Genomic DNA, 123,779 nt, shown 5'->3' on the forward strand with positions numbered 1-123,779 from the left:
TTCATCACAACAGTTAAAGCTGCAGGAGCCCTGCCTTCTTTTAAATCTGGTCACTCTAGTATAGCTCCTGCACTTAACTGTTGTGATAAAGAGGGGATTTCAGCAGGTTCTCCTTATATACAAATGACACCAGCTGAAATTCCCTTTTCAATACAAGTTAAAGATACAGGAGCCCTGACCTCCTTTTCATAGGGTCACCCTACATTGTAGCCTAAAAATATAGCCACCATAAGCTTTCTGTCTGTAAGCTTGGGTCCCTACCGTGAGAATCCAGTGAAGCCATTCTTATGTTCTTAGGTTTATCTTTCCTCCCATCTCTTTCTAAACCTACAAGAGCTACAACAAGGAATGGTGCCTCCAATCCAGACCCTATTATCATTGTTCATGTTGACATCCCTTGCAGCCACCTTTCCCTTCTTCAGCCACAAAGGGAACTGCTACCAAAAGATGTTAAGCAAGTTCAGAAATCTCTCTCTCTCTCTCTCTCTCTCTCTCTCTCTCTCTCTCTCTCTCTCTCTCTCTCTTTTGTTTCCTTGAGTAGCAACAAACATGAGCCTTGTAATTCTCTGTTTGAAGAAAGCTCCAGCAAAATCAGCAGGACTTATCTCCAAGTAGTGTAATATGTTATTACTGTGGTGGAGAAGAGCTCCAGGCTCAGCACAGGAAACCTAGTCTGAGCTAAGGTAGGAAATGATCATAATTACAGTTCCTCCAAACGACAAGGATCTCTGCCTCTATGGACAGGCAGCGGAGCCCCATAGCACTGAGGCTGTTTGTTATTGAGCTGAGCTAGTTATTACCAGCAGCTAAACAAACTAATCGTGAGGATATTTCCCCAGAGACAGAAGAGCCTCCTGTGCTTATTTAAACTTGGATCCTTTTCACTGTAACTAAATTTTCTTCTAGTATCAAAATTCAAATTATTCCGCATTGAATTTGGAACTACCAATAAGAAAACTTGAAATAGGAATAAAGGAACTTCCAGATGTCACTTGGTCCAAGCAATAACGTAAAAGAGATGCTCCCTATTTCATGGGTTTAGTGCAGGGGTGTACAACCTGTGGCCCAGGGCGCCGCATATGGCCCCTCAAGGCCTTAAATGCGGCCCTTCAGGGTTCCAGGAGCTCACAGCCACCATCCACCCCCCTTGATTGTGGTTGTGGCTACTACTTTTGCCACCAATCGCTAGTCTTCCCTTCACCACCACCCCTGCAATCCTGATACAGATCGCTCTTTCCTGAAAACAATAGCAAGGAAAGATTGATCTGTATCAGGACCCTGGGGGAGGGGGGGGAGGCTTTCCACCCCCTCCCCCAGGGATCCTGTTACAGATCTCTCTTTCCCAGGTGTTGCTAGCAGTGAGGAAACAGCTATCAGCATCACTTGTGCAAGTGTGCATGTACGTGTATGCGTGCACGTGCAGCCTTAGTAGCACATTTGACCCCTGGGGATGAAAAGGTTGTGCACTCTTGGGCCAGATCTACATCAAGCAGGATATAACACTTTGAAAGTACTTTGAAAACTGTATATGGAGTATGTCCAGGGCCCCAACAGTTGTCAATACCATTATAAACCGTTTCAAAGTCATAGAATTTTAGAGTTGGAAGGGGCCTATAAGGCCATCGAGTCCAATCCCCTGCTCATTGTAGGAATCTACCTTAAAGCATACCTGACAGATGGTTGTCCAGCTGCCTTTTGAATGCCTCTAGTGTGGGAGAGCCCATGACCTCCCTAGGCAATTGGTTCCATTATCGTAGTGCTCTAACAGGATGTTTTTCCTGATGTCCATCCAGAATCGGGCTTCCTGTAACTTGAGTCTGTGTCCTGCACTCTGGGAGGATCGAGAAGAGATCCTGGCCCAACTCTGTGTGACAACCTTTCAAGTATTCGAAGAGTGCTATCATGTCTCCCCTCTATCTTCTCTTCTCCAGGCTAACCATGCCCAGTTCTTTCAGTCTCTCCTCATAGGGCTTTGTTTCCAGACCCCTGATCATCCTCGTTGCCCGACTCTGAACACGCTCCAGCTTGTCTGCATCTTTCTTGAAGTGTGGTGCCCAGAACTGGACGTAATACTCAAGATTTTAAAGCAGTAGTGTAGATCCTGCCTTGGTTTAAAGCTACCGTCATCATTTTGTCATGATATTTGTGTTGTCTGTGCAAGGACCTTGCATGTCCCTTTAACCTATGCACATTCCAGTCTATAGTGACCATTGCTGTGCAGCCACCACAGGACACAGAGGCTCTTTGAAGCTTCTTCTGCATTGTTGATGCCATATGTAGATTGGCCCCGAGTTAGTGTAATTTGAACTCCCTATCAGAATCTTTGATACTCTGTTTGAACTTTTGTAAATTTATTTTTTATTTATATATTCAATTAATATCCCACCTATATGCAAAATACCTTAGGCAGCATACAAAGTTAAAAACAATTTAAATGAGATAAATCAATAAAACAGTACCTTAAGCAGCATAAAAATGTTAAAAACAATTTTAAAAAGTTATAACAATAAAACAATAAAGCATAAAAACAATATATAATGATTAGCAATAAGGTTCTAAACAGGGAAGGCCTGCTGGAATAATAAAGTCTTTAAAGACATTCAAAGAAGTCAGCAGGCACAATCCACCCAGCAGGTTATTCCACAGCTCAGGGACAGCAAAGGAAAAGATCCTCTGGTGTGTGGCTGCCATTCCCACATTAGGCTGTTGCACCAGATGACCCTCTGAGGACCTTAAATGGCAGGCTGGAACATAGGGGAGAAGGTGCTCCTTGAGGTACTTGGAACTTAGACCATGTAGGGTAAAAAACAGCATTTTATATTTTCCCCAGAAAGGAATTGGCAGTCATTGTAAAGATTTTAAAATCGGTGTTATACGATCTCCATGGGATGTCCTGGACACTAACTTGTCTGCCATATTTTGTACCAGTTTAAGTTTCTGAACTAAATATGCAGACAGTCTCAAGTACAACACATTATTGAAGGTGAGGGAGAAGGAAGAGGAGGAGATTATTTTGTTTCCACTGTGCCAGGGTTTGTGTGTGTGTGTGTGTGTGTGTGTGTGTGTGTGTGTGTGTGTGTGTGTTTTGAGCAAAACAGTAGCGGGAAAAGGCCATTGCTCTCCAAAGACCCATTCTTGCCAAAACCCACATATAATAATAACTCTTTTTAAAAAATGACAAAATATCTGCTTACTGTTTACTTAGTGTACCCTTGGAACCATTATAGTCTTTGGTATTAAAAAATTCTTACCTAAGAAAGAAATGTTTTCATTTCAGGTGGAAACATACAGATAACGGGGTCAAAAGTTGTGTAGGAAATCATTTCAGAAGACTAGTACTTCAGAGCCCTCTTTAACATGTGTTGAAGTACAAGGGGCAGCAAAACCTCAATGCTGGCTTGTCCCCGTCATTGTGAGTCTTCCCTGCCCACAGGTAGGACATGAGTGCAACAGTACATCCTGCTCTTGTTCCCCAGCAACTGCTGCTGAGAAGCATGCTACCTCTGATACAGGAGATAATATATAAAGCCATCTTGACCACTAGCCATCGATAGCCTTATCCTCCATAATGTTTCTTCCTTCTGCCCCTCTGCCCTTCATACATGACCTGGAGTTAGGAGTGAGCAGCGAGGTAGCCAAATCTTTTGACAACACAAACTCATGTCCTTCTGGGTGTCCCATTGGAGCATCTGGTTGGCCACTGTATGCACAGAGTGCTGTTTTTCTTTCTATAGCATTTCCCAAAATCATCCCTTTTAATCTACCAACTCTTCATCATTATATCTTATTTTGACCACTATAATATCTTGTTCAGCGGTCATCTTGTCTCTCAGTTTTACCATACTATTATCTCTGCTCTCAATTCTTCTGCCTATTTTGATTATTCTTTCTTCACACTTCAACCATGTTTAACTCAGAAGTTTTCAATTATTGTGGACCACTTCCTTCCTCATTGCAAGGCATTTTGGGTGGGGTGCCCATAGAAATGACAAAGGCAATCTCCAGTGTCACCTTGCCCACAGTACCTTGTTCTAAGGAAGCATTTGAGCTGGGCAGGCTATCTGGAGAGCCACACCAGCCTGCCCACCTGATGCCTATGTAACCCCTATAGAGCAGATGGTTTAGTCCCTTGGGCAGGGCTCTCACTCAGAGGGAGGGCTAGAGAAGAAACAGCAGAAAGAAAGAGATCCAGTTCTGCTGAAAGCTGAGTGTTTGAGAATTCTGTTTAATTATAAGCCCTTATCACCTTGTATAAAGTAAATTGAAATGTAAATTGTGTCAGTAGCATTTCAAGGGGGCGGGGAATCTTTTTTTGTATTGATAATTGTACTAATTGTTTTACTGCAGGGCTGATACTCTGTTTTGTTGCTCCTTGGGGATTGCCCTGGGACATAAAAGTTGAAAAAGTCTGCAAAAAGGGACTCCCAGAATACTCGGTGCACCACGCAGGACTGAGCTGCAAGCAAGAAATCCATGTTCTGTTGTTGTTGCACAAAAGACAGATTGTAGCATATTTCTGTGTTTAAATGCTTAGTAAAGGCACAATATACACACACACATATATATATATATATATATATATATATATATATATATATATATATATATTCTTTGCAAGTTTGTTCTAATTAAGCCCCATAGAACCCACACTAGGAGATGTTGTATCTACTCTGAGGACCCCTCAGAGCAAGGCATCAAGATGGCTCCTCCAGAGAACCACTCTAACCACTTTCCTTTTGAGGCATTTGCCGGAGCAGAGAAGTGGTCACAAAGGACCAGAGCCTGTTCACTATGGTTCTTTGCGAGGCAACAGTAGGCCAGGCAGAGATAGGGACCCTCCTGGTGGTGGGGTATGTATCCTATCTGCCACCCCTCCTGGTCTGCACCTGAGGAGGTGGATTCAACCACCTCATGGGAAAATCAGCCCTGGAGGAGATTTGGCTCTTCTGTTTGAACCACTGGGTCCTATTTCTAGAAGGGTACCCATGTAGCAAAACAAGAAAGAGTCTTGTGACACCTTAAAAATTAACAGATTCATTATGGCATTAGTTTTGGTGGACCACAAATGTATTATAGCATTAGCTTTGGGATGTTCACTACATCAGATGCATGCAATATTTATACAGTGCACATGGTGACCGGGGGGGGGGGGGGCAGATGGGAGAGGTGGAAACTGTAAACAATGAGATTAGAGGGCAATTAAATTCTAGGGATACTGACAGTGGAATCACATTATTCAGAGCAGTTGTAGCTGATAACAAACATCCTGGCAATAGGTTTGACACATTGATGCATGCCGTGAGATTGGAGGATTTTTTTTTTTTACCAATTCAGAGGATGTGTGTTGTGTGTATAATGCATGCCGTGTGATTGGAGGATTTTTATTTTTTTTTACCAATTCAGAGGATGTGTGTTGTGTGTATAACTACACACACACACACACAAACACACATATAAACTCTGAATAACAAAACTCTTCATGCATCTGATGAAGTGGACTGTAGTCCAAGAATGTTTATGCCATAATAAAAGTGTTAGTCTTTAAGGTGTCGCCTTTGCTGTTTTCCCTGGAGTTATATACTCTTAATGCGATTGGATCCTCTGTTTGGGGGGGAAGACACCCCGTAAGGAATTAAAAGGTTTTCAGGGCTCCAGGACTTTAAATTGTTTTATCCATCAGAGTGAGTAATAATCATCAGAATTAACCATCAGACAGACGCATTGCATTTATTTTCTACTGAAGTGTAGCGTCTTTTAAAAGCACACTAAGCCCTCAGCTATACGACCCCGGGATTGCTCCTCATTTTAAATTAAACTGGTAAAGATACAGGAGCCCAGTCCTCCTTTCCATATGGTCACCCTAAGAATGAGGAATTAGTGATATGTGAAAAAGGCACAATGAGAACATTGTGCTCTTTTTCTCTCTATTCATACACATATTCTCATTCATTGCTAAACAATCCCAAGTACTTCCTCATTCTGATCTATGCATTATATGGTTTGTTTAACATTTATACGCAACACACAGGGCAGAGAGGTGTTTGCTGTAGTCGGTGACTCAAAAAGAGGCTTGGCTATGGATTACACTCTCTGGGTTATTAGCTTTACTACTTAGTCATAAAACTGCTCTGCCCTTTTCTCCTGCTTTTTACACTCTCATTCTCCGACATTCGGCAATAACAGCCAGGAAATGAAGACACCTGTAAGGAGGTCGCCCTGACAGGATCCTTTGAACTGAGTCTAAATAACAGCAAATAGACAGGTAGATCACGGGATGGCTGGATAATGTAGTGTTGGTTTTGTTTCTAGATGCCAATTTAATCTCATTGGTTTCCCTGGAACACTCTCAACTTGAATCTAAAGGCAAATTTGCGCTTCACTTGATACATTGGCAGCGGAACATGTGCGCTTTCACTGAAAAAATATTTTCTTTGAAATCATGTGGAAGTTCTCCATATGGATGCTTGACATGTGATGGCTGTTTCTCACCTGCAAGGTATGATTTGACGTTGTAGATATTGAGCAATGCAAAAGGTTGGCAACTTTTTCAACCAACCAGTGTTACTTTCACAGATCTACAGTGGGTGAGAACATTTACGTGCGTGCTGTGAAAATGTTTCCCTGCTCACTACTGCAGATGAAGAGAGTCTGGTTGGATAAAATGGGCACACTGGTATGAACTCAGCCTGAGCTGCAGGGTTTGAAAAGGGTTGTCAACTGAACAGGAAAAAAATACCCTGAGATGCTTCTGTGCCTTTAAGTGACAAATATTGCCTGTTTATGTTTATAAATCAAGTTGTACGGAGAGCAGAACAGAGCTAAATGAACAAACTTGTTTTATCTGAAGAAGAGCCTCATAAATATGAAAAGCAGGAAGTGCCCCCCCCAACAGAACTAGTCCAATAGTTCTGTATGAGGGGTTAAAATATAACTTTAAAGAGTGGATGTCCCTCAGTTTTCCTGTCCCTAAACTGCTGTAAATAATTAACAAGTTCTGAGGCTAGCTCAGTCTCCCTGAACTTAGGGTTGCTAAGCAGCTGGTGTATATTATTAGTTTTCTTGCCCACAACCTTTTGACATTCTGTTTCGTTACAACTTACTAATTCCTCAGTCAGGTTTAGCTTCAGAGCAACCTTTACAACAGCAGCAAGCTTTAAAATATCTAATAGGCATCTCCATTCTAAAGATGCCTGTTGTTGTTGCATTTATACCCCACCTTTTTTCCTCCAAGGAACCCAAGGCAGCATAGATAATCCTCCTCTCCATTTTATCCTCACAACAACTACTCTTTGAGGTAGGTTGGGCTGAGAGTCTGTGACTGGCCCAAAGTCACCCAGTGGGTTTCCGTGGCTGAGTGGGGACTAGAACCCAGATCTCCTGACTCTCAGTCCAACACTTTAGCCACCACACCAGCTTTTGGTGTGTGGGGACTAGTCTGCTGCCGGTGTGCCAAATTCTGGAGGCATCAAATGACCCCACGAAGGCAGGGGCACTCTGGCTTCTCCTCCTCATCTCCAGGGCCACAGGGCCACCTCACACACAGAGAACTGCTGAGGAGGCCGGGGGAGAGAAGGAGAGTGGTTGTGGCTGGGAGTGGGAGGAAAGAGCAGGGTGGCAACTGAAGTACAGGGGCAGGGATCGCCAGTGGGGAGGGAAGAGGAGGAAGGAGGCAGCGGTTGCCACAGCTGCCTCAGACAACAAAGTGGAGATGGGCCCACTCCATTCTGATTGCTTGGGGGTGGGGGGAGGCATACGCCAGTCCATTGTTTAACTTGTTTTCTTAGTAACATGTTCAACCTATTATAGAGCAGGAATAATTTTGTCATACGCAGCCCAGCTTTTGCGCTAAACACGGGGTTAGAAGTTACAGTATTTGGCAAGTTGAATGCAAGAGGAGTGACCAAATTTTGCAAGAAGATTAGACACATTCATGGAAAAGTCATGGCCTCGTCAAAGGCCCTGGTATATATCCTAGAGAGGCTAGGTTGGCAGGTACTCAGGACAGGGCCTTTTTGGTAGCAGCACCACCATTGTGGAATTTCCTCTTGAGGGTGATATGATTAGCTGCCTTCACTTTCTGCTTTTGACAGGCAGTAAAGACCTGTCCTGCTCCATCAGGCATTTGATGGTTTTGCGGCTCTTTCATTTTACCTGTTGCATGTAAATTTTATTGTACAGTTTCGTTTCTTGTGTTTTATGTAATAGTTTAATGCTTCTGTTGTATATAGCCCTGAGTGCCGTTCCATATGCCATCCTTAAAAGGGTGGACAATGTTGGAAAGCTAAGAATTTCCCTCTTTTTTTCACCACCACATTGCCTTTCTGCCTTAGCACCAACAAGCATGCCTGTCCTGCTGTACCTCTGTGTTCGCTCATTACATTTGAATAAGATAAATGCATATAAACATCAGTGTGTGTGTGTAGGCCTGAACGGCACAATCAGTGCCCCAGTTAACATCCAAGAATTGGCCACACAATCTGAGCCAACAAACATTGGCTTATATGGGCATACATGCTGCTGGATGAGACTGAAGGCCTGTCTAGTCCAGCATGCTACAGAGGCCAACCAGAAGCATCTGGGAAACCCATATGCACCCTCCTGCTCATGCTCTGATATCTTTGATACTGATGCTCTGAATACCAACCATTTGCTGGGGAACAGTTCAAATGGCTAGTAGCTATTTGAAATGTTATACTCACAAGTGGGCATTCAATGGTTCTTTGAGAAAGGAAAGGTCCACCAAATGGCTGGAGAGCATAGGTTGACTCTCTCACACACACCATGCATAGAAGAGAAATTGGGAGAGAGCACAATCAAATCCTTTGTAATGACCTTATCTTGTTTGCCTATGGGCCCGTTCAGAAGACACCTTAAACCGCAGCTTTAGCTATGGTGGTTAAGCCAGAAAGCTGGGCCGTGTTCAGTAGACATCTTAAACCATGGGTTTAACCACAGTGAATAAGCCTTTTTGCTTTATTCACCATGGTTAAAGCTGTGGTTTAAGGTGTCTTCTGAACACAGCCCAGCTTTCTGGCTTAACCACTGTGGTTAAAGCTATGGTTTAAGGTGTCTTCTGAACAGGCTCTATAGTAGGGTGACCATATGAAAAGTAGGACAGGGCTCCTGTATCTTTAACAGTAATGCAGAAAAGTGAATTGCAACAGGTGTCAATTGAAGTGGATGAAATGCCCTCTTCATCACAACAGTTAAAGCTACACTAGCTATAGTAGAGGGGCCAGATACAAAAGAGGACAGGGCTTCTGCAGCTTTAACTGTGTTGATGAAGGGAGAATTTCACCCTCTTCAGTTGACACCTGCTGAAATTCCCTTTTCTACATTACAGTTAAAGATACAGGAGCCCTGTCCTCCTTTTCATATGGTCACCCTATCTATAGGGTCTATCTTTCATGTATGTTGCATTTTAGCCCCAATCTCTAGAATTTGCAGGAATCATAACCCCAAACACAACAATTTGCAGGAAACACAACCCCCTGGACAGTCAAAAAGATGTCACAATATGGCAATATTGATTGATTGATTGATTGATTGATTGCATTTCTATACCATTCCATAGCCAAAGCTCTCTGGATTTTTGATATATGGAGAGATCTTTAAAGAATATAAAACTGCAGAAAATACAATTGGTCCCATCCGCTTAGAGCCCAAAAGAGCCATTTTCTAATTTGCCAAGTTCAGTGATGGCCTTGGTAGACGTGGATTGAAACCTCGAACTTGAATGTCTCCCTTTCCTTTGTGAGTCACTTGAGGTTTATCTTTGCTAAGTGTGAATGGCTACGCTCAAAGATCCCCAAGCACCTATCTTAATTAATGGTTGTATAATCTGCTTCAAAGAGATTCCTTGATAGCTGTCCTTAGTTGGAAGAGCCCCGTTTGATTAATTAACTGGCCTCAAGATTGGGAGGGGGGAGGGAAAACCTCAGTTGATGTGCTAGCCAAAGGCATCCTGTTAAAATCCTGATGGAAGTAGGATATCTATAGGAAATTAGCTTTCATCTGACATCCTAAAAATGTAAATGTCTAATTTAAACTGGACACTTCAAATGAATAGCTGTGATTGGATGAAATTTGTGTTATCCAATTCCTCATACTCGTTTTTTGCTGTCCTTAAAATTAAGGAAACATTCCTTCTTCTGAATTCTTGTTTTGGGGACTTGCTCTTTGTATTTATTTTATTTATTTCTATATCAGTATACTACCTGTCACAATTTCCTGGTGGCTTACAAGAATAAGAGGGAAAGTATAAACAAATTTAATAAAATCCAAGACTCTTCAACATACATAGTGGTTAAGAACAACTTAAAACCATTAACAGTTTGGCATTACAAGCCAAGAAATATCGAGGCAAATAAATACACCTTTAGCATGCACCAAAATCATAATAGTGTTAGTGTATGAATGTCTTATAATCTGTGGGAAAGCTATTCCAGAGCACAGGTATCATTCGGAGAAAGCTCTCCTCCTGGTCGTTGCCAGATGAGCATCTCTGATGTGGCTCAACCAAGAGGGTCTCCGAAGATGATTGCAGTGTTTGAGCAGGTGTATAAGAGAATTTCTCAGGTATCCCGGTCCTGAGCTGTTTAGGGCTTTATATATTAAACCTGGCAGCCAGTGGAGCTCTCTCAACAACGGCATCACATCTCCCTGGTTAGGCATGCAAGTCAACAGCCTGAACATTGCGCTCTGTATTAGCAGGAGCCTCCAGGTAGCTCTGCATAGAGCACATTACGATAACCATCTGTGACATGAAGGTGACTGATTACCCTGTATCACAGGGATGAGCAACTTGTGGCCCTCCAGATGTGTTGGCTTAAAACTCCCATGACCCCTCACCACTGGCTATGCTGGCTAAAGCTGATGGGAGTTGTAAGTCCAAAACATCTGGCAGGCCACAGGTTGTCCACCTGATTCCCTCTGAAGCTACTGACTGCTGGTCAGCTCTGATTGCAGGTCAAAGCACGAAACACTAAGATACACCACCCCATTTATTGGGGAGGGTCCATAGCTCAGTGAGCCTATTGCTCTTACACAGCCTTCCTCAACCTGGGGTGCTCCAGATGTGTTGGACTACAACTCCCAGAATGCCCCAGGCTGGTGCATTCCAACACATCTGGAGCGCCCCAGGTTGAGGAAGGCTGCGTCTTACACAAAGTCCCAGCTGAGTGTCTCCAAGTTTTTCTCTGCCTTAGAACAGGTTGCTGGACAGTTGACTTTAATAGAGTTATGTGCATCCCATTCTCTGAGTGATGAGATTTCAATACTTACTTAGAGTTTGGTTTTCTTGGCACTGCAGACTGGCTGGAATTTTTAATATATGCTTTATTTATACATATATACAGACTGAGCTCAGCTGCAAGTACAGCTTAACCCCAAGATGCTGGATGACAGATATAATATATATAAAGTTATTTAAAGCTAACTATTATTATTAACTGTTCCCCTCCATTCCAACATTCTTGTTTAGACAAGCTGAGGGCCTTGGGACACAATGGGACAGGGAGCCTGAGTTTAACTTTGTCCCTAGTTCCTTGATTACCTGTTTACCTATGGTAACCTTTATCTACAGTTACCGTGAATACGTCGTAATGCAGCCGGACATCCTATGGAACAACTCACAGTGTTGTGCTCTTTAAAAGATTGTTATCAGCTGCAGGAAGGATAGGGACACGGAAGGTGGGGTGAGTGAGGAAGGAGCCAGAAATAGGATTAGGAAAGGGCCAGAACTCAGTCATAGTGTGTGCTTGGAAAATCCTAGAGTCCAGCTATAAACAACTTCTGGTGTTTTATGCACTACGAATCTATTTCTCTCCTCCTCGTCAGGGCCAAACCTACTGTTGGGAAGACTGAGGTGGCCACCCAACTCAACTGATTTTGCACTTCACCAAAAGGTAGCAAATTATTAGTTTTTAAAATGCATTATTGTCATATATTTAGATGGCTGTAAAAGGGGTTAGAAAAATTCCTGGAGGAGAAGGCTATCAATGGCTACCAGTCCTTATGGCTCTATGCTTCCTTGAGTATCAGAGGCACTATGTCTATGTACACCAGTTGCTGGGGAACCGGAGGGCGCTGTTGCACTCATCTGCTGCTTGTGGGTTTCCCATGGGCAACTGGCACTGCGTGAACAGAGAATGCTGGGCTAGATGGACTCTTGGTCTGATCCAGCACTGCTCTTCTTACGTTCTTATGATGGTAGCAATGATGAAGAAAAGGAGGAGGAGCAGGAAACAACGCTGGTGATAAGGTAGACTTACTGATGGAGAGGGACTCATTGAGGGTGCCTTGTCCAAGGGCCCTCCAAAACCCAGAGCCAGCACTGGCTAAATGGCCCAACAGCACTGTTTGACATATTAACCGATTCAATCATGGGAGAGGGACACCTTGGCATTCCAGGTAAGGCTGGGAAAGACTCTTGTCTGAAACCCTGGAGATCTGCTGCCCATCTCTAGCCAATGCTGAACTAGATGGACCATTGGTCAGACTTGATATAAGAAAGTTTCCTATGTTTCAATGGCTGATATATAGGTTTCCCTTGTTATCTAAAAGATATTAAAACCTCTTGATACAGATATTATAGATACTAATAACTAGGGATGTGCTCCGCTCCGATTAGGAGCGTAGAAGCAGTAGCGGATTGGCCTGCTCCGCCTTACCCAGAGGCGGAGTAGGAGCGGACCGTGGACCCCCTAGAAGCAAGGCGAAGAGAAGCGACCATTTTTCGGAGCTCCGAGTTCAGGCGGAGCGCTCCGGTCGCCATCTTGAAAACATTTCGCCATAGGATTGCATTGCGGCAAATAATCGCGCATAACTACGTTGTTTTTGAAGCTATCGCTCTGGAAATTCTTGTGCTCAGAGAGTCGTGGATGGGGGTCATTTTGAGACCACTCTCACCTCTCTGCGTTGTCCGTGTCGCGTGCTATATTTTTTTGAAAATCGGGTCAACCGCGCGGCTCAAACTGCGTTTCGGCTTTTCGCCCATAGGATTGCATTGAGGGAAAGAATCGGGGATAACGGGGGGGGGTTTAAGCTATCGTTCTGAAAATTCTTGTGCACAGAGAGTCGTGGATGGGGGTCATTTTGAGACTACTCTCAACTTTCTGCGTGCTGTGGTTCACATGCAATGTTTTTGTGAAAATCGGGTCAACCGCACGGCTCAAACTGCGTTTTCGGCTTTTCGCCCATAGGATTGCATTGAGGGAAAGAATCGGGGATAACTGGGGGGGGGTTAAGCTATCATTCTGAAAATTCTTGTGCACAGAGAGTCGTGGATGGGGGTCATTTTGAGACCACTCTCAACTTTCTGCATCGTACGGGTCGCGGGCTAGAAGTTTTTAAAAAATCGGCGGGAAAAATACCTTTTTCAAAGGGCTGAGGGGCAGAGTCAGCTCCCGGTCATGATGATCCCAAAGTTGGAGGAGGGCATAGGCAAAACAGGTAACTTGGGATTCTGGGAAACTTCTCTTTCTTCATCTGAACAGGCTTTTCCCCGTGTTTTTTAACACAGTAGCCCCACCAAATGCACAAACACAACCTGAAATCATATACTAAGCCAAGAATAAGAGATAGAAACACAGCACTGCTCCCCACCCTAACCTTGGTGAACAACTGAATCGATGTGGTGCAAGGGGATGAGCTCCCCTAGGGCATCTCATCGTGGACGTGCCCCCACTCCCTCCTGCACTGGAAGGCCATAGAGCCTTCCAAAGAGAGTAAAACGGTGGAGCAATGCCTATCATGAGTTGAAGTGAATGGTCACTTTTCAGTGGTGGAGCAATGCCTGTTCTGAGTCGAAGTGAGCGTTTTACTTCTTCTCGGAGCTGTTGGTGGCTGTCAGTGTCTTGAACTGGCAGCTACTTCCCCCTCCCCCGGGCACGTCCCCCTATTGCTGGTAAAAGACAGATATAGCCTTTTTAAAAAAATTCTTCTTGCTGTTTATTGAGCAACACTGCTGCTTTTAATTCCACCCCTCCTTTGTTTATTGATTGATTTATTCCATTTTATATGCATTACTGGCTTATCCTTGGCTCACTTCCTTATGCCCCCAGAAATGCCAGCTGCATGCCTGCCTGCCTTCCCTCCCTCCTCCCCTGCCCACCTCGCAGGGATGTTGTGTGTGGGGTGCCCGATTTTCAAAAATTCGCCAAAAATCAGGGGATGATGGGATTGCTTTGAAACTTGGCATGCGTGTGTATATCCCCATGAGGTGTCATGGTGCCAAACATGAGGTTTCTAACTTGAACAGAAAAAAAGTTGTATAATTTTTTAGCTTTCAATGCAAGCCTATGGGGGGGGGAAACGGAGCTCCGGATCCGGATCCGGAGCTCCGGGCGGAGCGGAGCGGAAGTGGGTGGAGCGGGGGCGGGGCGGGGCGGCCCGATCCGGAAAATGGCGGATCTGCAAGTGAAGCGGAGCGGGGGGTCCGTGCACACCCCTACTAATAACCTACACCCGTTAGGCAAGAGGCAGCAAAGGACAAAAGAAAGGGTAAATGATGCCTCTGTCATGTCACCTCCCACAAGCCTTAAAGAAAAAACTATTGCCTCCAGGTTCTTCGATGCCGGGTTTTTGAGCTCCCTTGAGCAAGGCCTTCTCACTCAGTGAGTCTGTCTTCTCACTGCCATTGGGCAGTATCCAGTGGGATGCTGCATCCCTGCTGATTACGCTCCACAAACAAAACCCACCACTTGCACAATGAAAATTTAGAACTTAAGGGAGCATCCACAGAAATGCTCGTTTCTGGAACTGGGCAAGCAAGATCATTTGGGGGCTTCCTGTTAGAAGAGTTCAATCACCGTTGCAGAAGTTCTGAGTCCCACTTGTGCAATGGAATCGGCAGGGGGAGTGTACTTGTGCAATGGCCCTGTTGGATACTGCCCAGCTGCAGTATCTTTCTCGTCAGTGCTGCCATTTGCTTGCTTGACAAGCAGAGAGCCACTAAGCAAGTAGGTCATGGCATTTACTGCTCCTCCTTCTCACTGCCACTGTTGTCTGGGCCAGAGTAAGAAGCAGGGAAACAAGCAGGTTGCAATGGGGACAGGGAGGAGCAAGTCTTGGAGGCTCTTGTCCATGAGAGAGCATCCTGTTATAGGCAACCATTCTGGCAATGAAGAAGCCTGGTTAATTTTCCTATTCATTTCTATAAATAGATAGCTATTTTTGACATCTGTAGCTAACCTTACTTTTTTATCTCCATTCTGAGTACAACAGCTTTAATAGTTGTCAAGCAAACCTAACAGCTTGGATTTAATGGTGTCTTCTGCTCCCAGAACAGACATTGCAAATGGATCAAATTCCCATTCCTATTCCCATGCAGCCCCACCCCCGCCCCTCCCCCAAAAGTATATCCAGATTTGTTTGTGCATGTTGGGGGATTCTCCAGAACAAATATTGGGTGCACGGTACTACAGAGAGGAGAAGGGGAAGAGGAAGGGGAATTTTCATTGTAGGACTGAACATCCACTAACAAAACTTTAGTTTTAGCCCATGTTTTCCTATTCAACCAAAAAGTCACGGCCAGACTTTCATCACCATTTATTTATTTATTTATTTATTACATTTTTATACCGCCCAACAGCCGAAGCTCTCTGGGCGGTTCACAAAAATTAAAACCACAATAAAACAACCAACAGGTTAAAAGCACAATTACAAAATACAGTATAAAAAGCACAACCAGGATAAAACCATGCAGCAAAATACCATTTCTACATGAGGCTGTTAACCAGATATTAATCTGTTGTACCTACTTTCATTTTCGTCGCAGAATTGAGATCTGAGCACTACATGAGGAGCATTTCTGATCCTGCTTTTGTGCTACATAACCTCTAGGTGGCACTGTAGTACAGCAGCATCACATAAATACAGAAGAGGAAATCACTCTTTCTTACGCTTTCACAATTAAACGGAGCATTTTCTGTGCTCTAAAAAAAACCTCACCAAAAATACTCGTTTGAAACAGAAGTGAAACTGGAGGGTCATGACATCATCTAAAGAACCCGTTAACAACTGTGATTAGGGAATGATGAGCGCACGATAAATGCCTCATGTAGAAAAAACGTGAATCTATGTAGCTGTATTATATTCAAAATACAAGTTAGCAATTATCTACTTATCTACTAGTATTTCTGGATGTGACTAATTGTAATGAGACAGGTATTTAAGATAACGTATGTGCTTATCTGTATTTTTAACAATATATGTTTGGGACTACAACTCCCATAGGCCCCAGCCAGCATAGCCATTGGTCAGGGATTGTGGCAGTTGTAGTACCAAATTACAGGTTGCCTCCATCTGTATTAAGGGGTATTTCTGTTCCGTTCTTGCAAGTCAGGCACGCTCCAAACTCTGGTGTGACTGGCAGCGTCAGCTCCAGCTTTTTGAGGGCCCTTGAGCAAGACATCTTCTCCCTCAGTGAAGCAACCACCATTTTCACCTACTGTCATGGCTCCTCATCCTCCATCTCATCACCACTCCCTCGCTTGCCAGACAGAGAACTAAGGCACGATTAGGAAGCAGCACCTTCGGCTCTTCCTTTTCACCACCACCATTGCCTGGGCCAGAGGGAGAAGGAGGTGAACACACAGGTAGGCTCTTGCCAGTGGGCCACGGCTAGGGTGTGGGCCCTCAGGAGGTGCATTCCTGCCCTTGACACCAGCCCTGACGGCTGACATCAGAAAACCACTCACCATGGGATAAATTAACAATTCAAACATCGAAGTTTAGCTCTGGGTGTGTCACCTCACAATCAGCCTCCTTCCTGAGGGGAGGAACTTCTGCTTTGTTTCTGTACTGAAAGTCACACCCAATGCAAAGATGCAGCAGAACAGCATAGGGGAAGAGATTGTACACCACACCACCCTCTCTCTGCTGCTTTTGAGACTTTTAAGCGGAGCAGACGGGGAAGACTGTGGGGAAATGGTTGCTACTTCCTGCACTGGGCACCTTGGAGGAACAGGCTGCTGGTTGCATTATTTGTTGACAGCTCTCTGCATTGGAAAGTTTTAACACATCTGACTCTGGTTCATGAATGCTAACAACTGATAAGTAATAACAAGGGATATTGTATTTAATCATTGGTGTTGCCTATTTTGTTGTGATGTTTAATGAGTTGGTTCTTTGGGTTATTATATTTTGTTGTGAAATGAACTGGTACTAAACAGCTGTGTTTTTTGTTATGAATACTAATATGTATTGATATGTAGTCATATGTATTGCGATAGCTAGATATAGATATATTGATCCTGAGAGAGAGAGATCTCCTCCTCCTCCTCCTTTCTATTGCTATTCTTGAGTTGTGAGCCACTTTGAGCACACTTATGTGGGAAAATGGTATACCCAATTCAAGTGGTTATTTATTTTGCAGACTCTAAAAACTAGTTGAATCTTCCAGAAGCAAACCTGGGAAGGGTGAAATTCTCACTCCATCTCTGCTCTGATCCTGTTATTTATCCCAGGAGTGTTCCTGCATTGTTAATTGAAAGCAGGAGGGAGGAATTTGCTCCAACACACCCTTGCCATTTCTTGGGTTAAACAAGCGAGGAATTGGCCATGATATACCAGAGCATCATGTATAGTTTGTCCCCCACCTAGCTACTGCCCCATCCACCCCCCTGCTTTTTCCAACTAGTGCTTAAAGGAGAGTGGTCAGGGACCCAAGCCTACATGGAAATTATAGCCCAGGGGTGGGGACCCTGTGTCCTTAAAGATGTTGTTGGACTAATTGGCCATGCTAGCTGGGGCTGCTGGGAGTTGGACAATATCTAGAGGGCTACAGGTTCCCCACCCTTGTGATAACCCCTGACTTCTGATCCAAAGTGCCCCATACACACACACACACACAGAGAGAGAGAGAGAGAGAGAGAGAGAGAGAGAGAGCTCCATCACACCAGCGTTATAGCCCGCTGTCAACATGGTTTGTGTGCAAAGGAATCAGACAATGTCAGCCCTGCCCTGCCCTCACTCCCCCCCCCCTTCTTAGTGCTGTTTTTTGGTGCAGGGAAAGTCTGGTTCTTCTAGTAAATTGAAAGGAAACCCGCTACCCTCAACGTGTATTTTCATTCATTGTTTTCAATCCAATGTTCTGTGGGCGTGTTTTCAAGGGGTGGAAAGGGGCGTGCCTTTTCTCCAGCGGGCATTTTCCCCTTAAAAGAAATGTGGAAAATGCACCCTCCTTGCCAGCAGCGCCCTCATTTTTAAAGATAAAGAGATCAAAATTGGCACAGTGATAGCTCTTAAGGAGGGCTTTAGCCACACCATGTTTGAATCAGATTGGGTCATCCCTTGATTTTAAGGGATTTTTAAAATGGAAATTAAACTAATGCTTACATCTGCGTAAGTTTTAAAGATAAAGAGATCAAAACTGGCAAAGTGATAGCTCTTAAGGAGGGCTTTTAGCATGCCAAATTTGAGTCAGATTGGGTCATCCCTTGATTATTATTTTTTTTAAAAAAAAACTTAAACCCTTTTCCTGGTAGTCCACTAATGCAAAGGATTAGTGAACGAGAGGAGAGGTGTAAAGATGAAAAGCGCAAAGGTGTAAGTTGATCAGGCTTTCACACCCTATGGAAACGAGGCCGGATAATTCGAGGGTAAACCAGGGCAAATGTGCAGGTGTGATGGAGCTCACACACTGCTGCTTTCCCCTGTATTTATTTTTTTATTTTATTTTATTTTATTACATTTATATACCGCCCCACAGCCGAAGCTCTCTGGGCGGTTTACAACAATTAATGTATTGTATACAGACAATATATCTTCTTCCTGTTCCCATAAATGGGGAAGCATCTAGAGAAGGCATTTTATGGTGTTTTTATTTGTGTTGTACCCCGCCTCGATCCAGAGGGAGAGGCGGATAACAAATAAATGTTGTATTAATATTATTATTATTATTACTATTATTATTATTATTAAAAACAGCTAATGGGGAGAGGTTATGAACCCTTCCTTCTACACTATTGCTCCAATACAATTTGTGCCCCCTTGTAGGTACCTTTTAGTTAAGGGCACAATCCTATGTGCATAGCGTTGCACCCTAAAAGCGGTGGGAGGCCTCCTGTACCATGTTTAGTTTGGCTCTAAACCCTAGACATTTTGGCTCTTGCAAGTTGTTTAAGCAGGAAGCAATGAATAGAGAGATGCTGCCATCCACTGTGCAAATGCCAACCTCATTTGTGGCAGAGGTCATATTTTTGACTCCCATGTTGTTGGAAAGTCCCAGGTTCTCATCTTTGCCTGTTAGCTACTGCAGCACACCCATTCATAATGTCCTGGGGAGAACACTGAGGAAGAGAGAGTTACGTTTACACGTTGTCCTCAGAGGGAGGATGGGGTATCAATGTAATAAATGAAAACACCTCTCCTTCCATTATTTGCCATCCAACAGGAAGTGCCTTTATCTCTCATGCAGGTAAACAATAGTTTAATTTTTTACGAAGTCAAAAATAAAAAATAAAATGTTTTACAGCACTTAAGTCTACAGCTGTAATTATTTCCCTTTAAATTATATTATTTGTCCTTTTTTCCCCCTCTTTCTTTTTTGCTTTCAGCAGGTTGGCCAGGAACCTTTGACAAGCTTCTGTACCTGTTTCATTACAGTAGAACAAAAAGATGAGACTGACAGGTGAGGAAAAAGCCCTCTTCCCCTGCTGCAAAGAAACCTCAGAACTTCTTCTATTTACATAGCATCAGTTTCTCCCTTTCCCAGCTTAAGTCTTCTAGGGCTTAATACAACAGGAAGGGTAGCAAGCAACCTGGGAGAAACTGGGAGTGGAGCTGGCAGGACAACCCTTCAAGCCTAGCGGGACCTAGCCAGAAAATAGCTCTGGCCTTTATGCCTTCAGATAGCGTGACTCTATGAAAAGGGAGGCAGGGCTCTTGTATCTTTAACAGCTGTATAGAAAAGGGTATTTCAGCAGGTGTCATTGGTATGCATGCAGCACCTGGTGAAATTCCCTCTTCATCACAACCATTAAAGCTGCAGGAGCCCTGCCCAATCTTGTATCTGGTCCCTCTAGTGTAGCTTATGCAGCTTTAACTGTTGTGATGAAGAGGGAATTTCACCAGGTGCTGCATGCATACCAATGACACCTGCTGAAATACCCTTTTCTATACAGCTGTTAAATATACAAGGGCCCTGCCTCCCTTTTCATAGGGTCACCCTATCTGAAGGCATAAAGGCCAGAGCTATTTAGGACAGCAGCTGCCTTGAGGAGCACCCCTAGAAAAGGAGCTTCAGTTGAGAGCTGGCTTTGTCCATTCCCATCCCCCCCCCCCGCCACCTCTCTATGCTACATAAACCTCCGAAAGCCTTATGTGCAACCACTGGAATTTTCCTAGGCCCCATCTTTGTGGCAATTGAAATTTCAGCAGGTATTGCCAATGTGCTTCCAAGTATACCTGCAGACATAAGGACTAGAAACTTGTTGCTTTACAAAAGGGGAAAAAAACCACAAGATTTTAATGAAGCTGAATTCTGTACCCACTTGAACTCTGGGGCAGGATCTACACTACTGCTTTAAAGCACTTTATAACAGTTATAAAGCACTTTAACTGCTTTAAAGCGCTATAAAACTGTTATAAAGCACTTTAAAGCAGTAGTGTAGATCCGGCCCTGGATTGCTGTGGAATCACAGAACGCCATCCATAACTACAATGATTTACACACCAGCAAACCATTGTTTTGGGGTTGGGCTGAAAAGAAATTCCATTGTCATGCAAGCCCCACCTTGGATGCTGTGGATCATGCAAAAATGTTGCCTGGTAAGCAAACTTCCTTGCCTAGATTGGGAGAGCTGCCTTTTATGTTTCTACAATAAGCAGATGCTATAAATCCTTCCTTAAATCAGACCTCCCCTGTGACAGGAAACAATGTGAACATTGTGTCCCAACAAACCCTAATTTCTGAAAGAGCCACTTTCCTTGTTGCTCACTTATTTGACCCACTGACTACACATGAGTGGCTTCTGAGACTCCACCCAGAGCACTGAAACTAATTATGGCTTTGAATAGGCTGACCATATGAAAAGGAGGACAGGGCTCCTGTATCTTTAACAGTTGTATTGAAAAGGGAATTTTAGCAGGGCCGGATCTACACTATTGCTTTAAAGCGCTTTATAACAGTTTTATAGCGCTTTAAAGCAGTTAAAGCGCTTTATAACTGTTATAAAGCGCTTTAAAGCAGTAGTGTAGATCCGGCCCAGGTGTCATTTGTATATATGGAGAACCTGGTGAAATTTCCTCTTCATCACAACAGTTAAAGCTGCAGGTGCCCTGCCCTCTTTTAAATCTGGTCACTCTGGTATAGCTCCTGCAGCTTTAACTATTGTGATGAAGAGGGAATTTCAGCAGGTTCTCCTTATATACAAATGACACCTGCTGAAATTCCCTTTTCTATGCAACTGTTAAAGATACTGTCCTCCTTTTCATATGGTCACCCTAGCTTTGAAACAGCTAAGATCGATGGTGTCATTCAACTTTAAACCCATTGTGAATCTCTCATTATATGAGCCAAGTGAAAGGTTTAATTGAGGAGGAAACCGGCAATGGATTTAGGCTGCAGTGAAGATTCCTTCCTTTTTGTGTAATTTTTCTGCCCATTCAGGAGAGAATGAAGCCAGGTCTCATCTCCCCACCCCCATGCTGGCTCCAGGTTTTGGAAGGCCCTTGGGCAAGACACTCTTAATGGGCCTGTGACATTCCCACCCTTTTCCTGATGCAAATTCATTTTCTCTTAAGTTTTTTTCTCACCCCCAAGTCGGGACCACCATCTTCCACACATACACTGGGGCCTTATCTACACCAAGCAGGATATTGCGGTATGAAAGTGGGATATAAAAGGCAGGCACCACACTACTTTATAGCAGTACTGAAGTGCACTGACAACTGTTGGGGCCCATTGACATATCCCATATACTGCTCTCATACTGCTATATCCTGCTTGGTGTGGCTCCTGTCTTTTATATACCACTTTCATAGTTCAATATCCTGCTTGGTGTAGATTACACCTGGGTTTCACTGCCACCAGGACCTTTAAGGCTCAGGCCCAACCTTTTACTCAGTCCTGTATCTTTGAGAACTCATAGAATTCACTTTATAACCTTGTATTGTTCCTTTTATTACCTCCTTTTACATAACTTAGAGCAGAAGTCTCTTATAAACAAAGTAAATTTACTAATTACAATAATAAGTTGTTGAATAATAACCAAGTAATTCTTAATAGCTCTAAATATATATATATATACTCTCATACACAGTACAATCACCACAGACCTCACACTCTCCCTCTCTAGCCTAATTCTGCTCTAAACCCAAACTCAACAACTCTCTCATATTATTCCATCCCAGTCTGCTTCACACATCCCCACCACCTGGTTTATAACACACACACACACACTACCCCCTCCTTCTCACTATCTTATCCAATCAGCTCACACATGCAAATCCATCATTCTCACCCTAGAGATACTTACCAAACCATAGATCTATAACAAGAATACACCGTTATAAACATAAACTCATCCCAACTTTGTCCTGCTGCCTCCTAGCTACCTACAGTATTTCCATCTCATTCCTTGACACTGCTGTCTCCTCCCCTCTTCTGCTCCAGGTGTGCTCAGGATCCTGGCACTGGTGTTCACCTTAGTCGCTGCCTGGCTTTTTGCCAGCTCCTACATCAACCACACAAGCATGAAATCCATCAGCCTGAGGAGCTGGCTAGGTAAGTTGTGATTACGTATAGTTCCTGCCTCACTTCTTTTCATTTGTCCACTAGACTTTCCCAGTTTTACACACCAAAAAGCAGCCAGTGGGGTGAGATCTCTCTCTCTCTCCCTCTCTCCCTCTCTCTCTCTCTCTCTCTCTCTGTGAGTTTCCCACTCTCCCAGCTAAACTGGAATCCTGGGAGACCTGCCAAGGATTACCACTGGATAGAGTTGTCAGTTTGCAACCTCAGGGATGCCCTCACCTTGAGTGTAATCACACAGGGGGAAATCATGTTTGCTTACTGTTGCTTCTCCGCCCGCGTATTTGTCCCTCACTACTTCCTCTTTTGAAAGAGGAAGTAAATAACGTGCACGTGGCCCATTGAGCGGACTGCTTTGATCCCACTGCTTCTCCTGCACACAGCAAGAGATAGAGGCAAGTTCCGTCTTTAAAAATAAGTCAGATTTACTGGGGTGTTTTTTTGTCACGTAAAGAAGGCTAGAACGGGCGGGAGGCACACAGGAGGCAGACAACGTTGTGGGAGGGACTTGTGAAAATCCGTGAGTGCCCAGTAATGAGCGTGCAATAAAACACTCATCTGATGGAGCTCCTCGTCTCCATAACAGCCTTGGAACAGAATTCAGCGGAAGCTTCTCTCACTCCACTCTTATCTTGTATGATCCCACTCATTTCAGTGACTCTCTGACAGGCTAATTTCCTAGAGAAGCCTTCCCCTCCAGTTGTTTTGGATTTCAACTGCCATCAGCCCCAACCAGCATGGCCAATGGCCAGGGATGATAGGAGTTGCAGTCTAAAATATCTGGACCGTGCCAGGTTGGGAAAGACTGCCTTAGAGAATTGTCTGTAACAACCTAGGGTGATGACACTTAGAGCTTCATCCCACATACCTGCTTCCCTTGGATTATCCCCGTAGCACTAAGCTTTTGTGGTGGTTGTTTTTGATACCCAGCGACAGTGATCCTTTGCATACCAGGAAGTGAGTTTAAGGGGGGGAATGTAAAAAAATCATTAAAAAATCAACGGATGACCCAATTCAATTCAAATTTGGTATGCTTAAAGCTCTCCCTAATATCTATTACTTTGCCAATTTTGGTGTCTTTATCTTTAAAGCTTACGCAGATGTAAGCATTTCTTTAAAATCCTGCTCCTGCGCCCCCAGCGGCGACTCAGAATATACACTCAAAACGTAGGGGCTAAATACGGCGAATCTTCTGGCTTTATAGCACAATTAAGGCAGGATGCATGGGAGTACTTCACAATCAAAGCAGATTATAAAGTGGAAAACTTCTGAGTCCTTTGCATGCAATTCGCAGTATAACGCTGGTGTGATAAAGCTCACAGACAGAAATCCTGAACGGTAAACTTTATTGTACCAAGCTCACAAGGCATATGCTTGGGTGGTCAGCCTGGGAATGCTGAGGACTTCTCTGTTCTTGCCACAGATTTATTACCCTTTAAGAATATGTTCATGAAACAATAAAGACCTGACCCATTCATCATTCTGCTTCTGTTTTCTTGTTTGCCCGTACAGCATCCAGAGTTAAGCAAAACAGTGAGTATCGTGTTTCCTTATTTAATAATCTGGCAACACTTGGATTGGAATAGCCGTTCTGTGGAGCTCAGTGTTAAGAATGAATATACCTCAGCAGTCCTAAGCCCACCGAGAAGTAGTACTGGGTCCTGGAGATTATAAACGTTATAAATATCATGGTGACCACTTACATACTGCCAAAAAAGAGGAATCACGTCACACAAGAAGAGGACAGAGGAGGGGAGACACTAATTTGCATAACAACAGCACGTGCAAATTTAGAAATAGTAGCTACGATTTAAATAGCAACACAGTACATCTCGTCATAGTGGAGAAGACTGACCAGGTGACCTGTGAGCCTACTCAGTCCAGGTGCCAATTGTTGATGGACAACTTCAAGCTCCCCCCCACCCCAGCTGCCCCGCTCTCCGTCCCTTCTGATGTTTCTTTGACTTTAAGACAGATTTGGACTGTCTCTTCAAATACACAAATAGAGTTTTGGAGAGCTGACCACCCTCTGCCAGCTCTCCAAAATAGAGCAATGTCTTCTGTCACCTAGGGTACCTAAAGTTGGGGCCTTCCTGCCACCTCCCTCTGCCCTTACTGTGGAAAGGAGGAGGGAGACAGAGCTGCAACAGCCTCCTCCGACTAGCAACCATGGCAGAATGGGACTCTGACTTCCCCTTTACTTCCTGCTGAACATTTGGGTTGGGGAGGGGAGTTCTCTCCAAGCACACATACCTGCGTCCTTTGAACAGGCAGTCCTGGGAACCCCTCCTTGTGCCCATTATCCTTTCATAAGGGGTCGGCCCCTGTGTGAACAGAGTGCTGCACGAGATGGACCCTTGGTCTGATCCGACATGGCACTTCTTATGTTCTTATAAGCATTGCCAAATGTTGAACAGGCCTCAGTAGTGATACCTTTGAAGAGTGGTTTACGTGCAGCCATTTTAGAAGGTGATAGTGCTGTGTAAAGCTTCACCTGATTATTTCTGCAGATGAATAAATAAATAAAGACACAAAAGAGGCCCTTTTTGTTTTTGTCTTTCTGGTCTTTTGGCTGAGCTGACTCCAGGTTTGAGGGGTGTTCTGGGCCAAAAGGTCCTCTATAGGCCGCTTCCTCTGTCAGCCTTATCAACTGGCAGTGTTCCAAGCAGCACTGAGTGGGTGGGTCCAGCCACCCTTTTAATTTCCCAGAAGGCCCCAGAATAATACTAGGTCAGGGGCACTGTGGGAAAATTAAAAGTGTAGCTGAATACAGCCACCTGTTGCTGCTCAGAGTGCTGGGCCTGGTGCTAATATCAAGCCTATCCGCTTACTCGTGACTAAAGTTACACATTTTTTCCAGCAACGAAGTTATCTAGGATGCCTCGGCCCAGGCCACACAGAAATAGGTGTGACACAGTTGGGGAGTGGATCATAGAATCATAGAATAGTAGAGTTTCACTTTTCACTGTCTAGCTCCTTCCTATCTCTCCTCTCTCATCTCACACTATTGCCCCGCTCGTGCTCTTCGCTCCTCTGATGCCATGTTTCTCGCCTGCCCACAGGTCTCTACTTCCCTTGCTCGGCTTCGTCCATTTTCTTCTGCTGCCCCTTATGCCTGGAACGCTCTTCCAGAACATTTGAGAACTACAAGTTCAACCGCAGCTTTTAAAGCTCAGCTAAAAAAAATTCTTTTTCCTAAAGCTTTTAAAACTTGATTTTGTTCTGACTTTATACTGTTAGTTTTACCCTACCCAGTGCCTGTTTACCCTACCCTGTGCCTGTTTGCATTCTCTTCCCCTCCTTATTGTTTTATTATGATTTTATTAGAATGTAAGCCTATGCGGCAGGGTCTCGCTATTTACTGTTTTACTCTGTACAGCACCATGTACATTGATGGTGCTATATAAATAAATTAATAATAATAATAATAATAATAATAATAATAATAATAATAATAATAATAGTTGGAAGGGGCCTATAAGGCCATCGAGCAACCCCCCGCTCAGTGCAGGAATCCACCCTAAAGCATACCTGACAGGTGGTTGTCCAGCTGCTTCTTGGATGTCTCTTGGAGAGGCAGAGAACCTCTTAAACACTCTTTTCTTTTCCTCTTTGGCATATGTCCCCCAGCTGAGAAATGCCCACTGGAAAGCAAAAAGGGGGAACAATTGAAAGAGGAGGAGAACACAAGATCATAAGAAGAGCCCTGCTGGATCAGACCGAGGGTCCATCTAGTCCAGCATTCTGTTCACATAGTGGCCAACCAGCTATCAACAGTGAGCCCACAAGCAGCACATGAGAGAACAGCACCCTCCCACCCATGTTCCCCAAGAACAGATGTACATAGGCACACTGCCTCTTACAGCATAGAGCCATCAGGACCAGTAGCCATTGATAACCCTCTCCTCCAGAAATTTGTCTAACTCCTTTTAAAGCCATCCGAAAAAGAGGCCCACCTTTGATGTGATGTGTGGGTCATACCTAAAATACAAATGTATATTTGTGATGCAATACAAACTGCAGGTTCTGGTTTTGATTATCATGGTCTTTTCTTGCCAGAAGCACCTAAGCCCCAAAATAAGTGCAACAACAAAGAGGCCTGCCCCAGCCATAGCTTTGCCTTCAGGTTAATCAGTGGCGCAGCCAATGTCGTCGGACCTTCCATGTGCTTTGAGAACATTATGTAAGTTCTGTGCAAATTACTCATTGTGTGTGTGTGTGTGTGTGTGTGTACGTGTGCGTGCATATGTTCATTTGTTAGACGGTCTCATTCCATGTACCAGACTTTGCTGATTGGTCCTTTTTTCCCTTTTAACTTTTTCAGGTTCATGAGCAGCGTGAAAAATAACATTGGCCGGGGTTTAAACATTGCACTTGTCAATGGTGAGTTTTTCAAGGGGTTAATAGCTTTCCAGACTCACCGTGACCTGTCCTACTGCTTCCATTACTGCTTTTTCTTGCCCTGAATATATTGAGAGTTCTACCCACAGCAGGAACTCATCCATCCCTTTGAAGATGCCTACTAATTTTTTGAGCATTAAGAAAGTGGAAATTGTTTGTATTTAAGGAAATTTCTAGAATGCGTTCCATTTTAAAAATGAAAAATCCCAAAGTAGTTCACAAGATAAATTTATTTATTTATTTATTTATTACCAGTATTTATATACCGCTCCCCATTCAAAATTTCAGAGCAGTGTACAGGATAAAATACAATAAAAACACAATAAAACACCTTCAAATAGATTTTTAAAAGAAGCAAATTGAAAACTGAACCGTGAACTGTGGCTGGTTGTTAAGGAAAGTCTTCCTGGAATAATGACATTTTCAGGAGGCGCTGAAAGGAATGCAAAGTTGGCACCTGCCTGACCTCCAGAGGCAGGAAATTCCATAGGAGAAGGGCCACCACACTGAAGGCTTTATCCCTGGTGGACTCAAATCAGAGGATGAGTCTATATGGAACCACCAGGAGCATGCCCTCAGATGACCTCAGTGACTGGGCAGGTTGGTAGGGGAGAAGGCGCTCTCTCAGGTATCCTAGTCCCAAGTTGTTTAGGGTATAGAATCATAGAATAGCAGAGTTGGAAGGGGCCTACAAGGCCATCGAGTCCAACCCCCTGCTCAATCCACCCTAAAGCATCCCTGACAGATGGTTGTCCAGCTGCCTCTTGAAGGCCTCTAGTGTGGGAGAGCCCACAACCTAGGGTGACCATATGAAAAGGAGGACAGGGCTCTTGTATCTTTAACAGTTGCATAGAAAAGGGGATTTCAGCTGGTGTCATTTGTATATATGGAGAATCTGGTGAAATTTCCTCTCCATCAAAACAGTTAAAGCTGCAGGAACTATACTAGAGTGACCATTTTAAAAGAGGGCAGGGCACCTGCAGCTTTAACTGTGGTGATGAAGAGTGAATTTCACCAGGTTCTCCATATAAACAAATGACACCTGCAGAAATTCCCTTTTCTATGCAACTGTTAAAGATACAGGAGCCCTGTCCTCCTTTTCATATGGTCACCCTACCACAACCTCACCAGGCAACTGATTCCATTGTCGTACTGCTCTAACAGTCAGAAAGTTTTTCCTGATGTCCAGCTGGAATCTGGCTTCCTTTAACTTGAGCCCATTGTTCTGTGTCCTGCACTCTGGGAGGATGGAGAAGAGATCCTGGCCCTCCTCTGTGTGACAACCTTCCAAGTATTTGAAGGGTGCTATCATGTCTCCCCTCAATCTTCTCTTCTCCAGGCTAAACATGCCCAGTTCTTTCAGTCTCTCTTCATAGGGCTTTGTTTCCAGACCCCTGATCATCCTGGTTGCCCTCCTCTGAACACGCTCCAGCTTGTCTGCGTCCTTCTTGAATTGTGGAGCCCAGAACTGGACACAATACTCTAGATGAGGCCTAACCAGGGCTGAATAGAGGGGAACCAGTACCTCACGTGATTTGGAAGCTATACTTCTATTAATGCAGCCCAAAATAGCATTTGCCTTTCTTGCAGCCATATCGCACTGTTGGCTCATATTCAGCTTGCAATCTACAACAATAGATCGCAAGGGTATCATAAAACCAATCCATAAAACAGTAATAAAACAAGGCCCTCCTCCGTACCATGGCCAAATGAACATCAGTAGGCCACGGTGCAGTATGCAAGACCTCCCCTTGGGAATGTAGAGAGTGGAGCTGGCTATACAGGGGAAGGCGTTCTCTTAGATAACCTGCTCCTGGGTTGTTTATGGCCTTGTAAACCAACAGTAACACCTTGAATGTGGCTCAGTAGCTAATTGGCAGCCAGTTCAGAGCTTTCAACACAGGAGTCATATATATGTGGTTCCACTGAGCAATCTAGTCACTGCATCCTGCAAATTGTCATTTTGCAATGAGGGGGAGATGGAGACCCTTAAAAGGAAATGTTCAGCACCCTGCCAAACTTCATTTCCTAGAATTCTTTGAGGAAACCCTCAAGTGTTAGGGTGGTATTGAATACATTTTATTTGTCTATGGCATAAAAGCTGTTACAACCACAACAATAAAACAAGGTGTCTGTATGACAGCCAAAATTCTTACAAACTCAGAGGGAGAGAACTCATATAAAAGAACCAAACTGAGAGAAAAGGCTGAGATTTATGCTGGTGAAAAAATGATACAGACCCTGGTATCAAAGATAACAGAAAATGATAGCAGGTGGTCCCCTCTGCAATCTATGCCTGATTTCTTTAGACAATTTTGGCAGATTTTTTGAGCTGCTGCAGTGAATGTTACAACCTTGATTGTAATCGCTTTACTATAATCTGCTAACAGATCACAGATAATATCAGCAGTAGGCCAACCCACCCTTGCTCTCAGAAGGTATACGAGCAGATATCAGTGTGTTCTACAGCCTTGGACTTAAGAGCTGTCCTTATAAAGCTATATCATCTCAGAACACAGGGGGAAATTGCATGTCTGAATGCACTTCTATGCAGGCAAAAACGTCTTTGTTCCGGCAGGCCTTTGGAGAATAATCTGGTCCTCCATCTAAGTTAAGGTCTTGTAAAACTGTTGTGTATTTTAAACCTTTCATGTTTTAATACTGTATTTTTTTTAAAAAAAATTGCACATTTCTTTTCCAAGATTTTAAAATGTATATGTTTTAAATTTTGTATGGTCGCCTTGAGGCCCAGTATTGGGCAAAAGGCGGGATACAAATAAATATAATAATAATAATAATAATAATAATAATAATAATAATAATAGCAGCAATCCTCATGTAGGTGGAAACAATGTCATCCCACAGGCTTCCAAAAGATGATCAAGCCAGTTTCTTTCTGCTGAAAGCAGCAGGTTCCAATCCTTTAAAGCAAAGATGTTTTACTGTACAACTCACTGGTCATCTGCCATGTATGGCAGTCAAGACTTAATTAGGAAAGATTACCATTTCTAGGGCTTCCCCCTATATAAAAGGGATACATTCTGACCCGAAATCCCTGTCTTCTAGTTGCAGGTGTGCAGAGATATTTAATTTTTTTAAATGACATTCTGCATATCTTTGGAAGAATTCTTCTTTACCACTTGCTTTGGTAGAGCACATGTTTTATGTACATAGTCTTTCTAATATTCCATGACTTTGCCCCACAGACATGCATGCGCAGAAGTGGAAAGCACACAGCTGTGCATGAGGGTCTCTGCATGGTCACCCGCCCAACCAATGGCTGGTACTGGAGTTGGGAAGTGTTTTCATATCCAGGAGGGAGAGTATGTTGTGGAGGAAGAATTTGAAAAGTTTTTTTAAAAAAACACAGCTCTAGACAACTCTTTCTCATCTGCAGTTATCCATTCATGGAACAACATTTCAAAACAATTTGCCCTCTGAATCTGATTGCTTTCCATCTGGGTGGTCCACACTAAGGCGCCACTCAGGGGACACTTTCTGGACCGATGCAAAATCTGAGGGTTGAAACACTAAAGTGTGTTTGCCTTTTCTTCTTTCCTTCCTTGTGCAATAAAACAGAGTCAATTCCCTGTTGTCATAAAACTTCAAGATAAGCCAGTTAAGTAAGTTGACCTTGAGAAAACTACGTGGCATTTGGCTCGTACAGCAGAAATTGGCACCCTTCAGGGGCTAATAAACCACACTCGTAGTTTAACACTGTCCTCACTGCACAAAAGAGGAATGGGCAGGCCAAGAGAAACTATTGTGGATGCAGCTAGTGAAGGGGAATGTCACCGAACTACCATTCGGTTGCACCAAATGACACGTTTCTCTTTAATCTGTTTATACAGTGACAATAGACTGTCCTCCATAAACCAGGTTAGCAGTTAGCTATTGACAGGTTTGCTCATGGGTGGCAGGGAGGTAAATTGCATCCAGGTAAGTAGGCAAATCCCCAATGGCTGTGTGGAGAGAGGCTAAAGGAAAAGGCAGCTTATGCATGTCATTCTCCCTTTAACTTTAAGAAACGACTGGGTGGTTAAGATTGGAAGGAAGGAGGCAGAGGGTCCTTTGGAGCACTGCACTTGCAATTGGAGAAACAACCCATATCTCAAGATGTGGGAGAGGAGGAAAACCCCATAAACCTGTATACCGGATGGGTAGTACTAGCTAGGGATGGCCGAACAGTGATGTTCAAAAGGGCCAGGATTCGCCAAACATTGTCTCACTGTTCGTCTCATGCCTGATCCCCGTTCCCATTTGCAGTCACTGCTGACTCTGCACAAACAGGAAGCTTGTGCAAATCGAACAGTGATCGAATGGGAGATTTGCGCAAGTCTCCCCCAATTTGCACAAGTTTCTGCAAATTCGCACAGATTTCTTCCATAGGCTGGAGTGGGACTGATTCAGTCTACAGGAGAAATTTGTGCAAATCGAACTGAGGACTGGGAACAAAACAACTGCGAGCATGCGGTCAATAATTTGTAAATGCTTTCAACGGACACCTGCTCGCACTCAAGTTTGAAGCTTGCCTGCTAGCTTGTTTTGCAAGCAAAATAATAATAATAATCTAATACATCGCTAGTACTAGCCACCATCTGAAGAATGCAACACTGCCTTCATTAGCTGCTAGGATAATACTCAACATCTAAGGTCCTCCTCCAAGTGCCTACTCTGAGGGAAGCTCGGAGGATGGCAACTAGGGAGAGGGCCTTTTCAGTGGTGGCCCCCCAATTATGGAATGATCTCCCCAACGAGGCTCGCCTGGCGCCAACATTGTTATCTTTTCGGCGCCATATTAAGATTTTTCTCTTCTCCCAGGCATTTAACAACATATGCTGAGTTTTTAACTGACCCCAGAATAGCTGTTATACGTGGATATTGCTGTTTTTAAACTTTTAAATTTTTGTATATTTGTTTTTAACATTCATTGTTTTTAACTTTTGTAAACTGCCCAGAGAGCTTCAGCTATGGGGTGGTATTTAAATGTAATAAATAAAAAATTAAAAAATACAAGTACTGCCTAAAAGTTTACACCTACGCTGTAGACATAGTATGTGTCCAAATGTACATACTGTGGAAGCACACTCACTGTGTTTTCTTCAAGCGTGCAGTCTTCTCTAAAAACTGAGCTCAGGAAAAAAATATCCTTCCTGTGGTTTGTACACCACAGGGAGTAATTTGTCCTTTCATACCACCTCCAACTCTCTTAAGATCTGTTTTCTGCCTATAATTAATAACTAGCTTGATCTATATTTAGCCACCTTGAGCACTATTTTTTGGCGTAAAGGTGGGATATGAACCAAAAACATATTTTAAAGACGTTTCTGAACCACAGGATTTTGAGTGCAATTGTTGATTTAAATTTTTGACCATTTTATTATGTTTTTCCAACTCCTAAGCTTTGAAGAACAATGTGTATATATAAATGTGTTCCATTAATAGCTGTGCTTCAATTCAAACATCTAGGAACCACTGGACAGCTCCTCAAAACAAGTTCCTTTGACATGTACTCCGGAGGTAGGTGGATTTCTTTGTTCAGCATTTAATTCTGCACTTAGTGTAGAATAGGCGTGGTTGCAAGGCTCTAGAACAGGGGTGGGCAGAAGGTAGATCGGGATCTACTGGTAGATCTCTGGGTGATTTGCAATAGATCTGCAAGGTTAACTGGCTCCCAATTGCTTAAGAAAGGAACAAAATGCCCCCAGCCACCAGCTCCCAATTATATTGCTGAAATGAAGAAAGTTTGCAGGAATGAGAGAGAACCAGAAATTTATTTTTGTTTGGAAGCACTGTGAGCTCTAATCTGTTCTGGTATTCAGAACAAATTTATGGGGTCATAATTCTTTTGTGCTGGACTTCATCTGATGGATCTTCGGAGGTGGAAGAGGAAGGGGGTGGATTGGAAGTTGAGAGAGAGAGAGATAAGGAGAGAAAGTAACTTTTATTGACAGTAAAGAATGGCTTTTGAAGAGGAGAATTTTCAGAGCCTAAGCAGCACATAGGCAAACAAACATTTTTCTAATTTGGGGTCATTCACAAACCCAACCTAAAATCCACTGATGACACTAGTGCCTTGGTTGCCATCAGGGCTGGCCCTACCGTTAGGAAGAGTGAAGCAGACACTTCAGGCGGCAGATGCTGGGAGGTGGCAACAAAGTGTTGAAGGAGAGAGCTGTGGGTCAAGCAGCCTCCTCTGCACCCCTGAAGTTAGCCTACTGCCTTCACGTGCCGTGAAGGACGCTGTCCCATCATTCATGTTGAAGACAGATTCATCTCTCCTTCCAGTTGGCTTCAGAGCACGACTGAGAAAGGGGCACCAACTTATTCTTTGCCTCAAGCAACTAAATGTCTTGGCCCTGTCCTGTTTGCCATCATAACAATCTAAGAGCAACCCTGCAGTGGTCAATCTAGTCCAGCATTCATCTCCCACAATGGCCAACCAGCTGCCTATGGAGAGCCCATAAGCAGGGCATGTGTGCAATAGCCCCCTCACTCATGTCCCCCCCCACACACACACACAATTGGTATTGAGAGAAATACCAGGCAGGCAGGGAGGCTTCTAGACACTGGAGAGGCTTTATTTTATCTGTTGATGTGTTCCAGATGACTTGCATAGGCAGGCTTGCAAAACTTTTCGTGGAATATATAGTTCCTTTTGCAAATGGTAGACTTCTTTTTTGTAACTATTGCTGAAAAACAGCTAGCGCTCTCTCTCTCTCTCTCTCTCTCTCTCTTAGAGTGCAGTTGGATTTTGTGTGTAACAGTGTGTAACACACACACACCTGTTACTTAGGTAATCCCTTGTGGGTGGGTGAATATGTTAACTCTGAGGAATCAGCATATTCTCCTTGTTGATTATTCCGTCCGTATCGTGAAAGACCACTAGATGGCAGGATAAGAAAACAACAAGTCTCACATTTTCTTTTTTGGCTTGTTTATTAGATATTAAAGATTTATTGGAATTTCTAAAAGCGATCAGCAAAGGTTCCCTGGTGCTCATAGCCTCCTATGATGATCCAGCCACAAAGTAAGTAAACAGCTAGAGTGCACGGTGTGACTTTGTTGGGCCTGGGCTGACACTGCTTTATACACAAGCATCAGGAGGTCTTGTTTCAAATCTTCTCCTCAGCTAGGAATTCAATGGGCTGCCTCAGGAAGTTGGCCTCTTTTCTTTCTCTCAGTCTGCCACCAAACAAGATGAAATTGCATTCACGCAATCAACAGTTGTGTGAATGGCTCTTGAAAGAAAGAAAGAAAGAAAGAAAAGAAATAGGTACAAGGGCCCCAAACTGGATTGTGATCCCAGCACAGGTGCTGGGAGGGGCCTTAAAGCTTTGCACACATCCCCCCAACACCCTTCCCCAAACCAGTTATTTTCAGTGGGGGGTTTGCTATTTAGTGGAAGCCCAGAGGCCACAGGATTTAGTGCAGGGGGTAATTTATTTTTATTCATTTATTATTACATTTATATCTTGCCTTTTTTTCCTCCAAGGAACATAATCCTCCTCCTCTCCATTTCTCCCCACAACAGCCCTGTGAGGTAGGTTGGGCTGAGAGTCTGTGACTGGCCCATAGTCGCCCAGTGAGCTTCCACAGCCGAGGGGGGACTAGAACCCGGATCTCCCAGCTCCCAGTCCGACATGTAGCCAGTACGCCACTACACCCTCCAGATTCTTCGGCCTCCAACTAGGACTAATGGGCATTGTAGGCCAAAACATCTGGAGGGCCACAAATTGCTCACCCCTGATTTAGTGGATCTACCTCTCCACTGATAGATAGAGAGATCTGCAGGTAGGGGAGGGTTTCTGACATCACAGGTCTCCCCTCTGTGGGCACAGAAACTTCCAACGCCTCTGCCATAAGTGCTCCAATGGCGGTACCAGCAAAAAAGAGGCGTTACAAGGCGGATCGGGGAGGCTTTGGTTCTGCTAGCCTTTAATGGAGCGGTAATAGCAAACAAGCAAAAAGAGAGAAGAGCCGTGACTTTGCAACAGCAGCTGACTCAGAGAACCTGCCTTGCGAGTGTTTCTAGGTTTCATTTATTTATTTATTTAAAACATTTATATCCTGCCCTATATCATTAAGATCTCAGGGTGGCGTACAGATGAAAAGAGTTTTCATCCCAGGTTTTAATGAGAAGAGCTCCTGTATTCCTTCTTCCCTGCCATCTTCTCAAAGGCTGACCACTTCCTTTTTCTAAGAAGCCCTCGACTTGATGAGTTGATGGATTTTGCTGCTGCGGTTTGGTTTGGTTTTTCTTTTCCAGTAATTTTGAGAATTGTTTTCCTTTCATTGGTCTTTAAGCTTCATTGGTCTTTAAGCTTTTGTGCAGCTCCCTGGATGTTTTCGTGGAAAAGCAGTGCAGAATTATTATTATTTTAAAAAATTGAAATTATGGTTAAAGAAGGATTTTCTGTCTCCCAGGATGAATGATGAAGCACGGAAGTTAATTTCCGAACTAGGAAGTAACTACGCTGCCAAGCTGGGTTTTCGAGACAACTGGATATTCGTTGGCGGGAAGGGGCTCAAAAACAAAAGCCCATTTGAACAGGTGCCTTCTTGTTCACAGTAGTCAGTAGCCAAAGGAACATGTGTACATATTTTATTTATTTGTTTGTTTATTATAGAGATGGGGAGAGGAATCCTAACTCTCCAGATCCAAATCCTAACGGTCCAGTCAGGTGTTAGGATAGGGCAGGGAAGCCCCTCCATGTCCAGTGGTGGGTACATCTGCCTTGGAGACCCCAGACAGCTCCGCAGGCATAATTCTCCATCCAGCTGTGTTCCCACCAGTGATGAGCTCCCAAACTGGATGTTCCATGAATAGGGCAGAGGCGAGTTTGGGTGTGCTGGATTCAAAGGCCTTCCTTTCCCCTAAGGGCCCACAGAGATCAGGGAGGCTCGAAGGATGGCCACAAGGGAGGCGGCCTTCTTGGTGGTGGCCTGTGATTCTGGAACACTCTTCACAGTGAGGACCGCTTTTTGCCAACATTGACAACTTTTTTGTTCTAGGTTAGAACTTCTCCCTGCTTCCAGGCGTGTGATGGCATATGGCGGGGCTTTTAATGACAGTTGCTTAATTGAGTCTTTCCTTTTTACTGCTAATTGTTTTTAGCAGCGCTAAATTATTATTATTTTTAAGTTAAAGATGTTATATCATCATATATTGGGGGGGGGTTAATTTTTGCAAACTGTTATATTTCATCATGTATTTGGGATTTTTAATTTTTTGCGAACCACCCAGATAACTTTGGCTATTGGGCAGTACAGAAATAAAATCAATGGAACGAAATGAAACTCCAGCCTGGAACTGGCCTAGTTAATTCTCCCCTCCCCCCACCCCCCGTAGACCCATTTGGTGTCAATGGGAGAATTAAAAAAGAAAGATCAACTAGACTGAAAAGCCCAATAAAATAATCCCACGCCCCCTATTCCAGCCAGCATGAGGGCTTTGGAAGTCGCAGTCAATCCACCATTTCACTACCCCCCCACACACACCACACCCTGCCAGTCCCTTAGGATTGCCATGATAGCATGTGTAAGATGGCGGCAGCTGCAGGCAGCGCTAGTAGCAGCAACCTAGCCCAACCCTAATCTGACATACACTGTGAGGCCTTCAACACAGTGTGTACAAGCAGCAGTGGGTCCACAGCACCCTAGCAGAGTGCCCTCCATTTCAGGCTCCCTCCAATGAACATTCTGCCCACGGCCTCTCAGTGACCTAAAAAGACCCTGAGCCTACATTGTAACAAGCTCCCAGGGTGGTGTGGGGGGGGGGCATGTATGCACACACGGCCACATTTTTGTAGTCTTTCGTCACCAGCAGCTGCCCCTCCCATTTCCTCTTTAAATAACCCCACAAGTCTAAAAAGGTTACTTGCAGTTTATGGTCACAGGAACAGTTTGAAGCAGTGTATACAATATTATTTATTTTATTTATTGCATTTTTATATCGCCCAATAGCTGAAGCTGTCTGGGCGGTTTACAAAAATTGTATACCCACTGTATACAATATACCCAATATACTTTCTTCCTCGCTTGCCATAAAGCATGGGCAGGGAAAATGGGCCCTCCAGAAGCTGTTGGACTATAACTCCCATCAGTCCCAGTCATCATGGTGAGGGATAATGGGAATTGCAGTCCAACAACATATTCCCTGCCCCTGCTCGACTACTAGGTGCTCTGCAGGTTCTAAATTTACATTTAAGACTGGATATCTAGAGGTCAATCCTTACAAAGATTTTACACGTTGAAGTCACCACAAGTAGAATCATAGAATAGTAGAGTCAGAAGGGGCCTATAAGGCCATCAAGTCCAACCCCCTGCTCAATGCAGGAACCCACCTTAAAGCATCTCTGACAAATGGTTGCTGTTGTGTTTCCTCCCCGAAGGTTTTAAGAAAAATGGTGGGCAACGTGTGGCCTTCCAGATGTTTGGCCTGCAACTCCCATCAGCCCCAGCCAGCGTAGCCCACGATAGTGGGGTTATACCCACCCACCCTGCGTTCTAAATTGTACAGCCAGCAGTGGGACTGTAGTTTAAAGGTACAGCTCGCACAAGGTCGTAGTTCAGGCCCCAACGGCTCCAGTTGAAGGATCTCCTTTAATGGGGGTGGGGAGACTCTGCCAATCAAAATAGACAATAGTGAGCTGGATGGACCAGTGGCTTGATTCAGTATAAGGCAATGGTATGGAAAAAGTATAATGATACAAGGAGAATTCTACACCACTCCATTGATTTTGTTTCTTTTTGCTTCCACAGTACTTGAAAAATGATAAGGAAACAAACAAATATGACGGCTGGCCGGAAGTCCTGGAAATGGAGGGTTGCATCCCTAAAAAGATGGATTAGCAAAGAGCTACCTTCAGAGCAACGGCCACCTGCGGCCTGAACTACTGGATTTTGCCTGGATGCGGCTGGGAACGGGGATGGGGTTAGGGCGCAAAACAGTGAATTTGAATTGATTCAACTATAAGGCGTTGGGCATAAAGCGCAAGCTGCCACCCTGCTCTCAGAAGAGATTACAGAAATAAGGGTTGGTTGTAGCCATGGACGCTAGGATTTCAACGCACCGCCCTATCATATTAATAATGAGTTCTACAGAGGTGATGAAGCAGGATAAGTCAAAGGCCTGTTGCTGTCGTACTTTTGGAAGAGCTGTGATCAGGTGGGGTAGCCGGGACCTACAAGCAGCCATTGCTTTGGGAAGAGCTGAAGATACTCATAATAAACCGCTTTTCCTATTAACCCCTCTCTCTCGCTAGCATAGCAGCACATCTAGTGTGGATCGACCTGTCTTTCTCCCCCCTTCCTCGCTTGCTTGCCTGGTCACCACAGGTACAAGGAAGAATTTCCATTCAGTTCGCATTTTGATACGAACTTATGCAGTTCTTGCTTCTCAAATCAGTGTGTGAATTGTAATGCAGTTATCCTTCGGTATTCACACCTCTCCGGATTTTGCAATGCAGTTCTCCAAACAAAAAATGTGCACAAAAATGCATATATTAAGAGAAAGTTTACACACACAAAATGCTTAGGTTAGGGGAAAGCATGCACAGACATGTGTAACTGTTTGCACAAAATGTCTATATTGGGCCAAGGTTTAGACAAGAACGTGTGTATTAGGAGAAACGTGTATGAAAATGCATTAAAATGGGGCCTTTTTGTTAAAACAATAAGTTGCTGTAACCCAATGCAGAAACTGGACAGAATGAGCTGAAAGTTGGGAAAATGAGAAATTGACAGATTTGCCATCCATCCCTAGCACCAGCACACTGGGGGTTGGACTCAGTGGCCTTATAGGTCCCTTCCAACTCTACTATTCTATGATATAACCCCAGGGGTAGATGCTTGGACCACAGAGCCCAAGCAGGGCCCACCACTCGTACCAGCCCTGGAGGGGGGTGGCTCTTTAAAATTAGTGCACTAATCAGTGCTGGGCAACAGCCATTTAATTTTCCCACCATGCTCTGGAGAACTCAATGGAGCGTGGAGCTGGCCCTGCCACCCTCTGCTGCTGCCACTCCCACCTACACTTCCTGTGGCTCAGAAACAAAGCAGCATTCCACAGCCTGGGCCAGGAGGAGGCTGCACAGGTCCCATCTCAGTCACCCTGCTGCAAGGTGCTTCATTTGGTAGCCGGAGAAGAAGGGATGGGTGATGGTAGCAGTAGGGACCGTGAAGGAATGAATGGGAAGGGAAAGATGGACAGCAGCCTTCAATTCACCGCTGTGCACTACTGCAGTGTCAGACATGAAACATATAAGTGGAGCTTAGAGAAAGTTCATAGCACTGTGAACATGTATTGCTAAATACACTCCACTACTCTTCTAAGCACCAAGAAGTTCCAGAGGTGCAGCACTTATCCAGTCTGGTTTCCTTTGGAAGGAGGTCATTGGAGGCTTATTGGTGTTTTGTGATATTTTTATTTATTTACAAATATACAGGTTGAGCATAGTTGGAAGGACACAATGAAACACCCAATAGGCAGTCCAGGTCCACTTTTTCAGCATTAGATACGTGGGATAGGGATGGGTGAGGGTTTTTTGGTTGTTCTTTTCAGTCCAGTCTGGATAAGAATTTACCAAAATTCACAACAAGTTCTCCATATTGGAGACCAAAACCACCATGAAATTAAATACATTTGAATGGGAGAGAGACTGAAACTAACAAATTTGTCCATCTAGGTCCAGGGCTTCGAGTGCTTTCTCTTAAAGCTCTGGGTTCAAATTCTTGTGCTGAATTAGGGTTGCCACTTCTTTTTATGACAAGTGTCTCAACTTTAACAGCTACATGGCCAGCAGGTGCACCATGGCCCTCTATGCTTGGAATAGCTGTCGCTATTGAATTTGGCTGGTGGAGATGGGTGAGAATTACATTTCTGTTTTGTTTTGTTTTTTATAAGAACGTTTGAAAATCTGCAAAGTTCTTCAGATTCGGGAAAGAAAGAACATGAGATTTTAAAAATTCAAATGTAGGAGAAAGGAAAACTGAACAATTTGTCCATCCCCACCATAGGGAGACAGACAGCACCCCAAATGCTGCTACTGTTTACAGAGACAAAAAGTTTGGCTCTCAGTAAGCCTCTGCCTAACTCAAAATTGCACTTTCTTTCTTTCTTTCTTTCTTTCTTTCTTTCTTTCTTTCTTTCTTTCACATTCTACCTCCTCCGCCAGGTAGGGGGGAATAAAAATTTGTCATCTCACCCATCACCTATACCTTCTTAGTTCCCATGGAGACACATCACTTGAATTCATCTAACAAAGGAATGTGCCCGACCAGACCTGTCCAACCAATTTGACTTCAGCAATCCTCTTTTTCATATCACAGTCTTACAATCATAGAATCATAAAGTTGGAAGGGACCTTGGAGATAATCTAATCCAACCCCCTGTTCACAATGATATTATATGTGTCTTCAGCCTTAATGTGGGTCTTTACTTGTTCCATTAAATCGATCTGATGGTTGGTTGGTGTTGGTGTTTTTAAGGTCAATCTCTTTTTTTATTAATATTTTAATTTTACTCACGTTTAAATTTATTTCAATTACTCTGCTAAAATGGTGTATTATTTTCTGTGTCTAAGTTTGTATTTCTGGTTCTACCAAATGCATTTAGCACAAGCCTGCAGAATGCATGCTCAATGTTGTGTGACAAATATTCCTGTGCTCTATACCAGTGGTGTGCAGAAAATATATCTCCGGGTGTTTTGGACTTCAGCTCCCTTCCTTCCTGGTCATTGTTCCGGGTCTTCTGGGAGTTGTAGTCCAAAACATCTGGAGATCTACCATCTGCCCACCCCTGATCTGTACAATACAAAGATTTTCAGAGAACAGTGTGAATTCAACAATCCACAGTTTTACTTTGTAACCAGTAGGTGGAAATCTTCCCTTAAGAAGTAAAGAACAGAACAAATGTTTGACTTTGTGTCATAAGAAGATGGAACCAATTCTTTTCTGTACTTAAATCACTGGGCATCTTATTCAGACAGTACATTTACGTAGCCCATTAAGAATTAAGCAGTTTTATATTTCATTCATTTAAATGGAAAATAATTAAGCCCATCGTTAACTCTCCCACTGAAATGAATGAGATCTATTTACATTTCTATTTATGTAGATATTTATGTTCCACTTTTGAGCCTCAAGTGCTGTTTTGGGGCCCTGTGCTATTTTATTATTTATTATTGAAATTTCTGTACTGCCCCTTCAGTAGAAATTTCCAGGGCAGTTTACATAAAAGGAAAATAAACACACACACTTAAAATGCAGGTAAAGCAAATCAAACTAATGATGAAACACAAAGATTAAGAGGAAAGAAATCTTAACGATTGTTATGAACTGCCCAAAGAGCTTTGGCTATCAGGCAGTATAACAATATAATAAATAAATAAAATAAACAACCAGATAAAAATGATCAGCAAGGTTAAATGCAGAGTGGCCACCTATGGACTCGATGGCCTTGTAAGCCCCTTCCAACTCTGCTATTCTATGATTCTATGAATCACGCAAAAAGGAGGACAAAACAAGACAGTGATTTGCATAAAATCTTCATATGGTGATTTATACCATATTAGAAATCATTATTATAATTTAAATCAAAATACAGTACATTCTACCATAGGGTGGAAGACTGTGACCAGGTGCCTGCCTCTTCAGTCTGCTGTCCAGGTGCTAAGTGTGAATGGATGGCCAATGATTCTTTCTCTCTAAACTGGAATTGGACAAGACAACCCTTCAAATAGAGAATGGTGCTCTGGCAGTCTGTAAAAGAGGACAACTGGCCAGCCCAGCTAAAAGGCATGGGAAAATAAAAATGTCTGCCTGGAGCCAAAGGGACAATTAAGTATTTGGCAAGCAGACCGGTCTTGGGAGAGTTTTCCATGCTACTCTTAGCTGCCAAAGTAAGGCCTCTTCCACAAAATTATTATTATTATTATTATTATTATTATTATTATTATTATTATTATTATTTATTTATATAGCACCATCAATGTACATGGTGCTGTACAGAGTAAAACAGTAAATAGCAAGACCCTGCCGCATAGGCTTACAATCTAATAAAATCATAATAAAACAATAAGGAGGGGAAGAGAATGCAAACAGGCACAGGGTAGGGTAAACAGGCACTGGGTAGGGTAAAACTAACAGTATAAAGTCAGAACAAAATCAAGTTTTAAAAGCTTTAGGAAAAAGAAAAGTTTTTAGCTGAGCTTTAAAAGCTGCGGTTGAACTTGTAGTTCTCAAATGTTCTGGATGGGTGTTATTGGCCATAAACTGGGGGTTATTGGCCATAAAGAAATATCTGCCAACAACAAAAAAGAGACATTTTACTTTTTAAAAAATTGAAAGGCAATTATAAAGGCAACTGAAAGGCAAAATAACTGAAGCAATAAAGAACCATACTTTTTTAAAAAAAATTAATAAATGCATATAACCACTTACCATATTTTATAAACATTTCTAAGAACTAACAGAATAATCTTTTAGCTATCAGCTGGAAGAAATCTTGATGGGAACTTGGGGGGCAATCTCTAAGGCAGAACCATAAAGGGGCAAGCCATATGATAAATGGTGGGCGTGACCATGGCCACTCCCACCTGTCATCATTTGCTGCCTAGCTGAAGTGCCACTCGGTGCTTGGGCCAGGAACCAGGCTTCACGGCACATAGGTTTTCCCTATCAAGGATGCCCCATGCACACCAAAAGCAGCAGCACAGAGAATCCCTCCAGTACATTATTGGAGATAACAGTGGGGGTTCCTCTTCCTTTACCCTCCTCAACCCCTAGTATAGGCTGGGAGGAGCATGCTAGGAGTCCATGCTAGGAGGCTTCAGTTTCACTGGAGACTCAGTTCAGGGAGGAAGGCCTGGATTTATTGACGTAAAGCTGATGATGTCAGACATTTTTTTTTTAAGCCATGAAGAATATCTCACTCTGAATTTCTTGGCTGAAGAGTCTAATATAATCAATGGGCATATCCTAGCCACATTACAGACTTAAAACTGGTTAAGTCATTTCCTCGGACAGGCAATTCGGGAAACACCTAAAAAGAGGTGTTAGGGATCTCTGGTAGCAGAATTCTCAGCACCTTACCCATCCACAATTCCCAGGGTTTGGGGGAGGAAGTCATTACAATGGTAAAAAACTGCTGGTATAAGTTGGTTAAATTCACTAAGATGGCACATTGTTTTAACTGTTCTAATTGTTTTACTGCTTTTAAATTATATATTGTTTTAACTTGGTTTATGGTTTAATTTGTTTTTAGCTGTGTATATTACCTTTTATACTGTATGCTTTTATCTGTACGCCACCCTGAGATCTTAATGATATAGGGTGGGATATAAATGTTTTAAATAAATAAATAAATAATTGTAGGTAAAATGCCAAAGGAGGCTTTCATTGCATTCCCCAGCCTGCCTCATTCACGGAATTTCACAAGGAATCCGGACGACGTCTTCCACTCATGAGCCTCCCTTACGAGAAAATATCCACCCGGGAGGAAAAGACAGCATAGCTGCAGCATGCCTTTGGATTGGTCGCACCAGGAACCCCCTGGCCTGGAAGCACCCCATGATGCCAGAGAGCTCCCCGGGCACCTTACAAAATACCACAGCTATTATCTCATATGACAGACGGGCTCTAAAAGAGGGTGGCTTTCTTAAGGTCACAGGAGTTCTTGAAATTACACTGAGGAGCAGAAAATGTACAAGCCCTTATCTTTAGTGATGCCTCCACCACAACCTATGTTTTTGAAGGCTCTGGGAGGAGGGCTTGTGGATTTCATTCAAGGCCTCTCCTATATTTTCCTCCATAATTTGTACACTGGATCAAATGAGGATTATGGCCAAAATCCGGATCACAGGATATGCTCTTAACCCAATAGGGTGACCATATGAAAAGGAGGACAGGGCTCCGGTATCTTTAACAGTTGTATAGAAAAGGGAATTTCAGCAGGTGTCATTTGTATGCATGCAGCACCTGGTGAAATGCCCTCTTCATCACAACAGTTAAAGCTGCAGGAGCCCTGCCCTCTTTTAAGCTCTGTCCTCCTTTTCATATGGCCACCCTGTATTGCACCATGTTAACTACGACCATACTACAGGAGATTATTAATACAGTTAGGAGGCAACTGTTAAGGCCTGTTCAGACAACACGCTAAACCATGGTAAAGCCACTAACCATTTTGCAGAAAATGGTTAATGAGTGGTTATGCAGCCACCATGGCTAGGAACTACACAACATACTAAATCATGGTTCACATGACACGCTAAGCTGTAATATTTAGCTCAAAATACTTAACCACCATGGCTTAGCATGTCATCTGAACAGAGTCACTGAATTCAAGAGGACCCAGTGGTGCAGCTATGTAATTTTAGACCCTGCTCTGGGTCTAGACAGCCATGTGCATGACTTCACTTGTGAACCCCACAATTAACATTTCTCTCCTTCTTCCTGATACGTTAGAACAACAACAAAACTGTTTGCCAATCCTGACTAAAAAAAAATGCATTTCACACTCACTTAAATCATAGCACTACCATGACAAAACAAATAAAATGGGAGTTTTCTTCTGTTGCCCTTACGATAGGCTTCTCTCTGGTGGTCGTGGCTGGGCTGTAGAGCCCTGGCCTTTGGCTCCAAGATCCAGCTTGCCCTGCACCACTGAGAGGACCTACATCTGAGTATACGTGCATAGGATTGCCGTTTTTAAGCAGTATATATTAAACCCCATACAGCAGAGACCTGAGTCTATTGGCTCAGGCTAATGTGCTCTGTGGCTCTCTGCCTTCACATTATGCAACTCCATGGCTCCTTCTCTTTCTCTGTAGGCAGCAGCAAGTATTTGGGGAAGCGGGGGAGTGAGTCCAGAACTCGCCTGGCTGTCTGATCTCTTCAACCAAGCTGGACCACAACTCAGGCTTGTTCAGCAGTAACCTACCGCCTGGTTTCTCCAGAAGTGGGTCTCAGAGTGCTTCTTTTCCCCAGGTTCTTTTGCCAAAGCTGCACTGAGGTGAGGAGCAAATGGTGTGTGTGTGTGTGTGTGTGTGTGTGTGTGTGTGTGTGTGTGTGTGTGAGAGAGAGAGAGAGAGAGAGAGAGAGAGAGAGAGAGAGAGAGAGAGAGAGAGAGAGAGAGAGAGAGAAGATGGCACAAATCCCCAAGCAAGGAAGGAGTTGGCACCGCTGGGGTCCAACTGTGCCGCGCAGGTTGAATTCCCTCTCAGATCGGCTCTGTGTTCTGTGACATCGCGCTGTGTCAAGTCTGATTACTCTAATCTTCAACTGGCTTTCACAATAAGGAACTCTGCTTAGAAGCTGGGCACCAACAGCATGAAAGCTGCCTTTGTGTGTAGCCCCGGCAGTGTGCAAGCCGGTCGTTAGGTGTATATGAGAAAGAGAGAGAGAGAGAGAGATGAATTCTTTACATGCCAGGATAAGCGGTCAAAGGAAAACTTTTTTGCTCATCACCTTGAAGATCTTGCTACTGTTTTTCTGCCCCTCTTACTCTGTGAGTAAACGGGCATGCAAGGAGCAGCACATCAGCACCCTCTCCAGGGCTGGATGCAGGATGTGCCTGGCCACAAATAGTGGCAGGCACAGCATGGCGGAATAGTAAGGGTCCACCAAAGGGCCAGTATTGTGTGTGTGTGCGTCTCTCTCTCTCTCATACACACACACAGATGCACGTGTACTACGAAATCATCCAGGAGGGTAAATCCAAATCGCTGCTGAGGACAACATTGAACTCCTAAAATCATGGGAGCAGCTCATGGGAAAAAGGTAATGGTTTTATGGTTTGTGTTTGTACTTTGGATTGGATAGCACTGCCTAGCTAGCAGGAATTGGGATAAACCATTTGAGACAGATCTGTTGGGTACGGGATGGCTAAGAAACAGCCGCCCTATGGACTCTTGTCTCACCTGTCATCTGAATAGAATCGTTCTACCCAATCAGACAGACAAATTATTCATCTTTTGGGGGAGCAGGAGGGAGTTTTGTAAAACCCAGGAAGAGAGAAAGTGGGGCCTAAACTGACAACTGGAATGCTGCAGGTATTTGGGGTCAGTTTTGAAAAAAATGGTTCCTGGAGTGATTCCGATGCGTTGCCTATATTGGCCTTCCCCAACCTGGCGCCCCCAGATGTTTCAACTACAACTCCCATCATCCCTCAAAAGGATGATGGGAGTTGTGATCCGACACGTCTGGGGAGCACCCAGTTGGAGAAGACTGGCCTCCATGATTAATTCTTTCAGCCAAATAAGTCAGGCTACTAACAGAGACTTATAAGTCATTTCTTGAATTGCAGCTCTCCAGGATTTTAGCCTTAAGGGATTCCCTGTGCTTACATTTGGTAAAAAAAAAAAGGGGGGGGGGATGAAACTAAGGCCAGGGGGAAGTTCTCAACTCAAACACCTCAAGTTGACAAGTGTATTCACTTCCAAACATTTTCAATTATGTTTTATATTTATGACTTGTTTAATACCACCTTCTCTGCCAATGTGCCTGCAGTTTGAAGCACGGTCTATTGCATTATTCAAAAAGGGAAAGGGATGGGGAGGAAAGAGGAAAAGAAGCAAGCTGCAGGTCCCATAGCCACTGAAGAGGGCCATTCTGGGCGAGAAACAGCCAAATGGCATTTGGTCCCACGCAGGGACAGAACTTTGCAGTCTCACTACCTCCTCTGCTGCACCCTGTGGCTATGATGGAGAGAGTTATGGTTAGGGAGGAGCCACGAGGCACTTTGTCCTGGTCAAGCAGTGGTGTCGTGGAGCCAAGGATCACAGAATCAAAGCACCTGGATTTATTTTTATTAACAGAGAGAATTTATGTCATCCGCCTCCCCCACCCCACCTGTCAGACTCTCCTGTTGCCTTTGAGCTTAGCTGCAATCCTCACAATTGCTGGGGCGGGTGGGCTGATGGGTTTTCCCAGCAACATTATACTGTTGTGAGCCATGTAATGCAAAGTATTCTGGGATGGCTTGGACCTAATCTACACCGAGCAGAATATTGCACTATGAAAGTGCAATAGTCTGGCCGGTGCCAGACTATTTTGCACCCTAGGCAAGGTGAGCTACTTTCACACACACACACACACACACACACACACACACACACACACCAGAAAAAAAATGCCAACTTTGATTTTTAAGAACATATGTTTCCTGGAAAAATAAGAAGCACAAAACTTGAAACTGCTAAATTTATTTTAAAGTGCAAGAAATATGTCATGCCAATTATAGCAAACAAATTGGAAAGGAGCATCTACGGGTCTAAAATGCATTATTTAATAGGAATATCACCTCCAAATCATCCCCCCAACTCACACGCGCGCACACACACACACACACACAGCATCACTCACTCCAAACAAACACACGCATGAACACATGCATTCACTCAAAGACCCCATGCACCCATACATTCTCTCTCTCTCTCTCTCTCTCTCTTTCTCTCTCTCTTCCGGGCGCATTCCGGAAGTCCAAACGTGGAGCCGCCCCACCCCCACCCCAGCATCCCTGGCTTCGCTTCGGCTGGGCGGGCGCGGTGCGCCATCTCGCCCGCCCAGGCCCAGCTGAATCCTCGAGCCGGCCCAGCTCACAGCCAACGTACGTGAGTGCTGCACTGTACCCAGCGCCCCTCTTAGCTTGGTGCTCTAGGCGGCCGCCTGAGTGGCCTCTATGGTAGCACCGGCCCTGGTCAATGGGCCCCAACAATTGACAGTGCACTTCAATACCGCTATAAAGCAGTAGTGTGGCGCCTGCCTTTTATATACCGCTTTCATAGTGCAATATCCTGCTTGGTGTAGATTAGGCCTTGGTCTTGAAAGGGCAATGAAGACCCAATGTCTTTATGAAAGACCTGGTCCTGGTGACGATGAGAAGGGCTAGAACTAGTTTGTTGATACGGATCCACACAGCGGACTGCATTTTTGGACTCTCATGGGGATGGGGTTGAGGGCATGGCTATGGATCTGTCATGATGAGCACCTGCTCTTCACTATTTACTTCTGCACCAATTTACCAAGCTAATGGAGGAGGCCTTGCTATCCCTCCTCTCCCTCCGAGTAATGTTACACGCTCCCCACTTCTCCAAGCAATGCTCAGAGCACCGCCACTTGGATATTGGTTTCCTTTGCTGGAGAGAGCGCTGGAGTCGAAGCGATTGCTAGCCCTACCAAAGTAAACAGCTCTGATGTCGGAGCAGCAGGCCTGCCTTGACAAAAGAAACGTAATGCTTAGGCTGTGGGGGGCAGGGAGACACTTTTTTACCCCCAAAATCTGCATTCTGAGGTCTCTGGGTTTCTGGTGTACAAATGTTGCACCTGGTGCTGTGGCACACCTTTCGCATTATGCACTGCAGCACAGAAGAGCTTTGGATGGGCTCTAGAAAGTTGAGAGGGAGTTGCAAAGATAGGAATGTGAGATAATAATGGACGTCGCATTCCTGAGTGGCTACAGAAACTAAGGGTTTCGGTGTGCTCTGCTTTCCGAAACGCTGCCTGCTGCCCTGATACACCAGAACATCAGAAGCTGCCTTATGCCATGTCAGACTTTTGGTCAATCTGGCCCAGGATTGTCTACTCCAAATGGCAGTGGTTCTCCAAGTTCTTAAGGAGAGGTCATCTTTCTCATGCCCAGCTCCCTTATCCCTTTCAACAGGGGGATGTCTATACATAGAATCATAGAATAGTAGAGTTGGAAGAGAAGGCAATCGAGTCCAACCCCATGCTTAATGCAGGAATGCACTTTAAAGTATCCCTGACAGATGGCTGTCCAGCTGCATCTTGAATTCCTCTAGTGTGGAATTTCTCTAGCTCATTACCTCCCTAGGTAACTGGTTCCATTGTCGTACTGCTCTAACAGTCAGGAAGTTTTTCCTGATGTCCAGGAACACTTTGCCTACTCGTTCCCCCCAAACCCCACAGCGTCGCTGCTGCAAAGCAGCATCAATGGGTTATATGGCAGGAGTGAGTGTGGGCTATCCAGCCAGGAAAAATTACAGCGCACCATTGTCAGACGGCAGCAATGGGCAAAAACCATCAAGAAAATTGCAACCCCCCTTTTTTCCTGGCAACTTTGCGCAACTTTGAAAGCTTGTAGCGGCGCATCTGCACTGCTACTCTTCATTTAATTTATATGATATTATTCATCATAACTGCCCTTCTTTCATTCCCCAGACTTTACTATTGCTACGGTGGCCATTATTAGCCACGGTGGCTGCATAACCACTCATTAACCATTTGCTGCAAAATGGTTAGCGGCTTTACCATGGTTTAGCATGTTGTCTGAACAGGCCTTAACAGTTGCCTCCTAACTGTATTAATAATCTCCTGTAGTATGGTAGTAGTTAACATGGTGCAATACAGGGTGGCCATATGAAAAGGAGGACAGAGCTTAAAAGAGGGCAGGGCTCCTGCAGCTTTAACTGTTGTGATGAAGAGGGCATTTCACCAGTGCTGCATGCATACAAATGACACCTGCTGAAATTCCCTTTTCTATACAACTGTTAAAGATACAGGAGCCCTGTCCTCCTTTTCATATGGTCACCCTATCGGGTTAAGAGCATATCCTGTGATCTGGATTTTGGCCATAATCCTCATTTGATCCAGTGCACAAATTATGGAGGAAAATATAGGAGAGGCCTTGAATGAAATCCACAAGCCCTCCTCCCAGAGCCTTCGAAAACATAGGTTGCGGTGGAGGCATCACTAAAGATAAGGGGCTTGTACATTTTCTGCTCCTCAGTGTAATTTCAAGAATTACACTGAGATAATAGCTGTGGTATTTTGTAAGGTGCTCGGGGAGCTCTCTGGCATCATGGGGGGCTTCCAGGCCAGGGGGTTCCTGGTGCGACCAATCCAAAGGCATTCTGCAGCTATTCTGTCGTTTCTTCCCGGGTGGATATTTTCTCGTAAGGGAGGCTCATGAGTGGAAGACGTCGTCCGGATTCCTTGTGAAATTCCGTGAATGAGGCAGGCTGGGGAGTGCAATGAAAACCTCCTTTGGCACTTTACCTACAATTATTTATTTATTTATTTAAAACATTTATATCCCACCCTATATCACTGAGATCTCAGGGTGGCGTAAAGATAAAAGCATACAGTATAAAACAGTAAATATACACAGCTAAAAACAAATTAAACCATAAACCAAGTTAAAACAATATATAATATAAAAGCAGTAAAACAATTAAAACAGTTAAAACAATGTGCCATCTTAGTGAATTTAACCAACTTATACCAGCAGTTTTTTTACCATTGTAATGACTGCCTCCCCCAAACCCTGGGAATTGTGGATGGGTAAGGTGCTGAGAATTCTGCTACCAGAGATCCCTAACACCTCTTTTTAGGTGTTTCCCAAATTGCCTGTCCGAGGAAATGACTTAACCAGTTTTAAGTCTGTAATGTGGCTAGGATATGCCCATTGATTATATTAGACTCTTCAGCCAAGAAATTCAGAGTGAGATATTCTTCATGGCTGGGGAAAAAAATGTCTGACATCATCAGCTTTACGTCAATAAATCCAGTCCTTCCTCCCTGAACTGAGTCTCCAGTGAAACTGAAGCCTCCTAGCATGGACTCCTAGCATGCTCCTCCCAGCCTATACTAGGGGTTGAGGAGGGCAAAGGTCACCCTAGTTAAGCCCACCCCCTACACCCTGCCCCTTGCCCTGCATTCCCATGCCTACCCTGCACTGGGATCTGCCCCTAACTACACCCACTCTCTTAATCTGAACTGAAGCCACCACTGACAGATGACAAAAAAACATGGGCAGGATCTCGACTACTGGTTATAACGGTTTATAATGGTTTTGACAACTGTTCAGGCCCAGGACACATTACATATACTGTTTTCAAACTGTTTTTAAAGTGTTGTATCTTGCTTGGTGTAGATCTGCCCATGGTGACATTAGAGCAATACAAAAAGTCACGGTAAAATGACACATCGAAAAAGCACAGTTTTGCGGGGAATAGCACAATGTGGCTGCGAGGTGGCGGCTGCGTCATATAAACAACAGGGGCGCAACTGCACAGCCACAACAGGGTATATAGGCATGTCCCAGGAGACGCTGGGGATTGAACCTGAGACTTTCCGCAGGCAAAACGTGTGCTCTCTCATGGAGCTACAGCCCCCTCCCCTTCCGGTCGCGTGTCAAATTGTCCCCTCCAATCCAGCAAAGAGCCTTGCGGCACCTTAAAGACAGATTTATTGTAACATAATAAGCTTGAGGCGGATTTCCTTCCATGAAAGCTTGTGTCCCAATTAACCTGCTGGCCTTTAAGGAACCACTTGCCTCTGTTGCCTTACAGTAACAGGCCAACATGGCTACTTCTCTGGAGGTTTTTCCAGCTGTGGTCTCACCATGTAAAAAAGAAAAAAAGAAAAAAAAAGCACCTCATTCCTGCCCTTTATCTTCATTAAGCCTCTATCAACTCCTTTTTTATTTGTGGGGAGAGAGAGTTATTTTAGACAAAAGCCTATTAGCTTGACCTGTCAGTCTCCTGATCTGACCTAATCCCATTGTCTGGTGTCTTATTTCCTGGTTAATATTGTTGCCTGTCAGGGACTTGAAGGTTCTTTACACACTATATAAGTGCATCAACTGCATTAGTCCTTCTGTGATACTCCCTTGAATTCGTATTCATTTATAATTGTCATGTAACCTGACTACGGCTGAGCTGTGTGTAGAAAACTGCAGGGAATTCCCCTGTCACTGGTACTACTGTTTACACTTTTATGGCTGGATTATTTTATTGGTTGGTTGGTTGGCTGGCTGGTTGGTTACATTTATAGCCTGCCTTTCCTCAAGGAGCCCAAGGGGGTATACATGCTGTTCCTCTTCCTCCTCCTCGCTGTTTTCTCCTCACAACAACAAACCTGTGAGGTAGATTAAGATGAGAGTAGGGTGACCATATGAAAAGGAGGACAGGGCTCCTGTATCTTTAACAGTTGTATTGAAAAGGGAATTTCTACAGGTGTCATTTGTATATATGGGGAACCTGGTGAAATTTCCTCTTCATCACAACAGTTAAAGCTGCAGGTGCCCTGCCCTCTTTTAAATCTGGTCACTAGTATAACTCCTGCTGCTTTAATTGCGGTGATGAAGAGGGAATTTCACCAGGTTCTCCATATATACAAATGACACCTGCTGGAATTCCCTTTTCTATGCAACTGCTAAAGATACAGGAGCCCTGTCCTCCTTTTCATATGGTCACCCTAGATGAGAGACAATGAGAGAAACAACATCACCCAGGCAGCTCAAGGGTTTAATCAGACAGGTGTTCACTTCTGCACAGGAGAAAGAGAGGTGCACAGCTTCCAAATATTTTTTAAAAAACTCTGAACCAAAGGTCTGCAAAGTGGTGAAGCAATCCCACTGAAGTGGAGAGGAGGTATCCTTGCCAGTGTGTAAAACATCATGTGTGTGCAAAACCATATTCTATAAGACAGGAATGTTGAACCTCTCTCTATTGCCTACATATTGTCTGGCTCGCTGCCATCTTAGCAAGCAAGTGGTATCAATGAAGGATGAGGAGAAGCATCAAATCATTTCATGGCTACCAATCATTTCATAATTTCACGGCTTTTGTGCAGTTTTTCCCCCATTCAAAAAAGGCTGAAATGCCTCTCCCAGGGCTTCGTTTCTGGCAGTAAGGGCTTGAAAATGAAATATTTGGGTATTTTGGGCCCACCCCTTTTGCCTTTGGTTCCACCCACCACTGGAATGTGGCTCCCAAAATGGAATTCAGCCTCTTGGGCTGAAAGGGGCTCTGCACCTCTCCTTAAATAAAGTCACCTCAGAGTCATTTTCTCTGAATTGAACTAGGCCTCACGTCTTCTGTTACTTTTCATTTGTAGAACCTTCTGTCCCTTTTATCCTCTTTCGTCACCACTTGCTTTCTTTTTTAAATTGCCCACTTGCTAAACAGAGAACAGGAGAAATAAAGCCGACCATCCAAGAGATGAAATGTGTCGTCCCAACTACTAGACTGCATGTTCCTCCTTTGGGGAGAGGAAAGGGAGCAAAAGCAGACAAGGGAGCAGTGTTTTGTGAGCAGCAAAACAGAGGGCAGCATTATAGCTCTAAAGGGAAAGGCTGCTTTTCATCCAAAAGGAGCAGGCTAAGGGGAGCCCTGGCTGTTTCCATGGGATTAGCATGTAATGCCAGCTACAAAGACAGCTTGCTCATGTGTTTTTGCCAGCTTTAGGACCTGGGACAACATCTCCACAAAAGAGAAAGGAAAGAAATGCCATGGCTAAAAGACGGAGCCTTTCTTTCAATTTGCTTTATGCATTTCTCTTCGAGGAGGCAACGGCGGACAAGTGAAAAAGACACACACACACACACACACACACACACACACACACACACTGCTGCCTCCCAAATTGGGATGGGAAGGTGGGTTCGTAATTGGTTTTCCTCGTGTGTAGAAGATCAGATTGGCTCCTGCCAAGCATCTGACAGGATGAAAATATTATTTCTGCAGCATAGCAACCGGTAGGGCCTGTACCAGCAGCTGGGCAACCTGGGCAGCTGCCCAGACTCATTAGGCCGTGAAGCGGCCCACTGGAGCCATCGCTGCCAGCCAGAGGAAGAGCTCCATTTTGTCCTTCTCTCTAGAATCCTAATTACAGGACGAGGGCGGCACATGGAGCTTGAGAGCTCTGGGCAGCATTGGACAGTTTCTAAATCGATTGTTTCTAAAGCCTCCTGAATGGAGCAGGCTGCTGGGGTTACAATATGGAAAGGAGGACAGGGCTCCTGTATCTTTAAATTTCAGCAGGTGACATTTGTAGGCATGCAGTACCTGGTGAAATCCCCTCTTCATCGCAACAGTTAAAACTGAAGGAGCCCTGTCCTCTTTTGTATCTGGTCACTCTAGGCAGGGCTCGTGCAGCTTTAACTGTTGCGATGAAGAGGGGATTTCACCAGGTGCTGCATGCATGCAAATGACACCTGCTGAAATTCCAGTTTCTATGCCACTGCTAAAGATAGAGGAGCCCTGTCCTTCTTTCCATATGGTCACCCTATAAGAAGCAAGAATCAGTTATACCACAGCTTTCCATGTGGCAGGCATGAAAGTAAAAGTTTAATACCGTATTTCTTCGATTGTAAGACACCATTGATTGTAAGACGCACACTAATTTCAGTACCACCAACAGAAAAAAGCTTTGATTCTAAGAATAATAATCGCACCCGCAAGTCTAAGACGCACTCCGTTTTTAGAGATGTTTATATGGGGGGGGGGGGGGAGTGTGTCTTAGAATCGAAGAAATACGGTACTTGATCTGTGCCTACTATGAAGGCCTGCTGACTGTGTAGCCAGCAGAGGGCAGTGCAAGGATTTCATTATTACCATGTGCTGTGTTGGTAAGTTCTGTTGCAGCCCATTGTAAGGATGGTAAAAACAGAAACAAGGTGTGGAAACAAAAGTGGACCTTTATGGGGCACTTGAGTTTCATACAAGCCACATAGAGCTATAGTTCCAAGAGAACCACAGTGAAGGCCAGGGGCAGACAACCCAATGCTCTCCAAATATTTTAAACTACAACTCCAATCATCCCTGATCATTGGACATGCTGGCTGGGTTTGATGGGAGTTGTGATCCAAGCATCTGGAGGACATCAGGTTGTCTACTCCTGGCTGAAGTGCACCTGGTCTCTGCTTGTTAGATGCTGAAGTCTGAATTGCATGGGTCGCACTGGAGCAGCAGGCAAGGAGATTGCCTTGTCTTACTTTTGGGGATTGGACAGGGCCAACATCAAGGGTAGGTATGAGTGAGCACCTCTGCTCAGCCTCAGCAAAGGCCCACTGACCAGAGGACCCTGGAGTTGTTCCTCCTCTTCACCTTCCTTGGTCACCTTCCTCTCACTCTGGCCCAGACTACAGTGGTGGTAAGAAGGAGGAACAGTAGATGACACTTCCGAATTACTCCCCCGGCTCTCTGCCATTCAAGCAAACAAATGGTAGCAACAATGAGAAAGAGGGTGAGGAGCAGTTAATGAAAAGACAGACCCATTGAGGGTATCTTGTCCAAGGGTCCCCAACCATCTGTCAGGGATGCTTTAGGGTGGATTCCTGCATTGAGCAGGGCATTGGACTCGATGGCCTTATAGGCCCCTTCCAACTCTACTATTCTATGATTCTTTGAAAACCCTGGAGCCAGCACTGGGATTGGATAAACCAGGCTTTTGGTTTCTTCCAGTTCTATAGATCTGAGGAATATGAAAGATCTTCATCTGGCACTGCAGTGAGCTAATTATCAGAACCGGCAGCATTTCCTCCAATACAGAGATCAGTCAAAACGGCTGGCATAAGGAAAGAATGAGGTCGCCAGTAGAGAGATATCTTGTCCCTGGTCACATATCAGTGAGAGTGGAACTAGGCAACGTCAATATAGTGCTTCTGCCATGTGACGTCGCTCCGGGGCCAATCTGGGGTCAACCCAGGGGTGATGCCTGGTGGAAGATGACCAGCGATTGGTCGCCTTCCACCAGGAAAAGGGCGGGGAAGGCTCCGGGACCAGATGGCCACCCAGAAACCCCATGCTCCCTCCTCAGCATTGGGATTACACACCACTGCCCTGGGAGAGGGAAAGCATGAAGTTGAAGAGGAAGGTGGCGCCATCCCAGCGCCGTGAAGACAGGTCCCAGAAATGAGTCCTCATGTCTTGCTTGTGGGCTCCCCATAGGCATTTGGTTGTCCACTGTAGGAAACAGTTGCTGGGGAACATGGGTGGGAAGGTGCTGTTGCACCACATATCCTGCCTTGTTGGTCCCTGGCCAATGGCTGGTTGGCCACTGTGTGAACAGAGTGCTGGACTAGATGGACCCTTGGTCTGATCCAGCAGGGCTCTTCTTATGTTCTTATATTCTTAAACAGGATAGGCCTTTGAGTCTGTTCCAGCAGCCTTCGCATTTTGTTATGACTCGGGCAAATGCAGGTGTTGGAAGATGACCTGGGGAGGGAAAGTGGCATCTTGAAGGTATGGTTTAGACACCCTTTTCCACGCTCCAATATTTTACTTGAAGTCATCACCATACCATCAACTCTAATCTCAATCTACAAGGGTTTAATGGCAACCTGTCTTTGACGTCCTTCAGCTGGAATAAGGGTGTGGTTGCGGTTGGCACTCTCTACAGCTTTGTGGGTAAAAGGCCCATGCATTGCTAAAATCTAGAATGCAAACAAAGCAGATATTCTCTGGGTCCTGTAAATTCCGCAGGGCTCCACCCTGATGATGCCAAATAGGCAGAATATTTACACAAACCATATTTGTTGAAGTGCTGCCCCCTTGGACTAAAGATAAGATTATGTGGCAAGATTGTGTAAATTATCAACCCTACATGAATGGAGGTATTTATATTTCTGTGGGAAGAATGTTGGGAAGACTTTAGGAAAGTCAATACTAGGGTGTGTGGATATTTTATGTAAGTAAGATGAATAAAGGAGAAAGCCCCAAAGGTTAAAACATCCTAATAATGTTTTACTTATGTGTAGAAGAGTACAAAAGTCCTATTTGCAGGTTTCTCCTGTTGAGAAAGCAGAGTTGCTTTTACGTTCACAAGCAGTCAGGGGAGGGGGTACTCCATTGGGACCATAGCATGGGGAAATGGGGGCTTTACCCCTTTGCCCCCAGCTCAATCCCAGTCGGAATTTCCCCCTCCTCCATGTCTTCTATGCTCAATGGGAGAAAAACTCTGGACAGCTCTGCACAAAAGACCCCTTTCCCCCTTGGGGTAATGGTGCCCCCCAATGCAAAACTATTCCCCAAGAACAGCACTTTTCTTTTCACTACAGGAGCGTATAAGCAACAAGAAAGTTATGTAGGAGAAAGTTGAAGGGATGCACATGGGAACACTATTAGGGTGGGTGCTAAACCTGTTCTTCATCCCCAGTGATCCCAGCCACTTAGACTCAAGCCTGTCTCACCTCCTCATCTGCTCTTGGTCACACCATAATGTGACAGAATAGTGGGGACTGGCTTCTATGGGTTTCTTCACACGAGCGAAATAAAGCATGCTTGTGACTGGCAGCTCACGGAAGTTCACGGGTCCTTTTGATGACGTTGTGAACTTCCTAATTCTTCTGAAATACCTCGGGATTTCCTACCATGTGCAGCCAAAGCTGCATTACAAAACACCCACTAGAGCGTGCTGTCCCATTCAATACTATGAAGAGGGGAAGTTTTCAATTACAGAACACGTGGTCGCCCCTCTCCTTCCATGTAATTCAGCTTATTACAATTGTGGAAGAGAAGCAGGAAGCAAAGCACCAGTAAGCAAAAGCAATTTCCCTTTAATCTAAAGAAGCCCTACATATTGCAGACCACTGACAAATAACTATGACACGTTTTGCTTTGATCAACTTTTATCAAAACAATACCAAAAACTACTTGTAGTCAGCTGGTTTTGCACTGGCACAACTGTATGAGGAGAAACTAGAAAAGAGGCCATTTGCTCTGTTGGCTGTCAATTATGGCACATTACAACACTATGGCAATGCAATACTGTCATAACAGCCTATTAGTGACACTCTGGCTTGTCTCAATATGAAATCATAAAATTTCTGTTATTAAAAATCCATCAGGGTTGTTGTTGTTTTTGCTAAGCCCAGCCAGAAAGTGATGTCACAAAATGATTACCGTTCAAGCCCTGTCCTTTCTCAAACTCTCCCTTCTTCTTCCTGGGATGGAAATTGCAGATTTATTTTTCCCCTCTAAAAGTTAGAAGATCAGTAACACAATGTCGCAACAAGCACACAATACTCCGAAGAGCATTGTGCAACATGATACCTCTTGAAACCCGCTGTGTTGAGGTCAGGGAATAAAGGTAATATAATCTTTATGCGTCACTTAAAAAATAAGCAGACGCCGCACCTGCACCTCTGCGCATGTGGGTAGGGAATAGGAAGGACAAATAGGAGAAGCTATGGCATGCTGACAAAGTGATGAGGAGAAAAATCTATGCAGCTCAGGCTAGCAATCGATGTAACAAAACCCACGGCAAGTGGATTAGAGCTAAAGAGGACACTCCTCCCTCAAAAACTGATGGATCTGGGAGGTTTATCCCATCCTATCTTGAAACTTCAAGATGGGTTAGAATGCAATTACAATAGTTAAAATAAACCTCCCAAGTAACACATGTTAAAAACATAAGAATAAGAAAAGTACCTGAGGACTGTGAGGGGGGTTACTACAGCCCTTGTGGTACAGTCAAGCTGTAGTAACTCCCTGACCATTTCTTTGGTCCCCCTTAGAATTATTTCACTTCATGGTGATCAGAGGGTCTGAACCACTCCCAGAGAATCAAGCTAATGGTTTAAAGATGGAAGAAAAAGTGAAACAAATTAATGAAAAGTGGGAACGGACAGCATGAGCAGCAGAAATGAAGGACCATAGATATGGCTGGAATTCTGGGATTTGCTACATTTCGTAGCTTACAGGAAACATAGCCAGCAGGTAGGACAAATGCTTTGCCAGCAGTGGTGGTGTGGCACGTGGAGAAGATACCAGGTTCAATCCCTGGCATTTCTAGTTCAAAGAATCAAGTAACAAGGGATGAGACAAACTCTTCACTATCTGAGAGCTTGGATTGCTGCTGCCTGTCAGAGCAGACAAAGCCGCTTCCTTCATGTAAAGCAGTGTCAAGCCTACACTGCGTAAGGCCAGGGTGTGGGCCTCAGGCCCAGAGGTCAAACCTGAGGTTCCAATCTGACTCTCCAGGGTTCCTCAGATGGCCACGCCCCTTTCCATGGCTACACACCCTTTCCTTGATCACTGATTGGTGGGTGATTTCTGGATTTTGTGCAGCTTTCCCCCATTCTAAAAGGTTTAAATGCCTCTCCTAAGGTTTCATTGTTGGCAGAAAGCACTTTAAGCTGAAATATGCTTGGCCATGCCTTTTTGCCTTTGGTCATGCCCAGCCCACCATTAGAATGCGGCCCACAGAGAGTTTCTCTGAACTGGAATTCAGCTATTAGGCCTCAAGAGGACCAACCCTCTGATGTAGGAACATTTCCAGCCGTAGTTCCAGGAGTAAACCAAATATAAACCACAAGTGCAGCCATGTTTGCCTATGTGGGGGTTGGGCTGATGCAGTGCAGGCTGCTGAGTCTGATTTCAGTGGGGCTGTGAATCCATTCTGGCTTTAGGTCAGAACCAGCCAGAACTCTAAAGGAGCTATCCAATGTGTTGAACCCCATCCCCAAACTATGTTCAACAGCTCAGATAGCCCCTTTAGAGTTCTGACAGGTTGTGACTGAAACCCAGAATGATTTCATAGCCCCACCGAAATCGGGGCTACCAGCCTACACTGTTTGCATGGCTAAGTGCCCAGGCTCAGTCCTTGCCATCTCTGGTTAAAACAAATTTCAGCAGGGGAGCTAAGATTTTGGATAACTGCTGCCAGAGAGTTGGTCAGTCATGGGCTAGATGGATATATTCAGTATGAAGCAGCTCCTTTTACTTTAAATTGCTCTCATATGGCTTGCTTCAATAGTGCAACCTTCTCCTAGCTGATCTCCCATTTTCTAAACTAAGGCCATAGCTAGACCTAAGGTTTATCACTGGATCGTCCAGGGGTCAAACCTGTTCATCTAGGTAACACACAAGGGATCCAGTGCTCAGGCAGGGGCGAACCCTGGATGATCCCAGGATAAACCTTAGGTCTAGCTGTGGCCCTAACTCACCTCATCATCTCTGTCCAGAACTCTACTACCCAAATCATTCACACCTTACTATTTATTTAGATTTTTTTTTTATCACCTCTTCCACTCAATGAGGGCTCAAGGCAATCTACAAAGATGGGAATACATTTTTAAAAAGAACAACCTAACCCATATTTTAAAGCCAGGAATTAATGATGAAAAAACAGAACAGCATTAACTATTAAAAGCTCAGTGGAACAGTATCATCTTCAGCAGCCATCTAAAGGACACTAGGCTAGCCTAGTCTCCCTAGGGAGGACATTCCACAACTGCTGCTAAATCGCTACACTAATTTCTTGGCTGCTTCTGGGTCCAGCAGCAAGCTCCCAATCCTTGATCTCAAAGTGGCATTTCCCACAACACCTTATTGCTCTGTGTCACATTCTGTGGTTTCTTGAGGCTCTCAGGGAAAGCTGGTAGCAAGATCAAAGCAGAAAGAAAGCAGCACCTTGGACAGCTCCAAGTGGGTCCTGTTGGTTAGAACTCTCTCCTACTAGAATAATAGGAGGATGTTGTCTCAGCAGGGAGCTAGAACCAACTGAGGCCTTATTTAGGCTGATGGCCTGTAACACTGTCAGCTCCGCTCCTCCTGGAGGACCTGACAGGACTGTTAATGGGCCCTCACCTGATTTTGTAGCCTGAGACTTTTGTGAGGCTGGGGAAACGGAGGTTCTGCTGGGAACTCATCCTCTGAGTCAGAAAATGATAGCAGGACTGTTTCTCCTGGCCAGGAAAGTTGTAAATAAGGGACTGACTGTCCTACCACTGAGGACAATCTGTACCTCATCCTCATCAGAATCCTCTGCTCCACACTGGAATGTCTGAAGGCTGGGGGTCCTGTCACTTGCTGGTATATCCCAATGCAACTCTGCTTGTGAGCCCCACTATCCTCAAATGCCTGAAAGTCTCCTGCTTAATCAAATTACTCCACCCTTTCTCCCTTGCAGCCTCTTATGCTTGGAACTGCCTTTCTTTCTATTAGCATCATTGTCTTTTCTTTGCTTTTGCTAATTTGTCCTGTGTTCACGGTGTCTTATCTATGCGTTGACATAAAGCTGTACACCTATCATTCTGCATAAAGTCAGAGGGAAGTAAAGAAGCTGAGTGTGAATAAGTGATCAATGACTTGGCAGGTCTTATAAGCTGGGAAAACCTCCAGCTGGGTGCCAAGTTACAGATCTCACTGCCAAACACTGATAGGACCTCTCACTAGAAATAATAATAAAAATGACCTCCTTCAAAACCAGTGCCGCAGCACTGAGAGTCGACATAATAGCCCTTGTATTATAGAGTGCTACAAAGCTTTTTGCCAACATGTGGATTAGAATATCTATATTATAAACCTCACAAGTTCTTAGCCTGACACCATGAGACATTTGTCTTCTCTGCAGTCCTGGGCTATGGTCTAGTGGTGCATTCTGGGAAATCATCCAGAATCCCATGTGCACACAGAAATATCCTTGGTTTCAAACAATCCACAGCCATATTTCATTTGAATGACATTTTAAAAAAAAGATACATGAAGAGCCACCATGTATAAATGGGCAATGTCACTGTGACACCACAGTGACATAAAGCACAAAGTAATCACTCGCTGATTGATTATGGCACAAGCTCTCAGGGGGAAGTAATTTTTGGGCAGGTAATTTTTAAGAGGGATGAGCTGTATCTCAGTGGTAGAGCACATGCTTTGCATGAAGAAGGTCTCAGATTCAATCACTGTCTCTTTATAAAATTTATAACTTTGCTTTAGCACACACACCCCAAAAGGCATCTCTCAAAGTGGCTTACAAAATATAAAAACAATAACAAGTTCACATTTATAACATTTATAACAGCTGAAAGCAGCAGCAAAGACAAAATCACCCTCCAGAAGGGCTGGAAGAACCCTTGTCTGAAACCCCGAAGAGCCTCTCCTAGACATTACTGGGATTCATGGAACAACTGACTCAGCTCTTTCTGTGTTCCATGGATAGCAACACCCTTTATCACAGGGGTGGGCAACATACGGCCCCCCAAATGTTTGGTTTGTAACTCCCATCGTACCTCACCAGCTAGGGCTAATGGGAGTTGTAGGCCAAAACATCTGGAGGGCCACAAGTTGCCCACTCCTGCTTTATCAGATGCAAAAAGCTTTTAAAGCTTTTATTGTATACTCATCATTCCTTTAGATGATGTTGTGACCCTCCAGTTTCTCTTCTGTTTTTTTAATAGCATTTTCCTGGCCTTTTTTTTTTCAGAGCAAGGAAAATGGAGTACAAGAGAAACCTCTGGGAAGCTGTTCCAAATCAGAGTAGACAATGTTGAGTTAAGATGGGCACATATTCTGACCCAGTATACAGCAGGTCCCCACATTTCATGCATTTGGGGCAACCTGTGATCAGAGCAAATTGGTGACGTACATTTGACTGGAGACTGTGCAAAATGCATACCCTCCCTTCACAGGTTTGGGTTAACATATGGAGGGCAGTGTTGGGGCCACTGGATCAAATCCTGCTTCCTCCCACAAGCCACAAATTCACTTTGGATGGAAGTGTGAACAGTCCTAAATATAGCACATATTGGTAACTACAATTTGTGAAATTGCAGTGATGTGTATACATGTTCCTGAAGATGGTTTGATACTAAGGTGTAATTTATCCACCTTATTATTTCTTAATCACCGGTGGGCCTGTTCAGACAACACACTAAACCATGGTTAGGCCACTAATCCTTTTGCAGCAAATGGTTAGTGAGTGTGTTTAACCCACAGTTATGTAGCCAGCATGGTTAGGAATGGTTCACATGGCATGCTAAGCCATAATGTTTAGCTCAAAATGCTTAATCACCATGGCTTAGTGTGCTCTCTGAACAGGGTCATAATCTGCAGTTCCTTCTCCTGTTCATAAGATCACATTTTAAGGGGCAGAATAATATAAGAATGGCAACATTATACTACAAGGGCTTTTTTTAAATAATGGGCCTGTCTTGAATCTATTCAGAGGCACCCTTGCCATAGAGCAATTAAGTCTGCATTATTAGCACTTAGATTATGTGCAGGCTGACAGCTGGCTTCAGTGAAGCAGCCCTCAACCAAAGCATAGATTACTGCAGCATTCACTTTGTTGAAAGGTGACTCAGTGCAAGCCAAGTGTTGAACAATTATCATATGATTGATACTTAGCGTAGGAGAGCCGGCATAAGGCTTTGGCAGCAACATTACATGCTCTCTTTCAACAGAGCCATTAAGCAAGGAATTTGTGTTGAACACTCATTTTGCCACCATTGTTGGCAAAAACAAAGTAGCAGGAAGAGAGGAATGAAGAAGAAATGAGGTGGTCAAATACATACGCCTTCCGTTTTAGATGAACCATGGTTTAGCATTACGTCTGAACACTAAACTGTGGCAAATGGTTAGTTATAGTTAATGAAAACAAACCAGCTTCATAAATGATGGTTTTAAGTTAGTTTGTTTACACTTATCATGGGAAAGAATAATGACAGTTGCGGGGGTGTCTTTATGATGCTACTTTGGGGCTTGTTCCTACAAAACGTGGGGACAATAGATGCCCACCCCACAGGAGGAAGCATGGGCTATCCAGCTGGAAAAGCCTCATTGCCGGCGGCCATTCAGCTCATATAGTACACCCCCTGCCCTCTGCCCTTTCTTCCCGCTTTTCCCATGACCTATCCTGGGCTACCCTGGGCTTCAATCCACCCCCAAAACTGCCCTTAGACTCAATCGGAAGCAAGGTGACCACCGACAGACAGAGCAAAGAAGGTGGTGACCTTGGAGCAAAAGAAAAAGTTGCAATAAGTCGGCACTTTTAAATATTGCAGTTTCAGGAGAAAAGCCCGTGGTGGCTGTGGGTTTGCGGCTGCGTCATATAAAGCCACCACAGGGTATACAGGACATATTGAGAGCCCTGGGTTTGAGGTTGTACTGGAGGAAAGGGAGTCTGCAAGCCCAAGGCTCACCTAGGTTAATTCTTTCCCTCCCTCTCCCCACACTCGCTCTCATTTTAGACAGATAGACAGGCAGGTTACTTCTAGACAGAGGGCTCCTAGAACTCCTAATGAGAAGGCATTAATGCATTTTCTGTGCTAAGAGGAAAGCTGGAAGAAGCAATGGGAAAACAAGCAGGTTTACAAGTAGAAGGCCCCTTATAAAAATCAGTGACTGAGGCATGCCAATGACTTGGTAAAAGCCTTCTCTGGACACACCCAGAGATAGACATGCACAGGTACACAGTTTTCTGGCAGTAGAACTTAAGCTATTGAAGCTCTGCTTATAGGGAATTCCTTACACCTGACCTGTCTAGCAGGGCTGAGCCAACAGCATGAGCACAGCAGCTAAGGTCTTGCCAACAACTCAGGTTCTGCAAGGCTGATTTTTAGGGCTGCAAACTTTTCGTTGGATTAGCTATAATCATTAGCTAATCCAACTCTCCTGTGTGGCATGAAAAGAGACTGAAGCAAGAACAGATGTGGGAGGGGCCAAATTCAGAGCTGGGGTTGCCAACTTTTGCTCCTCCTGCTCCTGTACCTTAAATTAATAGTGTCCTGATATGGTGAAATTTGCCAGGTGATTTTTTTTCCTGGAATGGCAATATGTGGTATATTTCTGCACGTCACACTATTGTTTTAGAGCCAGTTTTGTGTAGTGGTTAGTCTGTGCTAGGACTGGCATGCCTGGGTTCTCAAATCCTCACTTGGCCATGAAGGTCATCTCTCAGCCTAACCTATCTCACAGTATTGTTGTGGGGATAAAATGGAGAGGTAGTAGATCATGTAGACAGACTCGGACTCCTTGGAGTAAAAGGCAGGATATAAGCATATTTAACAAATAAATACTGTTTAAGTTGCAGGAGCAGGGCAGGCAGAGTAAAAAGACTTGGCCAGCCTAGGCCTAGAGTTTTTCATGCAGGCAGCAGTTTATGGTTTTACTTTTCCCACCTTTCTGTGTTTTCATACACTCAAGGCAGCTCAGAGAAAACAATGGAACATTCATACCATGAATTTTAAAAACAAAGGCAGATGTACTTCTCTTCTTGGGAGGGTGTTCTACTGTCTTGGAGCCACAATCCAAAAGGCCTTGTCAGTCTTGCATTTTGCAACACCAGACAGTGTAACGAAATGAAGAAAGAGGTCTCAATAATAGAAAGGGTTTTCTTGGGGAGATTCATCCAGGCAAAAGATGTTTCTTGCCCCTCGTCATTTAGGGCTGCCATCCTAAGTATACTTATTAAGGAGTAAATCCAATTAAGCATAACGGAATTCACTTTTGAATAAACATGGATGGGTTTGCACTGTAAGAGTAATAACCATCATTTTAATTGAGCCTGGAAACAGACTGGGTGAAGTGGGAAAAGAACTGGCAATCATCATCATCATCATCATCTCTAATATGTATGTATTTTTTTATATTTATTAAATAAATTGATCCTCAGGCACAAAACTGGGAGGCATTCTATTTTCCTCAAAGGTAAATATCTTGTTCATCTCTCCTCTGCACTCTTAACAGGAAGTACATTCAAGACAATCACACCCACACATACTCTCTGTATTTTTTATTATATTCTATGTAATATCCTGATTTGGAGCTGGTTAATTAACTTGTTCCTGATAAGGAGCTGACTGTCATCCATTGCAACCGTTTTAACCAGATGACTCAGTGGTGTCATGCCACTTCGTGTCACGCCGAGTCCTTCTACACAGGAAATTTGAAATGTCAGTTTTCTCAGAAAAACAAGTTACACCGGATTGCTTCGATAGAGAGGAAATAATAATAAAATGGCCGCCTGCCCCCCCCCCAACTCCCACATACTCACTTCCATTTTCCTTGCGTTTAATTAACTTTTGTCACACTTCAGACCCTTCAGTATGGATGGATGCATTTATTTCTTTATTAAAAATCCATGTCACCCTTCAGTATATATATTCCCAGGGAAGCTTGCATAATAAAAATGGAACAGATATCACAAGGGTTCTACCCTTAAAGGCAGCCTAAAGGTAATTTTAAATAAATTACAAAAGAGAGAGAGAGAAGCCATGGCTAGACCAGGCCTTTATCCCGGGATTGTCCTGGGATCACCCCTGTGCATCCAAATGACACACTGGGGATCCCGGGAGAAGGCAGGGACGACCCCTCCATTTGCCTGGGATAATCCTTAGGTCTAGCTAAGGCCAGAGAGAGAGAGGGAAGGAAAGACAAAGGGTTGCAGCAATAACATTATCAAAGTTTAACACTTAAAAGCCTGGAGAAATAAGAAGGTGTTTGAGTATGCCAGGAAAGTCTCCTTGGGGAAAGAATTCCATAAATAGGGTGACATCACAGAGAAGGCCTTCTTTCCTATTGCTACCCAACTGGCAGCAAGACAGCAAGAACAGCCATGATGATATCATCATATGTGGAGGCTACTGTTGAGGGAGGCATTTCTTTTGGTGCCCTGATCCCAGCCCACAGAGGGCCTGAAAGGCAAACACCAGCACTTTGAACTGTGCTCAGAAATAGACCAGTCTCAGTTAAAAGACCAACACATATTGGTATACGATAAATGAACAAAATGACAGTTGGAATGACCATCCTACATTTTCTTATTACTGGTAATCTTATCAAATTCTTCAAGTTGCTCAAATTCTGAAATATATAGTCAAGGTAGTATAAAGCTGACCCCAAAACTCAAGCCAGTTCAAAAATAAAAACCATGGCAAAAAGATACATTAAATGAAATTTGGAAAACATTTATGAACGATTGCTTGAAAAAGAAGCAATCTTCTGTGTTCAAAGAACCCAGATTGTGATGTAATGGTAAGTGTGTTAATCTAGAACCAGAGAGTAGGGCTGCCCAGAGTGGGCGAAGGGGCAATTTGCCCTGATCCCCCACAATGCAATGGGCTCCTGCCTCAGCTCGTGTTCTTACTATTGGACCCTGAACCAACCTTGCCAAACTCCTCACACACATGAATCCTTGTAGGCCCACAATAACATAACTGCCCCAGACTCTATAAGCCTTCTGGGAAGGGAGATCGGGATTCAATACCCCTTCACATATGAAGTTCATTGGTCCAATCTCTCTCTCCGTCCCTCCCTCCCTCCTAGGACAACCTACCTTGTAAGATTGTTGTGAGGATTAAGGGGGAGGGCAAAATCTTTGTCCCTAAAAGCAATTATACTAAAAGGGGAGCATCATATGAAGCTGGAGTGGGTTCAGAGAAGGGCAAAAAGGATGATCAGGGGTCTAAAACAAAGCCCTATGAGGAGAGACTGAAAGAACTGGTCATGTTTAGCCTGGAGAAGAGAAGACAGAGGGGAGACATGATAGCACTCTTCAAATACTTAAAAGATTGTCACACAGAGGAGGGCCAGGATTTCTTCTCGGTCATCCCAGAGTGCAGGACACAGAATAATGGGCTCAAGTTACAGGAAGCCAGATTCCAGATGGACATCAAGAAAAACTACCTGACTGTTAGAGCAGTACAACAATGAAACCAATTACCTAGGGAGGTTGTGGGCTCTCCCACACTAGAGGCCTTCAAGAGGCAGCTGGACAACCATCTGTCCCATATGCTTTAAGGTGGATGCCTGCATTAAGAAGGGGTTTGGACTCGATGGCTTTACAGGGCCCTTCCAACTCTACTATTCTATCATTCTATGATTTATACCACTGGCCCATCTGGCCCAATAGTGTACTTTGACTAGGGATGACAAAGAAAACTGCAACAGAATCAAATGAGGTTGGATCTCTATGAATCCAACCCACAGATTCCACAGCAGGCTGGCTTTTCTGGGGTTGCATGGATTCCATGGACTTGCGAACCAGGTCGTTGTTGTTTGTTTGTTTGTTTGTTTGTTTTACTTTCCACAAATTAATATAAATTTAGTCGGAGAAAAAAATCAGCCAAAAATGTGCATTCCCTCCATGGGATAAAGCATGTAAATGTGCATTTTGGCAGAGATTTCTTCATTGGAAGGGGGGGGGGGTGATTAGCACAGGGGTGAATTTGAACAAGTGCAAATTCACACAAATCTTAGAAATTTGGGGGGTGAATCCAATTTCATCAGTAAGTGCATGATGGAATGAAAAGCACCTGACAATCCATGAAATGCAGACAGAACAGATTTTAACAAATCCTTAACTCGCCAATTCTGATCAACAGCCACTCTCTCCAAGGTCCACGGTCTTTCCCACTAACCCTGCTATCTGCGATCCTTCAACTGGAGAAACCAGGGTGGTAACCTATCACTGGACTATGGTCCCTCAATCTAAGCATGCCTTTTGATGGAGATTTAATTTGGGCACCTTTTCTTACCCTGGCAGGAAAGTGCCATGCTTGTTGAAATCCCGTCTTCTGTACACATATAAATAATTATCTTTCATTACATCTGATCACCAGCCCTTGCTGTTTTAAGGAAATGCATAATTCTAAGTACTTTGTGTCTCATTTCCCCATGCATGAACTTCCATCCGGTTATAAAAATCAACATTTTTAGGAGGCCCAACTGATCAAAATCTCCAATTAAATCTCCACTGGACATGACTAAACGGTATCTTATGGTTGCCTAAGACCGGCCTTCCCCAACTTGGTGCTCTCCAGATGGTTTGGATTTCAACTCCCAGCCGGCATGGCCGATGGTCAGAAAGGCTGGGCGTTGCAGTCCCAAATATCTGGAGGGCACCAGTTTGGGAAAGGCTGAGCTAGAGACAATATGGCATGCCCTCTAATCACTTTGTGGTCGACAGAGAGAGATGGTGTTGAAATATAGGCCATGGTCAGAACAAAATATTGGGCTGCCTGAGGCAAAGGATGAGATGCTGTTCTCCCACTGAATTACAAGGTTAGGCGGAAACGCAGCGCCTATGTTGCTAACTCACAAGATTCCTCTGATTTGAAATGAAACTTTTCTGGAACATGCCATGCCTAGTCATTCTGCCAGGAGGGGAAGACAAGGGTTTGCCAAAGTTACAGCTCACATCTTGGGTCCAAGCTGAGCTGTCTTCGTATTACATTGCCTCAGGGTATCAAGTGCAAGAATGCCAGTTTCATAAGTACTATCGCGGGAGAAGTCCTTTAACCATGAAAAGCATTGTCCAAAAGAACAGCTCCCCCCACCCCCCCATAAGCATCACCTAGCAACCATGCAGCAACCTTCAGGGAGCCGTGGAGAAAGACAAAGCCCTTTTGTCCTGAAGTCTTTAAGAGCACAGGTTGGAATTGTTTCCGAATTTAGATGCCAAATTGGGGTCTTAGCTCAAGTAACTTCTGGAAAAACAGGTTTTTGATGTGAAACCCACCCCTGTTAACTCCTGCTCAAGGTTAAAGGGTCACATTCCTCTCTTGGTTTACTCTGAAACAACTATAAAAGTGGCCTTGAATGCCATTTTGGGGTAGAAAGGTGGGGCACAAAATAAATAAATACTGCCATGTATAGGGTGGCCACGTGGCTTCTTTTACAGAGAAGAGTCAGCTGGATAACCATCTGTCAGGGGTCCTTTAAGATGGATTCCTGCATTGAGCAGGTGGTTGGACTCAATGGCCTTGTAGGCCCCTTCCAATTCTACTATTCTATGATTCTATGAGTCCTCTATTTAAGGGCTTGCAGAGGACAGTCCTCTATTTGAAACCATCTTTTATTTGAAAGGCCCTGCAGTCCAAGTTGAGTTTCATTAAAAATAAAGAACTGTAGGCAGCAGAGAGGCCTTGAAGTTGCTGAACAGGCAGGAACACTAGTCACTGTCTTCCCTATTATGGTGAAATGTACTGTATTTCTATTTGAATTCTAATAATTCTTTCTGAATTTGCATTTATACATATCAATTAGCATGTGCAATTTTTTTGCAGATCACTGCCCTATTTTGTCCTCTTTTTTTGGTGATGCATGTCTTCTTTGGGGGCGATTTGTAAACGGCCACCATGCATGTGAACTAATGGAACTAAACTGGGGTTTGCAGGCTGAGAATTGAAACCCCTTTCTCGCTCTCTCTCGCTCTCTCGCTCTCTCTCTCGCTCTCTCTCTCTTTGATGACAGTGGCTACATCACAACAAATCTGGTGGGGTATCAGCTCCACCCACCAGTGTTCACATCTACACACACACTTTTGGGGGCTTTCTTTTTAAATAGCAAGCCTTCCATTGGATAGCGAAGCATAGCACACTGCTGTTATATAAAGTAAGTGTGGTGTAGTGGCTAAGGTGTTGGAGTGGGAGTTGGGAGATCCGGGTTCTAGTCCCCACTCGGCCATGGAAACCCACTGGGTGACTTTGGGCCAGTCACAGATTCTCAGCCCAACCTACCTCACAGGGTTGTTGTTGTTGTGAGGGTAACATGGAAAGGAGGATTTTGGACTCCGACTTGGGTTCCTTGGAGGAAAAAAAGCAGGATATAAACGCAATAAATAAATAATAAACAAACAAACAAAGGATACATATTGCAACAACAAGCTGGACTGCGGCCAAATGTTGCAGTGTGGAAGGCTCCTGTTCAGGTTTGTAGCCAGACAGCCAGACAGCAGTATCTTCCCCAGGAGACACTCAACATTTTGTGGCTGCTGAGGATGCTCAACCCTCATTGGGCTGTTTCTTTGTGGGTGTGGTAGCGGTGGACTATTCCTAAAGATGTGTTCTACTTCTGCAAACTGCAGGTGTTAACATCTGCAGTTGCATGTGTGACTTCACTCCATTCTGAAATACATGGGTGTGGGAGACCTTTGACCATGAGGGTTGGTACATTCACAAGCTATCTATTGGCCTAATTCTTTGGCTTCATAACTGAATTTGGACATCCACAGGAATTTCCATCTATTATTCAGGGTTCCTGAGGCTCAGGTAGTAACCCTTTCCTGCCCTTCGCAAATATTCTTGTGCACAGATGGTGCCATTTTGGCTACACATAGATTGGCACTTGGAGAATGAGTTCACTATCACATATCACTATATAATAGTGAGCAAGCTACATGAACAACCCCTTCCTTAGGATTTGATGCCATACCAGGGAGTTTTGGAAAGATGAATCCAATTGAACACAGTGAGATTTACTTCTAAATTGCATTGTAATTCTACAACCTTTGGCTATTGGGCGGTATAAAAATGTAATAAATAAATAAATAAAATAATCCTTAAACTTTAAACAGATTTATTAGAGAGTAAATCTCATTGAACTCAGTGGGACATCTTAGCAAATACTTACCGTATTTCTTCGATTCGAAGATGCCATTGATTGTAAGACGCACACTAATTTCAGTACCACCAACAGAAAAAAAGCTTTGTTTCTAAGAAATAATAAACACACCCGAGATTTTAAGATGCACCCTGTCTTTAGAGATGTTTATATGGGGGGGAAAGTGTGTCTTAGAATCGAAGAAATACGGTAGTAAAGAGCTTAGGATGGCTCTTATATATGACATTTTCCTACAATCCAGAATGCACAATTGTGCACTGTAAATATATCATATGTCTTATTGGGGCTGCCAGTTTTAAATTCACTTAAATGGAATCCCCATAAATCTCTACACAGCTCGTGCCTACATTTTTAAGGGTCTGCTTCCCTTCTCCACTAATAAATCTCACCAAAAGTTCTCACATCTAGTAAGATTACCCTCTGAATTATACAATTTCAGGCTAAGCTCATGACACTGCAATACAAGGAGAAGGATATGATTTAAATTGTAATCCACCTTCCAAGGCTTAGGGAAGCAGTAGGAATTTAAATGGATAATAAATTGCATTTCTCTCCTTCTCTCTCTCTTTTCCCTTTTCCTTAGAAAGAATATTCTCTCCAGTCCAAGTGCCACAAGCAAAACGGGAAACATGTTATCAATGGCTCAGGTGAGTGTTTGAGTAAATGTGAGCTTTGGTGATGCAGCTGTAGTTGCTCCAAAATTTCTCCAGAAAATAGTTTTCTGAGGAAATTTTTGGAGAATTTTCTTTTTCAGGCTTTTCCTGAACCGTTGAAGAACTTCAGTCCCTTCCTCCCTTCCTCCCCCTGAGAATATTAGGTATAAAGCACCTTGGAGAGCTCCTTTAGAGTACTGACTGATTCTGACTGAAACCCAGAGTGGATTCACCACCCCACTGATGTCAGAGCCACCAGCCTCCACTGCTTCATCATGATTTGTCAGCTTCACTTTCTTGCATGCTTAGTATTTTAAAATCCCAGATTCTTTTCCTCTTGTATATGAAAAAAATGTGAATGTTAGTAAGTTCTCATCAATGGTACTTACTGCATGAGATAAAAAATGTATTGGTATTATTAACAATAATAATAATTTCATTTCTATACTGTCCAATAGCCAAAGCTCTCTGGTTGGTTCACAACAATTATATAGATTAGAACATGATAGAAATTGGAGGTGTAGACAGTTAAAAGCAGCTTGGTTACAAATCTTTGGCATTGTGAAAAAATCAAGCCATACTGGGGTAGTATTTTACTATATGTTGAGCCAATCTCAGGATATAGAATATTGGCTGATCCATTGAGAGTTTTGTTAAATTATCTTAAATATTGTATAGAAGATTGTGATATACAAATGGTTATTAAATTATTTGTGGTTGCCAAAATCTCAATAGCTGCTCATTCTAAGAAATGCAGGACTCCCCTGTAATCAGATTAGGGGGTGTTTTTTAGAATTTGGGTTATTGCCACAATGATGAAACTGACCTATTGACTGGGTTCACACAATCACCTCAGCGGTGCATGCTGGTGGCCATTTTGAATATTTAAGCCAGGGCGGGTGGACGCAGTGTCTTATTGTGTCATATGAACCTGGCAAGGGTGGCTTATACTAAAAGAGACCATAAGTTATGTGAGGGATGATTAACTCTTTCATAAGACACCCTCGCCAGGTTCACATGACATCATAAGCCATGGTGAATGTCCACCACGGCTCGAATATTCAAAAGGGCAGCCAGCATATGTTACAACCTACCATGGCTAAAATAAGCCACAGTGAGCTTTGGCAATTATGCAAACCAACTCATTATATTCATGCAAGAGAAAAATATTGGAAAATAAATTTGTTGAAAAATGGGTAACAATTATTTCTGGAATGAAAAATTTCAATGTTTGTTTTTTCTGTCTTTTTCATTTATATGAAATGATACATTTGGGTTTATTTTAGAAGGATTTGCAACATTAGAATACATTTTTGTTTAAATAAAAATATTTAGTTCATTTCATATTAATATTATTTATATAACACCTTATTTGCTAAAAAAAAAACCACATCAAGGCAGTGCACAACAATCGAAAACTATAACCTTAAAATATTTTTAAAAGAACATTAAAAACAGTCACATATTAAAACAGCTGCATAAGTTAGAAAGCTAAATTTAAAAGATGTGCCTTCACACATTTCCAAAAGCAAAGAGAACTGAGTGACATTTTCACTCTTCCAAAACTGTCCTTGTGTCTCTGCTTGCTCCTTCACGCATTAAAATGGAGCTCCTAAAAAGAGCTATTGTTTGATATTATTCTTATATTGTTGAAGGAAATGCACTTGGCTCCTGCTCCTTCTAGTCTTCTTCTTATTCCATTGCTTCTTTAATCCACCACTATGAATTAACAATGTCATTCCATTCAGTATTAACTAAGTGGAGATTTTCTTGAAGATCATTTTTATCCCCCCCCCACACACACACACACACCAACAGTTGGAGAATTCCGCCACTGTCCTGGAGCATTTTCAGCACAGTGTCCGGTCTCCTTATCCCCACTCCCCACCCCCCATTTTGCCACCTCCAAATCAGGTGGAGAATTTTGGGAGGTCATTTTTGCTCAGCCCCAAAGCAGCAGGGCAGGCCCTGTCATTAGGTAGAGTGAGGTCGCCACCTCTGGCGGCAGTTGCTAAGGAGCGTGGTGCAGTGGCAAGGTGTTGGTAGACAGAGCTGTGGGCACCATGCAGCCTATCTTTGCACCTACAAAGTTAGCCTGCTGCCCCTCTGGTGTGATGGAGGACACTGTCCATCTCCAATCTTGAAGTAAGTTTCAACTACCAGTTTGGTCAGCTTCTCCATATATAGGGAAGGAAGGAAAGGAACCTCTCATGCAAGCACTGAGTCATTACTCTTTATTGCGGGGTGGTTTGCTGTTGCCTTCCCTGGCCATTATTCCCTTTCCCCCAGCTAACTGGGTACTCATTTTACCGACTTCGGGAGGCTGGAAGGCTGAGTCGACCCGAGCCGGCTGCCTGAAACCAGCTTCCGCTGGGATTGAACTCAGGCTGTGGGGAGAGTTTCAGCTGCAGAAACTGCTGCTTTACCGCTCTGCGCCATACGAGGCTCTTCTCCATATATAAAATGTATTTATTTATAGTTATTTACAATACATTAAAAACATACAATACAAACATTAAAACAAACAAATCAAAACAGCCCAGTCTAAAACAAATATAAAACTAGTAGAAAAGAATAAAACCAACTCAGCACATAAAACTAGATTAAAACTAGCAGTAGAATAAAATACTAAAAGAACTAAAACCAGTAGTTAAACACGCCTGGGAGAATTTAAAAAAAACCTGGGACTGGAAGGACCATAAGCTATGCACCACTCTCTGAGGCAAGTGTTCCACAAGTGGTGTGCCATCACTGAAAAGACTTTCTGTCTTGTAGCCACTCAAATTGGTTCATTTGTGGGGCAGGGAGGGCCTCAGATGATTCACCTGAGGCCCTCCCTGCTCCACAAATGAGGCAATATGGGGTAAATATGGGAGGAGACATTTCTTCAGGTAGCCTGGCCTCATGGAACAGGGAGGGGCACCATCTTGTCCTGGGCTCAAGTGGCAAAATGTCTTGGTTGGGCCTTGCAAAGCAGACCGTGTGTTAATCCCCACTGATGTGGAACACCAATCATTACAGATGTCTTATCAGTACTTCACTGATAAACATAGCATGAGAATAAGCTATTTATGTTTGAAAAGGTGGATCAGATGCCATATGGGCCATAGCTCAGTGGTAGATAGTTGGACCAATGGTCTGACCCAGGAAAAGGCCGCTTCCTTAGGGATGGGTGAACATGTGATCATTGATCTCACTGAGGTTCTCTGAATTCCTCCTCGAAGCTCAGTTCACCTCATTCGCATTCCTGAACATGACTATCTTTTTCCTTTCTTACTTTTTTTCTGGTGAGGAAAAATGTGCAATTTTAGTAGGGGAAATGTGAATTTTTAATAGTGTGCACTGTTCCTGATCGAAAATGTACATTTCCCCCATAGGCTTAAGCGTGAAAATGCGGATTTGGTGTGTGGGTGTTGCACTTGCACAAGTGTGAACTTTCGAACACAAATACAAGTTCAGAAAATTGTGAAAATTTCCAAAGAATCACACTCCAGCTCTCATTTCCATTCAGGGTTCCATTCAGGACATGTTCACATGATTTCCAAACAGGAATGAAATTCTTGTACATCCCTATGCTTCTTCTATTCATAAGAAGCCAGTGACCTTAGAGTGTGAAATATCAAATGTTGAGTCTGGGTCCAAGAAGACCACTAGGGAGCTTCTTGTAACATGTGGTATTATGACCTCACTCCCTTCACAGTATGTGTATCTATTTATTTTATTTTTAAAATAAATCTATGCTGTTTTTCTTGGGATAATCAAGTACGCATGCACGCACACACACAACAACAATAAAATGACACTCCAGGAAAAACACCAGATCACGTTTTAGCTTTAAAAAGCCTTTGGGAATGCTTCAGTGATTTGTACAAGTAGGCCCAAAGAAGCCAAGATGAGACAACTTCTCCAGTGACAAAGTTCTAGAACAGTGCGAGACCACCACACAAATGTCCTTGCTTACGGTTGGGTGAGCTGAAGGATGGGGCCAAAGTTTCCACTGAGTCTTGTGCTTTGCTATGTATGAACATTATTAGCTAGAGTATTGTTAACTGGGACCCGTGCAATGGGGACACCTCATGTACCTCATTTTTAACTTTTATACCCAAAAGATGCCCATGATATATTTGATTTTGCATCAAGAATTCATCAGAGGTTTTTCATTCTGAAAGAATTGGCAGGCGCAAGCCTGAGGGCGATCATTTTACCATGTGCTCTACCACACAGTTGCATCTGATGGATGGTAAATCTCTCCTTGCCACATGGCACAGGGCCAGGCTGTTCTGTGGTAAGAGAGCTACCCCCAGGGGGGGTTGGTCATCTGTATGCCCCATCCTGAGTGTTCCGTACAACTGTTCAAGCCCACATTGTCCTCACCCTGTAGGATAGCAACCCCGTGCCTGCTAAATACGCATCCCTCAATCACTCAGCTCTATGCTCTTGTCCACCCTTGCGGCCTTTTGAGGATTTAACTGGAAGTGATTGACGTGCATGTCCTGTAGTTGCCAGGAAACCACTCTGTGCTTCCTCATAAAACATGGGTGGGGAACCTGTGGCCTTCCAGACCCTGTTGGACTACAATTCCCATCTTCTTGCCCATTATTGTCCATGGTTGGCAGGGCCTGATGGGAGTTTGTCCATTTAGGTATTCACTGATTGTACTTTAATATGCCCAATCAAAGTGTTTTCTGGGCAGATTACAAATAGTTAAAAGAATAAAACACAAGACAGTTCAAGAGTTGGAGACCAACAACATCTGGCAGGCCAAAGAGTCCCCACCCCTGTTATAACCCCTTGACAGACTTTCCAGCTATCCAATAGGCAGCCGACTTTGAGCCTAGCAATGACCCAAGTGGTGAGTGGGCTATTGCCCAGTAACAGGGACTCACCAACTTAGAGCTTGTCTATACACTCTATATACCCCCATTGCGGCTGTGTAGTTGCGTCCCATTGTTTATATGACACAGCCACCAACTTGCAGCCACATCAGGCTTTTCCCCGTAAAATTGTGTCTTTTCGAAGTGTCATTTTACCACAACTATTTCCATTGCGCCAAAGACACCACAGTTGTTTCTTCGTCTGTCAGTGGTGGCTTCAATTTGTGTTAAGAAAGTGCGCATAGCTAGGGGCGGATATCCAGTGCAGGGTAGATGAGGGAATGCAAGGAGCAGGGAGTGGGTTTGACAAGCCTGGTAATCCACGCTGCTACAGGGTTTCAAAGTTGCGCAGAGCTGCCGGAGGGGGACACATTTTTGCGGATTTCTGGTCTCTCAATATTTGCTCCCCATTCCCACTGTCTCACAAAGGTGCTGCGATTTTTCCTGCCTTGAAGGCCTCACTCACTTCTGCCGTGTAACTGTATCAATTCCACATCGTAGCTACGATGCTGCGTAGTTTGTGTGGGGGGGAATCAGCTAGCAAAGCAGCGTCATATAGATGGCCCCTTGTCCATCCTGGCTTGTGTGAGGGCTTCTCTCTCTCTCTCTCTCTCTCTCTCTCTCTCTCTCTCCATATGGTACCAATAGTGTATCTGTAAGGAAAGCAATCTCTGGTTGCTGCAACCTGGGTGCTAACTATGACGACTGTGTTGATTTGGTGCCGGCTGTTCCGAGCGTAGGAGTCTTGCTGCAAATGTTTCCGTCTAAATTGTCATTCCAGCAACTCCTCAGCTCCTCGGAAGCCGGTTTCCATAACTCTTTCTTTTGCACCATGCTACCCACTTGCAAATAATTTACAAAAGGCGGCCGAGAGGGAGGGGGAAATCTTTCTGAAACGCACACAAAACATGATTCTTTAGCACAGAAGGCGAGGTGGCGCTTATTTATTTATTACTAAGTTCACAGCACGGCCAACAAAGCTGAAGGGCAAAGGCATCTCAAAGGCCCCCTTCTTAAAGGTGTGGGCTGACGCTTTTGCACAGCAAGTCATGTAATGTTACAGGATCCGAGGGAAATGGTTTTGTTCCGAGCAGAATGTGCTTGTCAGCAGGGGAGGGCAGCCGCTATACAGCCTCTCGTGGAGTCACGTGACCGCTTATTCTTGTTGCCTCTGAAGAGATCTTTGCAGAAGTGAGAGAGCTCAGCCGTACCCTGCCAAAAAGTCATGCACACTTAGAAACATGCAGAAGTACGGAAAGCAAGGAGAGGCTTAAGACAGCCAGGACAGTGCTAGGAAACTGAGACAGACAGACAGACAGACAGACAGAGAACTGAGGGGCTTGAGGACACAGAGGATGGAAGACCAGGTGAGAATCCCACCTGGAGCAACTGGGCTGTACAGAGCAATGCTAGTCAAATCAGGTAAGCACAAACCAGATCATGTTTTCTGAGACGCACAAGAAATCCAACTGACACTGTATCTGGAGGTGGAGCACACAAACATATTTTATTTGATGACAGGGATTATAGGTCTCCTGCTGTCATAGAGCTTAACTTTTGGATTCTGTGTTTGTGTGTGTGTGTGTGTATGTATGTATATCTGTGTGTGTATATATATATATATATATATATATATATATATATATATATATATATATATCTTCCTAGCGATTCTGTTCATTCACTGAGCTTTGCTGTCCTGAGATGTCTTGTTGGGGTGGTCTTTTCGTTTCTTTTAAGCCTTATTTGGTTCTGGGAGACTTTTCACTGTTCCTGTTTCTAGCTTTAACCAAACCTGGCTGATGGCGTGGCCAAACTTGGAAGCTGTAAAGCTAGTTGAGTTGGGCTTTGAAAGGGATTCTCTGCTGGAAAGACCTCCCATGAATAAACCCACGTTGAACTTTTTGTGACATTTTGCTCCCCGTGGTGAACTAGGACTAGAAGAATGCGGGCCCTGGTTCAGAGAGGTCCATAGGTAATTGCCTAATGAACTAACGATGCAAATAACAAAGGACTGTGGTTGTATGTGATTTCTTAGCACTTGTCACTACTATAACAAAAAAGATAAATAAATTGGGGTTTTAAAAAATATTAATAATGCGCAATATATAGCATTGCTTCATATAATGATTCTATTAGCAATATCAGAGAGAATTCTTATATACTTTTGGTGCAGCAGGGCATGGGATCAGTACTGATGTGCTCTTTTCGCAATTTTTTTTAAAATGTTACTGGCTACTGGAAATTTTTGGGTGAAGGTTTAAGTCCTTGACATTTCAGTGAGGCATTTCAAGTGATTCACTGTCTTAGGGGGGATACATGTTGACGGGACTGTAGTCTTCTCTTCTTTTTAATAATCCTCTACAGTCCAGTTCCATTCAGAGAAAGCAGAGCTTCACACTCACTTCAACGGAAAGTTGTGTTGCACCTGTATTAACTAATGCTGGGTTGCCATGTGCATAATCAGGCTTATTTCTGTCTGCGTGGCAAGGAGCACCATGCAGGAAGGCCCATAGGCAACGGAGGTTAAGGGGCCTTTTGCTTTGAGACCTGCTAAGGAGGAATGATGATAATAATCCAGCCCCAAGATGAAATCGGCCTCAGCTTCCAGATACCCTGTTGTATTATCAATGCAGGCAAATTAGCTTTGGTTAATTATTTAATGTTTTAGAGACAGGCTCCCACGAAGAGAGCTGGGATCTTCCTTTCGGAGCCTTTGTTCCTGAGAGACGCATTGTCTGCCTTTGAGGTGCATGATAGGAGAGCAAAAGGTGCCCCGTCTAAAGTTATGCCACGTTTTCCTCTTGGCTGGCAGATGCATCGATGGTGTTGGAATCTCCGCACAAGCCAAACACCCACGAACCTCTGAGGCAAAAGATTGATTCATACAGGAATAATAGTGCAGAGCCACAGTAAGCTCAACGGCGCACATCATGCAAGACATTTGGAGATGATTGGCCAGATAATTAATTACTGAGACAATTGCTGGGAAAGGATTAAGGGTTATAGTTCTATGTTCAACCACATTCTTGGTTGAGTTCCAGGGCCTGCAAGAGATTCCTTATTCACTTAATTAAGAGTGCAAATATTTGTGGATGTGGGAGCTATGTGTAAACATTGAAATGCGCACAAAGGTTTGGAATGAAGTCTGTGTGGTTCATGTCAGACAAGGGTGGAACCAAGAACCTGGTGCTGCAACTATCCTGAAAATCAAAGTTCTCTCTTTCTCTCTCTCTCTCTCTCTTTCTCCCTTTTTTAAGAAAGGAAGAAAAATCAAGTTTCTAGCTCTCATGATTGTAAAGAAATTCTGTGCACGGTATTTAAGCAAGGCTCAGAAAGTAGAATATGGATGCTCTCAAGCTTCAGGAGGCAAGGAAGTAGTGTCCCACCTTAGTCCTTCATTATTCTCTTAGAAGTGATATTTCTACTAGACAACTAACCTCAATCTTTATGCCTTTACTTCTTGTCTATCATCCCATTTCTTTTCAAAATAAAAACGCTCAAAATCTTGGTTGCATAACAAAGTATGTAAAAATTAAATGTATGCAAGTGTTCTTAACTTGCAAATTTTATTCTGGGCACATTTTAATCCAGGGTACTGTGGTTTCGAATATAGTCCTGTTCATCACTTTGAAAAATTGAAAACTTCTACTTTTTAATTCTTGTGAACTGCCCAGAGAGCTTCGGCTATTGGGTGGTATAGAAATGAAATGAAATAAATAAACTGTTCCGCATACCTAGGGTCTTTCACCTGTAGGATGCAACTGTTTTCCACCCATTTTCCAAACCTACCAGCTCCCCAAAACTTGACAACTTCCATCCCATCGGCTTCTCATGCAACCTCGTCATCTCTTTTATCCCCAGCAGTTTTCAGGTGGGTCAGTAGCACAATCTGTCTCCACAGGACTGATGCCAGAGGGCCTCTGGGAAGGCTTCAAGCAGGGCTTGAAGACAAGATTTCTTGCCTGCAGCTGCTCCCAAGCAAATAGTATTCAGGACATGGCTGGCATCAAGGGTAGGCAGGATTGGGCACCTGCAAAGAGCCCACACCCGGTAGGGGTCCTGTGACAAGAGCCCCTTGGAGTTGCTCCTCTTCTTTTCCAGTGCAACTGGTTCATTTGCCTGTCTCTTACTGTGCCCCAGACAATGGTGAAGGTGGGGGGGAGGAGGAGGAGGGCTTGTCACTGCTTACTTGCAGTGATAAGAAAGAGGTGAAAAAGGTCAACTCACTGAGGGGCTTTTGAGGATGTCTTACCCAAGGCCCTCAATAACCTGGAGCCAGCACTGATTCAGGGGCATACTGGCTGGGACTGATGAAGTTGTGGAGGGCACATGGTTGGGGAAGGCTGGTTTACATCTTTGCTTATGCCAGATTGAAAGTGAGGAGGGTCAAGAGTTCCTGATCTTGCCATTGTTCTTCTCTTTCTTTCTCTCCGGCTTCAGGGTGGCTTGTTAACCAGGTAGTGCAGCTTACTTTTCTCAAACAACCCATGGTTTGTTGTTGGGTTATTCAGGGTGGTTAACAAGCCACCTTGTGGAAAATGTCCTGGGTTCAGAGTACCTCTCTTGGAATGAACCTATCCATATACTATGATCATCTGTGGCCCTCCTCCAAGTGCCCTCAGAGGATGGAAACAAGGGAGAGGGACTCTTCAATGATGGTCCCCTGTTCATGGAACATTTCCCACAATGAGGCCCGCCTGGTGCCAGCATTGTCATCGTTTTGGCACCAGCTTAAGACTTTTCTCAACTCCCAGGCATTTGACAGCGTATGATAAAGTGCTAATGGGTCCTGGGATTTATTGTTTAAAATTGTTATATTTTTGTATGTAACTGGTTTTATATGTTAGTGTGTTATATTTTTAGGGGTTTTGTAAAGAGCTTTGGCTATTGGACAGTTTTGACATGTAATAAATGAATAAAATGAATAAATGGTGGAGGCAAATCCTTTCGTCAACGTGTGTTGACTAACCAGAGAACAGATTACAGGTAGGACTGATATGGATCACATTGCTAATAGACACACTTGAGCCTAATCTACATCTGCAGCCCTTTGGGGAGCGGGGAGGAATGATCACAGAGTTTTCTGCGCCCGCAATCATTCCTCACAGGCCATACATCATTGAGTTGTCCTGAAATTAAAGGAGAACCATCCCAGGTGAGGTGTTTTTTTCTTACTACTCCTGATGCTTGAACAAGAGCAGAGTTGCAATCGTGCGCAAAGCGGTGATTTAAAAAACAAAACAAAACAAAAACCTCAGCACTGGAAGATGCCGAGACCCATCCAAAACATCGCAAAAATGCTCTAGCCAACCTGAAAGCCCATGGTTTGTTGTTGGGTTGTCCAGGTTTGTAGGGAGACTGGTGGCTCCAATTTTGGTGGGGCGGCAGGTGATTCAATTCTGGGTTTCAGTTAGAACCAGTCAGACGTCTAAAGGAACTATCCAAGGTGCTTAAACCTATCCCCAAATGGTGTCCATTACCTTGGATAGCTCCTTTAGGCTTCTAGCTGGTTCTAACTAAAACCCGGGATGGAATCCCAACCCCACTGAAATTGGAGCCACCACTACCTTGAGGTAAAAGCGAACTCAGACTGTAAAGCAAAGGTGGCACCTCCACTTCAAACTGGCAGTGATAGAGGAATGAAGGTAGGTGAAGGCCTTGTAATTGCCCTTGAACACCTCTCCCAACATGAACCTGCCCGCTCACTGCACTCTACATCTAAGGTCCTCCTCCAAGTGCTTACTCTGAGGGAAGCTTGGAGGATGGCAACAAGGGAAAGGACCTTTTCCGTGGTGGCCCCCCAATTATGGAATGATCTCCCCAATGAGGCTTGCCTGGCACCAACATTGTTATCTTTCTCTTCTCCCAGGCATTTAACAGCATTTAACAACATGAGCCGAGTTTGTTTTTTTAACGTACCCCAGAATAGCTGTTTTTATAAGGATACTGTTGTTTTTATGCTTTTTTTTTTTTACTTTGTATATTTGTTTTTAACGTTTACTGTTTTTAACTTTTGTAAACCGCCCAGAGAGCTTCAGCTATGGGGCAGTATATTAATGCAATAAATAAATAAACAAATATAATAATCATAGAATCATAGAATAGCAGAGTTGGAAGGGGCCTATAAGGCCATCGAGTCCAACCCCCTGCTCAGTGCAGGAATCCACCCCTGACAGATAGTTGTCCAGCTGCCTCTTGAATGCCTCTAGTGTGAGAGAGCCCACAACCTCCCTAGGTAACTGATTCCATTGTCGTACTGCTCTAACAGTCAGGAAGTTTTTTCCTGATGTCCAGCTGGAATCTGGCTTCCTTTAATAATGGAGATGGGAAAGAAAGGCTGGGGGAGACAACGGGAGGTTGATGGACAAGCTAACTGTCAGCTGTGTGACTCTGCCACCCAACAAAGCAGCCCTTTGTTTGTTATCTTCTCCCTTTAGTTGGTTGCTTTGATTGTTTCTTGTTAAACAGTTGATCTGGCAGTTGTCCTTCAACCAAATCTTGAAGTCTCTCTTGTTCCTCTGTGTGTGTGTGTGTGTGTGTGTGTGTGTTGTAGTGAGGAGGAAGATAGAATTCTGACATGGCTTTCCACCAAGGCTTGGTGTTGCAGCCTAGATGCAGGACAAGGGAAACCCAATTACAATTCCCATTGACCAATATGATAATGCGCATGCATGTGGCTCACCAGCACATATGTGCCAAAAGTGTGAGGACCAGTGTGGTGTAGTGATTAGAGTGATGGACTGGGAGTAAGGAGATCTGAGTTCTAGTCCCCACTCAGCCATGAAGCTCACTGGGTGACTTTGGGTCCATCACTGACTCTCAGCCTAACCTACCTCACAGGGTTGTTGTGAGTATGAAATAGAGAGGATGAGGAGGATCATGTAAGCCACCCTAGGTTCCTTGCAACAAGAAAAAAATGGTGGGATATAAATATGTTGAGCCCAGTAGTCAGAACTCTTGGAAAACAGGAAAGATTTTTCTGACTGCTTGACAAAAAAAGCTCATAAGTACAGTTTGGGCCTGAGGATATCCAAAGGATCACCCTTTCCCAGTTGAACTTGCCTGTTTATTAAGATCTACAAAAGAGGCCTTCCTTTGCAGTCCACTGTCATGGCGATGTCGTGGGACAGGGCCTTTTTGATAGTGGCTCTCTGGTTGTGGAACTCCTTCCTCTGGTGGACCCATACTTCCTGCATGCAGCTATTTTACCAGACCTTTGGTTTTGTTCAATTTGTTTTAATTCAGTAACAAGAACGAAAGTGGGGTATTTATATTAATGTTACAATATTCGTGATGTTTTGACCTACAATTTTTATCATCCCTCACCATTGGCTATAGTAGCTTGGGCTGATGGGAGTTGTAGGCCCAAAGGGCCACTATAGGACCTGGTAAATACTGAGCTGATTCTCAATTGAGCCGAGGGGCTTTTGCCCATTCCTAGTAGTATAATACGAGTAGCCATCACTGTAAGGTTTTTTTGCAGGATGTCTGAACTAATGATGTTGAAGTATTCTGAGCAATTAGAAAAGAACTATATCAAAGAAATGTATCCTATCGTTACAGCAAAAGAGTATTTGACCATCCACCAATTTCCAGCACTCTCTGCCAGATCCTTTCATGACTCCATGGTCCATGTGGGGTGACCATGCTGCTAAACCAATTAGTACTTGCAATAGTGTCACAATGAGAAGGGCTAAGTCAGCTATTCCTAATTATAACTGAGTTGGGCTTCTACAGACTTTTTAAATCACAAGATTCTTGTGCTCCTTCAAATCTCACCTCAGAAATCTCTATGACACGATGGCCTAATCTACACCAAGCAGGATATTGCACTATGAAAGCGGTATGAAAGCAGTATATAAGAGGCAGGAGCCACACCAAGCAGGATATAGCAGTATGAAAGTGGTATATGGTATGTGTCAATGTGCCCCAACAGTTGTTAGTGCACTTCAACACCGCTACAAAGCAGTAGTGTGGCTCCTGCCTTTTATATAACACTTCCATACCGCTTTCATAGTGCAATGTCCTGCTTGGTGTAGATTAGGCCTTCGATTTAGTCGTTTCAGAAACAGAGGTGTTGACATGTTTCATCATTCTTCCTAACCCCATCCCATTCATTTCCATACAATTAGAGGAGAGGAATTGTGCTGCATTCTTGTACCCCTCCTAAAAAACAACAGAAAACATGATTTCTAGAGCACTGTTTTAGTAGGATAAGGTGGGGGAGTGGGTATCATTTCTTCTTCTTTTAATACTATTTTTTATTGATTTTCAAGTAAGGACAAATACAATAAACACACAGAGTAAAAGAAAACACTCTACAACAATACATATGTTCCCACAGCACCACTATAAAAAGCATGGGTGTTCATACCTCCAATAAGCACTTAGTAAATATGGAAATCTTAAACAAATCTATACTTTCTGGTACAGAAAAAGATGCAGGTTAAGTTAGAACCCTCTGACCAAAAGGATTCCTGAGTTATTGGAGGTCTAGGTTCGCCAGGATTCATATTAATAAATGAAAAAAAGTCCAACCCATTTTCCAGAAATGTATCTGATGTTATTTCCCCTCTTGCTAACCTGTTGAGGGTATCATTTCTTCTACAAAAAGTTTATTCAGCAGAGTTTGGAAAAGTTCAGACTTGGGCACTGAAACCTTGAAAGGGAGGAGGGAGAGTTTGAGTTGGCATGGAAACCCTTTTGTATTAAATATTTGTACTTTGGCAGGCAAAATGCTAGTTTTGTTTGATGGACCACTGTAATGTCAGCTTCTTGGAAGCACCAACTGTGTTAGTCAAGGAGAGGGGGGAAAAACCTGATTCCAAATCTTTACTTTTCAGGGGCGCGTATTGTATTTGTGCTTTGAAGTAATTTCCTTTTCTTTAGAAAGCGGCAGGAGATTTTCCGTTTGGTCTTATAAAACCGTGTGATTGCAGAATGGCAAGAGATCTGGATGTGTTCTGTTCTAAGGGGGACCAAACTGTGGCTGAGCAAGAGGCACATGTGAAAGATGTACATGTAGCTCTCAAACACTCCAATTTGCAAGCTGCTGTGTGGGGATGAACTAAGGATCTACTCCGATACCCACTGACAGGGAGTAAGTCCCATTGACCTCAAGGAGCTCATCTACACCAAGCAGGATATTACACTATGAAAGTGGTATGAAAGCGGTATATGGTATGTGTCAATTATATACCACTTCCATACTGCTTTCATACTGGAATATCCTGCTTGGTCTGAATGAGCCCAAGGTTGCATGTCCAAGGTTGCACTGTACAACAGCTTCTACTGGGCAACCTCCCCACACAGTTGCTTTGTAGTGTGGCTTGTCTTGTGGTCAGAGAATTCCATACATCCCATGAATTCTTGGAACACCCACCGTCCCCAAGATAAACACATCAGATGCAGCACTGTCATTTTCTAGCTGGGGGTGGGGGGAATGATTTCTACCTAGTCTTGATGCTATACTCACTGGAATAAACAAAGTAGGATTTAATCTCTTGATACTTCCAATCGCAACTGTTACACTCCAGTGAACTCTTTCATCACTGGATAGAAGTTCATGTCCTGAAAGATGTCTCCTCCTGCTTGACGACCGTGTGATTAAACTAATAACTTAAGTACAAATGGGAGCTGCAACAAAATGTTGCAGTGCAGTTCAAGGTTCCAGCCAGCCAGCTACATCCTCTTCCAGAATACTCCATTCCAGTCACTTTCCCCTTGGTCTATTGTTCCATCTACCACCATCACCACCCCTCTGCAAGTCAGCCAGCATTCAGGGGTGGCCAGTCCACAGAGGCACCAAATTAAGTGAGATGCCAAGTTCAGAGGAGAGAAAAAATACAAATTAAAAATAATAATAACGAATATGTCATTTGTTCAATTCCTATACAGAGGGAATATGAGGTGAGCATGGGACTGATTGGGGATGGTGGGGCTGTGCCAGGCTGCCCAGCCAGCCACCTACTCACCTTTTGGACCCAGTCCTTCCTCAGGCAACACAGGATATTCTCCTGCTCCACTGCCGCTCTCACTTGGAGGCAGGGAGTGAGAGCCCTCCACCCGAGACCAGCCGCTTCCTTTGCCCTTGGAGGTCTGAGCCTAGGTGCTGTAAATCACCGGTGTTAGGAAGATAAGCAGGCTGGAAACGTCAATAAACAGTCCGAGGTCGAAAGCCAAAAGAAACCAGGTCAAACATTATTAAAAGGCAACACATTATTAAAAGGCATTTTAAAATTCAACTGGAAGAGATCAGTCTTTATGGCTTTCTTAAATTCCAGAAGACTGTTAAGTTGATGACTCTCTCCCGACAGGCGATTACACAGTCTGGTCCAAGATCAGGTTATGTTCAGGCAAGGTTCAGGAGCTGGCATGCAAGGAACAAGGGCAAAGGCATGGAAGTACAACAATTGCTTCTAGCACCGCTCAAGGGCTCTGATTGGGATGGTCGTGATTAGGAATGGCTGTCAGTTGCGTTGGCCTGCAGCTGGCTTCTGCCTGTTCCTGTGAATGGACCACTTTCCACACACTCCCAGGCTCAGCTGTTCCTCCTTCCTGCTGTATCTCAAGCTGAGGCACAACACTAGGGCTGGTGGCACCTTGATGGCCGTATTGCCCCAAGGATGCAACAGGGATTCCTCTTCCAGGGACCTCCCTTGGGCATTGTGGATGGGATTTCTGTTCCTTCACAGAGCAGGCAGCTGCACTCATCTCCTTCATTGCTATTATCAGATCCTTTATCCTGATACACTGCTTAGTTTTTTTAAAAATCATTTGGGGCATGTTTTGTTATAAATGATAATATATCTGCTTCCAAAGATATGCTCTCTCTCTCTTTCTCTCTCTCTCTGTGTGTGTGTGTGTTGCTTCTTCATTAAACAGAAAAGAGGGTCAAAATGTTTCCATGTTTACCAAAAACCTCAGCCTAGATCTGCCCTCGGGATCTGAGGGAAGCCAATTGCATGGCTCAGCTAGGATGCCAGTTGCTGCCAAGTATTCTAGGGCCACCCCTGCCAGCATTCCATGCCCACTGAACATGCTCAAACTTCATTGAGTTGTTTTTTTTGTGGGGGGGGATTCCTCTATTTAATTTTTTTTCACTTTTTTTGGTGGGGGGACTTCTGCAAACTTCAGAGTTCACCCAAGCCTCTTGACTCCTCCACCTTGCGTGTGGTTTTTGCCATTTTTGTTACATAGGGATCTACACTTAAGGTGCAATCCAGTGCTGGCTGAAGAATGCCGGGAGATTTAGGACTTTTTTCTGTCTAAATATGCTTAGGATTGTGCCTTGAGAGAATGAGTTCACTATTTGTATACCGGATATCAGTTGAAAAACCGGAATAACCAGATGCACAAGAACCAACTTATAAGGAAGATAATTAACAGGGTTGTGCAATATTACAACAGGAAGGATATAAAAATGTCAAACCTAAATTAAAACTTGAATTAAATCTAATGAAATGGTCATGATTTTTGCAATCTCTCTCTCTATCTCTATCTCTCTTTCTTTCTGTCTGTCTTTCTTTCTGTCTTTTTACTACAGTTCCATACAACCAGAGTCCATATTCAGCAAAGATTAAAGGCCTCAACCCTCATCTCCTTGAAAATCCATGCCAACCCTTCCCCCATCCCATTTCAATTCCTGGGGGAAGCAGTGTATGTGTTTTCCTCCCATATGGACCTGTTTGTGATCTGCACTCAGTTTCTGAGACCCTCCTTGTTGTCTTTTTGCCAAGAGAAGTGTAGCTGGTAGGAACAAGAGAGAGGGCCTTTTCAGTTGTGGTGCTTCAGCTATGGCATTCTTCTTGTAACCAGTACACAGTATCAGGGCCATATTATATCTGTCTTGAAACACCTGCTCTGGTTACCAGTTGCTTTCTGGATACAATTCAAAGTGTTAGTATCGATGTATAAAGCCGTAAATGGGTTAGGACCTGGCTATCTAAGGGATCGCTTCTCTCAATGAGCTTTTCTACATGAGTAATTAATTGCATGTTTATGATTGGTCACTCATGGAGTTTTGCAGGTCCATTACACTATGACATCAACCTCCAGGATGTCTCCTGCACTTTTCCCCTATTATCCCACTTTCATAAAGATTGGAGATAAGCTGTAATAACAGTTAATGGCACTATATTGACAGTGTGTAATTCCAGTGTTGGACTATAATTCAGCCACTTGATGAAAATGTCCACCCAGTGTGCAGCTCCTGTAAGGAAGGCAAACTCCATGTTAGGAATTATAAGAAAAGGAATTGAAAATAAAATGGCCAGTATCATACTGCCTTTATACAAATCTATGGTGCGACCACACTTAGAATACTGTGTACAGTTCTGGTCACCACACCTAAAAAGATATTACAGAGCTGGGAAAAGTACAGAAAAGGGCAACTAAAATTATTAAGGGCTTGAGCATCTCCCCTATGAGGGAAGGTTACAACAGCTGGGATTGTTTAGTTTGGAAAAAAGGAGGTTAAGGGGAGACATGATAGGGGTGTACAAAATTATGCATGGTGTGAAGAATGTGGAGAGGGAGACATTTTTCTCCTTCTCCTATAATACTAGAACCTGGGGTCATCCCATGAAGCTGATTGCTGGGAGATTCAGGACAAATAAAAGAAAGTACTTTTCCACACAACACATAGTTAAACTATAGAATTCACTACCACAGGATTTAGTTATGGCTTTAGTTATGGCTTTAAAGACATTCTGGATGGCTTTAAAAGGGGGTTGGATAAATTCCTGGAGGCAAAGGCAATCAATGGCTACTAGCCCTGATGGTTATGTGCTACCTCCAGCATCTGAGGCAGTAAGCCTGTCTGCACCAGTTGCTTGGTGCTGTTGCACCATGTCCTGCTTTGTTGGTCCCTGGTCAACAGTTAGTTGGCTGCTGTGTGAACAGACTAGATGGACCCTTGGTCTGATCCAGCATGACACTTCTTATGTTTATTTATTTATTTATTCATTTTATTAAATTTATATACCGCCCCATAGTCGAAGCTCTCTGGGCGGTTTACAAAAGTTAAAAACAGTGAACATTAAAAAGTATACAAAATTTAAAACCATCAAAAATATAAAAACAACAGTATAAAACAGTATCCTTTTTATGTATAGGGTAACCAAAGAAAAGGCATACAATACTCCTGTATCTTTAATCATAGAATCATAGAATAGCAGAGTTGGAAGGGGCCTACAAGGCCATCGAGTCCAACCCCCTGCTCAATGCAGGAATCCACCCTAAAGCATCCCTGACAGATGCTTGTCCAGCTGCCTCTTGAAGGCCTCTAGTGTGGGAGAGCCCACAACCTCCCTAGGTAACTGTATCTTTAATGGTTGAATAGAAAAGGGAACTTCACAAGGAGCTGCATGCATACAACTGAAACCTGCTGAAATTCCCTTTTCTATGCAACTGTTAAAGATACAGGAGCTCTGCCCTCCTTTTCATATGGTCATATGGTCATAGACAGTTATGCTGTATTGGGCTGTTAGGTAAAGGTTTGGAGGAAGAAAGTAATGCTGTGTGTTCTCTTGGAACCCTGGCTAAAAATGAGTACAAACGTAGGCATGCGCGAGGGGTGTTCCAAGTGTACCCAGGCACACCCTAATGTCTCAAGAAATAAGCACCAAATTGAGGGGGCAACTGAGTAGGGATCCAGAGGGAGATCCAGACACAGTGGGAATGGTCCTCCAACTGCCTTCCAGTTGCCCTCCAGCTGCTCCACTGCCCCCTGCCCCTGATAGCATGCCATTGCTCCCGGCAGCCGGAGCGAAAAGGAATTGCTCTGCCGGGAGCCACACTTCAAAGAGGCCAGGAGGAGGGCCCCCAAAGGCTAATATCACACCCTTCTCCAGCCAGTGTCACCACAAAGCCCCACCAATGCTGGGACTTGAGGAGCATCTCTTCATTCCCCCTTCACCTGCAACAGACCTCCTATGGTCAGGCAAGCCAGACACAGAGTAGGGCATCAGTGTCTACAGTGTTCAATAAATAAATGAATAAAAATAATGTCCTTTATGATTGAGTATTCAATACATGTTTGCCTTTTAAAAAATAATTTAAAAATTAAATTACCTGGGTGCACACCCTAACAAAATATTAATAATATATTTATTTGTTACCCGCCTCTCCCTCTGGATCGAGGCGTACAACACAAATAAAAACACCATAAAATACATACAACTAATTCAAACGTTTAAATTTGTATTCATAAGCTGCGCACGCCTATGAGTACAAAATAATGAAGATGGAGGTGGGGTGATCATCTGGGTTCTTCATAAAAAGGGAGTGAACAAAGTATAGCATTTCCAGAGGAAGGGTTAATGTGGAAGCAAGTTTGATCTCAGTGCAAAACCCCAAAGAGAAGAGTAGAATTGGAGAAGGGCTGGTTTAATTTGATAGCTTAAATGATCAAAGAGATGGATCAGCTCCCTGGTTAAGAAAGTTTTAAAGTGTTGACACTTTTCATTTAGATTTTTTTTTTAAAAAAAAAGACTAATGATGAATATAAAAGCTTTATAAGATCATGAATAGTGTGGGGAAATTCACTTAGGGAACATTACTTATTCTTTCTGTCAAAATATAAGAACTTGCAGTAACTTAATGAAATTAATAGGCAACAGCTTTAAGCAAAAGGAAATACTTCTTCAGTAACAACTTATCATTATCTTTCTATGCTTATTCATTGCCACAGGGTGTTGGGATGGCCTGTAGCATAAATATCTTTTTTTTTAATAGGGTAAGAAAAATTAATGGAGTTTAGATTCTAGTGTAAAGGGGGGAGGAGATTCTCTGTGATCAGTCTGCCACATACAGGGCTGCTTCTGGATTTGCAGCTCTTCAAAGGGTGTTTCTACATGAGGCTTTTATCCCGCATCTTTACCAGGGCTTCTGGTTCTGGATTCCTTGTGGGATTAAGTTTTGGCTCCTTTACAAGTGCTTTTTTTTTTCAGGAGGGGAGAGTTCTTGCTGTGCCATTCTCTATGTTTCAATATACAGCCACTAGGTGGCACTGCGGTGTAGTGGAATTGTGTAAATACACAGAGCGTTTCATAGCACTACCTAAAACAACAACACAATCATGGTTGCAAAGCACAGGAGAGGCCCTAGAGAACATTGATGGTGCTATATAAATTAATAATAACAATAATAATAATAGAAGGATGATGTCGTATAAAGGACCCACAAACTGCCATGAGTGAGCAATCACGAGCACACAATTAAAGCCTTTGTAAAAAGGCTCTAAGGAGGAAAAACCTCAAAGCTGTGACATCCTTACTCTCCAGAGGACTTGCAAATGTTACTGCTTTATGAATGCAACAACAAATAATAACTTGCAAGTGTGAGAGAGTAAGGAACAATCAAATACTATGCAAAGTTGCCCTGAGTGCTATTTTTTGGTAGGAAGACAAGGGGCTCATCTACACCAAGCAGATATTCCACTATGAAAGTGGTATATAAAATGCAGGAGCCACACTACTGCTTTATAGTGGTATTGAAGTGCACTGACAACTGTTGGGGGGCCCATGACACATACCATATACTGCTTTCATATCACTTTCATTGTGTTATATCCTGCTTGTTATAGATGTGTCATGGGCCCCAACAGTTGTCAGTGCACTTCAATACTGCTATAAAGCAGTAGTGTGGCTCCTGCCTTTTATATACCGCTTTCATGCCACTTTCATAGTGGAATATCCTGCTTGGTGTAGATGAGCCCAAGGTATACATTAAATAAATACACATTTTCATGAATGTGCATTACTTTGAATTGTGGCCATTGGTGTCTGTCTATCGGCAGAATAGTTTCCACCCTGTTGCACACACACACACATGCATAGTGCACCCTCAAAATCTGCTCTGGAGAGCAGATGGGAAGGGCACATAGCAGGGTGCAGGAAAAGAAGAGGAATGGGAAGTCCCCGTGTGTTGTGTTGGATGGAACCCACATTTACTTTGAGGCTGTTCATTATAGACTTTGCTGAAGCTAAGCAGCTCTGCTGCTTTCAGTTCAATGGCAGGATATAAATTTATTAAACATATAGTCCATAATACATCAATTGCTCTGTCTCCTAACACCTGTAACGTTGTGTACCCCACTGGTCCTGGTCCTGACTCTGATGTGCACGGGCCTCAAACTGAGGGCCACCAGGGTTAGGGATATCGAGATTTTATGAAATCCATTCCATCTGCGTTTCACAGATTCTCCAATGTCTTTCGTTTCATCATCTGCACATTGATAGAAACAGGGTGGGGCTTTTTTTAGGGATGTACAAGAATTTCATTCCTAGTGGCTAATCTGATCAAGCATCAGCACAAGTGCGAATTAGTGCAAATGCAAATTTGTGCAAATCCCCTCCAAAGGTAAGTAACTGGTTTGCATGACGTCTGTGCAACTTCTGAAAAGACAACCCTCAGGTCAGATTCATAGGAATCTGAACTCATTTTAATTTGTTGCATATTTCAGTGAACATCCCTAACAAGGGTGTATGGCCAGCGTGCGCTACCATGGAGGAGGCATGACTAGCCCATGTGATCTCACTGTTCCTCATACATGTTCAGCGGATACCCCTCAAATTATTTTGGCATAAATCAGGCATACTCCTTTCTTTCTTTCTTTCAACATAAATTTATTATAACGTCGCAAATATACAAAACAAAGCAAAAAAACAAATTCCTTCTGAAATGAACCCAGCATATAATTCCATATAAATGAAAAGAGAAAGAGAATGGATTAATATTACCTTGAAATTTATCATTCCCAAATGCAACAAATGTAACCCGTTTTTCAACAAACTTATTTTCCAGTAAGCAATTTTCTCTTGCACGAATAAAATAGTTTCATCATTGTTGCAATATCCCAAATTCTAAAAAAACACCAACCACCATCTTATAAAGGGGGAGAGCCCTGCATTTCTTCCAAAGAGCAGCTATTGAGATTTTGGCAGTCATAAACTAAATTAATAACCATTTCTATATCACCATCCTCTACATAGCCTTTAAGATAATTTAACTCTCAGTGGATCAGCCAATATTCTGAGAAGTATCCAATGCTGCCGGTCCACATGCAAGACCACTGCTGCTTTTGTTCCATACATGGCCGGCACCTCTGATTTGGTTGCATATGCGGACCCAATCCCTTGTGCAATGGAGATTTAGCACTTCTGGGGGCAAGCTCCAAAATGAGCAGGAACGCTCGTTTGTGCATCAGGGCAGGGAGACCTCCCTTATGTGAGCTCCGCTGACCTAATCCATTCAAGAAATGAGGATAGCCACTCATTTTGGGTTGCCTCCAGAAGTGCTAAACCTCCCTTCTGAAAGTAGAGGGTGCTGCTTGCAGAACAGAATTGATGGGAGCGCCCACGCACGGCCAGTCACCATTGGATTCTGCCCTTAATATACAATGATTTCCTCAACGTAAAGTAAAATACTACACCAGTACGGCTTGATATTTTCACAGTGCTAAAAGATATGTAAATAATCTGCTTTTAATTGTCCACACCTCCAACATCTCTCATGTCCTAATCTATATATCTTTTTTTTCTTTTATGATGTTAAGTACCATTACTGCAAAGTTTTCAACATGTTTTGTTAACATGTTATCCCATATCCCAGTGTTATCCCATATCCATTGTCAAACCTCTGTTGACAAAACCGTATCTAGATCTTTCTCCCATTTTTCCTGATATCTTGATATAGCTCTAATTTGTATACCCTTTAGGACTGCATAGACTTATACCAGATGGGATTTTATAAAGTATTTCAAACTGTGATAACTACATAACTAGACTGTAAAGTTATGTCTTATTTGAAAATACGAGGAGCCTACTTTAGCCTGCAACTAGCTGTTTTTGTGCTTCTGCAAGATGATAACATTCTCATCTTTGACAAAGTCTATCTCTTAAAATCTCTCGTCTGTTTGTTAATTTATATCTGATGTAAGTGATGATAAATCTCATATGATCCTATCTTTATACTTAGCCCATAAGTCAAAAATTGCTTTAACACATGGGTTCCCCAATATCTTAATCTTATCGTCTTTCCTAAGACACCATAAAGCATCTTTTAAAATGAATATTGACCATTCTGCTCATAACATTCTACTGCTGTTTTTTTTAATCAAGTCTAACATTAATCAATCAACAATATTTCAAGAATAAAGACATATTCACCATTTGTAATGCCCCCATACCTCCAGATTTGTGGCAGTAGGGGTCTAATTCTGCACGTGGCAATTTGCAATACAGTTGTCATGCGTTGGTGATGCTGAAACTCTCCATAGGTTGGGTTTTTTCCAATAGCCATCACATGCTGAGATTATTAAAATGTATAGGAACATGTCGTAAAATTAGAGCATAAAGAATTGGTCCCATATACTAGCTCTGAGAAGCTAGAGAAGCAGTTTAGTCTCCTTTTTTTTTAGAAACAAAGAGCCGTTCCCAATGAACTTGCCGTCTACCTAAGAACCATGCAAATCATGGGTGAACTGTTTAACTCATTTTATCAAACAACCCTTTCTAGCAGAGATGGTTGAACTTTTAGTAGACATTACTTCTCCCCCGCCCCTCTCCGTCGCCTAGGAGTTTAAAACATTACCAAATACTCCAAACCCATTGTAAATTATTGTCAACATGATTTACCTATATGGTCAGATATGATCTCAGCTTAATTTAAACTGGAACTAGCTTGCCTATCGCTTAGTATTGACCAGTCTTGCCAGTTCCTTTACAACTGGTATAGGGCCTGTTAGAGGGTCCAGTCACAAAAATGTTGTGAAAATTTAAAAAATTGTGACAACTACAAAAATTTCTAGGCTCAGCCAAAGTTCTAGATTGGGAGTGGGGTTGCTTCTCTATGTGTTGCTGGACTACAACTCCCATCTTCACTGACCACTGTCAATGCTGCCTGAGACTGATGAGAGTTATAGTACAACAACGTCTGCAGGTACTGAGTGCTAGGTTCTTTTCTCTTTAAAGACAACTCTATTTTGCTTTACAAAACGTGTGAATTTATTACTACCGTATTTCTTCTATTCTAAGACGCACTTTTCCCCCAATATAAACATCTCTAAAAACAGGGTGCGTCTTAGAATCACAGGTGCATTAATTATTTCTTAGAATCAAAGCATTTTTTCTGTTGGTGGTACTGAAATTAGTGTGCGTCTTACAATTGATGGCGTCTTAGAATCGAAGAAATATGGTAATACACTGTGCATTACTTACAAAATGTGTGACACAGCAAGCGTGATCCATCAAAAGTCTGTTCTACCCCTCCTTTTTATTGATACGAGAGAAAATATTTGTCTCAAACTCACTCAACTTGTCAAGTATGTGCATGCTTCACTTACAATGAGCTTGCAGCGACCCACACAATATTCTTGGCAATTATTCTAAGTTTTGTCAACATCAACATTCTGCTCTCCGTCAATCCAGGCATTTAGTAATGCTTTGAAGTTCATTGTTCTCTGCACAGTCTAATTATTCACCTGCACTGCTGCACAAAGTAGAGAGAGAAATAGAGGGACTGGTAGAGGTATGCAGCAGAAGTATTCCCATAGTCTTTGCGTGATCCTCAGGTGCTTCTGGTTTTCCTCAAACCACAGAATGAGCCCATGGCTAAGACAAAATGTTTGTGAACCACAACACACTAGAACAGCATTCCCCAACCTGGTGCCCTCCATATGTTTTGGACTTCAACTCCCATCAGCCCCAGTCTGCATGGAATTCTGGGAGTTGTGATCCAAAACATCTGGAAGTCACCAGGGTGGGGAAGGCGGCTTTGGGATATGTCCCTCTGAAGTGCTCCGTATATTATATTGCCACAGAAACTGGTATCTGTTGCAGATTTCAGGTACGGAACACATGAGTTCACATGCTCTTATGGTCAGGCTCCCTACCCTTCTGGCAAACACCATTGACATGGATGATGGGGGGGGGGAACTCATTATGTAATGGCCCCAATTCACTCCATGAGTTCCAGAAGATGACACAACACCAAGGGCAAGGAGAGGAATTGACCGTAGAGTTGCCACTCCTTGTGGTGAATGTAATGGTTGTTAACCATGCACAAGCCACCTTGAGAATCCATGGCTTGTTATTAGATTGTTGTTAGGTTCTTATTTGAAGGTGTCCTCTATTTGATAGGCTCTATTGATGGGCTTATGGGAAAAAACCTAAGAAGGGAACAACAGGGGGCTTGAAGTTGCCCATCAATACTTTGCACCTAGATCGCAGACTGAGCAGGCAGACCGTTCACCTGGTCAGTCTTCCTCAGTGTGGTGAGATGTGTTGTATTTTTATGCAATGAATGCCTATCAGTATAAGCCTAGCCTCCTATGTACTATTTCATACCCAGGCCAACCGTCCCAAACCTGGTGCCTTCCAGATGTGTCAGACTACAGCTCCCAGCATCCCCATCAGCCAGCATGGTGGGATGATGGGAGTTGTAGTGTAGGGTGACCATATGGAAAGGAGGACAGGGCCTTGGTATCTTTAACAGTTGTATTGAAAAGGGAATTTCAGCAGGTGTCATTTGTATGCATGCAGCACCTGGTGAAATCCCCTCTTCATCACCACAGTGAAAACTGCAGGAGCTATACTAGAGTGACCAGATACAAAAGAGGGAAGGGCTCCTGCAGCTTTCACTTTTGTGATGATGAGGGAATTTCACCAGGTGCCACATGCATACCAATGACACCTGCTGACATTCCCTTTTCTATGCAACAGTTAAAGATACAGGAGCCCTGTCCTCCTTTCCATAGGGTCACCCAGTCTAACACATTTGGATGGCACCATATTGGGGAAGGCAGGTAGAGAAAATACTAAGCTAAATGGACCAATGGCCTTACTTGGTATAGGCAGCTTCCTATGTTCCTATTCCCATTTTACAGTCGGGGGCCTAAAACTGAATGACAACAAATTCATGGCAGAGCAGGCCTTGGTACAGACTTTTCTTAGGCCCTATAGCTCTCCAGCGTCTGGCTACGGTATTCCCCACATAGCTTGCAGACTCATTGAGCGAGGTTCTAGCTTTCATAGCTAAGAAAACAGTGTTTGAAATTGTGCAGGGCTTGTCTGGAAAAGATCCACTGGTTGAGCCTTGCCCAAGGGCTCTCAAAAACCTGGAGCCGGCTCTGGTTCAAAGGAAGGAGCTCTTCAAAGAAACAGTTCAAGTAATGGCGCTGCGCAGTTCTGAGATAAGACCTTGTGTTGTATGAGGCGAGGGCGATTTGCAGCAAGGAACGCCTGTGAAAAATATTTTTTAAAAAATGGTGTCAAACCTAAACAAAACCAGCCTTTTTGTGGTGAGGAAATTTCACCAGGTTCTCCATATTTATACAAATGACTCAATACAACTGTTAAAGATACAGGAGCCCTGTCCTCCTTTTCATATGGTCACCCTAGAACAGCAGTTTCTCTTATAGAAAATAATTCGGTTGTGGAAGGCTTCGCTGGACCCACCATTCCTGTGGCGTTTAATTGTAGCACTGAACTTTTCACCCCAATTATGCTGATGTAATCGGTTGTGATCTGTTTTTCCCCTCTGTTTTTCTCTCTCCATAGCAGTGGGATACTAGTCCTGTTAGCATGCAACAGGAAGCTGTTCAGCACTGTGAATTCATTTTTTTACCCCAAAAAAGTTCTCTTTGAACTTTATCTGATTTTAATTCACTTAACACTACCCTACTTCCTCTCGGCTTTCACGTTGACTTCTGGAATCTCTCAGCGAATATAGGATGCAGGTTGACATGGCAGGCAGAGGGGGCAGGTTGGAAGGGGGAGAAATGGAGTTCAAATGGGACCAGTGTGTGTGTAGTGGTGAGAGTGTTGGACTAGGTCTTGGGAGATACGGGTCATGGACTCTCAGCCCAGCCTACCTCACAGGGTTGTTGTGAGGATAAAATGGAGAGGAGGAAGATCACGTAAGCCACTTTGGGATCCTTGCAGGAGGAAAAAAGCAGGATATAAATGAAATACATAAACTTGAACGTTCTTAGGGGGTTCAAAGAAAAATCATATGTTGAGGGGAGAGTAGGCCCTGCCCATCAGCCATATACCTAACCACCCCCACTGTATCTGCCAGCCAGTCCACTACCAGCCACGTTTGGTGTCAAAGTATGCTCTGCCACATGAGGGGAGAATCCTGGACTAATCAAGATTACCCACCACCACCACATGCAGGAACTCTATACATAATGGACAGTGCAGGTGGTGCATGCAGTTGCAAACTGGCCAAAGAGCTTCAGCTATGGGGCGGTATATAAATGTAATAAATCATCATCATCCTGTGACACACAGATGCTCTTTCAAGGCATGAGGGAGTACAAGTGAACCTCCTCTTCAGAGTCAAAGCATGATGTTATACAGTTAGTCCTCCAAGAGCATAGAAAGGCAAACTAGAATGTCTCGCAAGATGTTCACTGCAAGTTATTTACTTTGTTTAGGGATAGGAATTGCCCAAATAGTAATTGTGATTCTAATGTTTGACAGCTACAGACTTGAGATTTGCCTCAAATGTTTCTCTGAGCATGTTTTCTTTTCTTTTCTTTTTTTAATCCAAAGGCCTTCTCTCCGTGTCTCTCTTTCTCTCCTAGCATCTATGTATTCTGAAATTCAGAGAGAGCGGCCTGATATTGGGAATATCATGGCTCATCCTGACTACATTGATGGAAACCCTGATCTTATCAAACCTAAAAAGCTCCTCAATCCTGTAAGAGCCTCTAAAAGCCACCAAGAACTTCACAGAGAGCTGCTGATGAATCACAAAAGGTGAGCGGGGGCAGGAAGAAAAAGGTAATGCACAGTGCCCTACCTCAAGCCGTGTAGATCAATGTTTGATCAATGTAGGTTGAAAAGTTGGCCAGTCTCTGCCATTATTATTATTATTATTATTATTATTTATATAGCACCATCAATGTACATGATGCTGTACAGATTACACAGTAAATAGCAAGACCCTGCCGCATAGGCTTACAATCTAATAAAGTTGTAGTAAACAATAAGGAGGGAAAGAGAATGCAAACAGGCACAGGGAAGTGTAAACAGGCACCGGGTAGGGTGAAGCTGACAGTATAGGGTCAGAACAAACTCAATATTTAAAAGCTATAGGGAAAAGAAAAGTTTTTAGCTGAGTTTTAAAAGCTGTGATTGAGTTTGTAGTTCTCAAGTGTTCTGGAAGAGCGTTCCAGGCGTAAGGGGCAGCAGAAGAAAAAGGACGAAGCCGAGTAAGGGAAGTAGAGGCCCTTGGGCAGGCGAGAAGCATGGCATCAGAGGAGCGGAGAGCACGAGCGGGGCAATAATGTGAGATGAGAGAGGAAAGATAGGCAGGAGCTAGACCGTGAAAAGCTTTGAAGGTCAACAGGAGAAGTTTATATTGGATTCTGGAGTGAATTGGAAGCCAATGAAGAGATTTCAGAAGTGGAGTGACATGGTCCGAGCGGCAGGCCAAGAAGATGATCTTGGCGGCAGAGTGGTGGACAGAGACCAGCGGACTGATGTGAGACGAAGGAAGGCCAGAGAGAAGTGTTATTAGCCACAGGGCCATGTGTTATTAGCCACAGGGACACTGGTGTGCCATGATCTAAGATGAAACGGTTGTATGAGTTGGGTGGATGTCCAAGCGAAGCCTGAATGGACACCCTTGGAGAGTGACCTTTTGTTTTTCAGCAGGGCTAATCCATACAGACAGAATCAGTGCAGGTGCCCTCATTTATCCTGAAGATGCTCTGCGGTATACCTGCATGAATTCCAAGTGGTCTTGGCCAGTATCGTTACACCAATTGTGAATAGTGACTTGTAGAAAATCCCTTCTTTATCCCATGGGAAAAATTCATTCCTTAAAACAGCCTTCTCCAACCTGTTGCCCTGCAGATGATCTGAACTTCATCTCCCAACAGCATAGCCAATGGGCAGGAATGCTGGGTATTGCAGTTCAAAATCTCTGAAGGGCATCAGGTTGGGGAGAGGCTGCCTTAAAACTACAACCCTAAACACACTTATTAGGGAGTAAGCCTCACTAAACAAATATAGTGGGGCTTACTTCTGCATAAGTATGCATATGATCGTGCTGCATGGATACAACCCCATGCAAACTTAACTGGGAGTTAAGTAGGGTGACCATATGAAAAGGAGGACAGGGCTCCTGTACCTTGTAACAGTTGCATAGAAAGGGGAATTTCAGCAGGTGTCATTTGTATATATGGAGAACCTGGTGAAATTTCCTCTTCATCACAGCAGTTAAAGTGCAGGTGCTATACTACTGTGACCAGATTTCAAAGAGGGCAGGGCACCTGCAGCTTTAACTGCTGTGATGAAGAGGGAATTTCACCAGGTTCTCCATATATACAAATGACACCTGCTGAAATTCCCTTTTCAATACAACTGTTAAAGATACAGGAGCCCTGTCCTCTTTTTCATATGGTCACCCTAAGTTAAGCCACACCAAATGCTCTGAGCTTTTCTATATAATGCATTAATTGTGTGCTCATCATTCCTTAGATATAGGTGATTACCAGTTCTTTAAACGATATTATGACCCTTCAGATTCACTTGTTTTTTAAGAGCACTTTCAGAGCTTTTTAAAATATTAATGAAAGTGGAAGAAAACATTTTTTCTACTTGTGTAATTATATTATTCCGCTACAGCACAGTGCCACCTAGAGGTGACAAAAATCATGAAAGGAAAAACTCTTTGTATAGATCTCAGATCTCAATTCTGTCACTAAACTAAAATGTAGATAGAGCACACACAGTCTCATGTAGAAAAGCTTTCTGTGGGATATAGAGGTGTCCTGGGCTCTTGAAATGGTTGCACCCAAGCATCTTCTTCCTCTCTGCAAAGCCCTGCAGCTCCTTTTTAAACATATGAACCGAGAGCAACGAAGGAGGTGAGATGATGGGTTGAACACGAGCAGAGGAAGACTTGTGCCAAATCTGATCGGCCACAGGCAGTGGTGCAGCGAGGGTTGGACTTTGGGGGCAAAGTCCAGGGCCCTACAGTCCAGGGGGGAGCTCAATTGACTGCCCAGAGAGTGGCAGGGGATGAGGGCATCAGGACAGCAAAAGCAAAACTCCATTTTAGGGTTCCGTGATTTAAGTGGGTGTAAAAGGCAAAACTGTAGGCCTCCTAAGTTTTTAAAATCAGGGTTGGCAAACAGTTTTGTTGTTATTCTAACATATCAGGGACGAAGAAGAGCAATGTTAGTTATGTGGTGTTTCACAACTGAAATAATACAGATGGAAGTCTGCAGGGTGGATGGGGGCTATATGGCCATGAAGTCCAGGGTCTAAAATTACTTTGCTGCACCACTGAACATACCCGGAAGTGTTTTTCTGCCCCAGAATGTGCCCATAGCATCGTTCGGTTTACTAGCTCCAAGGTCGGAGACAGGGGCCTTAGCTAGACCGAAGGATTATCCCAGGCAAATAGAGCGGTCGTCCTTGCCTGCTCCCAGGATCCCCTGTGTGTCATTTGGATGCCCAGGGATGATCCCAGGACAATCCCAGGATATAGGCCTGGTCTAGCCATGGCCAGGGACTCCCACCTTGGAGCCAGTAAACTGTGGTCCCCGCCCCCCTTGAAGCCAGCATGGAGAGAACCATGCCGACTACCTCTCCACACTTGAAAACCTGAGCATGGAGGTGGGGAAAAGTGGAGATTCTAGGGTCCAGCCTCCTTCCCTCCCACTCCAAAGCGCTGCAGCTCCAAAGCGCTGCAGACGGGTGAAATCGCCCATCTAGCAAAAATGCAGGGCAGCTGGAACACAGAGATGAGGTTCACCTCCATGCTCCAGCCATCCTACATTAGGATACTCAGCAGCTTCCAACTTCAGAGTCTGCCGATTAACAACACAGGATTGCACCCAGATAGGTTGTGTAGAAGAGGGCATTTCGGCAAGGTGTAGTTTTCATGACAAGCTATACCTGCTGGTATCAGATGCAGGAACCCCGTCCACTTTTGTACATGGTCACTCTAACGAAGAAGCAACTTCTTGGTTTTTTTTAATGGACACATTAGATAGGTCTAGTATATGCGAACATTTGTGTGAACATATACATGGCTGTCTTCATGTTGTTCACGCAAAATTTCAAAGTCCTTTTATCTTTACTTAAAATAGCAAAGTTGGATTGAACATGTACCTCTCTAGTTCTGTTCAGACAATTCACATTTCATAAACTCTTCTTGGTTTCTTGTGGCGTCAACAGAGTCAAAAGAATGTCAAGCATGACCCAAAATTTCTCAAAGCCCTGCAAAGAGGTATAGATGAAAGGAAGATGACGAGTTTCTAAAGATCCTTCTAGATAAAGGCGGGAGAGGAGCTGGTAAATATCCTGTCTGTTTCCCAGCCACATCCGCTACCTTTATTTGTTTTACGAAGCACGGACTTGTTTGAAAAGGGCAGGCAGGAAGAAGTTTGTGCATTTAAAAGCACAAATATTAAGCATGTAGGCTGACCATGCGTTTGTGAACATGAGCGTTCAGCCCTGCCCATCACTGAAATGGTGCCCTTGAGAGCTTCTTCAAAATTTAATTCAACCCTCGGGCTAAAAAACAGTTTCCAATCCCTGACCTAGTCCGAAAGGCAGGCTGACCCTGATAGTAACAGAAACTATTCCACAAAGGGAAAGGAGTCTTCCATTCTCTAACCTGCATTACTAAAGTCATAGAATCATAGAATAGCAGAGTTGGAAGGGGCCTACAAGGCCATCGAGTCCAACCTCCTGCTCAATGCAGGAATCCACCCTAAAGCATCCCTGACAGATGCTTGTCCAGCTGTTAGTACAGTGGGAAAGGCCGTTTAATGCCTGCGCTGCTGATCTTAAGAATGGATTCAAATGGCAAACAGTGATAACCAGGAACTATTTGTTGGGCGGGGGGACGGACAATGCCAGGTATTTAGAGTAAAGTAGTAGTAGTAGTAGTAGTATTCAAGCATGAGATTGTTGGTTAAATTACTCCCCCTGCTGGAGTAGGTGGAAAGGGCCTACGATTTAAAAGTTAGTTAATGCTAATAAATAACATCAATTATAAACTTAATTAAAACTGTATTTGTTTGTTAGTACATATAATAATTTCATACCATATAAGGGTACATCCAGTTGATCACAGGGAGTGACAGGGAGGATAAAAACCATATAGGATGACATCTTTGCAGTGATGCACACACTTCATCAGATCTGAAAATGCCTAGCTGATCAACCCAGGGTTTTCCATGTGGTGCTTCAGTTTGGGGGATTAAGCAGAAAGGAGGAACAGCTGAGTCTGGGCGAGTTTGCAGCGTGCCCCTTCACGGGAACAGGCAGAAGCTAGCTGAAGGCTCATGCATCTGACAACAATTCCCAATCACCACAATCCCCATAAAAGACTTGCCAGAACACAGAAGCGAGGCTGGAAGCAACTATTGTTCTTGGAGCCTTGTCTTTGTTGCTTGCATACCAGCTCCTTGATCTTGCCTGGACTTATCCTGACCTTGGACTGGACCCTGACTACTCTTTGACGCTTTCCTGAATCCAGTGCTGTTGTTTAACCCAGCTTCTGACAGATACTTCAGCTTTTGACGACAGACTGTTTGTTGACATTTACATCCTGCTTATGAAGTTTAACGCTGGTGATTTATGACATTCCAGATGTTTTTCATTGCCATGCACTGATGAGGACCTCTCAGGGATGTACAACCCTCTTGATTCCCATCACCTTCTTCTTGGGGAAAAGAAACTCTGCTGTGTTCAGTCAGCCAGACTCTTATACCTTGGAGGATCCCAACCACTTCCCTATCATATCCATCCAGGCTTAACTGAGAGGATAAATCAGCGAATGCTTGGCCATACCAGTCTTCACCGTGTGTCCACATTTTTGTAGGAGTCAGGCTGCCCACCTCTCCCTGCCAGGGTTCCTTCTGTGCTTTTAAAGTTGCATTTATGTGCAGAAATTAATCAGGTGAAGCTTCTTCTGGTCTGTAGATGTAGCAATGGGAAAACATAACCCCTGGCCAATTTCTGCTTGTTAACACAGCTGTTGAAGACACCACACCCTTAATCCATGTACTAACGTTCTTGGCAAGTTAGCCATGTGTCATTGGTGTTACAAAAACTGTGTGTACAACTTCACATTCTATAAGAGGGAAATACAAGTATTTTCCCAATGAAACAAAAATTCTGCGATCAGAATGCATATTCAGGTCCATTTGATTGTCTTGTGATTGTGGGGAGTTCATGCCAAAGAAAAGTCATGCGGGTCTCTGAATGTTTTTGTTTCTAGTGGCCAGTTTTCAAAGACTTTAACAGAACTCCTCAAGTGCAAAGTGAAGCATATAAAGATAAAGAAACCATGTTTTAAAGGACCTAAATATTTCCCAACCTATGATCAACAAAATGGCATGGAAAGAGAACAAGCTGAATGTGGATGTGTGTGATAATCGGGTGTTTGTGTTTATGTGTGTGTGAATGGGGTGAGTATATGAATACATGCCGGTTTTGTATGCCTGCTTGAGACTTTGGCCCTCCCGACTCCCAATATGCAGATCTTGACCACTTTCCCCTGAAAGAACGTGGAGCCCTGGAGGAAAATATTCCCTATCCTGACTTAAAGAGTAATAATTTTGCAGCAAGGTAAACCTCTTTCAGAAATGTATTTCCATAACTGGAGCATGCAGAATGGGGGGTGGAGCCTGACGGTTCAATGGAGTGGTAAACTTTTTCTCGGCTCCGGAGAAGAAAGCCTAGAAATGTAATTATCTCCATTTAATTGGCATGAAATGTGAGTACTGTTTATAATAATGAGTGGTGAAATATCTCTGCAAGTGGAAAAGTTTCTTTTCAGAGAGCTGTAAAGAGTTAAAGCTTGGTTACTTTCGGATTTGGGGAGCTGCACAACAGATCTAAGGAAGACTTTCAGGCTATAAATCACAGCGTTATCGGAATGCAGAGATAGTAACTAATCATTACCTAGAAGAATTAAATAAATGCATTAAATAACTCACTGAGGCGAAGGAAAGATCAAAAAGTTGGAGCATGCAGAATGCATACAGTGTAAACCTCCTGCATGTTTTAACTGTAAGTCACCTTGGGGTCCCTATTTAAGCCAAAAAGCAACTCATACATTTAAAGATTAATTAAATAAATAACAATTATAACTATACCTCAGTAACTAAGGTTGCAGCCCTATGCGCACTTACCTGGGGGTAAGTTCCATTGAAGTCAGTGGGACTTACTTTCAGGTAGTCATGTATGGGATTGTGCAGTTTGATTATTTTTCTTCCAATATGCATCCTTTTGCAGTTAAAGTTTAGTCCTAATCTCCCCCGCCCCCTTCTCTCTTCCACTCATAGAGGATTGGGAGTTGAAAGCAAACCAGAATTGCAACGAGTCCTGGAGCACCGGCGACGAAACCAGCTGATAAGGCAGAGGAAAGACGAAGAAGAGGCACAAAAATTAAAGTCTCCATTTGAGCAAGAGCTCTTGAAGAGGCAACAGAGGCTGGATCAGGTAGAAAACAATACTGTTATATTAAAGCGATTTAAACACCCACACCCACACAGTGAAGATCAGTCCAGTAGAAAGAGTGTTTTCATAATGCATTTATTATTAGTGATTCTGTGGTGTTATTTGCTAGACAAATGGCTTTCAGTTTATTCCCCTCGCAGACTTATGCAGGGCTCTATGCCTGAACAGGGTTTGGAATTAGGGTGATCTACCAACAACCCCAACCCAAGACATTTTACAGCCAAAGGCGACGGATAAGATGGCACCCTCTTGCCCATTTCATGTACAGAAGCTGACTGGGCTGCTAGCTGAATCTTAATCCATTTGGCAGCAAAAAAAGAGGTCAATAGACCCGAATTTCAGCATCCAATTCGGCAGGGCAGGGGACAGCCCCCAGTGGGTTCCTGGGGGTGGGAATTGGGCCCTGGATGTTGCCTGCTCCTGCCTTAAAGAAACACATTCTCAGAGGTCACAAAATAACTCCAATATCTTTGCAGTGCTTTCAGTACCCAACGAAAGCTGTATCTTTCTGATTGTAGAACATCCCGAGCTGCCAGTCTCTTTGAGGATGGCCATTTGAGCAGGTGTAAACACACCCAAGCGAATGGCAGGGGACTTCACAAGAGCTGCCAGCTTCTGCAGCCTTTGCAAATAATCAGATTATGATGCAATATATGCTCATTTGTTGCATAAGAACTGGACACTTTCTTTCAAGGAAGTGCATCTATTATTTTTTGAAATACTGCATTTCCTCCAAATTCAAATTGGAATGTATTTTTGCTGGGAAACTTACCATTCTTTTCCCCAGCCCAAGTATGAGGACTATTGGTGTTTGGAGAGCTGTACGGAATGTGATCATGCGTTCATCCCATTCACTTATCGGATAGCACCAGGGCTGGTCCAAGGATAGGTATGGTTGGACACCTGCCAAGGGCCCACACCCCAGCAGGGTCCCATTGACAACAGCGCTCTAGAGCTGCTTCTGCTCTTCACCATTACAACCTGCTTGTTCACCTGCCTCTCGCTCTGGCCTAGGCGTTGGTGAGAAAGAGGATGAGCAGATGTCACACTGCCTACTTGCTCCCTGTTTTTCTGCCCACTGAGAAGCAAGTAGTAGCAATGAGGAGGAGGAGGAGCAACAGGGACTGGTGACAATGGTGGTGAGAAGGTACACTCACTGACAGAGGAGTTTTATTGAAAGGCCCTTACTCAAGAGCCCTCAAAAACCAGGAGCCGGCACTGGATAATGCTCATGACATCAGTAACGGTGATGAACCTTGTAGGTTCTGCTCAAACCATGTCATGATGTGGCCCCAACACTACCACGCATATGCCTGGGTGACGATAATATCTTGCCTATAAGCTAAGCCTAAGGAAGCCTCTTGTCAGGTTTTTCCCCCATCTCTGCCACCCCTGTTAGCTAGATTTTCCCATAGGACTTTAGCTGGGCTGGCTGCCAAGATATCAGCCTCGAAACGTGTCAGTTCCCGTTCTTAAGCGCATCTGTTATACACCAATTGGCCGGGAATGGTGGAAGTCGTAGTCCAACACAACTGGAGGAGCCCAGGTTGGAAAAGCAGAACTAAGCCCTTCTCTTCTTGGGGTGCTTGGTTACACGTCAGCCTTTTTTTCAAAGAGGAGGGAACCAGCGCAACTGCTCCCCCTCCTTCCACCACCACCACCACCCCTTGCTTATAAAGGGTGCCACCGGACCAGGAACAGTATCAGCTTGGCCTACTCCTGTGTCTATTTTATTTATTTCTGTATCTTTAAGAGCAACTTGATCTGAAGAAATCACAATGCAACACTTTTCATGGTGTGGAGAGCACAGCACAGAGAGCAGCATTATAGGCAGGAAGCCTGTATACATCAGTTGCTGGGGAACCTGGGTGGGAGGATGCTGTTGCACCTGTGTCCTGCTTCTGGGTCACACCCTGTGTGAATGGAATGCTGGATTAAATGGACCTTTGGTCTGATCCAGCAGAGCTCTTCTTATGTTCTTATTATCAGCTGCCATGTTTGCAAATCAAACTGTTGTTAAAACCATAGGAGCAATGGCCAGTAAAAAAGAAAAAAGAAAAGAAAAAAGAAAAGTTGGCAACCCCAGCACTCAGATTACAGAGGGGCAAGGGTTGGGTTGGTTACCCTATCTTTTTCAATAGCCCCCTTATTAGGCAACAGGGGGCATAATTTGAATAAAATTGGAAGTAGTCCAGGGGTTGGGTGTGTGGATTTTATTAAAGACCCCCTAACTTTCCTTCATAATTCAAGCACAGGACAACCCCAGTCCATGTCTAAGTATTGTATGCTATTACTTTTATGCAAGTCTCCAGCAAAATCCCACAAGCTCCCAACTAATGATCTGGATAAAGCCTTACAATCCGTGATCTGCCTTCTGTAAAGTGATTGCAGCCACAGGATTCCTAAACTCCTGCCTGGGCAGCTGAGTGGCTGCATTTTCTATCATTACTTAATCCCCAATTTTATGCCCCTTACAAGCCCTTAAATCCTATTGAAGTCACTGAGAGCTCTAAGACTGTAAACAGCTTCAGGTTTTCAGGTTTGCAATCCGCCTGACAGAATAGGTAGGTAGGAAACCAAAGTGTTGCCCATTATGCTTTTACTGGATAAAGATCTTAATTAATCTTTTTGTTAAACCTCTGCACACATCTCCTGAAGGCGCAATTATTATCAACATGTTTCCACATTCCTTCATTCTTGTTTTCATTAATATAGGCAGATTCCTTCTCTCATCCTATCTAATTGCAGACACTTCCAAACAATGCAAGACAAGTTGTGCTGAATTGAATGCAGTTAAGCTGCAGTTAAGCTCTTTCATTAAAAGACATACCTCCAGACCATGTAAACCAAATGCTCTCATCCCTAGGAGTTTAATTAAGAGGTTCTTAACTTTCTTCTTCTTTTCCTTTATTGCCTCCTAATTATTCTGATTATTCATTATCATTGTCGAAACTCAACCTGATTTTAGTCATTTCCAAAATGAGATCACAGCATTACCAAGACAAGCAAATACAGGATCCAAAGATCTTTTTTATTAAGAACATTAAGTGGCTGCCATTCATTTTAAAAAGAGGAGCGTGTGATACAAGATGGTACAAGAATGAGATTTCAGATTAGGAGAGCTCCAAATGCAATCTTTCCCGGTACATTCAAAGACTAGGTTTGCACAATTAAACAACCCATGGTTTGTTAACCTTGAGTTGTTTGGGAGCACGTGGAAGCGAATGAGCGTACTGGGTTCTGACTGCTTGCAAGTTTCCAGGGCACCAAACAACCCAGGGATGCTTTGCCCCTAGGTTGTTTTCCATGACAACCAAACCCTGAACTCTAAGCCACTAACCCTTTTGCAGCAAATGGTTAGTGAGCATGTTTAAACCATGGTTATGTAGAAACCATGGTTAGGAATGGTTCACATGACACGCTAAGCTACGGTTCACGTGACACTCTAAGCCATAATGTTTCGCTCCAAATGTTTAACCACCGTGGCTTAGTGTCTTTTCTGAACAGGGTCAATGAAAGCAAACAAGCAATTCTAAACCATGGTTTGCCTGTCATATCTTTGGAACCTTAAATTATGATTTGGGTTTTCAACCAAACAACAGTTGTTTTGGAGTGATGTCTGAGCTGTGCCATAGATATGCCTCCTAAGTGACATGTCTCATAACCTGTGTTAACCTCCCAGAAAAGCACCAGCCTCTGTCATTTTCTGTAGCAAACTCAATTTTGTTAGAATTTCGCCAATACCTGAAAATATGTCTATTATTTCCTGCCTTTCTTCTATTAGTTGGAAAAGGAACATGAGAAGCAAGAAGAGTATGCACCTGAATTTATTAAAGTCAAAGAAAACCTGAGGAGGACATCAACACTCACTGGAGCAGAAAAGGTCACATAGCAGGCATCAGCCGAGACCAAAGTAGAAGAGAATCTTCTGCTTGTTTGAATATCTCCATGCTGACGTCTTTGTAAAAGGGTGGACATTAACAGTTATGTCTTTGGGGCTCCTTACTGTTTATTCATGCTTGCTCCAGTAGAAACTCCAGCGGGGACATTTTCACATCTGGGAAAAAGTAACCGCACACATGAAAATATGTGTGATGTCTTACTAGAAAGAGTACTTGGATGAGAAAATGATGAGGGAATGTGGAATAACAATAATGATCTCACCTCCCGCTCAAGGACTGGGATGACGTTAGTGCCCGTTCCCATCACTTATTATTAACCCTTGGCTAACCGTCTGGGACAGAAGCACTTGTGGAGCAGGAGAAGCTGCATGAAGAGGAGGTGGTTAAACGTAAAAATAATGCAACATTTCTGCTGCTGTCTAGTGCAGCTGAGAGGACTCATGGAGGAGCTTGTTGGAAATCCAGAGGAGAAGGCACGAAGGGAAGATTGCAACAGCAGGGGAAGCGCTAGCCGCGTCTTAGAGCACACCCGCCTATACTTGCATGATTTGTGCTGTATCTAAGCAACACCGCCAACCAAATGCAATTGTATCAATAGACCACTGGGAGGTGCGGAAAAATGCTTATTGTGTCTTTTTGTCTAACATTAGGATGTGAGGGCGCTGTGCTGGCTTCAGAGATAAAATGGCACTTAGCATTCCCCTTTGCAACACATCATCCACTGAGTAGCTGCCTGGCCAGATCGCTAAGAAAAGAGCACACACTGGGATATACCAACTTCCTCTCGGGGTGGGTGGGGTGGGTTTAGTAATAATTTAACCTATTATTAGCCCCTTGAACAGGCTTCCTGAATTGCCCTGAAGTCTTTGTACCCACAGGGGAGCTGGGAAAGCTTCCATTACTGGACTGCAAACAGAGGACAAAAACATCAGAGGACAACCCAGAAAAAGCTGGAACACAGCGGACTCTCTAGAAGCTTCATAATTAGTGGATGACCAAAGCATGGCAAATCCACAGAAAAGGTCTAGTGTCAGGACCGCCGTCCAGGCTATGCATCATCAGGCATCTGCCGAGGGCCTCCACCCCAGCAGTGCCCCCCTGGGCTTGCTCCTCGTCTTCATCATTGCAAGCTACTTGTTCGCCTTCCTCTTGCTGTGGCTCAGGCAATGATCACGGTGAAAAGGAGGAGCAAGAGATGCCATTGCCTACTTGCTCACTGGCTCTCTGCCTCCAAACAAGCAAGTGGCAGCAATGGTTATAAAAAGGAGGAGGAGGAGGAGCTGGTGACAATGGCAGTGAGAAGGTAGCATCACAGGTGGAGGGGGCCTATGGAGGGTGTTTTGCTCAAGGACCCTCAAAAACCTGGAGCCAGCACTGGCCAGTGTGCAAGCGACAAAAGAAGCGTACGGGAGAAGGATGAGGTGCACTGAAGTTGCCTCTGGCCACAAAGGGCCCTGCATGCCTCTTTTAGATGTTTAAATAAACACGTCCGATGAAAACCGGACACTTCTTTTTAAAGAAACAAACGATCAAATAAAATCTGGGGATCATTATGTTCATAGGAGTACTCCTAGTGGTCATTCTTATGTCAAAAATCCATTTAAAATGTGGCATAATGGCTGTTATGGACCAGGCTGTTTGCAGTGGGTTACAAGTAAACATGCAACAACTGCAGGATTAGGGGGTGAATTAATGACCACTTTCACTCTTGGGCAGGACTCAGGGAGAAAGAAGTCAGAATCAGCACCAATGTTTGTCTGACACTCCCTACACCTTTGAATCTTGGAGTGATGTTATACAATGGGTTGGATCCAGACTTGGTCATACTTAGAACAGGCCTGTTAAAATCCATAGGACTAAGCTCATGATTTCAATGGGTCTATTCCAAGAATAATGTAAAGCATTTTTATACGAAGCTTTTATTGCACGCTCGTGATTGATCACTCATGGAAGTTTTCAGGTCTTTTACATGACATTGTCAACTTCCAGAGTGTTTCTTGTTCTTTTTGAGCTTTATCCTGCTTTTTAAAAGATTGGAGATAAGCCAATAACAAACGTTAATGCAAAATAACAGCAGTGTGCAATGATGGCATTGTGCTATAATACAGCCAATAGATGGTGCTGTATAATGAAACTAAATAGAACGTTGTCAAGAAAGGAAGCTTTCGATTCAAATCACGTGTCCACCATGTAAAGATGCTCATCATAATTCCGCAAAGAAACTGGAAGCAGAAAGCCCTGGCAAAGATGTGGGATTATAGCCTAGTGAATCCCTAAATCTGGAGCCAACCCATAATCCAAAAAAGACAAGTCACAACAGCTTTCTTGCTTCACAGCATACGTAACAGACTAAGGGCATCCCTTCAATTAGGAAAGGTGAAGAAGATGGCAAACAGTGGTGTCATCAGGGCACGGCTACAAGGTAGAAAACCAAAGCCCCAGTCACCCAAATGAGCTGGAGGGCCCTCAAATGCAACAGGGCAGGTTGGTGAAGTAACATATATTGTCATCTGCAGAGCCCCACCCCCTTCCATGAGACCGTTAGGTCCAGAGTCTAAAATCACAACTGCACTATTTTGTCATTTGAATTTATTCATTATATTTCTTCACCATGCTGAGGTTCTATTTACATACTTTGAGGTCATCATGGGTTGTCTGAGCTGGCGGAGGCAGTCTCGAGTGTGGTGTTGGAGGAACCCAGGACGTTGGTTCTGGGCGACTTCAACTTTCATGCTGAGGCTGTCTCTGGGGCCTCCATGACAACCATTGGGCTGTCTCAGTTTGTCATTGGCCCAACACATAAAGCAGGGCATACCCTTGATTTGGTTTTTGCTCCAAGCTGTGAGATGGATAGTCTGAAGATTGGGGGGGTCCAAGTAACCCCATTGTCATGGTCAGACCATTTCTTGGTGAGATTTGAACTCACGGCGTTACTACCCTCCTGCAAGGGTGAGGGACCCATTCGGATGGTCCGCCCCAGGAGACTGATGGAATCCAATGGATTTCTGAATGCTCTTGGGGATTTTCCAGTGGAGAGAGCTGGTGATCCAGCTGAGGCCCTAGCCTTACTGTGGAATAGTGAGATGCAGAGGGCCATCGACTTGATTGCACCTGAGTGTCCTCTCCGTCGTTGGGAGCGGTCATTAGGGGATTTGGAGCTAAATGCCATCAATACGCGGATGACACGCAGCTCTATCTCCCTGTGACAACTGAATCAGTTGAGACTGTGCAGGTCCTGGACCAGTGCCTAGACTCAGTAATGGGCTGGATGAGGGCCAATAAACTGAGACTAAATCCTGGCAAGATGGAAGCCCTGTGGGTGAGTGGTTCCCGAGTCCGGGAGACAGGCTCATTGCCTGTTCTGGATGGGGTTGCTCTGCCTCTGAAAGAACAGGTTCGTAGTTTGGGGGTACACTTAGACCCATTTCTGTCGTTGGAGGCTCAAGTAGCCGGCACGGCTCGGAGTGCCTTTTACCATCTTCGGTTGGTTCGCCAACTACGGCCTCTCCTGGACAGGGATAGCTTGGCCACGGTGGTACAGGCATTGGTAACCCCAAGATTGGATTACTGCAACGTGCTCTATGTGGGGCTGCCCTTGAAGCTGCTCCGGAAGCTGGAGCTAGTGCAGAATGCTGCAGCTCGGCTGTTGTCCGGAGCTGCCCCTTTCCAGCATGTAACTCCTCTGCTGAGGGAACTGCACTGGCTGCCTATTCACTACCGGGCCAGGTTTAAGGTTCTTGTACTTGTGTACAAAGCCCTAAACAACTTGGGACCAGGATACCTGAGAGAGCGCCTTCTCCCTTGCCAACCTGCCCGGTCACTGAGGTCATCCGAGGGCCTGCTCCTGGTGGTTCCACCTAGATCCATCCTCCGATTGGAATCCACCAGGGGAAGAGTCTTCAGCGTGGTGGCGCCCCTCCTGTGGAATTCCCTGCCTCTGGAGGTCAGGCAGGCGCCAACCTTGTACTCCTTTCGGCGCCTCCTGAAAACATCTTTATTCCAAGAAGCCTTTCTTTAACATGCAGCCTTGGATTTCTGTGTTGTTGTTGTTTTGCTTCTTTTTAAATTTTGTTTTAACTGTTTTATTCTGTTTTTATTTTCATTTTACCTTGTACACCGCTCCGAAATTTTTTCAATGAGGAGCGGTATATAAATATTCTAAATAAATAAATAAATAAATAAATCTCTGTGGCAGACATACTGGCGTATCAAACACTGGTTCAGCTGTCAGCCTTAGCCCTCGTTGCCATGCTTCAGGCTAGGGCCCTGCCATTTTATTTATTTATTTATTTACTATATTTATATACCACTCATTCAAAATTTTGGAGCGGTGTACAAGATAAAATAAAAACACATTAAAATAGATTTTTAAAAGAAGCAAAATGCAAAGTGAACCGTGGCTGGTCATCAAGGGAAGTCTTCCTGGAGCAAGGACATTTTCAGGAGGCACTGAAAGGAATACGAAGTCCATGCCTGCCTGACCTCCAGAGGGAGGGAATCCGATAGGAGGGGGGCCACCACGCTGAAGGCTCTTCCCCTAGTGGACTCCAATCGGAGGATGGGTCTATGTGAAATCACCAGGAGCACGCCCGCTGATTACCTCTTTTTAACTTTTTTAGAGGCTCATCTTTCACCTTATTAAAAAGAAACGAGAGAGGGGGGAGGGAGATTTGCTGCATCACAGACTATGAGCAAAAGGTGCTCTCCAAAGGTGCATCTTTCCCTTTCAAGCCACACTATAAAACCTGTACAACCATTTCTGAAGAGCTTGCCGTGGGCCAGAAGCAGTATATGCCAAAACAGATGTGATTAGGGTGTTTTGTGATTGGATCTCCTGAGAATCTATCTATTTATCTATCAATCCATTTATCCAGGGAAGCAGATTTATCTTAACATTAGGTGAAATTTCCTAACACTGAGAGCTGTCCAGAAGTGGAACAGATGGCCTTGGGAGGTGGTGAGTTCTCCTTCCCTGGGGGTATTTCAGCAGAGGCTGGACAGCCATCTGTTACACATGCTGAAATTGCACCCTGCAGTGCAGAGCTGGCATTGAGCGGGGGTTGGACTAAATGATCTCTGAGGTCTTCCAATTCTATGATTCTATCTAATGTTAGAGCAACCACAGAGATCTTTTGGTTTCATCCCTTTTGCTCCCGTGCTCTCTCTACAAAATCCCTTCCAATCTGCTGTTACCCAATTGAGATACTGTGTTGTATTTTTATCCCATCCCAATCCCACCCCCAGCAGCAAGCCTAATATCTTGGAGGAGAAGCATATTGTACAGCTGTTCTGTCTTTTCCTCAATAGCAGAGTTCTTGTGGAAGGGAAAAATATGAAATAAATTGTAGGAAAGCACAAGAGGAACACAAGTGAAATACAACAATATCTGGACGTCTTGTAAAATTCCGTGGAAGAGATAGGGCGATTGCATGATTAAAGCCTCATCCCAAAGTCTCTAGAATCATGGATTTCTCATATTATGTCTATTTTGGGGGTTGTGTGTTTGTTAAAAAGATTCTATATTTCTTTACAAGGCAGCCCTACATGTGTGCAGTAGTCCCAATCCAGATCAGGGTCCCACACAGTTATTTTTAAAATAAAAAAAAGAGAGGCTACATGTTGTACCCAATGATATCATTCCACCGCTGGAAGCAATTCTATCAGTGGAGCCAGGAGGGGGTAATTCCCCTTCCCCAAAGCCCCCACCACACTCTCAGGACCTACTCCGGAGGGCTGGGAAATCCTTCAGAGCAGATTTTCAGGCAGCTCAAAAGTCTGCAGAGGGGAGGAGAGAGGGAGGAAGTCCTGACATCCTAGTGGACTTCCGCTAGTACGACGTTGAATATATCTCTGTGTATTAACATATTGACCCAGTTCACACAATCAGTGCAGCTGAATCAAGCCACTGCAGTTTGCTACAGCCACCATGTCTGCCGAGCACCTGCTGGCCAGATTTCCCTAATTACCCACACCAGGGCAGCATGTTGTGTTGTCCAAACCTGGGCAGTATGGCTTGTGGGCAGTAACCCAACAACAGCCCATGGGTTATTGTTTCAGCTTTGGTGATCATGTGAACCAGGCAACTGTGTAGTGTAGCCTTCAGGTTACAGGGCTGGAAAGATCCCTTCCTGACAGTCGCTGCCACTTGGAGCCTTTCTTTTATTGTGTGCTCGTGATTCCTCCCTCAAGGTGATTTGCGGGTCCTTTATTCAACATCCTCCTCCTCCAGAGTCTCTCCTGTGCTTTGCAAGTCTTATCACCATTTTTTTTTTCCTAATGAGGAAAGTCTGGTATTTTTCTCAATGGCGTTATAGAAGCCTCATGTATTTGCACACTTCCCCTATACCGTATCACTACCAAGTGTTTGTGTAGAGGAACATGTAGAAAGGCACAGAAAGAAAGGGGGGAAACCCACAAAAAAGGGTAAAGGAGCTGATTTTAATCCTGCAAAGAATCTGGAAGTGGAACCCTCGGTAAAGATGTAGGTTAAAAGCCTCATGTAGAAAAGTTCTTGGAATAGTCCATACTGGGCGAGATGAGTATTTGGCTAGTCTGAAGGCACAATCCTACGTATGTTTAGACAGAAAAAAGGCCTGCAAGTCATACTGGCTGAGGAGTGCTGGGAGCTATAGGACATTTTTCTGTCTAAACATGCATGGGATTGCAGTTTAAACCACTATGCTAGCAAGGATTTCTGACTCCCGTAACAGTAGCAACAACAAAATGACTACTACCCCGCCCCTGCACACGCACATTCTAAATGCTGCTGACTTGAAGAAAGCTTGGGGTAACCAGGAATCAATTTTTGTATGAAAGGACTGTGAGCTGCTCCATGTGGTTCTGGTACATAAAATGTAATCCTGGGCTAAGAATTCTTAAAATTCTGAAGGCTAAACTACACATTCTACCAGTTGCATTGCTGTAATTCAGCCTATTTTTATTTACTTTTATGTGTAAGAACGTGCAGTCCTGACCTAGATTGGGACCATAGCACTTCAGGAGGGGGGGGGGTTAATCTCCCCCTGCCGCCACCACTAACTATCCAAAAGTCTCCATTGGAAACAATGGAGACTTTTTTAAACTCCAAATTTCAGGAATAGGGGAATGGGGAGGGAAGTTTAAAACCTCCTCTCCTGAAGTGTCATGGCCTCAGTCCAGATCAAGACCACCTGTTCTTACATAAAAGTAAAGAAAAATAAACTACAGCAACAGGATTAGTACATTATTGATCTTCCTTCTTACTACCCCTCTTGTCTGGAGTGAGAGGCAGGTGAACAAGGAGGATGCAATGGTGAAGAGGAGAAGCAATTCAGGGGGTGGCTTGTCAATAGGACCCCACTGGGATAGGGGACCTCAGCAGATGTCCAACATGTCTGCTCTTGATGCCAGTCCTAGTCCACCGAGAACATGCTGACATCCTTCTTGGGCGATGTTTAAACAGGTTTTGGTGATTTTTTTTAATATCAGTTTGACCCTGCCAGAATTCAGCCTATATGGAAGAACCCCCAAATTGTGCTTCCAGAGTGTCTATTGCTTTCGCTTGAAAATGCTTATGATTACCCAAAAGAAACTCATTCCTTACCTGACTTACATACTTTAGATAGATGAGAGAGAGAGAGAGAGAGAGAGAGAGAGAGAGAGAGATGATAGATAGATAGATAGATAGATAGATAGATAGATAGATAGATAGAAAGATAGATATCTGCTGAATGTATGTTGTCTTAAGTACTCACATATAACTTAACTGTCAACATTGCTTTCTGGAGGGGGTGGTTTATTAATAGATGAATCAATGCATAATTGTATATTTTGCTATAACTGAATATATTCTGTGAATGAAAGCAGTCAGCAGCCAAATAAACTTATTTCAAATTTTGTAATAGTGATGATGATGATGATGATACTGATACTTGAAGAATGGCTGATCTTTTAAAGATATGCCTCCAGGGTTCTGAAGAACATCACTGACACTTTCTTGGGTCAACGTAATTTCCACATTGGTGGTGGTTGCAAGATTAGAAACTGCTCCTCAGACCCATCTAGCTGGGGAATCACAGATCAGGGAGTGTCTTCATTGAAGTCCCCTAGTTCATGATTTCTCAGATGGGGCCATCCTGGTCAAATACACCATTCTCATGGAGGTGAACAAGGGAGAGATGAGAACAAAAGAGTAAAAGATGCAGCAATAGAAAAGCACTGCAGAGGTAGCAAGAGTAGAAACAAACAGGTGAGCCATTGACAGGATGGGTGGGGGGGTGCCCCACTGCCTTTCAGACCCTGTTGTCCCGATGGCGTTCTTTATTTGTTTATAAATAATATCACTAAGAACCATGGTGGAAACCTCTTCTTCTTTCTCCATACGATTTGGTAGAGTGTAGGATGTATTCACTCCTTGGCTTGTATAGAGAAAAGGTGGGTGGGTGGGTGAGAGAGAGAGAGAGAGAGATCATTTCTCATGGGAATTCACATATCCTCTCTGTAAAGTCCACACAAACAGCTGGTCAGGCCAATTTCGCTCTGATGGACACTTTAAGATCAGGACAGCAATAGTTTGTAACTACTTCCAAGGCCCCAGCTCTGCAAAGCATTTACAATGCAATGCCATTTAAATCTTACAATTCATTAGGTGGGAATCTTGAAATGTATGATAGCAATTTTGCTTAAAACCCTATCACGTTCGCAGGGTACAGTGTGAGGATATATGATGTCACAACCTTGCTGAAGTTTAGTAGGTCCAGGAGTGATCAGTGGTTGGATGGGGAACCATCTGGGACCCCCATGTATTCCACCATTGTACTTTCCATGATGGAAGAAAGGTAGGATAAATGCAATTTTTAAAAAGACTATTATCTTTGAATTAAACATAATCTCCAAGAGAAGAGGGTCACAAGATTAATCTGATTCACGTCTTCCATGTTAATTTTGAAGGAGAAATCCTTTGATCTCTCTTGCCTCTGATTCACAATATTCCCCTGTAGCTGAGATTCTTAATTACTGGATATTTCAGGAAAATCCAACAATATGGGCAATCCCTGTTCAATCCTGCCTGGTTTCATAACGGTAGTTTGGCAATTCTACCAATACCCTCACCTTTGGAGCCTCTGCTGCTGCCAAAACGGGCGAGAGCATCTCCTGCTTCCATAGTGGCTTTTTCAACATTCCCAGCCTGCCTCATATGAAGCTGCCTTATACCAAATCAGACTATTGGACCGTCCAGCCAAGTTCTGTGTACTTCGACTGGCAGCAACTCACCAGGACACCTGGTACAGGGCTTTCCTATCACGCAGTACCTCTGTCTATGTAACTAGAGATTCCAGGGACTGGACATTGGGAGCGAAGCACATGCTCTGTCATGGCCATTCCCCTAGCCTGCAGCCAGTGGATGCTGGTGGCTCCGATTTTGGTGACTCTGTGTATCCATTCTGGGTTTCAGCCAAAACAAGCCAGAACTCTAAAGGAGCTACTCAAGGTGCTGAACCCATTTGGGGGATAGGGTTCAGCACTTTGGATATCTCCATTTATTGATTGATTGATTGATTGATTTGATTTATATCCTGCTTTTTTCCTCCAAGGAACCCAAGGCGGCGTACATAATCATCATCCTCTCCATGTTACCCTCACAACAACAACAATCCTGTGAGGTAGGATGGGCTGAGAGTCTGTGACTGGCCCAAAGTCACCCAGTGGGTTTCCATGGCCAAGTGGGGACTAGAACCCGGATCTCCTGACTCCCAGACCAACACCTTAGCCACTACACCACACTGGCTCTCCTTTAGAGGTGAAATCCAGCATAGATTCCCTGCCCCACTGAAATCAGGATCACAAGCCTCCACTGCCTGCAGCCCTCATTTGCAACATTCAATCCTCTCTCAGTTCTTTGTATCACCTTGCTTTTTTTACATTTATTCTTTTAAAGTATCTAGTTCTGCTCTCCCCACCACCCAACCCCAAGAGTTGTTTGCAGCATGCTAGTCTGACCCTCTTTAGGTGAGATTCCAGCCCTCCCTGAGAGAGACAACCAAGAACTAGAAGGGCCATCTACTAGCGTACGCCTTCTCCCAATTTGGTGCCTTCTGATTGTTTTGGACCTCTGTTCCCTTTATCTGATTTCATGAACCATGTTGACAGGGGATGATGGGAGTTATAGTCCAACAGACCTGGAGGGTACCAAGTTCAAGGAAGACGAGGCCGCCCTACAATATACGAGTACCCAAAAGCACATCTATGGCCCGAAAAGTGATGGGCTCAATTCTGAATGGAAATGGGTTGTATTTGAATGAGCCCAATACAGAGATGTGGCAGAATTGCCTATCCATAGCTTAAGCTGATTGGAAGGAGGCAAACCAGAGCCGCAAATCATGCAGAGGCACAGTGGGCAGCCTCCTTAGTGGCTTGCTACTTTCTCTTGGCATGCTAGCTGTTCTCCTTTAAGGCCCACTGTGCAAATTTGGGAGTTTTTGCTTTAGATCTTTGGAAGCTCTGCTTTTATCTACAGCTTTTACCTGAGCAGAGGTTCCCAGTTCTTGTTTCCTGTGAACAACAAAGGAGTCCTAGGAGACAGATGGGCTGCTGACCTTACCTCTCACGGATCAGCCTTTTCTTGCTCGATGACAGGAACATAGGAAGCTGCCTTATACTGAGTCAGACCCTTGGTCCATCCAGCCCAGTATTGTCAACACTGACTGGCAGCAGCTCTCTAGGATCTCAGGCAGGAATTTTTCCAACCCCACCTGGAGATGCTAGGGTTCGAACCTTGGAGCTTCTGCATGCCAAGCAAGTGCCCTACCACTGAGCCACGACCCCCATCTTGTAACTGTACATTTGGGTGGGGGGGGTTTACACCTAGGAAAAAGAAACCAAATGCACAGTTACAAGATGGGGAATACTTGGCTCGGCAATACTACGAATGAGAAGGATCTTGGAATTGTTGTAGATCACAAGCCAGATTCCATCTGGACATCAGAAAAAACTTCCTGACTGTTAGCGCAGTACGGCAATGGAATCAGTTACCTAGGGAGGTTGTGGGCTCTCCCACACTAGAGGCATTCAAGAGGCAGCTGGACAACCATTGGTCAGGGAAACTTTAGGGTGGATTCCTGCACTGAGCAGGGGGTTAGACTCGATGGCCTTGTAGGCTCCTTCCAACTCTACTACCGTATTTCTTCGATTGTAAGACGCCATCGATTGTAAGACGCACACTAATTTCAGTACCACCAACAGAAAAAAAAAAACCTAAGACACACCCGCGATTCTAAGACGCACCCCATTTTTAGAGATGTTTATATGGGGGGAAAAGTGTGTCTTAGAATCGAAGAAATAGGGTATTATGATTCTATGAGCCCTTTCGGCCCAGGGATATAAGTATGTATCACGGAAATAATCACATATACTTCCCTTATTTACCCCTGCCTCGACTCCACTCCCCTTCCTCTGTTATTCCTCCTGTATTTAATTTCAAATTGTAAGCCCCTCGGGCAGGGACCTGCCCTTTTGTACACTGTAAACTGCCATGCACAATGATGGCACTATATATACAAATAAATAAATGAATAAATAAATAAATAATTTCTTACCCGCCTCTCCCTTTGGAGCGAACCTTATTAAATTAAATGGTTAAATAATTAAATTAATTATTAAATGGTTTAACACCCAATATCCAGAGATCACAGCCTCAGTTTCACCACAAGGGGGTGCTTTTATACCATCTTTGGAAACGCAGCACCCTCTACATGTATATACAGATCAAAAGCTCTGTACATGTGCATGTGCAAAGTCACCTACAGTATTGACCCCTGAGATGGCTATTCTTGCTGCCCTGAAAAGTGGGACACAACCATTTGGCCTGTGTAAATTATACACTAATCATCATCTTTGGAAACTATAATTTCTGTGTCAGCCTAGGGGTTGTGTGAAGGAGAAAAAAAATCTTCAAGTTAAGAGAAAGGATACCTGGAGGCTGGAACATCTTTCCAGGAAACTCAATTAAGTGGTTATCCTAATCTCCACATCAAAGTATATTGCGGGGGCAGGGTGGTGGATTGTACACTTTGAAATTTAATAACAGTCGAAAGCTATTTAAGGCTGTAGTCCTAGAACCCCTTCTTTACGGCCGTGCTTTGGTGCTGTGAGGCGCCTTGCACCCACACTTGCGTTCCTTCCTGGCATCTGTAAAAAAAAAAATTAAAAGGGGGAAAAAAACACGTTTCCCCCCCCTTTTAAAAATTTTATATGCACATATGCATGCAAATTTAGAAGTACTCGAATTTATTTACATTTCATTAATGTTAGCAGCAGGGGAACATGTCTGGGAGGGTGCTATTGCACTCATGTCCTGCTTGTGATTTCCCATGGGCAGCTGGCTGGCCACTGGGTGAACAGAATGCTGGACTAGAATCGTAGAATAGTAGAGTTGGAAGGGGCCTATAAGGCCATCGAGTCCAACCCCCTGTTCAATACAGGAATCCACCCTAAAGCATCCCTGACAGATGCTTGTCCAGCTGCCTCTTGAAGGCCTCTAGTGTGGGAGAGCCCACAACCTCCCTAGGTAACTGGTTCCATTGTTGTACTGCTCTAACTGTCAGGAAGTTTTTCCTGATGTCCATCCGGAATCTGGCTTCCTGTAACTTGAGCCTGTTATTCCATGTCCTGCACTCTGGGAGGATCGAGAAGAGATCCTGGCCCTCCTCTGTGTGACAACCTTTTAAGTATTTGAAGAGTGCTATCATGTCTCCCCTCAATCTTCTCTTCTCCAGGCTTAAACATGCCCAGTTCTTTCAGTCCCTCCTCATAGGGCTTTGAGGTCAGTTGGATGAGGAATTTTCCTTGTTTGATTGTTTTTTTTAAACCCTGCAAAACCTGTTTAAAAGCCCCAGCACTTCCTTGAACATGATGTTACATAGTCCTAATCCTCCTTCTGGAATATTCTGAAGCCTGCAGCTACTTAGGAGAAATGAAAGTGGATGGGGAGAAAGACTTTTGTGAGGGGGGTTGTTTGACTCCTTTGCTGTGCTGAAGCTACTGAACTCCTGCTAAAGGCAAAGCTTCCAGTGTCTGGCAGTAAAATCATACTGTGTGAAATACCAATATTTCACATGGAGCTCTTCCTGCCCTTCCCTCTCTTCAAAATGTCATTGCAAGCAAGCTCCCAACAGTGGGGATGTAAGAGCAGAAAAATAAGGGGGGAGAGAAAAAAACAATGAGCAATGTCAGTCTTTGCCAGCGGACCGAAGCTGGCGTGCAATCACTGTGATAAATCACTTGCAGTGAGTTGGGTAATAAACCTGGCAAGGTGGGGGAAGGCGGGAAGGCAAGGCAAGGCTGTAAGCAGAGCTGGGAATTTTACTAGTTCAATGAAGTCAATTCAGTGAGGCAGAGAAAGATCCTTTTGCAATCCAATGTCTAAAATCCAAAGAATCCAAGGTGTAAGGTGAGGGCAAGGCTCAGGGTCTAGGACAAGGCTGACCAGATCCAGCATGTAGGTGCGATGTTGGCCAGATCTACATTACTGCTTTATAGTGGCAATGAAGTGCACTGATAAGTGTTGGGTAGGGTGACCATATGGAAAGGAGGACAGGGCTCCTGTATCTTTAACAGTTGTATTGAAAAGGGAAATTCAGCAGGTGCCATTTGTATGACATGTTGCAGGTGAAAATGGAGTTAACAGAGGACAGGGAGACTGCACAGAAGCTGAATTTTTGCATCGATGTTCACTGCAGAGGATACAGGACAGATGCCTGTGCCTGAACTGATGTTTTCAGGAAGGAGTCTGAGGAACTGAGGCAAATAGTGGTAACAAAAGGTGAAGTTCTCAACGTTATTGACTAATTG

General features: G+C 43.8%; 2 protein-coding genes across 4 annotated transcripts; both read left to right on the top strand.

Moving 5' to 3' along the window:
* The first annotated feature begins 19,620 nt into the window (after positions 1-19,620).
* On the top strand, positions 19,621-38,008 carry FAM3D (FAM3 metabolism regulating signaling molecule D). The gene is made up of 9 exons (XM_063123430.1): positions 19,621-19,633; positions 22,619-22,729; positions 26,777-26,782; positions 26,813-26,936; positions 27,078-27,136; positions 32,624-32,674; positions 34,100-34,184; positions 35,582-35,708; positions 37,919-38,008. The coding sequence occupies exons 1-9, from the start codon at positions 19,621-19,623 to the stop codon at positions 38,006-38,008; spliced, it is 666 nt and encodes a 221-aa protein (XP_062979500.1).
* Positions 38,009-44,995: 6,987 nt separating this feature from the next.
* FAM107A (family with sequence similarity 107 member A) lies at positions 44,996-110,126 on the top strand. Of its 3 annotated transcripts, XM_063123432.1 has the most exons (6): positions 44,996-45,167; positions 45,862-45,934; positions 71,606-71,669; positions 99,144-99,318; positions 105,876-106,032; positions 109,835-110,126. In XM_063123432.1, exons 2-6 carry the CDS (start codon positions 45,911-45,913, stop codon positions 109,940-109,942), a joined length of 528 nt encoding a protein of 175 aa, XP_062979502.1. In that variant the 5' UTR covers positions 44,996-45,167; positions 45,862-45,910; the 3' UTR covers positions 109,943-110,126. The 3 variants fall into 3 exon arrangements, with proteins under 3 accessions (XP_062979502.1, XP_062979501.1, XP_062979503.1); XM_063123431.1 differs by lacking the exon at positions 44,996-45,167 and having other exon boundaries at positions 45,813-45,934; XM_063123433.1 differs by lacking the exons at positions 44,996-45,167; positions 45,862-45,934; positions 71,606-71,669 and adding an exon at positions 77,772-77,971.
* The last annotated feature ends 13,653 nt before the right edge of the window (positions 110,127-123,779 follow it).

The sequence above is a fragment of the Elgaria multicarinata genome, chromosome 3 (genome assembly GCF_023053635.1).
Source record: "Elgaria multicarinata webbii isolate HBS135686 ecotype San Diego chromosome 3, rElgMul1.1.pri, whole genome shotgun sequence".
NCBI classification, from domain to species: Eukaryota; Metazoa; Chordata; class Lepidosauria; order Squamata; family Anguidae; genus Elgaria; species Elgaria multicarinata.

Bases quoted from the DNA above. Each gene is read 5' to 3' on its own strand.
- FAM3D (XM_063123430.1), top strand. The intron at 27,137-32,623 runs GTGAGTTTTTCA...TCAAACATCTAG, and splicing joins AAACATTGCACTTGTCAATG to GAACCACTGGACAGCTCCTC. The intron at 34,185-35,581 runs GTAAGTAAACAG...TCTGTCTCCCAG, and splicing joins TATGATGATCCAGCCACAAA to GATGAATGATGAAGCACGGA.
- FAM107A (XM_063123432.1), top strand. From the start codon at position 45,911: ATGGGAGCAGCTCATGGGAAAAAG. The intron at 71,670-99,143 runs GTGAGTGTTTGA...TTTCTCTCCTAG, and splicing joins ACATGTTATCAATGGCTCAG to CATCTATGTATTCTGAAATT. The intron at 99,319-105,875 runs GTGAGCGGGGGC...TTCCACTCATAG, and splicing joins CTGCTGATGAATCACAAAAG to AGGATTGGGAGTTGAAAGCA.